Source organism: Lissotriton vulgaris, chromosome 9, assembly GCF_964263255.1.
Source record: "Lissotriton vulgaris chromosome 9, aLisVul1.2, whole genome shotgun sequence".
Lineage (NCBI taxonomy): Eukaryota > Metazoa > Chordata > Amphibia > Caudata > Salamandridae > Lissotriton > Lissotriton vulgaris.
The window spans coordinates 991,662,334-991,806,512 of NC_141697.1; the positions used below are offsets into that span (position 1 = coordinate 991,662,334).

General features: G+C 45.3%; 1 protein-coding gene across 1 annotated transcript; it reads left to right on the forward strand.

Moving 5' to 3' along the window:
• Nucleotides 1-10,456: 10,456 nt before the first annotated feature.
• On the forward strand, nucleotides 10,457-102,421 carry PAF1 (PAF1 component of Paf1/RNA polymerase II complex). The gene is made up of 14 exons (XM_086938868.1): nucleotides 10,457-10,584; nucleotides 62,831-62,860; nucleotides 62,950-63,042; nucleotides 75,333-75,454; nucleotides 78,893-78,959; nucleotides 79,359-79,460; nucleotides 86,596-86,701; nucleotides 88,410-88,478; nucleotides 89,031-89,134; nucleotides 89,329-89,445; nucleotides 89,569-89,697; nucleotides 90,993-91,098; nucleotides 92,234-92,318; nucleotides 101,398-102,421. The coding sequence occupies exons 1-14, from the start codon at nucleotides 10,538-10,540 to the stop codon at nucleotides 101,832-101,834; spliced, it is 1,614 nt and encodes a 537-aa protein (XP_086794994.1). The 5' UTR covers nucleotides 10,457-10,537; the 3' UTR covers nucleotides 101,835-102,421.
• The last annotated feature ends 41,758 nt before the right edge of the window (nucleotides 102,422-144,179 follow it).

A 144,179-nucleotide genomic window follows, 5' to 3' on the forward strand; every position in this document is an offset into this window, starting at 1 on the left:
ACAGGATTGTATGTGGTAAAACAGCTCGCTTAACACGACCTCTTAAGTTAAGCCTTTAAGGCTGCTTAGTCCATGCTACCACTAGGATAGCTTGTCTAACAAGGTTGACTTACAACCAGACATCTTTGGGGTTTGTTTGGACTGATACCCAGTGGTTCCAGAATTGGAAACACTACATATCAGGCCAACTTCTCACATTGGTGTGCAGCGGTGCGGATTTGAGCTTGCTGTTTGTTTTACCATTGCAATCTTTATCAAATTGAAAGATCACATCAAGTACCTCTAGGTACATATAAATCAAAAGCTTAGCATATTAAGTTCTACTGAACTTAGTAGTTGTAGATTAAAGGGATTAGCACACCCTGACTACAACTCACTAGCAAGGTACAGTAGGAAACCACTTAGTGTAGGTAAGTGCATCACTTACACCTCACTAGCAGTCATGTCTGATACAGGTAGAGCCTCAGGCTCTGCTCCTGTAATAGTTGATCCTATAGGGACAACATCCAGATATGACAACCTTAGCCACAAAGACCTGAGTGCCTTGTGCACAGCCAGGGGGCTAAAAAAGGGCAGAGGCCCTACCATTCCTTCCCTAGTAGCTCTCCTAGAAAAGGATGACCTAGATAAGGTGAGCCAGGCTCCCTTAGAATCAGGTGAAGGGATAAACTCCCCTGAGAATGAGGATCTTCCTGACAATGAAGTAGTGGAGGAGGAGGAAGAGGAAGACTCTGATTTAGAAGAGCCTGAAGATCAGGATCAGGGGGGAAACCAGGTACAGGTTGCCAGGCTTAACCAGGCCAACTTGGACCTACATGAGAATGGAGAGGGACAGCACCACTCCAGATCTCATAACCAAATTCTCCCAGGCAACAGGAGGGTGAGATCTCTATCAGGGGACTCTCATTGTAGATTAAAGGGATTAGCACACCCTGACTACAACTCACTAGCAAGGTACAGTAGGAAACCACTTAGTGTAGGTAAGTGCATCACTTACACCTCACTAGCAGTCATGTCTGATACAGGTAGAGCCTCAGGCTCTGCTCCTGTAATAGTTGATCCTATAGGGACAACATCCAGATATGACAACCTTAGCCACAAAGACCTGAGTGCCTTGTGCACAGCCAGGGGGCTAAAAAAGGGCAGAGGCCCTACCATTCCTTCCCTAGTAGCTCTCCTAGAAAAGGATGACCTAGATAAGGTGAGCCAGGCTCCCTTAGAATCAGGTGAAGGGATAAACTCCCCTGAGAATGAGGATCTTCCTGACAATGAAGTAGTGGAGGAGGAGGAAGAGGAAGACTCTGATTTAGAAGAGCCTGAAGATCAGGATCAGGGGGGAAACCAGGTACAGGTTGCCAGGCTTAACCAGGCCAACTTGGACCTACATGAGAATGGAGAGGGCCAGCACCACTCCAGATCTCATAACCAAATTCTCCCAGGCAACAGGAGGGTGAGATCTCTATCAGGGGACTCTCATCTTTCTAGTGCCTCAAGAGAATCTCAAAGAGGGATGACTTCCTCCCAGAGAAAAGAGCATAGGGCCAGAATGAGGGCTGTCCAACTCCAGATAGAGAGGGAGGAGGTAGCTCTGGCTCAAGCTAAACTTACCTTGGCTCAAGCTAAACTTACCTTGGCTAGGGAACAGAAATTAAGTGGCTTAGATGCCACTGGTGGCAGCAAAATTCCTAAAGAGAAACCCAGGTCCTATGATAGTAGAAACCTGACAAAGATTGTGCCCCCCTATCAGGAAGGGGATGACATCCACAAATGGATGACTGCTCTGGAGAGAGCCTGCATGGTACAGCAGGTTCCTGAGGAACAGTGGGCAGCAATCTTATGGTACTCCTTTTCAGAGAAAGGGAGGGATAGGCTCCTCACTGTCAGACATGAGGATGCCAGCAATTACAAAGTCCTGAAGAGTGTTCTGATAGATGGGTTTGGCTTAACCACTGAACAGTACAGGTTAAAGTTCAGAGATACCCAGAAGACACAGACTCAGGACTGGACTGATTTTGTTGATTGTGCAACTAAGGCTCTGGAGGGTTGGCTGAATGGCAGCAAAGTACATGACTTCACAGGATTGTATAATTTGATTATGAGGGAGCAGATCCTTAGTAATTGTCAGAACCAGCTCTTACACCAGCACCTGGTGGACTCAGATTTGACCTCTCCCCAAGAATTGGGAAAGAGGGCAGATAAGTGGGTCAGAACCAGGATTAGGCCTAAGAATCAGGACAATAACCAGAAGAAGGAGTCTACCAAGCCTCAAGATAAGGGTGGGGATAAAAGTAAAGAAAACACTTCCCCAGGGCCCCAAAACTCCAAGAAGGGGGGTGGGTCCCAAGACACTTCTTCAACAGAGAAAAAGCCTTATTGCCATGCCTGTAAACAGGTTGGGCATTACAAAACAGACAGCTGTTGTCCCAAGAATGGCAATAAAGAAAACATACCTCCAAAGCCAGCTCCAACACCTCCTGTTACTGTTAGCAGTAATACCCCAGGAAGTGGGAGCACACCCAGGAATCTGGGTGGGTTTACTTTTGGAGCCCAGGTGGACCCTGGCCTATCCAGATCCCCATCCCCAAATGATCTTGTCTATGAGACTGGCATGGGGTTTGCCAACTTCTCTGTTTGCCCAAATACCTTGAGCAAATATAGACAAGAACCCATCATCAATGGTTTGAAAGTTGAAGCTTTTAGAGACACAGGGGCTAGCATCACCATGGTGGCTGACTGTATAGTCCCCTCTAAGCAACTTTTACCAGGTGCCACATACCAGGTAACAAACATTGATGGCATCCAAACAAATCATCCCATGGCAGTAGTAAGTCTCAGCTGGGGAGGTGTCATTGGCCCAAAGAGAGTGGCAGTGTCACCAAACTTGCCTGTAGACTGTCTACTGGGTAATGATTTGGAAATCTCAGCCTGGGCTGAGGTTGAACAGGAAATCCATTCTAGAATGGTAAATTCCAATGGAAAGGTTAGTGGGGCTGTACTGGCTATAGCCCCAATTCAAGATGTCCTTCCTGAAAAGGTTGGTAGGGCTGAGCAACTCTCTGCCCCATCTTTACCAGAAGCTCTTCCAAACCAGAATAGCAAAGCTGTTATGATAACAGCAGAAACCCAAACTGAGTCTCCTCCTGAAAAGGTTGGTGGGGCTGTGATGGCCACAGCCCAAACTCAAACAGATATGGTTGTTGTGAAGCCTGAAATGATGGATCACTCCACCCAAACTGAGAGCATGGAGGAGGAAGATAAATCTCCCCCTCACCAGACATTAGGACAGGATCAGCCTCCTCAGGGAACTGATCTTACCCCTGATGAAGGAACTGCCCCAGAGGTTGTTAGGCCTGGCCTGACAGAGCCTCTGATGGCAGTGGACCCTTCTCAGGTGGGATCCAGTCTGGAGCAGGTAACCTGCCCCTCTCTACCTTGCCTTAGTCAGCCCAGGGCTGCAGAGGACAAGAAGGACAGTGAGACCCAGAGGGCCCCCTGTCAAATAAAGCACCCCCATCAACAGATTAGGGGCACCAAAACTAGTAGGCCTAGTAAGGTGAAAACTTTAAAAACTCCTGAGGGAGCCCCCTTAAAAACAGTTAGGGACCTCCCACAGATGGATTCTGTTGGGCACAGCCAAACCTGGGACCCAAAGGGCCCAAACCTGAACTGTCCCTCCAGCAAGCCAAACAGAGGGACCCAGCCTCCAGCTTTAGGTAGCCAGAGGTTGACCCTGAGAGCTCAGTGCAACTCAGTTGAAGAAAGAAAGGCACATATGCTGGAAGATAATTGGAGGAAGTTGAGCCCAAAAACAGTGGAGCCTCACTTCAATACTCCATATCCAAACCAGCCTTTAACTTTGCATAAACACACCCAAGGTAGTCATTCCCTATGGTGGAGACCCTCTAATACCCCTAGGGTGAGGGACTGCTTAGTGGACCATGAGACAGGGGGTACCCATGCTAGTGCAGGTACTTCCTTATATGGCCACTCAGGCAATAAAGGCTTACCTGGCCAAGGATAGCCTTATCTCCTTTCGTTTGGGGGGGGGGGGGGTTATGTCGGAAGGTGGCTACCTGACTATGGTTACCCCAGATTTTTTTGCCTTGTGTTTAGCTGGTTTTCGACTTAGTTGGCCTGGTTCCCTGCTAATCAGGGCCCCAGGCTATCTGCTCTCTCTGTAAAATGGATTCCATGTACCCTAGGTGCATAACTAGATTGGCTTGGATCACCTTATCAGCCCCTGTACAGAGCACTATAGGTGCCCAGGGCATAGGTGCATCCAAGGCCTACCAGGGGCTGCAGCATATATTTTGCCACCCCTGGCTGGCTATCTAAATTGACACAACTGGCTGATCACTCAGCTGGGGCAAGTGGGTGTAATCACCCCTTGCTTAGATATAGTATACCTCAGGGGTCTCCAACCGGTCGATCGCGAGCTACCGGTAGCTCGCCGACCCTCTGGGAGTAGCTCGCGCTACTTTCTAATTATAGAGAGGTCATTTAAATATTCTATTTTTTATCCTTTCATTGTCTTTTCCAGCTTTAAGACCTTGCCCGCCCTCTCACAAACCAGCTGCTCTGATTAGCTGAATGAGCTTAGCTGGGGCGGGGCGGGCCAAAGAACGTGACGTTCTTCCTAAAGTTGTGCTCCGTGGCGCAGTTTACAATTGCAATCTGGCCTATCTCATCCTTCTGGGAAGTTGCGCAGGTCTGGTAAGTGTTGCCCCTGATTATTCGAAGTAATGTTGGTAAAACTGTCTACGTGCATTGTTAGGCCTATGATTTTAATATCGGCTGCCACCGTGCTTTACATCTGCCTTCAGTAACAAAGCGCGGTGGCAGCCGATATTAAAATCAAGATTCTGCAGGCAGAGAGCAGCTACCGCGCTCACAGCTGATTTAAAAATCCAAAGTCCTTGCCTGCACCAACTACTTCCACTGACTGCCACGCAAAGGCAAATTTAAAGCGTGTTGAAGTCAGTGAAAGCCGTTCAAGGCAGGCAAGGACTTTCGATTTTTAACATTGGCTTCCGCTGTTGTAGCAGCTCAGTGCCTGCAGGATCATTGCATTCACTGAGCAGCTTTCACTGACTGCAGCACGCTTTAAATTTGCCTTCGTGTGGAAGTCAGTGAAAGCAGCGTTACAGTTTGGTGCTAGTGATGTCTCCGGGCAGATGAATGTGAGCAGGCCAGCTGCCATTCCTCTTATGTCAAATGGCGTCTCGTCTCACAAGGGTAGTCTGAAGATGTTGTGCTCTTCAAACAGGGAAGCCTTGAATGAGAGGGGACATATTTTGGACTTGGAAGCTGGTCCTTAATCTACTAAAAGTGTTGGATTCCAGCGTCAGTTGGCGACAGCTATTGCATTCCAGCTGGCTGCTCAGTACTCGAGTTGTGAGAGTCTCCTTTTTTGACTGTCCTTACAGTTGACAGAATTCCTTCCCTGTGACATTCTGCATGCCATTCAACCTTCCTGGGTCACACCCCCTGAAGAACCTTATCAAAAGACCACCGCTCAGAAGCTGCGCAGTCTGCATTTTTAATTAATATGATATATTTCCTGACCTATACATACCCGTAGCCATCAGTGACTCATGATTAGTGCATGCAAGGACCTTTTTTAACATCGGCTACAACCGTGCTTTATATCTGACTTCAGTAACAAAGCACGGTGGCAGCCGAGGTTAAAGTCCAAAGACCTTGCAGGCACTGGGCAACAACTGCGGTGGCAGACAATGTTAAAATCAAAGATTCTTGTCTGCAAGAGCCACTTTCACTTACTACTACAGCACGCTATAAATTTGCCTTTGCGTGGTAGTCAATTACAGCGGCTCAGTGCATGCAAGGCTCTTTGATTTTAACATCAGCTAACAAAGTGCTTTATTTTATCTTCTTTCAAATTTAAAGTGCTGTGGCAGCGATGTTTAAATCAAAGCGATTTACATGTACTGACCCAATCCTCCCAAAACAGGCCCTTCCCCTCTGTCCTGTCGCTCCCAGACTCTGTCCCCCACACTCTTCCTTTGTGCCATGGCAGCTCGTGTGACAATGAGCTGTGTTTTGCTGCACAACAGATGCGCAAAACACATTGTTTTGTAAATTCTTCTACTGGTTTGACTTTTATAGAGGCAGTTTACAATTTTAGTGGCCGAGATGATTCAATTTCTTCTTGTGTGGGATTTTTCTAAGCAAGGCTAATAAGTCCTTAAGGCAGTGATTTTACCCATGCACTCTGATCCTATTGATGTTCTGTCTTTATTTAGCATGGTTCTTGCTGTGTTTTACTTTTTTTGATAAGAAAGGGGATGCCTTCTATTGAAGCATTTTAATAGCGCTTACTAATGTGCTGCACTTACCTACATGATTAGCAGGCTATGGCATGTGTAGGGTAGGTGGTTAAAAGTGTTTTCTTTGGTTTTTGATCCTATTTTGGATGTGCTTCCTTGTCTTGCCTGATAACACCAAGTTGCAGTTATCATATTATTGGACGCATTGCATAGCAGTGTGATGAATGAGGTGTGAGACAGATATACAGTTAACTATGTTATGATTTTCAGTCTGCTGACAGCTTTAAACAGCTCTATAGTTGTATTTTGTTCAAACCACAGTATGGGCCACAAAGAAATTAGACTTAAAGACAATGAAGTAGGGCGTGAGAGGTGTCTCCGAAAAATGCGCAAGTTGCTTGGCCTTTAGTAGCTCACGACGATTTTCACTGATCAGAAGTAGCTCTCACTACAGAAAAGGTTGGAGACCCCTGGTATACCTATATCTAAACCTATATCTGGACACATATATAGCCTGTAAGCCACTCCTATGGAAGGCCTCATCAATCCTGGAGGCAGAGTGCGTGGTTTTATGTGAGATGGTGCTCTGGCATGAGCTGAGCCCGTCTGCAGCTGTCGGGAACAACTCCCTAAGCTGATCCGGGATAATGCCATACCATATACTCTTAAGCGCCTTATAATCCTCGCGGTTATATAGCAACTTTGGTTTGGCTTTATCAAAACATGTCGTGTAAGGTGTCATACGAATTGGAATACTACCCCCTCGCCAGTTCTGGCGACGGGGGTAGCATTCCACCCTTCTAGAGGGAGAAGACATGTTACTTTACTGAAACGCGGTTGATTTAAAATGAGCCTCAGATCCACAAAATGGATGCCCCTGCCACAGACACAGGTCTGGCCTCCTGCTGCTGACCGAAACCCGGCAGAGGAGGCCTGGACAAAGAGTTTCCTGTCACAGGGCGGTGTCAAACCACCCCAGACAGGAGATAGTGGATTGGAGTAGGGAGGTTTCAAAGAAACCAGACACTGCCTGGGGAGCACAAGGCTGCCCCTTGCATAATCCGGCCAAACCGGTTCTGGGGCCTCCCAGCCCCTGTCCCAGCGCAGCCAGGATCAAAGGAGAGGGGTGTAACCACCCCCTTCCTGGGTCCCACCCATAGGAGGGGACCTAGCAGGATGTCCAACCCCCCAGATTCGAATAAGAGGGGGAGCAGTCCCAATGCAACTCAGATCATCCTGAAGAAACATAAGAAACGAATTCTGGACCCTTCGACTTTCTACACGACGTGTGAAGACTGAAGAATCTCCCTTGTGGTCAAGGAGTGACCACCCTGTGCAAACAGGCACCATCCAGCCCTCGACCCTTGCTTTGTTGCAGTTCCCGCCGGAACTCGAGCGACAGAGATCGACGAGATCAAGCTTGCCTGCCTTCTACCTGCCCGATCCACAGTCCCTGCAGAGCTGAGACCCGTGGAGGCGACCGGAAGCGTGGGGCACGCCATCTTGAAAAAGCCACGAGACGCTGACCGTGCAGCCCACGAGTGATCCTCGAAGCTGTGCACCGGGGTTTGAGAAGCCCTAGCCCCGAGCTCCACTTGCACCAAAGCTCACCCCTCCACACTCGACGAGTGCTGCGTGGGGCCCTTCTGCTTGTGTGGGCTCGACGCGTTGGCCCGGTCACTTGCCAGCTGGCTTGTGGCCCCTGTGCCGACGAAACTTGAAATACGACTCGCTTTTCTGGTTGCTCCAGATCTGCACCAGCTCCTGTGAAAAGGAGCCCCCACTCTGACCCTCCTGGTCCGAGTGATAAGCAATCTCCCGGTTCCGCGTGGATTGCTTTTGCCAAGTGCTGTTTGCTGCAATCTTGAAGCCGACGGTGCTGACGGCGAGAGCCTACGTGGGATAGATCGTGACCTGCTCCTGGACGTCGCAGATGCCCCAGAGCCCACGTGACAGCGGAGAGAAGCCTATCGACAACCGCCTGATTGCGCCCGATATTGCCTGGTTCCGTCCTGGTTCCACCCTGGTCACTGCTGAGTGACCCAGACTCTGTCCCCTCTGCTTTCAGGTACTTTTCTACTTCGATCCACCCTTGGATTGCACCGGACACTTCTGCTTCACATCGCCTGCAGCTGCAACAGCTTCAAGCACCAAGAACCTGCGTGTCAGAACCCGACGCCACTTCGACCCTGTGCACCCACGGCCTGTGGGTGAGGTAACATTGCAACGCCGGTGTCTATACACTGGTACACACCTCTAGGGTCTGTGTCTAAAGTTTTGTGTTCCTAGGTTCAGCGGAAGTATATTTTAATTCACTTTAACTGACTTTTACGCACCATTGACAGTGCATTGGTGCGCGCCGCACTTTCCGTGCTGCACCCGTCTCCTGTGGGCTACTCCCGACTTCATCATTGCTAGTCCTGACTGCTCCCAGCGAATCTCTAGGCCCTAGGCCTAACCATTGTTCGATAAGTGTTACTTATACCACTTTTTTAGTATATGGTCTGAGTGTCCACCCGCCCTCATCCATAATTGTGCAACTTTATATGTGTAACAGTGCTTTTGATTTAACGCTTGTGCCCCTTTCCTCATAAAGAGTACTGGGGAGTAATTTAGAAATAAATACATATATTTTTATAATGTATACTTGTGTGGTGTCCTTTCATTTGATTACAGGATTGTATGTGGTAAAACAGCTCGCTTAACACGACCTCTTAAGTTAAGCCTTTAAGGCTGCTTAGTCCATGCTACCACTAGGATAGCTTGTCTAACAAGGTTGACTTACAACCAGACATCTTTGGGGTTTGTTTGGACTGATACCCAGTGGTTCCAGAATTGGAAACACTACATATCAGGCCAACTTCTCACACTTGCCGATGGTGGGTGTGGGTGAGGATGAAGAAAGGTGTAGTCAGTGCAATAGTGAGTGAAAGTAATAAAAAAGGTAATCAGTCCACTTCCAACTTTAATAACGTGGCTGATTCCTTAGTTAAAAGGGGTGGGAGGGGAGTTTAGAGACCGTAAAGGTATACAGAACAATAACTCTACCCCCTAGTGTGGTCAACATGTTTCTCGCCAAAAGGCGATTCGTCAGGACCTCAAAAAAAAGTACTACACAAAAACAAATGTGGATTCAATGCTCAATCTCTATGAAGAAAGCAAATACAACCTCGCTGGGTCGGAGGACAAGAGGGCCAAGGGGTCCTGCTCTATTTAGGCGACCCTAAAGGGATTAAGATAGGGCCTCGCAGCATGCTCCCGTGAGGCCAGCGTTATAAGGTTGGATGCACCTTAACGGAGACACTGGAACGGCGGAACACCTACCCCTCACGCTCGCGGCACCTGGTCAGGGTGAAAATTCTTTTCTGCAACTAATTGAACTCCTTACCTCCCTACAATATGAAGTTGTAATTGGGAACTTGCTGGGGCAGAGCGAGGATCAGAACAGGTTTCTCCGTTGAGATACACTTCAGAAAAATGCCTCTTGTCATAAGGACGTTAAAATGTGCTGCATGGTAAAATACTTATAAAGTAAAAAATGTGAGACCTATTGGCTACGCCAATGCTTGTTTAAAAATCCTGTCAAAAATGTGCCTTCATGTCAGGTTGTCACCCTAGCCGAGACCCACTTCCTGGTCCAAAGTCGGCAGCTCTGGCTGTTAAGCCACCCCACTTTCTATAAAAATACTGATCAGACCGGTAAAATACACTGTACGCCGGTATCGTATCACCATAAATCCACGCGTATCACTTCTTCTCATGGCTGTGTTTAAGCAATGGTTGAGAAGGTTGTGAGCAATTTTCTTGTACTATTCTTTCTGAACGCATTTCCGTGAGACACGAAGAATTCACTGCAAATGTAGAAAAGACACACATTTGCCTACAGAAAGCCTGGCACCACCACCTTGTAACTGTTTTACCAATCGATTATTCGAGTCTTTCTTTTCTTACCCTCAAAGCAATGTTGAAACTACAATACCCATAGTCCCTTGCTCAGAGGGGGTCCTAACGTGTAATAAAAGGCAAAGTTGAGCCTGAATCCGATATATTTATTTATGTAGATTTGGTACTAGAGTCTCTACTCGATCCACCATTCCGTTTGTACAGTTCCACTTAAACCCCTGTCGAGTTCTGGAAACCACGGATGTTAAGACAGGCATTATAGGGGCAGCCTCTGCGTAGGCCCCAGGTTGCCTCTTGTGATTCTGCGAAGACCGTGGCCGTGTAGGAAATCAACAGCGGCGGCAGCCATGGCTCCCACCATTCAGACCCAGGCGCAGCGTGAAGATGGGCACAGGTGAGTCCAGCGATCGTTTAATTACCCTACGATTAAGGCCTACACAGCCCTCAGATTGCGTTACAGCCCAATACGTTATGGGAACCTGCATTTCAAAGCTCGCCATACACTGGCCCTCGTGACGTCACGGCGTTTGCGTCATAGCAGAAGTGCGACTTAAGAACATAGGCATGGCTTTGTACACAGTGCTCTGTCTCTAGGCATATACTATAGTCAGCTCTGTTGTGCTTACGCTATGGAAAGAACACTATTGGTGGGAATGTATGTGCTCGATTGGATAACATCCTGGTTGAACTGACATTGCTATCCTTTAGTACGATTGCCTGGGAATTTTATATCCATAGTTGTTTGATTCGTTATCTACTTTATATCGTTTGCCTTTGTAGGGTTAAGAGCCAGTGTTAGATGCTGGCACCTCTCCAAACTGAATCACGGGTTATATGTCAAATGAAGCATCCTTATTATGTCTTGTGTGAGAAGTTTTTTTTATTTTATTGATAACCAATTTGTGTTCAGTCAACACCACTTTCACAGGCAAGTTTGTCAGTGAGCTTTCTCTAAGCAGTGCCTGATAGTCAAAATAAAAAACTTGGATAGTTGTTGATAGGCATAATGTTGCTATATCGGTTATCATTAGTGGGTCTATTAACATAAGTCTGCATTTAGTAGTAATACTGACATTCTACAAAATGCTATTCACTAATCTTCTTACTAAGATTTCTGCTTCACCTATCTTCTATGCATAGATCTCTGCCAAAGTGTGGAGATTTCCGTACACTTAGGCTTGGGTGTATGTTTTAGTAGTAAATATGGGCGGGGATAGGCTGGAAAATGCTGAATTCTTATACCTAAATGGTTTAGGGAAAAGTATGCAATAACAAAAAAAACTACCAAACAAGATAAAGCCCATTGCTAATCACAATATGCACATCTAATGTTACTGTGGCCAAAAATGTCCCAAAAGAGTTGTAAATGTACTCCATCCTAACCTTTGGGTAAGTCCAGTACCATGCATGGCCACTCACAGGTAGTGCAGCATACTGCCATAGAAAACAATAGAGGCAGGGATTTAAATAACACCCGTAGTAAAACTTGCTTAAGTAAATAAAATGGTGCTGCCTTTTAAAATAAATATGTGCATTTTGTTTAATGTGAAATACATATGATTAGTAAATAAATATATTATTAAAAACTCAATCAAGTTAATTTTATATTTGTAAAACATGTATTATTTTTAAACAACTCTGAACATAAGTGATCATAAATGGTAATATTAAATAATGTAGGTGGAATTTGAAAAAAATCTATTTAGAGATTTTAAAATTAAATCAATTAAAAACAATCCCTATTTTAATACAATGCTATATTTAAGTTAATGTGCTGCATCATTTTATTTCAACAATTCTATATTTAAACTAAGACTATAAAATTATGTAACTTTAATATTTTATAATAGTTTTATTTTTAAGTTGAATACATTTTCCTCTGCCATAAGATCTCCGACCTGGTGGCCGGGACCTCCAGCTATGTGTGGAAAGTTATGGGTAGTCATTTTAGGCTTGTAAATCCTGTGCTGTGAGGCTCCACCTACATGTGAAGACATATCGGTCTGTATCTGGGAGCAACTTTACACTAGGAAATAGTGAATAGCCAAAAAATGTAAAGTTACTAAGATGCAGTAGTAGGCGTGCCCCCTAGATGCACAGATGTCACTATTGACTGTAGCTATTACCTCGGGGTTGTTTTTAATGCACCAGCCACTGCCCTTGACACCCCTGTTTCAGAGGTTGCTAAGACTTCACATTTTCCCTGCATACAGCAGGGGCAGTTGGTCAGCTCAATTCATCCATTTGCTAACTTCACTTTGAGTGACTGCATTCTGCCCTTGATAACGCTGGTTCAGAGGTTGCAAAGACTGAGCCATAAACAGTAAACTGGACGTTTTTTTAAGTGCTATGCTAATATTGCAGGTCAACATGTTTCAGACATTGCCTTTCACTATCCGTTTTTTTTGTGCCTGGCTTGTCTGTTCATGTTGTTATGCTTCATCAGTTAGTTAATACCTGGGCCACTTTAATTATGCCATTATCTGACCGCAGCGTTTTTTGCATAGTCGTGGTTTTGCCACATAGACCACCAACCTCTGCATATTTTTCCCTAAATAATTTTTGTTTCTAGCTCAAACGTTTCAAAAGTTACTAAGAATGCAGTTACCTGTGTCACTGCACAGTGGAAGACCCTTTGCAAAAGTTGACTGGTCACCTTTCTGTTGCTTATTGCTGTATTTGGTTATTAAACTGGTACTAATGAGGTGTAACCAATGCCCAGACAGTGTTAAGTGTAACAAGCATTGGCAAAGCCAATAGGTCTTGCCTATGTGAGATATATTGCTAGTGTCTATGTGGTGTGGCATGTTATGGTATGGTATGGTACGGTATGGTATGGTATGCAGGCTTTGAAAAATCAAACATTTTACTACACCTGCAGGTCAAGTAATTTGAACAATCTACTCAACCTAACTGTAATGTACTTAACCTGTAAACTGGTCTCAGATTGTGTGATCAGTGGCAAGTATTTTGTGTTACAAAGTCACCTTTTTCTTCATTCTCACACGAGTGCACCTTGAAATATGTGAGTTTAGCATTTCTCCTTTACAAAACAAAACTATTATTTAATGTTTAAATAGACTAGGCGTTTGCTCCATGTGTAATAAGAAGATAGTCCACATTTAGGGAACACATGATCCCTGCTTGCCTCTCTGTTTACAAATAGCATTGCCATTAGTGCAGGTGTGTTTCTCAGTTCATGTTTAAACAGATCCTCCAGGATTTCGTGATTTCGCGATTTGCAATAAAATCGCAAAATCTGCAGTTTTGTGTAAATGGCGCACTTTTTTCTAAAGTGCTGGCGAAATCCAAGGGATGCAGGTGGACCCTTTATATTGGCCCTGTGGCTCTCACCCTAAACTCTCGTTTTGAGACTGTATCCCATGCAGACCCCCGGGGAGGGCTGAATAAAGCACTACTTGTGTTTGGCGCAGGGCAAAGGAAGTGAAGGCAGTAGTGCCCGTGGCCCTGAGGGTTAGAGGCAGCTCGTGATGCAGAGTGACCGAATGAGGGTGGGGGGCAGCTCAAGATCAGCAAATGTAACTTCACAGCCCTCCTGTTTTCTGGGCGGTCTTTGTCAGAGGGTGCGTTGAGATCCCTGCCTCGCGGAAGGTGTGGACTTCTGAACCCCGGGGTTCGTGTCCTGTGCCAGGACCTGTGCTAGCCGGGCGCGCTGTCCCATGGCGAGGCCTTGGGGAGAGCTGCTTCGTGCCTGGGCCGCACATCCCGGCAAAGCTGCACAGGCAGAGTTCAAACCCAAAATTAGAACATTTTCAGGACACGCGGTATCAGTCCACACCATCGCCTGTCCACCAACGAGCCTTCAGCTCCCAAAGTAGAGACTTTACAACATTTGTTCAAAGAACTAAATGCACTAAGAGAAGGGTATGCTTGTTCCGACTGCCCAACACAAGGGCTCCACTTTGAACGCTGCACATCAGCCCTCCTTTCTATTCCTAAACAGCAGACCACCGCCTCCTACTCTTCAAAGTTCACCAGGGCTCTCACTGCAGCACAACACGGCACACAAAACCCCCTCCGCTTCATTTTATCGTATTGCACTGAAACATTTTTAGAACGCTCACTGCTCCAATCTGAGGCCACGAAGCGCTTACTTACATGGATAGTATCAGGGCTTTAAGTGGCATGAAAAAACACGGGGGTGGTGTCTCGAATTGTATTTTTCTGTTTCTGTAATTTCATCCAGATTTATGATACAGCAAATAACATCCTACCTATAACAAGTCAGGACTATTGGCTTTGTCAATGGTTGTTAGTTACAGAACATAAATAAGCAGCAACTATGGCTTGTATAGAATATTGAAAAAGCTTCCACTTAAAGCCCTGGTGACACCACGACAATGTTGCTGCTCCTGAGTTTCAACAAGAGAAGGGAAATCCAGAGAGAAAATGACTCTCTATAAAGGATTTCTCTTACCCTACAACGTCCCCCTGGCATGACGTCATGCTGCTACTTCTCCACTAGTGAGAAGTGAGCACACACACATGGATGCAGTCCGGAAAAAAACGGACTGCCTGTGCCAGGGCACAAAAGAGAGCCCGATAGAGACCCGTTTTGAGGTCCCTTTTAAAAAACTGCCTGTGCTTAGCACCGGTGACACCCGGCCCACTTAAAGCCCTGGACAGCACACAGCACCCCATCCCTCCTCCTCCTCTAAAACAGCACTTCAGGCATCATCACACTCATCCAGCAGATCACATCAGGACTCCTCTTTCTACACCAGAGATCAGGCCCCCCGTCCCATCTACACTGCCCAACAGATCTTTTCTCCTAGACTTCAACGCCATGCTGTAGGTCTCTAATTCCTACTGAGCATATAAGGCCTCTTCATCCTGCAATGCACACTTGTCCTCCTATTCCTACCAAGTACCTCACGCTTTTGTCACTGGATTACCTGGGACTGTGGCCATTCACGTTTTCATGCAATTCCATCGCTTGTAGCTAGTCAGCTCCTAAAACAAATTGTCTAAATTGTAAATAAACCAAATATACATAGCTTCATGTTATAAAATAACAAAAAAATAAGATGTGTTTGTTGTCGGAAAAATTGCAAAAGAAAGTGCCGCAAAAATGCTGCTAAATTTCCAGATTTGTGCCACTAAATTTCCAGATTTGTGCTGTGAAATTTGCTAATTTATGCCGCAATATCCTGGGGGTCTGTTTAAACACCCCCTTTTAATAAATATATTACTAAAGCATGATATGGCAGCGTCTTTCATTTACACACAGTACATTTCCAAGTAATGGCCAAAAACCTTCCCACTATCTTGCAGCATTACTGATGAAACTATATAGTGTATTAACAATAATCTGTGAAAAATGGGTTACAGAAAACATTTATTCAATCTTGGTGTGCAGTAGGACTAAATCCAGGTGCGATTATACCGCACATGGATGCTTTTCATCTCAGAGTGAGTGCCATAAGGATATATTGGTTATAGTGTTGTGTGTGAGAGACAGTGGCATAGCCTGCCTTGTTGTTTCCAAAACTGGGATATTGTATGGTTGTTTTCTGATGAGAAGAGTGAGACGGTGCCTGTGCTGTAGAACATTCTGTAAATGTTATATCGGGGCAGATAAAGTTGCCGCACACATTTCTTTAGGGTAGCTTCTGTCCCAAAGGCCAGAGATAGTACATATTTGCTTTGAACTGCTTACAAAAGCAGCTCTAATCACGGGCTACTCAGTCTTTAAACAATACGAGCCAAAATCAAATGTAATAGTAACGGTTCACATTGAATTGAATTGGAATTGAATTGAATTGAAACTACACTTGTATAGCGCTATCTACCTGGAGGCCTCGTAGCGCTTATGACTGAGAGCTTACTTATCGCGGGCTCAGGGCAGATCAGCAGGATTTAGCATACAGGTGAGTTTTCAGGGCTTTCCTGAAGGAAAGATGATTAGTAGTTCCTCGAAGGGATAAAGGAAGGGTGTTCCAGAGCTTATCCGCAGTGTGTAAAAAGGAGCGGCCACCCCAGCGGGCTTTCCTGACTCTGATGGAGGTGGCCAGCTGGAGGGTACAGGATCGGAGGGAGCGGGACGGGACATAGGGAGAGACCAAAGGCTGTAAAATTGCAGGGCCAACGCGATGGAAGGCTTTGTGTAAAATACACATGGCCTTGAATTGTACTCTAGCCGCTATGGGGAGCCAGTGAAGCTCCCTTAGGGCATTCCTTGCTGACTGCCAGCGAGGAAGATTGTAGAGTAGACGGGCCGCACTGTTTTGGGTGACTTGGAGTTTCTGGATGACAAAGGAGGGGGCTCCCATATAGAGGACGTTCCCGTAGTCCAGGCGAGATAGTATGAGAGCCTGGACCAGGATCCTCCTTGCCTGAAATGGAAGCAGAGGGAGCACCTTCCGCAACATCCTCATCAATCCAAAACAGGTAGCTGCGGTCTTTGTGGCTTGGGCCGAAAAGTTCAAGGCTGTGTCGAACCAAATCCCCAAGCTTTTTATTTGGGACTTGGGAGCGGGGGGCGGGCCCAGACATGGTGGCCAGATGGATGCAAGAACAGAGGGAGAAGGGTTACCCAATAAGATGACATCTGTCTTCTCCCCGTTGAGTTTTAAACAGGAGGATTGCATCCATCTGGCAACAGCCTCCAGACAGGGGCCTAAGGTGTTGGACGATCCCTCCGAGTGGTCTAAGGAGACCACCAGTTGGGTATCGTCCGCGTAGGTGACGATACGCACACCGAAGGGATGGACTATCCTGTCTAGGGGTTCCATGTAGGCATTAAACAGGGTGGCGCCACTGCACAACAGCTCTTTTCAAGCACTCGTGCTGGCATCCACCTTGCGGGAGCGAGCAGAGGAGTGCGGGCCATCTGTTTTCAATGAGCGCGCGCCGCTGCTCGCTCCCACAAGGTGGACCCCAGCACAAGCACGAGTGCTTGAAAAGAGCTGACCGATTCCTAAAGGTCACTCCTAGAGCAGCGCTACGCTCTAGGCTAGACCTAAACAGGGGGAGATTTCCTTAAATATAGGTATTAGTTAACATATATTTGTATATAATGCTATATTTACATGTGGGTGTTTTGTTTTATTGGCAGCTTAATTTGCCAAAATTCAACATCCATCAAAGTATGAATGCATGTTTATCAGTCAAATAAATCTGAAATTATATTCTCAAATCACAAATCAAATATGGATAAAAACCAATAAAATTGCCCAAAAATAAATGTGGATAAATACGGAAATGTTAAAAAAAAAAATTAAAAAAACATAAAACGGGGAGCCCTAGGTATAACCCGTCGTTGTATGGTATGGTGTTGCCTGTCGCTGTATGGTATGGAATGGTCAGCGGGGAGGCACACACAACGAACCTGGATACAGAAATCCAAGTAATAACAAAGATTAACTGACAACAAACTGCAAACAATATTAGCATAATGTAAGCAATTGTTGGTTATTTTATTGGGGTCACCCTTCATGCATGGAACAGTGCACTTGTTGCTAGTTAGTATGTTTGTTTTCACCATGTATTTCTTGTCCTATCACGTGAAAGTGAATAATAAAAGGCATATAAAGGAAATATATGTTGGTAAATATCACTTAGTCACTGTTGCTTCCATGCAATGGTTTGCCTTTACTTTGAAGGATGTGACAAACTAAAATCAAGCGCTCAGGCATGATAAAATAATTTGCAGAGAGGTGTAAATGTATACTTGCACTTCTCTGCATTTCATGGAGAGGGTTTATGTGACTGCTTGTCTGGAACTTGAAGCGTGAAACCAATCTAATACCCATGCACACTCAAAATTAACAAGCAGTTGTTCGAGTTTGAGCCATTGCCATTGTAAATTTACCTTTTTATTTATGTTTTAGTTTATAAAACTTAAATAAAGCTAAGAGAAAAGAAAAATTAACTACGATGTTTGACAAAGGAAATCTGGAAAGAATCCCAGAAAAACAAAATTTAACAGGGAAAAACGATGTCAAAAGCAACTTAAGATTATGGGAAAAAGTCAGCAAAAAAGAAATTAACAAATCATGGGAGCTGATCACTTTGAGAAAATATTTGGAAGTGGAAAGGGTCCCAAGGGGCCTGCGAATAATGTTAATGCCAAGTCAACAAGATGCCACCAATGATCTGTTACAGGAGTGGGGTGAACATACCCTAAACTCATCGTTGGGATTAATAAAATACTGGTGAAACACATCGAGATTGCACTAGAAAAAATAAAAAAACAGCTAAAGGATGTGGAAAAGGACCTGGAAACTCTCAAACTAAACCCTGAAATGATAAAATTCAAGGAAGATCTAGAAAAACAAATTGACAAACCTGAGGAGACTAAGACAAAGGAAGCACAACAAGTTTGTAAGAGATACCATTGACTATTCAGAAGGGTGAATCTTTACTTTTGCCCGAAAGTTTGACCCTTTTAAACAACATGGGGGAACAGTAGTCGCATCATCAACAAGTATGTCCTCCCTGACCTCAACGGAACAGAGTGAAGAAGATACCCCAATGGATGCGGCAAGGAAGGTTTTTTTAGGGGACATGCGCCTTGTTCTCCAACAAAGACAATGGGAACAGAACCAAATGGCGCAGAAACCACCACGAGAAAGGGGAAGGGGCAGAGCCGGGCAACAGAGAAATCGAAACAAACAACAAGACGAGGGCGGAGAAGCAAGTGCTTCAAGCGAAAAAATTGGTAGGAAGACCCGGAGTATGCGACAAAGGATGGAACAATGAATGAGGAACTACAAGTTGTCAATTTATCAGAAAGAGAAATAACATCATCTGAAATCTCACTGTTAAAGAGAGGCATACATTATTGTCCAACACAGCGAATGGATTTGGCACAGACCAGAATAGATTTCTACCTGTACCTACGCAACATCAAATTGGCGAAGTATTTCATGGATAATAAAAACAAACAAAAAAAGACTAAGGTGCTCCCAAAACCAACTTCAACCCTCCTGGTAAAAGAGGCAGAAGTCTATCTGACATTGTTAAATTTGAATGCAGAGGAGGGACAAAATATCACTCTGGAAACTGCAATATCTAAATTGGGGGCAGTTATGTGCGAAAAGAAACCGAAATCCAAATTCTACCCACAACTAACTCCTGGCAACAAAATTGATATGTTTCAAGAGGCTGTAACGCATGACTTATACAAAATAAAGAAATCCAAATGTAAGGACAATCTAACCAAAAACGAACGAGAAGCTCTAACAACCCTCATCAATGACCAAGAAATAGAAATTAAAATGGCGGATAAAGGGGGCAATGTGGTGTTATGGGACCGAAAAGCATACACCACAGAATCACTGCATCAGCTGACTAACATTGAATTTTATGAAAAGTTAAAATTGGATCCAACTGACAATATCAAAAGAGAAATCGATAAAAATTTAAGTATATGGGAAAAGAACGAACTAATTGACTATGATGAAAGAAAATATCTCAGCGTGGACTTTCCAAGACTTGCGACAATGTGTTTTCTACCGAAAAGACATAAGGACTCCACTAAACCACCAGGGAGGCCGATTGTGACGGCAAATGGCTCATTACTGGAACCGATGGCCAATTTTATTGACCATTTTCTTTTTCCATATGTGGCAAACTTACAATCCTACATAAAGGACACAACAGACTTTTTGGGAACCCTGAATAAACTGAAATGGCAAAAAAAGTATCTCCTGATAACAATGGATGTGATCTCCCTCTATACAAACATTGGTAACACCATTGGTTTGAATGCCTGCAAGTATAAAGAACATAATGACATGTTACTGAACATGATTTCAACATGCCTAACAAACAATATTTTCCTATTTGGAGGTCAAATGTATCGGCAACTGAATGGAGCCGCGATGGGCTGGTGGGAGAAGGAAGTGGCCTGGAATATCAAAAAAGAGAACCATACCAAACACATAGTGACCTGGAAACTGTTTATAGATGACTTGTTCATCGTTTGGGACGGAAGTGAAGTCTAATTTCAAGAATACTTTGAAATCCTTGACAACAGCACTCCAGGTTTGAAATGCACATATGAAATAAGCAAGAGCAAAGTGATATTCCTGGATGTGGAAGTATATGTGAACAAGTATTTACAATGCAACGGTCTCGCCTTTGCCAAAGTTAAAGCTATTGGCATTGTAAATGACAAAATGTTTATTTATGTGTTGGTTTTGAAAACAGATAAATAAATGGCATTGTCATTTATAATGTCAATAGCTTAATCTCTCGCAAACGCTAGACCTATTGCATTTGCACCCACAGAGAGCCACACACACAGAGTCCGAAACACACACACAAGTCAAGAATTAGTGATTCGTAAGTTAATAATGAGAAAGTGTAAACCGGTGTTACCATCTCTTAAATGACAATCTATGCCTGGAATGCAAATAATTGTTACTCAATTTGAACTGCAGTATAGTTCGCCGAGTGCCCGAAGAGATCGTGTTTAGCACTCATTACAGGGCAAAGAACAGTGTGGGCACAGCAAGTGATGAGTTAGCTTCTATCACCGAAACCCGGCTGCTGAGGAATGCATGAGGTGTGACCGTCTGCAGCCAAAGGGGAGGGGGGGAAGGGAGTGAAACCGGAGCAGCAACTACAGGAGTGCACCCTTTCAAGGAGCACAAGAGCCCATGATTTCACATAACTAACTGATCTACATACCAATTCAACCAATGTTTTGTGTAGTTTTATATAGCTCGAACATGACCCGAAGGTATTGGAGCGTTCTCCATGAGCAATGGTCATCAAATAAGGTCACTTTCTTTTCTTCTTTTGGGGGTGAGGGTATAGTTGGTGGATGCACAGTTTTAAGTGATTTGCCCAAAACCAGAGGACGCCAAGACTCTAACCTGGTAGCCAGTTCCAGAGTTGGTGGAGGGATGGGAGGATATTTTGCTTCATAGTTAAAAATGTTTTTTTGCAGTTCTATATAGTGCAAACTTGACCCGAAGGTATCGTAGTGCTTTTACATGAGCACCAGATACATTACGGGGAAATGAAGTAATTTGCACAGAAACACAGGATGTTGAGCCGTTGCCGAGACTCGAACCCGATTCCTCAGTTTCAAAGTCGGCAGCTCTGGTTACGCCACATCCTTAATTTAAATGTATTTATATTGTGCCCGTACACCGCACACCACTTCTAGACTGGGCCATATGCAATTAATTAATGGTGAAAATTACCGCGTTGTTTCTACGAGGCATTTGGTTATCACTTTGGAGAATGTCAAAAAGGAGCGCATACTCTTGCCGGCTCTGTGGTTGGGTGTGGGGGAGGTGAGGCGCACCTGTGTCTCCCGGTGCACCGGGGCGGAGAAGAGCTGCGGCAGAGGGAAGGGGGAGGCGAGAGCGAGACGGAGAAGAGCTGCGGGGAGGAGAGCTGCGGGCAGAGGGAAGGGGGTGGCAAAAGCGGGACGGAGAAGAGCTGCGGGGAGGGGGAAGGTGAGAGCGGGACGGAGAAGAGCTGCGGGGAGGAGAGCTGCGGGCAGAGAGAAGGCAAGAGCGGGATGGAGAAGCGCTGCGGGGAGGAGAGCTGCGGGCAGAGGGAAGGGGGGGCGAGCGGAGCTACAATCTCTGCAGGGCTCGAACAAAAAAGATTACAAAATGCTGCTTACCTGGTCGCAAATCAATCGGCAACAGAAATCGCGCAGCCCATCCGTGCAACAGACACGTTCCAAATCACAAAAACTTGGCTTGAAAAAAAAAATGAAAAAAACGCCCACCGCCCCATGACCGTAAAAAGGGGGCGGGGCTAAAAAAACAACACAGAAACTCCCACGAATCTGCTCCGACAATGATTGGCATTATTCTCTTCCAAATGCTAGCCTCCATTTATGGAGCTAGCCAATGGAAGAGAGAGGCGGGTACAACCCCACTACTTTTAAAACAAAATTTCTCGAGCTGTGTGACATTGCTGCGCAGTGTACGCCAGTCGAGCCCTAAAAATGACAATCTGGAAACGACTCTTCACCGAAAGTCCACAGCAACAAATGCAACCCTTGAAGCAACGAGTTTCCATCAACCATCTTTGATCTCGAGTATCCCTTAAGGGGAGTTCCTTCGATTGCAACGTATCTGCAGCGATGAGAATGAATGGAGGAAACACAGCGCAGGAACAATAAAGCGCTTTCATCAAAGAAAATATGGCAAAGGAATCCTAAATAAATGCTGGAACAGGGCAAATGAAAAAACAAGAACAGAATGTCTAATTCAACAAAAGGTGGACACAAACCAAAAAGAGGAACCCATAAGGCTAATCCTGGATTATAGTCAAGAATCCAAGGAAATAGCACAAATAATGAGAAAAAAACTGGAAAGTCCTGCAGTTGGGGAAAAGATGGGACCACATCCAGTAATAACTTACCGCAGAGCGAGAAATTTAAAAGATCAATTGGTCCACAGCCATTTCAGAAGCAAAAATGCTAAATCAACATGGTTAAAAACAAAGGGGTTCGTCAAATGCCACAACTGTAAAGTCTGTGAAATTGCTAAATCAACATTTGAAACAACTATGGCAAATAAATAGATCTGGCAGATAAAATAATTCATCACATGTAAGAGTCAATACACAATTTACATCATTGAGTGTCCATGCAAGTTGAAGTACGTGGGAAGTACCATATGCAAATTTAAAAAACGTATACTCGAACATGTTCGGGCAACGAAAAATAAAGACAGGAACAACGCAGTAGCTAAGCATATGGAAACCCACCACAATGGAAATTGGAAACTTTTACAATTCTATGGAATTGAAACAGTACCTGCACAAAACAGAGGTGGCCACCGAGAAAAAACGCTATGACAAAAAGAGTCAAGACATATTCTGAATTTCCGCACCATGGTACCTTTTGGATTAAACCAGTCGGAAGAACTGTACATACATCTATGAACAATCACTTAGCTTCAGAAATAATATAAGTGCATCAGGAAACGTATATGGGGGACCGGAGAAGGATATATGCCCACTGGAGGGCTGGAAAATCCAAGGTTTATAAAGTTAAAAGACCTTATCCAAAAGACCAGTGAATAGAAAAAGTTGAACTTTATTGACAATGGACAAATCATAAAAACCCATAAAATGTACAAACAATTTATTCTAAAACTGAATGATTCCAGGATAAGAAAATAAAACATAAAATGCTAAAATGTTTCCAATTGATGCATTTATAATGATATAATGTAACAGAGAAAGGAAGGGACTACATAACCCAGAATGCTTGGCGGTTAAGCTCCCTCCTCTCTGTTGACAAACAGGAAATGATGTAATTATTATTTCCTCTTGATTGAATGTTTTTAAATGGTTTGATTAATGCATGGAAAACTGACCGTGAGCAAGGTAGACAGTGTTAGTTGTGGGTAGAATTTGGATTTCGGTTTCTTTTCGCTCATACCTGCCCCCAATTGTGATATTGCAGTTTCCAGAGTGATATTTTGTCCCTCCTCTGCATTCAAATTTAACAATGTCCGATAGTCTTCTGCCTTTTTTACCAGGAGGGTTGAAGTTGGTTTTGGGAGCACCTTAGTCATTTTTTGTTTGTTGTTATTATCCATGTAATACTTCGCCAATTTGATGTTGCGTAGGTACAGGTAGAAATCTATTCTGGTCTGTGCCAAATCCATTCGCTGTGTTGGACAATAATGTATGCCTCTCTTTAACAGTGAGATTTCAGATGATGTTATTTCTCTTTCTGATAAATTGACAACTTGTAGTTCCTCATTCATTGTTCCATCCTTTGTCGCATACTCCGGGTCTTCGTACCAATTTTTTCGCTTGAAGCACTTCTTCTCCGCCCTCGTCTTGTTGTTTGTTCCGATTTCTCTGTTGCCCGGATCTGCCCCTTCCCATTCCTCGTGGTGGTTTCTGCACCATTTGGTTCTGTTCCAAGGAGCATGTCCCCTAAAAAAAACCTTCCTTGCTGCATCCATTGGGGTATCTTCTTCACTCTGTTCCGTTGAGGTCAGGGAGGACATATTTGTTGATGATGCGACTACTGTTCCCGCATGTTGTTTAAAAGGGTCAAACTTTTGGGCAAAAGTAAAGATTCGCCCTTCTGAATAGTCAATGGTATCTCTTACAAACTTGTTGTGCTTCCTTTGTATTACAGTCTCCTCATGTTTGTCAATTTGTTTTTCTAGATCTCCCTTGAATTTTATCATTTCAGGGTTTAGTTTGAGCGTTTCCAGGTCCTTTTCCACATCCTTTAGCTGTTTTTTTATTTTTTCTAGTGCAATCTCGATGTGTTTCACCAGTATTTTAATGAATCCTAACGATGAGTTTAGGGTATGTTCACCCCACTCCTGTAACAGATCATTGGTGGCATCTTGTTGACTTGGCATTAACATTATTTGCAGGCCCCTTGGGACCCTTTCCAGTTCCAAATATTTTCTCAAAGTGATCAGCTCCCATGATTTGTTAATTTCTTTTTTGCTGACTTTTTCCCATAATCTTAAGTTGCTTTTGACATCGTTTTTCCCTGTTAAATTTTGTTTTTCCGGGATTCTTTCCAGATTTCCTTTGTCAAACATCGTAGTTAATTTTTCTTTTATCTTAGCTTCCCTTTTATAAACCTTGGAAAATCCAAGGTTTATAAAGTTAAAAGACCTTATCCAAAAGACCATTGTATAGAAAAAAAGTTGAACTTTATTGACAATGGACAAATCAGTGGAGAAGTGTGGCTCACTGGTTAGAGCAGGCAGACCCTGAAGCAGAGGTCCGACCCGGGACCAGGGTTCAATTCCCGACGCGGCAGGGTCTTGAGCTCAAATGTCCACGGACTCGATAATTCTCGCTTCGGTGCCTGACCTAATCATGGGTTCACACTCTGCAACTCTGGGCATTAAGCTTGCTTAATCTCCACAACGGCCCCCCGCGGCGGGATGCCTGGCTTTCACCTTGGGGATGCCCTGTATGGGCTATCTCACAGGGAAAAGCCAGGACGGGTTCCGAAGGCAAGCGCTTAGAGACCCCTGGGTGATAAGCGCTATATAAATCCAATATACAATCCAATCCAATATACAATACAATACAATACAATACAATCATGAAAACCCATAAAATGTACAAACAATTTATTCTAAAACTGAATGATTCCAGGATAAGAAAATGAAACCTAAAATGCTAAAATGTTTCCAATTGATGCATTTATAATGATATAATGTAACAGAGAAAGGAAGGGACTACATAACCCAGAATGCTTGGCGGTTAAGCTTCCTCCTCTCTGTTGACAAACAGGAAATTATGTAATTATGATTTCCTGTAGATTGAATGTTTTTAAATGGTTTGATTAATGCATGGGAAACTGACCGTGATCAAGGTAGACAGTGCTAAAGAAACGCGAGGGTCAAGCCTGTGCTAGGCTTTAATGGATTTAAGAATAAATTAATTTCAGGAAGAAATCGGCTGGAGTGGCGGCTTTCATTGTCTTCTGGAAGACATTGTTGTTTAAATATATATATCTATATAGATATATATACACTAGCAGCCCGTCCCGACGTGGTCCGGGTATGAATTGCTGCCGGCCAGTAGTATATTGTTTTGTAGGATTTCGTTTTGATAGCATTTCTTATCTGTGACAGGCCTGTGAAACGCTCCGATTCAAAGTGCACTGCTGATGCGTTCAGTAGTGTGTGAACTCGAGTTTCCCTACTTTATTTTTCCTTACAATATTATATAGCGCGAACTCGACAACATGGCATGAGCACAATTTACATTACAGAAGAACCCATTCATTTGTGGTAGGCACGGGGAGACAAAGCGATTTGCCTTGAATCACAGGATGTTGAGCTGATGCTGAGGTTCGAACGTAGCTCCCCAGCTCTAAAGTTCGCAATTATAGAACTTGTGACGGGAGGTGTGTCTAAAAGTGTATGTCTGTGCTGGCCATCAATGAGAGAGACCAGTGCATTTTTCAAATCGGTGGTGAAAAAATATGAGTATGTTGCTGGAGATGTGGGCAGCCGTGCCACCAATGTACTTACCGGGGGAGGATAAACACCCATTATTCCGCAGCTTTCTTTCCGCATACCATCACTCCGCATACTTTCATTACGCAATGCCATTATAACGCATGGCATTACATTTTATATGCTTTTACCACGCATACATTTACAACCAAATTCGTTGTAAATGCATGAATGGTAAAAGCATGTTTTTAAAAAAATGTTTGGATATGGTAAGTATGGGTATAGGGGTATATGTTTTGGGGTACTGAGTTATATGTTTTGGGGTGTTTCGGTATTTTAAAGGTTCAGATATAGTTATGGAGTACAGGGGTAGTTTTAGGGTTTAGGGATAGGTATGGGTTTTGGGGTACAGAGGTATTTTTAGGGTTCAGGGCTAGGTTTGGGGGTATAGGGGCATTTTTAGGGTTCAGGGGTAGGTTTTGGGGCACAGGGGTATTTTAAGGGGTCAGGGCTAGGTTTGGGTTTTGGGGTACAGGGGTATTTTTAGGGTTCAGGGGTAGGTTTGGGCTTTGAGGTACAGGGGTATTTATAGGGTTCAGTGCTAGGTTTGGGATTTGGGGTACAGGGGTATTTTTAGGGTTTAGGGATAGGTTTGGGTTTTGGGGTACAGGGTTAAGATGGGTTAGTGTTTAAGGGTGTTGGGGTATATTAAGGAGTAAGGGTGGGTTATGATTATGGGGTGCAGAGGAATTTAAAGGGAGCAGGGTGGACACCCGGATCTGGAATGTACAGAACCTGGGAAGAAAAAACAATGAAATATTGGGCACAACGCTCGCTTTTTTTTCCGTAATCCCGCGCCCCGCACACGCCCACGCCCCCAACAGCACACGATATGAGACATGGCATGAAGGGCGGAACGTATCACACGCCCCCAGTGTTTGTCACCCCCCCAGCACACGCCCACAGCACAACGAAGACACTCCCACAAGGGACTACTTTACTGGCACGGTTCTTTCACCTTTTAAATGTATATGGTGGTCGGCGTCTTTATAGCCTATGTCCTTCTGTTGCAACTGCCCTTTCCAACGCTGTATTGGGTGTTGTGATTGGTGCTGTGGTTCCCGAGATTACCCGCCTCAAAGTTTTGGGCTCTCTCTTTATTATATTAGTATAGATATTCACGAGCAAACGTCCCAAGCGGGGGGAGTGTCCTTTAGCTGGCGCTTGCGGCGAGGATCGGGACAACCTCGAGGTAAACTGTTATAGCAAGTTTTCTTCATCAAAGAAGACGCCGCACACCACTTCAATGCTGATTAGTTGTGTTTATTTTCCTGTAGGTTGGTTTTCTCCCACCTACGCGTTTCGGACTATTCAAGTCCCTGATCACGGTTTACAAACATTAGTCCTTTGTTTGTTTTGCATATTTATACTGAAACTCCCACATGGCAAGTTACGATGCATTGTGGGAACAGTAGGCAATTGCAGTTTCATGCTATTTCTCCGCTTTATCGTCGTGTTACTGGTCTGCTAGTATTTCGCTTAGCATTAAGTTTGGGGTTGACATTGGTATTATATTACCAAATGTATGTGAGAGCTGTTTTTAACATGTAGTATGTAAAAAAACGATGTAGGGGATAGTATGCTCTCTCATTCATGACCGATAGTAATTAGGTATTTCATGGCTAAGTGCCTGGGGATTTCCTCAGAAATATAATGAACACTAATTGGCATCCGGAATATTGGTTGGCAACAATAGATGTTGTATCTCTATACACGTCGATACAACATGATGTTGGGCTGAAAGCAATCAAATACTTTCTACAACAACGCCCAATCTCAGAAATCAGACACACGAACATGTTGATCGACATGATAACATTCTGCCTAACCAATAATATTTTCTTATTCAATAAGCACTTCTACACCCAAATCTGTGGCTGTGCGATGTGCGTTTCGTTCTCCCCAAGTTATGCGAATCTCACCATGGGGTGGTGGGAGAAAAACATAGCATGGGGAGAGGCAAATGAACAATACACCGCAGATGTGGTATTATGGCTGAGATTTATTGACGATCTCTTCGTCCTCTGGAAATGTCCAAAGCAGAAACTAATTGAATACATTGATGCTCTGAATAAAAACGAAGTAGGACTGAAATTCACCTACAACATTCAGAAGCAAGAAATAGACTTTTTAGACACCAAGGTCTACATTAAAAACAACAAACTTGAGACAACAGTCTTTAGAAGAAAGACCTCTACTAACAGCGTTCTGTTTGGTACTAGCTTTCATCCCACCTCCTTAAAGCGAAGTATTCCGTATGGAGAGTTTCTCCGTATGAGACAAAACTGTTCTGAGGATGAAGAAATGGAGAAAAAGTTCAATGAAACAAAAGAACGATTCACTGCCCGTGGATATAAACACTCAGACATCACTCATGGTGAACAAAGAGCAAGAAGTAAAACGAGAACAGAAACACTAATACCAAAAATCAGAGAATCTAAAACGGATGATGACAAACCACGAATGATTCTTACCTATTCGAAAGAAAGTTTTAAGATGAGACAAATCCTGACCAAATATTGGAGTGTGCTGAAAAAAGATACAGAAATTGGATCCCTAATAGGAGAAAGACCATTGATAACATTTTGTAAAGCACCATCGATACAAGATACCATGGTCAACAGCCACTTCCGAATAATAAAGCCTTTGACTTGGCTGGAAAAAAGACAGCAGGGATTTACTAAATATCTAACATGCAAGGCATGTAAAATCGGCCAAAATCTTAAAAGTCTGAAAGACCCCAAAGGACGCAAATTCGAAATTAAAGAAAATCACGTGTGAATCACAATTCGTTGTATACCAACTTCAATGTTTCTGTGGGAAAAAGTACATTGGCTCAACAACGTGTGCTCTCAAAAAGCGAATACTTGAACACATTCGATCAATCATAAATAATGACTTCAGCTATGCGATAGCCAAACATTTGAAAATACATCCCGGAAAGACTTGGAAGGATATTACATATGCAGGCATAGCTGTGATTAATGACAATGTGCGAGGCGGTGATCGAATCACAAAACTACGACGTCTCAAATTTAAATTAATAATCAGATTCAAGACCAGAACCCCTATGGGCTTGAACGGGGATGATGAGATGTATGTACACTTGTAAATATGAACTATACGATTCAAAGAACATGAAAGCGAAAACCACTTTAATCTGGACAGTTTAAAATTCTATTGAAAAAGTCTAAAAAGTCTAAATAAGTATAAGATGTAGTATTCCGAATAACTTTTCAAATGATACATTAGAAAGACGTGTAATTACAAGCAGTACATTTTAAACCCTTTTTTTTTCTTGTCAAAGTGCTAAGGGCTTGCAAGTAAAACGCATGCATAACGGATAAGATGAAATAAGGCACTTAGCCATGAAATACCTAATGACTATCGGTCATGAATGAGAGAGCATACTATCACCTACATAAATCGTTTTTTACATACTACATGTTAAAAACAGCTCTCACATACACTTGGTAATATAATACCAATGTCAACCCCAAACTTAATGCTAAGCGAAATACTTGCAGACCAGTAACACGGCGCTAAAGCTGAGAAATAGCATGAAACTGCAATTGCCTACTGTTCCCACAATGCATCGTAACTTGCCATGTGGGAGTTTCAGTATAAATATGCAAAACAAACAAAGGACTAATGTTTGTAAACCGTGATCAGGGACTTGTATAGTCCGAAACGCGTAGGTGGGAGAAAACCAACCTACAGGAAAATAAACACAACTAACCAGCATTGAAGTGGTGTGCGGCGTCTTCTTTGATGAAGAAAACTTTATATATATATATATATATATATATATATATATATATATATATATATATATATATATATATATATATATATATATATATATATATATATATATTATATCCCACAGAGTCGGTGCCTGTTTTTCGAAGAAGTGTGAACACAGGATTGAGTGTGTATATATATATATATATATATATATATATATATATATATATATATATAATATCCATATCCCCATATCCCAAGCGGGGGGAGCGGCTTAACAACTGGTGCTGGCGGCGAGGTTTGTAATGGCAGGAGTCTGGTATTTAGCAACACACCTATTTATGCGTATACAATTCCATAATGGGCTAATACTGTCTGCAGATAACCATGCCGCAATGGTTTGCGAATTAATAGGTTCTGCATTGAATATTTGTGACTAGTGTCCAAGGTGAAATCATGGCTAAGTGCCTAATTACTCGATTGCTCGTGTGATGTTGTATACCTTTCTCACTGCCATCAATAACTAGGATACCAAATCAATGTTAAAAACATAATCACTCTGTTATATGTTGCTTTTGACCAATCAGATTTACATAATTACATTAGTTTAGAACTCAAATTAAATGCCAATTCATCATAATTGCAATGTCCCACTTCAAAGGTGCACATGCATTTCTTCATCCCCGTTTAATCCCCACGGGATCCTGGTTTTGAATTTGATTATTAACTTGGATTCCAAACGTCTACGTTTTTTAAGGCGGTCTCCTCCTCTCTCATGTTCTTTCATCAAAGCTATTCCTGAACTCAGTCACAAATCGTCAATGCAGAACCTATTAATTATCAAACCATTGCGGCATGGTTATCTGCAGACAGTATAAGCCCATTATGGAATTGTACACGCATAAATAGGTGTGTTGCCAAATACCAGACTCCTGCCAATACAATGTATAGGATAAAACCGAGAATAGGTGCACTCAAACTACCATGCCCATAATGCTTTGTAACTTGCTGAGGTGGTGTCATGTGTATAAATAAGTAACACAAATGAGGGACAACTGTTTGTGAACCGTGATCACGGACATTTCTGTCAAACGCGTAGGTGAGGAACTTTGGAAATAAAGGTCCGAAGTTAAACCGTTGAAGTGGTGTGCGGCGTCTTCATTAAATTGGATATATATATATATCTTTGTGCTCCTGCCCGGAAGGGAGAACATTTGCCCTTTCAGTGCAGTGTGCAGGAAAATAGACCGTGTCATGGGGGTTGGAGGCCCTGGTACACCATCACAGAGCTGGGGTTGGGGTACCCGGGCCATTGTCTCAGGGAGGGGGGGTCGCACAGCCCCATTCCCAGTTACTTACAATTCAACTCCGGGGTTTGCGATCCCTGGGAAGTCTCCGGGCTTGGGGAGGTAGTGCGGCCCCCTCCCTTTTTTCTTAATACAAGGCCCTAGGGTTAGGGTCCCTGGGACCTAATTCGGCTCCAGGAAGGGGGAGGGGCTATGCCCCCCCCCCAAATAAACATTGTGCCCCCCCCACACATTTCGGTACGCCCCCTTATTCTCATCCCCTCTTAACGGATCAACTTGAAACATTCCATGTGCAGACTTGTCAAGTCAAAGATAGCTTTATTCGATTCCATAAAAGCACATATAAAACATTAAAAACATTTAGAATTACCATTTGGATTTAAAATTAACAATTACAGTTCGACTACATCAATTCAATTTTCAGACTATTTACAGAAAGTGCGTGGTACAGTTCAAAATTCATTGGCTCATTGAAGTTCTACGTCTAAGATGAATTTTAAGAACTTTGATACAGAAATGATGGTTTTTTCATCCTGGAGTAGAAGAATCTTAAGAAGGGCTGGTCTGCACTGCCTTAATCCCCAGTGCTTTAATAATGGAATTAGATATCTTCTCCTCCCCCACCCATAAAATTTACAAAAAAGAATAACATGAATAGTAGACTGTGCTGAACGGTCATCGCATGGACAATTACTCAGATTTTTGCACCAATTATTTATGTCAGGGAAGGTAACCATCCTAAAAAAGATGTCCAGTCTCAGCCGTGCCAGTAACATTCTATCATAGCTACCCCACTCGGGGCCCAAATAAAGCTGTAGACCAGGTTCCTGCAATAGTGAATGGTGGTAGAGCACTGAGGCCTTCTTACCCTCAACATGCCAGCGTTGGTCCGCCAGGAAAGGGGTACATTTTTCTTTAAGAGTCTTTTTGGAAATGGAAGTTATTAATAATGGCGTGTAGTAAAATTCTGGGTGTCCTATATTTGTTAAAAAATCCTGCACATAAGAAAGCCACTTTATATGTTTTGACCCCTCAAGCAGTCTGAAATGATTGCCCTGTTGAGATCAGTGTCGGTGGAAGTCCAGATTTTATACCAGAGGAGCACTGGACTGATCCTTATTAAATCAATAATATAGATCAGATCAAGTTCCTTATGGCAGGCATAGGTTGGGGTGGACCTAGGAACAGCTAACAAATATTTAAGAAAACCATTTTCCTTCACCTGTATTTCCTGGCAATCTGTGATGCCCCAGATGCCAGCCCCATATATGGCGGTCAATACACACTTGGCTTTATAAATATCAAGCAAAATGCGTACAGGCCTGCCACCCAGCTTGTTTGCAAACTGCATTAGTGCCCCAATGGCTCGCGAAAAAGCTAAGCACCTGGTAGTGATGGCTGTAGTCCATGAACCTTTACTATTAAAAACAACCCCCAAATATGAAAAAGTATTTGTCATTTCTATCTTTGACTGCTCTAAAAATATGTGGCAAGGAACCTTATTTTTTGATGAGCAGGACATAGTGTAGGTTTTCCCTATGTTTATTTTTAGGCCCCAAGAATGCGATATATACTGAGAATTCAGTTAGCGCCTTCTGGAGACCTACTTGAGTTCTTGACATTATGACCGCATCATCTGCGTAAAGTAGAATCGGCACCTCTGTGCCGTCAATTTGAGGAAAGTCCACGGCCAGGTGTGTAAGGTGATCTTCTACACTATTAATGTAAAGATTAAAAAGAAAGTGCGCCAGGATGTATCCCTGGCGAACACCCTTCATTATTGGGAACTTTTCTGAGCATTCGCCTTTCTTTCCGTAACGCACCTGCCCCTCTATATAGTTCCATTATAAAATTTTGAATATTTGGATCTACTCCGAGCCGCAACAGGGTATCCCATAAGACATCGTGATTTAGACAGTCAAATGCTGGACTAAGATCAACAAATGTCATAAATAAGTTTCCCTTTTTAGCGGTCTTATATTTCCCTATCAACAATGCCAAGTTGAGCCCTTGCTCAACAGTACCGAGACCGGACTTAAACCCGTATTGAAATTTAGATAAAATGCCTTTATCCTTAGCCCATCCCTGTAGTCTATTTAGTATAACTCGACCTGCTACCTTCATAAGGGAGTCAAGCAGTGAAATGGGCCTGTAGCATTTAGGATCATTACAATCGCCCTTTTTAGGTCGAAGGCCTAAAAGGCTGCGCTTGCGCAGACTTAGGTCTGAGATTTAATGACTCTCAGTAGCGCAGAAGGTCCCACCTCCCTGCCCTGTCTCTCCTTCATTGGCTGGCTTCCTAAACGGAGGCTAGCCATTGGAGGAGAGATCAGTCACTCCGATGTAGCCCCGTCCTTTTCGGATTTGGGGGCGTGATTTTTTGTGTTCTTTAGACAGTGACGTTGTTCGTCACTCAGAACCACAAAACCACGCCCTCAATTCCAAAAATTTCAAAAGTTTGTGGACGCCATTTCTTTTCTTCCCCGAAGATGAGCTGCAGGACTCCCTTCCTCCTCGCCGCCTGAGCGAGGTAAGAAATCCCTATCCTCTTTGAAAGTTGGTGAGATCCGGGGCAGAGTGGGGTCTGTCAGCACTGGGGGTGGCTATGAGTGGCAGGCGCTGAACTGGTGGCACCAGGGCGCAGATCCTCTACGAGTGCGAGCCGGGCGGTGTGTGCTTGCTGTAGCGCCTGGGGTGCCTCTCCACCGCTCAGTGCGCCCCGAAACTGCACTTCCCGGAGCCTCGGCTCCCTCCTGCCCCTGCCGGGAGTAGTTTCGGGAGGAAGCGAGACTGCCGTCTGCAGACCCGACGCCAGGAAAAGGAAAGCCTCCCCCCCCCCCCAGCTGTGGCCGCCGATGCCCGCAATGCTGCCCGTTTCCCCGACGGAGCCCGCCCTGGGTGGAGAGCGTTAGGGGCCGCTGCCTGCTTCCCATGCACGCAGCAGCAGCATCCCCGGGCGGAGGATGTACGTGCGGGGGTCCCTGACGGGAGGAGATGTGCGGCTGAGAAGGGAGGAGCCCCTCTCCCGTCTGTCCCTGACTCTGCCCATGACTGTGTCCGGCGCCTAAGTCCTCTTTCCTCTCAGCCTGGATCCGACTCTTTCCTTCTCCTATTCGACGGTCCCGTCTCCACAGTTATCTCTCTGGTTGGTGCAGCCCTTTAACTTATAGCGCTTTGCAGCCCTCTGAGGCGCTGTACGAAGTCCGCGTGAAGATAGTGGCCAGAAGCGCCGAGTTTTCCTGCTTTCATTGCTCCTCGTTTGCTGCGCTGCTTTGTGGAAGCGCCGCGAAGCATCTGCTAGCGCTATATGTCACGCAGTGAACCTAGCGACTTTAGCGGATGCAGGACATTACCTCCTTGTTACCCCCTCACCCCTCCTCAATTTATTACTTAGAGGCAGCCGCGACCCACAGACACATCCACTTCCCTTTCCAAAAAGTTGAAAAGCCCCCTCCCCCCATCACACCTCCTGTTTTAGTTAACAAAAGCCCGTCCCACACATATAAAGTTGGCCTCGTCCCAATAGAGAGGGAGGGGTTACATAATGGGGGTGAAAAGAAAACCTTACTGTAGTAATGTAGGCTCTCAGGAGAACAACCTTACACCACAAAACCCACACCCTCGAGTAATTAAACCCCTGGCATCACGTTATCAATTGAAATACGTCACAAGATACGTGGAAAGATTTATTCCTTTCTTTTCTCCAGCCAGGATCTCTGCGCACACAGCCCTGCACTGCGTTTGCGTCTTGATTCGCCTTCTGCACTTCATCAGATTAAAAAAAGTGTTGCTGCTCAACAAATCTTATTTTATTGGAGCGTGTGGCGTTGGCACCGCTCCTGCCAGACACTTGCAGTCACTGCCCGCTTCAGTCTTCCAGGAAGTGCCAGTTTCAGGGAGTCCGTGCCAGCCTTCCCCGGTGAAGTGCAGTGCCCGTGTCTGCCACGGGAAACTAAAACCAAACATGTCTTTATCTAGGCAATCTTTAGTTTTTCTGCCGGCACATCCACGTTGTCACTCTGATGCTGTGACGCGCGAAGAATGAAACACCACAACAGCACAGTCATTACCAAAAGAAAATACTGCTTCACTCCTAAGCATGGGGGGTGCAGCAGACGACCTTGGCGTGGGGGCGGGGGTCACCTCCTGCGGTGGGCCAGCCACCAGAGTAAGGGGGGGGGCGAACCAAGGGTCTGGCTCGGATCGCAGAGCCCGAGCCCTGAAAATGCGTCATACGAACCATGCAACAAACATCACGTAAAATATGACTGTCAAGTTCAACAAGCATTTACAATGCAATGGTTTTGCCTTTGTTAAAGTTAGAGCTATTGGCATTGCTCTTGACATTATTTTTATTTATGTTTTTTTTAACATAAATAAATGGCATTGTCATTTACAATGCCAATAGCTTAATCTCTCGCAAATGCCACACACAAACACCCACAGAGAGCCCCCCCACAAACACACACAGCGCCCCCCCACACAACCACACAGCGCCCTCCACACATACACCCACACAGAGCCCCCCCCACACAGAGCAGAAGTATGCTACATTTAATGCGAGTCACAGGGCTTTAGATCTCATCCACAGAGGATACCAGACCCTTCTGGTGTGCATTAGTTATCATTCTGCGCAGTCTGTATTCAATCCATCAATCTCGGCGTCACTGGAGAGCGCGAGATACCCGGAAAAATAAACTGCGCGCGCATGACGCAGCCCCCACCTCCCAATCCTGACAGGAGCCGTTCAACACCCCCTTCGTACGCTGCGCTAGCCTCCGCAAGAGGCTGATGTGGCGTAAAACAATGCAGCATTGCAGCTCTGGTGACCCATAATAACCTCCTGGCTTGCAGGCTAGCGAGGCAGCTCAGCGGGTCAATGCGCCGACTTAAAAGAGGTTGGCGCAACCGGCATGCGAAAAATTCCAGGCCCAAGGGCCGAGTCACTCATTATTTTTAATGTAGATGAAATAAGTAAACGCCTGATCAGTTTTACTGCTCGAGAGTTTGATTTTGGACTTGCTTTACAAAACCGGGGAAAGTGCGTCTATATTTATGATCGCTATTTATTGGCCGAAAAATTTTGTTTTGCTAATAAATCTGAAGCCATTTGACAGAAATATATAATTTTACAACAAACACAACCAAACTGTTGTTGTATATGCAGTCAAAGCGACCACGAGTACGGTTACTACGCTTCAGAGCGCTGTGGAGGCAGGGTCAGAGACAAGAACCAAAAAAAAAAAAACTTTTTAAACATATTCATCAAAGCGCAGATTGCTACAATTCCAATCCAACCCACATAATTCCAGTACACACCACATGCATACACTCCATAACACAATGCTAAAAGACATTGCAATTTACAATGCCATTAGCTCTTACTCAAATAAATCCGAGACCTATTGCATGTCCAATGCTTGTTATTCATGTACTGCAGAAGCAGTTAACCTTCTCTTGACAAAGCTCATTCACCCCTAAATCAAGGACACTAGGAGTTGTTCAATGTATCCATTGTGTTGGTGGAAAAACAATCACGTATAAAGGAAAGTCTTAGGAGTCACAGGGTGGGGGTGAAGGGCAGAAAATCTGTGTGCACAGCGACCTTGCAAGTATTGACTGTATGTTTAGCATTTCCGTACGTGTAGAGATGCATGTATTTGTCCGTCAGTGCAGCAGTTTCTGGGGTCTGTAGTATAGCTTGTGGTTATTTGTCGTGTGCATTATAGCATACTTTTGTTTGTACATAGTGGGGGCCCCGGTATTTACCCATTCATGTAGCAAAGGTTGCGTGAATTTGGCCCCATATGCAACAGAGGCAAGTGATTTCTGGAACTTCTAGTTATTGGTCAGTTATGTGCAGCAGAGCTTGGAGAGGTTTGTATGTCTAACTTAGCTTGTATGCATAAGTCTATATAGCGGAGTTTGCGGTTATTTTGCCATGTGTACAGAGGAGCTACTAGCCTTTGTCCATCTGTGCCGCAGTTTCCAGGTACTTGCCATTGTATATAGAAGAGCTTGCGGGTATTTCACAGTGTGGGCAGCGGACCGACACACATTTGGCACACCATCTCCCATGCCAGAAAAATGGTCTTGTAACACACGTCCGCCCTGACAAGTCCAGACTCAACTCCTCTCTCTATAGCAGCCTCTGCTCCGTCTCCTCCCTGATATAAACTTAACCTTGAAAGAGCTTTGTGAGAGATGTCTGTATACAGCTTGAAACCACCAACTACAAGCCATTATCTGCGACAGCTCACAGACTACAACACCTACCACCTCGCTGCTCTCTCCTTCTCCTTCTCCAATCCTCTGTCTCTCTCCCTCCCTCCTCTTCTCCACTCTCTTACCCAACCATCAAGTCCCTGGAATCATTATCCTCATCACTACAGCCTCCTGGATGCGAGGCCCAGTCTACTTTACAACCGCCACACAGCTCAGGATCCCAGAAGCCCAGAAGAACTGAACGTTGCTGGGGATTTTTGTAGCATTTGCTGCAAAACAAAATGCATGTGTGCGCACTTCTACACCGATTAAGTCAGAATAGAAGTAACTGCCAGAATGCTCGGGCAACGGAAAGTGCCACGGGCCAACTTCCATGAGACTGGAGTGCACATAGCGCTTTGAAGCGCACTATGGAATGACTTGGGTATGGGTAATTTTTTTTTTTAATTTGCCTGGTACAAAGGTTTGAAAAAAATACAGGTAAAACACCAGCAGTTTGAAAAAGAAAACCTTTAAAGCCCAAAAAAAGCCAGCAAGTAAACACAAATTAAGATGCACGAGGGTGGTGCTTACAGTCTAAATTTGACTAGCATACCTTTTGAGGGCCACGGAAAGCGAATACATAATGTATTTCGACGCGCTCGGCTTAAAGCTCAAGGCAAAAGGAAGCGTGTAAGCCACAGTAGTTTTATTCATGTTCTGGAAGACTGGACACCCACAAAGCCCGCAATGACGTCCAGCATACACAGTGAACAAGTGACTATTTGAAAGCTTCTCACCACAAAATACAGCTACAACACAGAGACTTTCCTCAAATTAGCAGATCCCCAAGCACACACGGGCATATAGCTTAATAATATACTGTATAAAGTAGTAGCTACCAACATAAAATAAAAAAGGCATCATATTTTAAAGAGTAAAACACCCACAACTCACGTGAACAGACGAGTCTCTCAGACAACCCACGCACAGCACAAGCAGGGCACAGGCATACACAACACTTACACTGCGACAGGGTCCTCACTGACCCTTGGGCGCAAACTGCGCCATGCTGGAGCCACACAGGCTCTGGAACAACCACTGTGGCCAAACGTTGGAGCCACCCAGGCTCTGCAGACAATGCCCCCCTCGAGCCTAGCAGGCTCTTAGCACAGCTGTGGGGTCGTTGGAGTCCCTCCCGGGGGACTCGACGTCATGGAAATGGCCCCCAAGCCCCTCTGGGCTCTCAAATCACGTAGGGCACCTCGAGCCTCTCTGGGCCCGTAGAACAAATCTGCCCCCTTAGAGCCTCCATGGCTCCGGACACAACGATAGGGGCAAGGAGCCTCTCGGGGCTCTACACGCGTTGGGGCGACCCGCTGCCAGCCGGGGCCGCCCTTTCTGCACCGCCAACACTGTGCCCCACGGGGCTCTCGTGACCAACATGGGCGTTGGAGCCTCAGGCTCCCTTGAAACGTTGGGGCGGCCCACTGCCAGCTGGGGCCGCCCTACCTCCACTCCCGCCCATGTGCCGCTCTCCGGCACCAACAGCAGCCGCACGGAGCCCTCCCCAGCCCTTCAGACTCACCGGGCTCTCTTGGGCGGGCTCCTCCGGGCGGCGGCCTCTCTGCTGGGCGGCGGCTCGGCGGCGGGTCTCCTCCTCATAATGAAGCACCGCCTTCTCCTTCCGCCGTCGTCCTCCCGAGTGGAGCCGCCAGGCTCCCGATCCACTTCTCCTCCGGGGCGCCGGGAGCCCCCAGCAGCGGCGACGCGACCTCTCCTCTTCCCCGGTCTCCCTCTGGGCACGGGAGACCGGCAACTCCCGCAAAGGCTTCCCCCAGGCAGGGGGAAGCGGAACAACACGTCCTCCCGGCCCCGCCCACAACCAGGCGGCGGGCCGGACCTCTGCTTCCGGGGAACAGCCAATGGCTGCGCGGCAACTCTCCCTGGGCCACCCAATGGCAGCGCGGCCCTCCTGACGAGCCCACTGGCTCTGGTCGCGCTGTCGAAGCCACGGCGGCGGTTTCTGCTATTGAACGAATGGGGAAAGGGTTTCCCAATACTAAGGACTAGTGGACTCGCCATAAATCCTCATTAGTGCGCAAGAGGGCAAAGTGGTAGGATGCAGTAGTGCCGGCAATGCCGGACCAGACACGGGGGCGTTCCCGGCGTCCCGTGACGTCGGCAAAAGCCAAAGAATGTCGGGAACGCCCCCGTGTCTGGTCCGGCATTGACGGACAGGCCCCTCGTCCAATGGCAAGGCTCCGTTTACGGAACCAGCCAATCAACGACGAGGGCCGAACCAAAGCACCCTACAGTTCTCAACAGGATTTCGCCTGCGCGGAAAAGCTGCGCAGAGCGCAGCTTCCGCTAGGCAAAACCTAAAAAGTGCATTTCTTTAACACGTGGACTCTTTGACATTAAAGGGCACAACAGACCCCTGCACTGAGAAGTGCTCACTAAAAGGGATACTTTCGTGCAAGTGGTGTCACACTTGAAAGCACTTTCATACACGACCATGAAGAAGAAACCTTTGCTGCAAAACAATGTTCAACGTACTCTGTTGTGAAGTGATCTTAAATCCTTGGGCACGGGTTGTGCTCTGTAAAACTGACAACATATAGCATGGATTCTGCCTATGCCCCATTCTGTGGTATCGTCCATACAGAAGTCAGAACAACGCATCAATCTTTGATGTCAAGAGCTGCCCATCCAGAGACTGAATTCCACGGTGTGGATAGTTCCAGCTTCTGTGCATCACCGAATTGTGCACCCCCAATTCAGATCGAACTCTCTGGTATAGCACCTCAATTGAGCCCTATTGCATCCGAACGACCAACATTTCCCCCAGTTCCCTCCCACCTGCTGTCGCTTGATCGCCACTCCTGTTCACTGAGCCACCCCTTAATCTCCCCCACCCCCGCCGCCCTTACACCCACTCCCCCTCACCCCCCTCAAGGCTTCGCTCCCCCTGCTCGTGCCTGAAGAGAAGAGGTGCTTCTGCTGTTGAGCTATGATACATCTGCCTGGCTGACAATGGAAGTGCCCCAGTACAGCAGGCCTATTAAAAGAGATGGCACTGTCTATTTAACAGCAGAGCAGCCTGCCTGCTCAGTTCCGTTGAAAGAAAGGAAACTCCGCTGAGAGGGCAGCAAATGGTTAATTTAAAGGACATCAGTCGAGGTAAAGTCTGAAAAGTTCAGCTGCCTGCTCGGATGCGCTGGTCCTGTCCAACTGAAAGCACAGCGCCATCGAAGTAGACCCACCCTGTGGAAAAGTGCTTGTACTGTCCAAATGAAAGTACAGCAGAAACATTCTGGTACTCTCCAACTGAAGGCCTAGACCCGCACATGAGAATTTCATGTGGTGTTCAGTTTAAGATACACGAGCCCTGCTGAGATGTCTATGCTGTGAAACATAAACTTTTCTGAGGCATGCTTGTGCTCTCTATTGAAAACCGGCAATGGCAATGCCACTGTTTGACTTATAACTAAACGTGCATATTCAGTCTCTGATGAGTTTAGGCACTCATTCACTAACTCATCTCACATGTGCCCTGTAGCTCTTTCTTCCACACATGCATCCTTCCATTCTCTGACTCATTATTGCATTCACCCACTCACCTGAATTCATTATTTCACTCATGATTAGTAAAACATACACTCCATGTAAGCAAACATATGCAAGATACATTTATACAAAAGCAGAAAAAAGTTTTAAAAAAATGCTTTGCATTAAAGAATAAGGTAAACATAACTGGGTGGCCATCTTGGAATGGTATAGTGTATAGTTTATCATTGTTTTAAGGTGCCAACATTGCGACTCATTTAGAAGCAATATCTCAGCCATCTTAGAATAGTGAATAGTGAACCAGTGATTCACCAAGGACAATACCATTGCACGGACACTGCAATAGGTCTCGCATTTGCGAGAGATTAAGCTATTGGCATTGTAAATGACAATGCCATTTATTTAGCTGTTTTCAAAACCAACACAAATAAAAAAATTGTCATTTACAATGTCAATAGCTTGGAACGTAATCAGAATAATCTAATGATGGGAAATGTCAAATGCTACTGATGAATCCAGAAATATCTTGAGCACTGACACCAATGAGATATATGATATATGATATGTGTGGCTGTGTGTGTGTGTGTGTGTGTGGCTCTGTGTGTGTGTTTGTGTGTGGCTCTGTGTGGATAGCTTTTTTTGTAGGTGGCTCTATGTGTGGGTGGTTCTGTCTGTGTGAGGGTGGCTCTGTGTAGGTGGCACTATGTGAATGACTCTGTGGGTGGCTCTATATCTGTGTGTGGGTGGCTTTGTGTGTGGCTCTGTGTGGGTGTAAATGCAATAGGTCATGCATTTGCGAGCGATTAAGCTATTGGCATTGTAAATGACAACACCATTTATTTAACGATTAAGCTATTGGCAATGTAAATGACAATGCCATTTATTTATGATTAAAAAAAAAATGCCATGAGCAATGCCAATAGCTCTACCTTTAATAATGCCGAGACCATTGCATTGTAAATGCTTGTTAAATATGGGCACAACTATCGCATCCTGCCAAGTGGACGGAAATCCAACTTTATTATAGCTATTTAGCACATTAGTCAGGAGAGGTGCCCATAAAGAGATGTTTTCCTTATAAATATCAATGGGAATCCCATCCGGTCCAGGGGCCTTGCTATTAGAGCTTTCTACCATAGCCAATTCCACCTCTGCTAGGGAGAAAACTATTCCTAGGGGAAATATTTAATGTGAAGTAGGGTCTAATGTTACATGCTCGTTTTTATTTACCCTGCCAGTACTGACAGTGTCATCTATTTTATATAGCTCAGTAAAATGAATGACCCAGGTCGTCTTCTCTATGGCGATCTCCATCACATCGCAACTTCTATCCACAAAGAAAGGAGCGTTTACTGCTCTCCAAAATGCAGTATTATCTTTTAATGTACACGCCTTAAGTAACTCCCCCCCCCCCATGCCGCCTCTTTCAATTCTTTTTTGCGCTTTTGGAGGGCAAGTTTATAGGTTGCTCTAGCAGCCTTTATTTCTAGGGGGATTCTTGGCACTGATTTTAGAGTTCTTTTAAGAAGGGCGTGCGCCTTACTAAAATCAGAGTTAAACCAACCCTTCACTTTAAGACTATCCCCCTTCCTAGCAGTCCCTGTTAATTTGCTACGAATTTGTGCGCTGATGTTGTGGAAAGCTGCCGCCACCTCTTCATGGTTAGGGTTTTCTGCAAGGCAGATCATAAAATCTGGTAAATGCTCTGCTACCAGACTTTGCAGAAAACCTATAGGGTCAACCTTGCTCCATTTTATTACGTAGCCATTTGTTTTACTTAGGTATATCCCATGACTATGCAGATTTTCTATAACGTTGGATCTTGTGGCCCCTCCCGCTCCCCAGCTGAAAGTTGCGGAGATTGGAAAGTGATCACTAAGAGCAATGTCCTCTGTATTGAATGATCGGACATTACAATGATGGCGTGTAGTGATCAACATAAAGTCAATCACCGAGTTCGAGCCCCTCCCAATAAAAGTTGGTAAAAACTCAGCTTGAGGGTTACAGAGCTCATTTACGAAACCTAAATCGTAATCAAATAGCAAGCTATTCAATAGATTTCCAAAGGAGGAGTGTTCAAAGTGAGTACAGGGATCTCCCTTCAAGTTAACCATGCCACATATGTCGTGATTACTAAGAGGACAGAGGTGGCAATTGAAATCTCCTATCACTAAAGTGCACCTACCCTCTTGTTCTGGGCCAGTTCTCCTACGCAAGTCTGCTTTTAAGTCGTCCATTATCCTAATCCGATCTTCCCCTGGAATGTTATTATAAAGGTTGATCAGATGAATATACTGGTTTCCTCCCGTCATGAGTATTAATATCTGATAATATTGGTTTTTGCCCATGTCAGGAGGGGATTTAACTGTCACATTAGCAGTGTTAGATATAAAAGTACATAATCCGCCTGAAGGCCTACCCCTGCTAGTATGCTGCGCTGGGGTAAAAAAGGTACGAAAACCATTTTAGATGTATCTCAGATAGTTCCCAGCATTCCTGTAGGCAAATTACATCAAAATTGTCTATAAATGTCAGGAAGTCAGGGTCCTTCACTTTACTAGCCAGACCCGCCATATTCCACGATAACAATGCCAATCTGTCACCATGAGCATTCAGTGGGGCGACAGTTGTTAATACTGGACGGGTTACGACTCGGGTGCCAACCAGCTGAGGTGACATTACTAGACCACCCCCTACAGCTTCTCCCACATCCTCCTTTAATACAGCTGGGCAAGTATGACAAGTCACGGTCAAAATATTTACTTCACCATCATTTGTGGGGATTGTCCTTAATTCAGCAGTGCTGTCTGTACCTATGGATGCCAGTCCAGGAGTGGTATGGACCACACTTTCATCCCCCACCTCCTGGGCATCTAATACAACGGGACCACCGTTTATAGACCCACCAAGCCTGTTTACACCCCCCCTTAAAACTACAGGATCCATCCTCTCGCCCTCTGGTGAACTGTTAGGAATTGGCCGTCAGTCGACCATCTCCAGGCAACTGAATCTGTTTGCAGTCGGGAAACCACCCCAGTTATCCCTGTAAGTTGGCTGCGCCCCCCACATACCCCAATCTCCACCCCGTTCATGATACCCTACTGTATGCCAATTTCTATCAAAGTCCCAATCACGTATTGGTCTGCTCCTAGGGGAATAAAAGAAGGAGAGTCGTCTAGTTGCAATTCCCTCGTGTCTATCCTGAGTGTTCCATGCACAAACATGGTCTGCCGTATGAGGGTCAGGAAAATTAATCAGGATGCAATCACCCTGGATGGATTTCCTCTCGTGTCCCACCCATGTTACCCTACGCACCGTCAAGATCTTGCTTGTCCGGTTAGGTGGTAAGGGCCGATTTGAGTTAAGCCAATTTTGGACCTTGTTTTTTAGAGACCAATTAGCTTCCTCATCGGCTTCACCCAATTCAGGAACCCCCGTCATGACCACCACGTAGGGACTTGCCTTGGGGGGCAAATTCACTGCTCTTCTCCTAAATGTACCTCCATCTTTTTTATTCTTATCTAATTGCGTGGTATGTACCCTAAATGGAGTCTGCCCCTCTCAAGGGGGGGTAACACAGTTTTTAGTTTTTGCTGCGACTTTCTTCTCAGGGGCCAAAGCCAACTTTGGTTTTGGGTTAGTCGCTGATGCTGGTGGTTTTTTAGTAGCGGGATCAGCGGGTTTAATGCTGTTTGATTTATTTCCCCCTATTTTTTTAACCCCCTGGAGGTTTTGTTTTTTGGGCACGGCACACAGGTCGACTAGCTGTTTTTCAATGTGGGCTAGTCTTAACTCAATGGGGGTAAGATATAGTTTGAAGAGTTCAGCTATTCTAGGTAGGAGTGAAATATTAACCTCGTCATCCCTGACACTAATCCTGTCCAGATTAACCGAGGCATCTACATTCACTCTACTTGAAGCCTCTTTAGTGGGACCAATAACAGAGGGATCATGATCTAAATCCAGGATTGAGGCAGAATCCCCACAAGTCTTTCTCAATTTTTTACCCTTATCCCTTACTTTTTATGGATAGCTCCCTCCTACTTACCCTTCAGCTGGCTAGCATTCAAATCATCAGGTGAAGTAATGACAGCTAAGTCTGGAGTTCTTTCTAAGTCCGAGCTTAGTTGGGATTCAAGTGAGAAATGAGATGCTGATGAGTCTGCCGTGCCAGGCAAACTCTGTCTATGAGCATGAATATCGGCATGGATTATTACGGGGATTTCTAAAGGGACCACTCCCTTTGGTTGGTCGGGGGTTTTAGCTGGAGCAAAGTGGCCCATAGATGACCTTTTTGTCTGGGCAAGGTCTTGGGACACTCTACGCTCCATCGATGAAATTTCTTGATCTATAAAGGTGTTTGCTCTTATTATGAAGTTATCCAGAGTGCCTGTTTGCAGTGCCCCCCCCCCCGCGGCCGTTTTACTTCTGCTCCCCCGTGTACACATGATTATCAATGGCAAACAGAAATATAAAATTATAAACCCCTATTGCAATTGAGGAATATAATACGTGCACATTGTTTCAGTCCGGGTCGAGCTCAGAGGTTAGAGGGGAGGCCCGGCCCGGCCTTACACGATCTCTAACGGGCTACAACGGGCCCGCCCTTGGCCCAGGCTTCGCCCCGTGCTCCGTCCCGCGGGGGTCCCGCGGTGGCATTATAGGCGTTCCTTAAGAGGAGGAGCGGGCGGGAAGAGGCACCAGGTGCGCGTGATGGCAAAAGCGCAAAGAGCTCTGGGCCTCGCAGTCCCGCTCCCCCGAGTCCAACAGCAGTTTTAAAATGCAACGTAGGGTCCGGCTCTCTAGTCAGCAGCAGTCCTGAGGAAACAAAACCGGAGAGAAGGATCTTTAAAAAATGAAAGGCCTGCTGAAGGTAATTCCTGCCAAACGACTTGGAGCGGCGCCCGCAGAGCGGGGGCCGCGAGTCGTATTTGAAGTCCACCAGGTCAGCAGGGAGGAGGGGCGGGAAGAGGCACCAAGTGCGCATGATGGCAAAAGCGCAAAGAGCCCTGGGCCTCGTAGTCCCGCTCCCCCGAGTCCAACAGCAGTTTTAAAATGCAACGTAGGGTCCGGCTCTCTAGTCAGCAGCAGTCCTGAGGAAACAAAACAGGAGAGAAGGATCTTTAAAAAATGAAAGGCCTGGTGAAGGTAATTCCTGCCAAACGACTTGGAGCGGCGCCCGCAGAGCGGGGGCCGCGAGTCGTATTTGAAGTCCACCAGGTCAGCAGGGAGGAGGGGCGGGAAGAGGCACCAAGTGCGCATGATGGCAAAAGCGCAAAGAGCCCTGGGCCTCGTAATCCCGCTCCCCCGAGTCCAACAGCAGTTTTAAAATGCAACGTAGGGTCCGGCTCTCTAGTCAGCAGCAGTCCTGAGGAAACAAAACAGGAGAGAAGGATCTTTAAACAAGCATTTACAATGCAATGGTTTTGCCTTTGTTAAAGTTAGAGCTATTGGCATTGCTCTTGACATTATTTTTATTTATGTTTTTTTTAACATAAATAAATGGCATTGTCATTTACAATGCCACTAGCTTTATCTATCGCAAATGACACACAAACACACACAGAGCCCCCCCACACACACCCCCACACAGAGCCCCTCACACACAGCCACACAGAGCCCCCCACACACACAGCCACACAAAGCTTCCTACACACACAGCCACACAGAGCCCTCCACACACACCCACACAGCACAAGCAGGCAACAGGGGGACACGGAGGCACAAGCAGGCAACAGGGGCACACAGAGGCACAAGCAGGCAACAGGGGCACACAGAGGCACAAGCAGGCAACAGGGGCACACAGAGGCACAAGCAGGCAACAGGGGCACACAGAGGCACAAGCAGGCAACAGGGGCACACAGAGGCACAAGCAGGCAACAGGGGCACACAGAGGCACAAGCAGGCAACAGGGGCACACAGAGGCACAAGCAGGCAACAGGGGCACACAGAGGCACAAGCAGGCAACAGGGGCACACAGAGGCACAAGCAGGCAACAGGGGCACACAGAGGCACAAGCAGGCAACAGGGGCACACAGAGGCACAAGCAGGCAACAGGGGCACACAGAGGCACAAGCAGGCAACAGGGGCACGAAAACGGAGGCACAAGCAGGCAACGGGGGCACGAAAACGGAGGCACAAGCAGGCAACAGGAGCACGAAAACGGAGGCACAAGCAGGCAACAGGGGCACACGGAGGCACAAGCAGGCAACAGGGGCACACAGAGGCAAATTATTATGAGACATGTGCAAAAAATGCATCTCAAATTATGGGCATCAAAATAAGGTCCTTTGCTGGTAAAATCTCAGAAGGGTTGTGGCATGCTATCAAGATTAAAAGACAAAGTTTCAAGGGGCATCAGTTCAGGTTCCTAAAGCAAGTATCCGACTAGAATCAATTTCCCAAAGCTTTGTCCAATGGTAATTTCATAAATTGTGTGGACTGCTGATCTGGCAGTGTGTTCTACCACGTGGCAACTGCCTTTCGATTCGATTAGGGCGGTGAGATCTTTGCAAATAAACGTACAACGGCCAAGGACCAGTCATGGGAGTTTCAAAATACCAGAAGTGATGAAGAAGAACCTGAATGTATAGGTACCAATTTAAGGCAAGCCATACACCCCAGAAGTGGAGGACACTTCACTTCACTTGGAAGGGTCGTCAAGGGTAATATGGAGTTTGAGAGGGAGATACCATTAAGGAGAGTTCGTCACTCAAGCAGAGTAAGGGAATGGAATAAACAAGCACTGAAAACACACAATTTGTTCAAAGTAACCATTATAGTGCGAGACCTCTCTCTCTCTCGCCGTCCACCCATGTGTACCCCCCGACTCGTGCCCTGTCAGGACTCGTCTCCAAGAGTATCCCACACATTCCCCCTGCAAACCCTACCAACTACTGATCGTTTTCGCCCCCTGGGCCCTGGTGCAAATATCACCCGCCCCTTTCCCAGTCCTGATCTCCCGTGGGGATCCCACAGAACATCTTCCCCACTTCAGACCCTCTTTCCTCCTCTGAACCCTGCTCCACACACCACCCCATCTGCGCGTCTCCACAACACACCCCTTCCCCTGCCCTCTCCCCGTCACACACCTCCCCAGCCAGGCCCCCTCTCCAGCTCTCCGATCTCCCACGCCCCCTCTTACCCTCGAAGTGGCCCACGCCTTCGTTCGCCCTGCGGGCCTTAGCACTCCTAGTTAGTTTGCAGTGGCCCTTGCTACACCCTGTCAGGGCAAAGACAATTTAAGCAAAAAGAAATGTTTGTGGAGCCCTCACTTATCCTTGAAATGGCATTCGACCAATTCCATTTGTAATCAAAAAGGAGGCCCATGCAGCTATATTCGGATAAAACCTCAATCTTGCCCTTACACCGAAAGCAATTAGGAAATGTGTTGCTAAATCCACGCCTAGAAATGACAATTTTGGTCTTATTTAAACTCATTTCTAAATAAGTTGCCTTGCATTAGTCGTCAGACAGATAACAAATGTCTTCTGCACCCTGACTGGCGTTTGAAACGAAGCTTTGCAAGTTTTTCCGAGCCTTTGCTTCTTAAGAGGTTTCATTTTGGGAAACTGCCCACGTTTTATAATTCGTTTTATGGAAAGCTACTATATTAAGAGTAAATGGAACAGTGAAAACACAAAACGTTATGGGAGGAATAATTGCAGTAAGTCCAACCACTGGCAATCGCTCACAGTAGAATTCCAACCCATCGTTCCTTTGGCCTCCATGTCCCACAGGTTGGACCAGGCCATATGCAAGTCAGTCTTGACCCTGCTCCCATATGAACAGTCCAGCTTGAACTGCTAGGCACAGTCCTAGATAAGACTTATTGCAAGCATTCCTCCCATCACCTTTTGTGGGTCTGATGTACCGCCTTAAGTGACAAGTGTATGCCCAGACGTGGGTCCCTTGCTTAATGTGCCACTGGTACCAAGCTACACAAACTGAAGAGCCCCAATCAAGACGAAATTGGTATTTGGCTGTTTGTGTTCCAGTTCAGGGAGGCCCTGATCTGGCAGTTCGGTGTGGATTAATCCTCTTAGAGCAGTCAAGACTGGATTTCATATGGCTGGGTCCAAACAGAGGTGGCATGATGAGCAAAAGAGCGATGGGTTGGAAAGCTACCCAAGTGACTGCTAGTGGTTAGACTTATTGCAAACATTCCTTCCATCACATTTTGGCCCACATGCATCAAGCATTTTTGGAGTCGCAAACGGTGCGTTTCCTTAAAATCGGCCGTTTGCGATTCCAAAAATGCTTTTTGGAACGCATCAAGCATTTTTAGAAATCGCAACATTTTTGCGATTTCCAAAAATGCGATTGCTTTTAAGAAATCGCAATTTTGCGATTTCTTAAAAGCAATGCATGAATACTTTTGAAATTGCGAATTCGCAATTAGAGGGATAAATTTACCGCGTAGTTGAACTACTCGGTAAATTTGCAAAAAGTGTAATTAACACAGAAAACGCATTTTAAAAGCATTCATGTTACGGACACACATGTCCTTAGGACATGTGTGTGTGCAACATGATGCGAAAAATACATTTCAGGGGTGCAGGGGGGGGTTCATTTGAACCACCCTTGAAATGCAATCAGGATTTGCGATTTTGAAATTGCGAATTCGCAATTCCTATTCATTCCTATGGGCCTTTTGGCCCATAGGAATGAATGGGAATTGCGAATTCGCAATTTCAAAATCGCATTTTTTACGCGATTCGGTAGAAATAGCGATTTCTACCGAATTGCATAAATATTTAAAAAATAATCATGCATAGGCTTTTGCGATTTCTAAATTGCGAATCGCTTTTTATCGCAATTTAGAAATCGCAAAAGCCGAGATTGATGCATGTGGGCCATAGTGTGTTTAAAAGGAACAGTGGACAGACAACAGCAGTTGCAGGTCATTATGCCAGTTAATTTGGCCAGCAAGCCATCCTGCTTCACTAATGTACACCAAACTAAACATTTTCGTCAGGAGTAGCTACAAAATCTGCATAAAGTAACTTGAGAGCCCCCATATAGGCAATTTCCTCCATAGCCTTGATATTTACATCTGATAAAAGCCTGTGGAGAAATCCCAGACGCGTATACAGTCTTTTTGCTGTTCCCATGGTACTCTTCAATCGAGTACTGCAAGGCCAGACACTTGTTGAATGGTCCCTCTTAAAGCATGCCTGAAACTGCTCTTGATGTGAAAAGCCTCTAACTGCCTACTTTCAATGGAATTTTCAAGGACTGCCTCAAATTGATTTTATTCACTTCTTCAAATGCACAAGATTGTTGCACATTTACAGGAGGTTCAGATATCTACTTTTTATCATGTTGAGCAAAGAGGAAGGCTAAATATTCAAACTAACTTCCTTCACGGAACGGAAGCCCCTCAATACATGGCTCAACATGACACTAGCATTTGCGATACCTTTTTTAAAAATCGGATTAATACCTGCTTTTACGAGCACAAAACATCTGTCATGAGAGGCAATATTGCTGTTCATTATTCTTGATTTTTGTCAGCCTTTTAAAATAAGCTAATTGTCTAAGCCAATTAGGACCATGAATGAACCCAGTATGTTGACAAATCGTTTTGTTAAATTCTCGTCATAGCAGGGATAGCAACTTCTCAAACTAAATATGTTCCTCAGACTTGAAGGGCCATCCTTCCAAGTCACTGTTTTGATTGTATTATTCATCTCATCAGAATATGGGATGATAGCTCAGGAAGTAAATGCACCACTAATTAATACAAGTAATTGAGTGTTCGCAGCATTGAATTGGTATTCAATGCAATGCAATACAAACAGTGTATAGTAGCCATTTCTTGAACTGCCGACTCCCTTGCGTCCTTCGATTGTCTACGGCCCTCATCCCCATTTTTCACCACTTTTCAGTGAGTTCCGGTTGCGCACTCAAAGAAGTTTGTTGATACTTACAGGATTTGCAGCTTGAACGATAAGGATATCACCCCCCAGCTCAACGTTGTGGCAGTCCTGAAATCCTACGTGGGTCAAAACATTCTGCTTTTCTGAACAGAAGAGTACACCCTTTCAAGACATTACTAACAATATGGATTGCTAGTCTTCAAAATCTAATTTTACGAGCCAGGAAATAAACTAAGAAAACCAAAAAACATACCCTTCCCACACTCGAGGCTAGTTGCTGGAATGGCTTGCTGCATAGAGATTAGTCACCAGTAGGATGTAAAGGTCATAAATCAGAGAGGTGATCAGGAAGATATCAAACTAGCAGAAGGATTCACAGTGAGTAAGCGGGTGTTCATATGAAACAGGAGACTTCTCACGAGTGGGTGTGTGCATATTTCACAAGCAACCCTACAGAGTTTTTCTTTTCTAACGTCATGTGATCCAATTTCTTGATTGTTGAGAGGCAAGATAGTGGTGCATGATGGGTTCAGGAGGAATGAAGTAACAATAGATTACTCTATCTGCCACTCCCAGTCCTCCGATAGTCACCGTCATAGAATTCCTCTGTTGTGTTGCTGTTGTGTTGCTAATATTATGAGACGAAGACCTGGAGTAGCAAAGTGAAGTAAACAGTTCAAACCTATATGCATTAATTTAATTAGAGGGTCTCTTGCTGGTGTAGACAGCCTTTGGGTCCAAAATGCTAAGAAAGCAGACATGGGTCTCACCGAGCCTCTGCATACTAACTCACAGTGTGGAGTTCAAACCCTCACACATTTTCTCAACCTAGCTGTAGAGAACAAAGCTCAAGTGTTAGTAATTGTTTTCCAGTTCATGGACAGGACACTCACTGATCTGCCACTGTGCTCCCTGGCTTCCGATCTGCTAAAACCCACAGCTTTTATAGATGGTGGTAGTGGGAGGAAAGGAATGAGTTCACTGTCTCACATATCCAGGCCAGAGTACAAAGTGTGATCAGACTTTCTCACATTTCCAAGGTTGTGCTTGGGAAAGAATAGGTAACGAGAAACTAGCGTGAGAATTGTACACATCGTAGGGACAATATGGGACCTAAGCTTATTATTACTGTGTAAGAAAACCAGCATTAATCATTCAAACAAACGTGGATTCTAGCCAGGCATAGTACAAATAGTACTGATTATCTAAACTTGTGTTAATGATATAATTATAAACAACTGCGTATGTTAATAATGTATGTCACAGTCAATCGTAAACATCATACCTGATTTACGGTTACTGAATGATGTAGATCAGGGTTCTAACAAAGTCGGTCCTGGAGGGCCGGATCCATGCCAGATTTTTAAGATAACTACATTTTTTCTGAATGGGGATATGAAAAAAATCTGCCATTGATCTGGGCCTCCAGGACCGACTTTGGAGAACGCTAGTGTAGATGAATCTTCCTGGGACCTTGTCTAGGCACTCAACAGGTGTTCCTGGTCAATCATGACCCTGGGCACTAAGTACAGGTTTAACTACCCGACTCTGCCCTAGAGCACTACATTTGGTCTGTCCCCTCTCTGCCACCTGTCAGGCAACCTCCCACTCGCAGCTCTGATCTCGCGGCATGGGAGCACTTTACACCGAACATAAAAGGGGATGGCACGGTTAACACGGACCCGGCGGTCAGAAACAGAGCGAACCACAGAACTGATCATTAAAAACAAGATTGCGGAGAGAGGGAACAAAAGAGGAGGGCAGAACACCCGGAGTGTTGCGGGCAGTGAGAGTCTGAGTAAAGTGTTTGGAGAGGAGAAAGTGTGGTAGCAGCAGAGGGAGGGAACGTGAGTGACAGAACAGGGAGGCACGAAAGGAGAGAGTAGAGAACGGCTGAACAGAGGGGATGAGGGAAAAGGAATGCAGGAGGAGCTAAGGGGGGGGGGGGAATACATCTGCAAAGGCCTAAAGAGGGGCAGGAAGGGGTGGAGTGCGAGAGAGAAAGGAGCGACTGGGGATCAGGACATTGGAAGCTGCAGTGAATAAGAGGTGGGAGGGTAAGTGGGTGACAGTAGAAGCGAGAGCTGCAGGTGGGTAGAGTAGGGAGGTAAGGGAGAAGGTGGGAGATGCAGAAGAGTATGAGGGTGTGAGAGGAGTGAGTGGGACCAGAAGTGGGGGTGATGGGAGGATAGAGTAGAGAGATAAGGAAGGGAGGGCAACAGAACAAGGGGTGGTGAATGCAGAAGAAGGAAGTGGGGCGGGGGAAAGAGGGGAAGGCATGGAACAATGGTACAGCAGCGGAAGGAGTAAAGGGGAAAAGAAGAGGGAAACGCTGGAGTACAGATCGATGGGTCAGGAAGAAAAAGAAAAGCGGAGGAGCTAAAAGCATGGACATAATATGCAATAAAGATAATGTGCCTATGTCCCGCTCCAACAGGCGTAGCATGCACGTATTTCTTTTATTTTTACTGTTTTTTATAGTTAAAAAAAAAACTCTTCTCCCCTCGCCGGCTCCTGTGTTGTTACCAAGCTGGTGGCTAAATTTTGCAACCAGGGAAGGAGGGAGGGAAGAGGACTAATCGGGGTAATAAACAATATCAAACCAGCTTCCGCACTTGGAAGTCAGACCTGCTATCTGCATAGGCTAGAGAGATTTGCACACAACATTTACAGAGAAAATAAGGGCACTTTCTGAGACATGAAATAATTGGAAAACTCACAGAACGTAAACAAGCACAGGCAGTGCCACAGGCTTGACACCAGCAGCACTTGAGTACTGGCCGAAGCAATAAAAGAAAAGCCTGCTGCAGCGCAAAACAATGAATGGAATGGAATGGAATGGAAATAGATTTATTAAGCGCGGTTGCTGCCCGGGGGCGTCCAAGCGCTGGGGGGTAAGAATCGAAGGGCCCGGTGACATGACACATTATAGCTCGGAGACTTTGGAGAATAGTAAGGTTTTCAGCTTTTTACGGAATGACAGCAGGTCCGGGTTGGAGCGGAGTGAGAGGGGGAGGGTGTTCCAAAGTTTGGCGGTGTTCACCGAGAACATCCTACCCCCCGCTCTGGCTCTCTTTACTCGGGGGACCACTGCCAGAAGGGCCTCAGAGGAGCGGAGGTTCCTGTTTGGTTGGTAGGGGATGACGAGCTTGCTGTTAATAGCAGGTCCTGTTTTCCAGAATGCTCGATGTGCGATGCACAGCGCCTTGAATGACACTCTATGTTTAACTGGCAGCCAGTGAAGGCTTTTTAGTGCAGATCTGGCTGATTGGGCTCGAGGAATCTTTAACAGGGTGCGCGCAGCGCAGTTTTGCACTATCTGGAGTTTCCTGAGGGTCATCTCGGGAGCCCCCACGTATAGAGCATTGTTTGTGTCAAGGCGGGACTGGATCAGGCCTTGGACTGCCACTTTACTGGCCTCTGGAGGCAGAAGTGGAAGGACCTTCCTTAGGGATTTGAGGATGCCGAAGCAGGTGGCGGACAGTTTGGTAGCCTGGGTGGAGAAGGACAGCTTGCTGTCCAGCCACACTCCTAGGCTCTTGACGCTTTCCTTGGGGGTGGGGGGAGTGCCCAGGGCTTGGGGCCATAAGGAGATAAAAGGTGTTGGCGAGGTAGGGCCTAGAAGCAGGAGCTCTGTTTTATCTCCATTTAATTTAAGGGAGGAGCTGGTCATCCACTCCTTTATGTCCTCTAGGCAGCTCAGCAGGCCTCCTTGGGGGTGGCTGATGTTATTTTGAGCCAGTGAAACCACTAGCTGAGTGTCGTCGGCGTACGACACAATTTTGATGCCGTACGGTTCGACGATTCCAGCCAGTGGTCTCATGTAGACATTGAATAGGATTACTTTCGGTACACAATGGAAGAATGAGATAAATAAATAAATGTATGACAAATCTGACTAATAGTCTGGAGCTAGTGGATGGATACCTGGAATACATCCAACCCTCACTAACACAGGTGGATGCACATACGGGCTTAGAGGCCCGAACGAATGCCTGGCCTGTGTTGCTGACTTTTGCACTGCATAATGGCAACGGGATAACAATGAGAGTTTTTTTAATCACCTGAATTCTTAATGTTGCATTGGATTGGTACGAATAAAGTTGTTAGTTCAAACCCAACATCATTTATGAGGAGGGGGGGTGGAGGGGCAACCCCCTGCAATTCACCGGTCCCTTCATCTGGGGGCGTAGGTTGATGTTGCCCTACAAGCCAAGCCCCCGGTGCATGCAGCACTGCCTCTGCCTAGCACTCAACCCCCTTCTCGTCGGCTTCACCCTCGCAGCACTCGGAGCCTGTTGTGGTCAGCCGGCTTTCCCGAGTTATCTTCCGCTCGAGGTCGGGTACTGTTTGAGTCGACTCCTCTGTGCCCCTCGACCCCGGCAGCACGACTCGCCCCCTGATGTACGCATCTGTGTTGTAAGTGTTCAGTGTACATGCGGCACCTTGCACATCTGCCGTTTCCTGTCAGAAACCTTCTTGTTCACCAGGCAAAAATCAAAGACAACGGACTGTGTCAGAACTGGGTTTGGAATGTCTTGAATGAAGCAGTAGTGAAACATGCAATATGCTTCAAGGAAGCCACGTGCTCTTCTCGTCAGCACGAGCCCTTTCGCCGAAAAACAAATGACCACTCTCGAGGCCTTGAGGCAGAAGGCTGTAATGGGAGGCAGGACTGGTGGAGAACGTTGAAAAATTAGTAGTAATAACTAGTTTAATTACTTTGCAAATGGCGGTATCAGGAACTAAACACGGGCAAGTCTGGCTACTAAAGGAACAGAGTTACGATAGGTTTCCCCCGGGCTGCGGGGGGGCGGGCACTTCCGGCCGGCCGCGCTAGGATTGGCCGGCCGGCCGGTCACTTCCGGGTCGCCGCGGGCAGCGCGGCGGCCCGTCTCTAGCTCAGGCAGGCGGGCGGCGAAGTTTCCCGAGGAGTGGGCTCCCTCGCGGACCAGCAGTGACGTCGCAGCTTCACCAATCAGGAACAGGATAGTCACTGGTGCCGGCAATGCCGGACCAGATTCGGGGGCGTTCCCGGCTTTCGGCTGACGTCGCGTGACGTCGGCAAAAGCCAAAGAATCTCGGGAACGCCCCCGTGTCTGGTCCGGCATTGACGGACAGGCCCCTCGTCCAATGGCTAGGCTCCATTTATGGAGCCAGCCAATGAATGACTAGGGCCGACCCAAACCCACACACACAACTCAAGAGGTTTTTTGGCACATGCGCAAAGCGCATGGCCAGTCAAAACCTAAAAATGAAAGGCCTGGTGAAGGTAATTCCTTCCAAACGACTTCGACTTCGAGTGCAGACTAGTCTTTTTCTGGAAAGTTTCTTGAGATTCTTCAAAGGATGTCTATATTATTAGCAACATAAAAAAATGCATCTCCTATAGAAACACAATCCTAATTATAACTACCCTGTGGAAAACACCGCTGGGTTATAAGTATGTATATCAGTTAAATCCAAAGTGTCTTAGATCAGAAACTATATGTAACATTAATTATGTTAATAATTGCAACTCTTAAGTATCAGTGCATTGGTTTTTCATTTATAAATAACATGACCTTACTGCTGGCAGCAGACCACAAATTAGACTTCCGATCAATCCAACTCTACCCTTTAGATGGTCAGTAAAGTAGTAGCATTACATTCAAAAAGAGTTTGGATATAAGCAGGAGAGGAATAGATGTCTATGGGCAAAGTCAATATAGGAGATTAAAAATAGACTATGCTTGGCTATCAAACAAATGTAGGCAGACTGTTGGGAGGTGGCAGACCTAATCAGGCTTCCAATATTCTATTATCTTAACCTTTTAAGGCTGTCATTCTGCCTATGATTTACATGGACATATAAAGCTGGATCTGTATATTTGAAACTACATCAGTGTGTTTGATGGCTTTGCATTTGAGGCTGTGTTTCGGGATTTGATGGTTGTGCCTTGGCACTTCAGACTTAAAAGCCATATGAGGTTGTACTTGGACATATAATGACCATGCTTTGGAGTGCAGTATTTGTATCTCTGTCATATCGTAACTGCACTACTACCATATCTTGCTTGCACATTTGGCATATCATGGTAGCCCTCTAGTTAATAAAAAAAGAATTAACAAAATTGCCTTTTATCTGCTGTTGTGTTTTGTTACTTTTTAATCTTGCCTTCTTGTAATTTGTTAACTTATGTGGTATCTGCCTGTGATGTCATTGGGGCCGTAGTTCATTTAACACTTCTTAAGATGTCATATTGTCTCACTTCTCCTGATCCAACCGTCAAATGGTACATTATGTAATATGCATCACCTCTGGCATTTTGGTGAATCGAAAGGCATGCATAGGGTGTGTTGTTTTTTTGTTTTATTTATTGTCAGTCCAGTGTCTGGTTAGCATTGCTGTTTATTGTCCAAATATGAAAACTAGATTCCTTGAGTAGGATCTGGCTACTAAATCCTCACAGCCTTTACAAGGTAAAGAAAGTTGCTCAAAACACTCGGGGAAGCGCTAAGCCCAACCCTTCTCTTAATGAAAGAGCACCCGTAAGCATGGTATTTGTCGCCATCTTGGAAGCGGAAGTCTTATATCAGTATTTTCTTTCTGATTAACATATTACACACTTTGCATACTCGAGGTTCCCAAGACAGAGTTGATCATGTGATCCTATACAAACTAAAAAGTGGTCTGAAATTGAAGGTTGATATTCACCACGTGTGCACCATGTGCGCACATGTAACTCTTAGTATGATTGCAGCACATATTCACAAGGGGTAGAGCCGGCTGCGGCAGGTCGGGAGAGATAAGGGGCAGTAAGCCCTGTCTGGCGTGTAGGCCTAGACTGTACCTCTGGACGGGTGTATCCAGGGGCCGGGAGCTGAGTAAATGTAGCGGGGTCCAGCAGTGGCAGGTCTCGCGGATTAAAGTCGGGGCTACCCCTGCCGTTACTGCATTTCCTGCCCCCTACATAAGGGCACAGCCCTGACGAGTCGCGTTTTGACATGATGTGACGAAACGCGTGTCGGCTAAAGTTGTTCTTAATGTAATGATCATAAAACGAACTATAAATCCTTTTTTAGGTTTCGCCTATTACCATTCGCTTGCAAATGGAATAGGCGAAAATTCAAGGGCTTGATCGACTAGTGAAACCACTGCAGTTTCTTTACAGTACATGTGAGGTCACGTGACCACAAAAGCGGGTCACGTGACCACACAAGCACGAGCATCTCCCTAATCCGCCTGCTTCCCCTCGCTCGAATTCACGCCCCCCCACCAGGCTCTCACGCCCCCATCAGGCTTCCCTTCTAATCCGCCTGCCTCCCCTCGCGCAATCCCGCCCCCCAACCAGGCTCTCCCGCCCCCATCCGGCTTCCCTCCCACACTTCTCCTCCCCTCGCTCGCATTCCCAGGCTCTCCCGCCCCCATCCGGCTATCTCCTGTGATTAGTTCAATAATACCCTGCACATATATGCTATGTGTTTGTGCACGGCAAACACTACGCCACCAGACCCAGAGTCAATAGCATAGAAGTGAAAAGCTTTCGCTCCGGTGCGGGACGTCTTGAGCCTCAGCCCAGTGTACTCTGTCAGATTGCCCGCACTGAAAACATTGAAGGGTCTAACTCACCTAGACTCCCGACCCATCACTGCCACCGAAACGCCTGTCGGACGTCTGCAACTCTTCCCTCAACTGCGGCGTGAAGCAACCAGACTCACGGAATAGAAGCTGCAAACCCCACAGTGAGAGATGTTGTCATTGCAGCGGCCATCTTGGAGTATGCTTTTAATTCGCCGCTCAAAGACAACACGTTCCAACAGCATTTCCTATGTTAGCAATATAATATCAATTAGTTTGTATGCACATACTTCCACCTAAAAGAAATTGAAAACGTGCTTCGCTTTGGAGCCGCCAAGCCAGGGCTCGAATCAAGCGAAGGAGCAATAGTCCCAACACCATTCAGCCGTTTTTACCCAGCGAGCCAGTGAAGAACAACGCGTCCAGTATGTCCGGCAAAGAGCAGAGGGTCCCTCCTCGGGCTCACCGCGAAATCAGCAGCCGAAAAGAAACCGATTCCGAATGCTTTCTGCACCACAATTTCACATCTTAAACCACAGGTGAGGTCGCCGCTTGTTGTGTAAAGGGAGGTTTGTGGTTGAGATGCAGTCAGTGTGGGCGCTGGAGCAGCAGCCTTCCCATGTCATTTGTTTATTATACATAGGTGCATTCCTAACGGGACAGGGTCCATGTTGCTGTTAAGTGTTCAAGCGCCTCGTGAGAGCGCCTTGATTTGATGTTTTGGTTAGGAAGATGCAAGACTCCTTCGCTTTCACTGCTAGCAGCCATTATGTGTAAATTTCTCGGCCTCACAAAATGCATTGCTCAATTGAAAGGCTGCATGAATGTTTTTTCTGGGAGACTGATTGGAATCTCTCGTTCTCTTGTAAAGCACGAATATACGTAATTCTTTTTCATATGAGATGAAACCATAACCTGTTTTAAGTAAAGTAGACAGTGCTACTAAGCGGTTTTGCAATGGAGTTCGTTCTCCTCCAATGAAAGATCATATGCTTTGTTTTCCACGATTTCTATACCTTCGCCACTAACAGCAATTGATACCTAGCTAAGGATTTTAAAGTACTTAAAGTCACAGTGACTCTAAATTGCAAGACGGATAGATTCCTATTGCAGCGGTACACCCTATAAACAGCAGTGATTAGAGAGTAGCACTTAAAAAGCCTCGTTGGTCCGGTAATGTCTTTACTTGCTGCATCAAGCAGATCTCTAAGTAATCAGGCACAAGAGATACTTGATTAAGCAGTGGTATGTAAGTGCTATGGAGATTTACTCTCGTGCACTGCATTCCTAAATGATCAGTTCCGAGTGGGCCTGTTTTATTCACGGCATATTGTATTGTATTTATTGCTTATTAAGCGCAACTGTCACCCCCAAGGGTATCCTGGCGCTGAGACCGAACCGTGCATCTATTGAAACAGCTACATTACTCTGGGAAACAGGTAAGTTTTGAGGCTCTTTTTGAAAGTGAGCAGATCAGGGGAGCTCCTTAATGCCAGGGGAGAGTGTTCCACAGCGTGGCAGCCGCAAAACTGAAAGCGCGACCACCCATTCTCGTTCTATTAATTTTTGGGACTTTTACCAAGAACGCCGAAGATGATCTTAGAGGTCTGGCTGCCTGATACCAGAGGAAGAGAGTCTGAAGAGGTATTGGTCCCAGTCCATGCAGGGCCCTAAAGACAAGGCAGAGAGCCTTAAACGCAATTCTCTGCTGGACTGGAAGCCAGTGTAGATCGGCCAAAGCTGCCGATGAAGAGGCGGACCGTGGTCGAGACAAGGCCAGTTTAGCGGCCATATTCTGTATCCTTTGGAGCTTTAGGATCAGAATCTTCGGGGCACCCAAAAGTAGTGCGTTACAGTAGTCAATCCTACTGAGAATGGAACTACGCATATCAGAGAGGCTTCCCTTGCCCACTGGATGCTGCATAACACTGGGGCTGAAACGGGGCTGTAAGAATCCAGAGCTCCTCTCAAGACTGTGCCAAATGCTTAAACAAGCGAAAGCACGGCACGTTGTGTAACCTGACCCATGTTGCATGCAGCTGCCACCCAGCGTGCCGCTGCCCGCTCCCGAGAGCAAAACGCTGTGGGGGTGAACATAAACAAGCACTGGCGTTGCCAATAGGTTTCGAATTTGGAAAGTTGGAGCTATTGGTTTTGTAAATGACATTTTATATTTATATATTGTTATTGACAATGCCAATAACGATATATAAATATAAAATGTCATTTACAAAACCAATAGCTCCAACTTTCCAAATGCGAAACCTATTGGCAACGCCAGTGCTTGTGCTCACTGCAGTGGATTCCGACTATCTAATTTCTTGTCCATTCCAAATATTATTGTACAGTTCTTACATAAGAACTCCTCACCTTAACGTGTGCACAGGAGCTTTTCATATACCCATACGGTGGGAGGCCGTCTCCTACCTTTACAGGGGCTATTTGTGGGTTTGTTCCTCCGACCTGCCGCACCGTTACAACCTTGACTCATTTCTATTACTCTAGAACGAACACGCTGAGCGCCAATTCTTACTCTCCTCTTCACAAACCCTATAACATCGTACATTCAAAAGCAAGAAGGTTGTTCAGTTGTTGAGTATCCAGAAAAATATGATATTTTGTCTCTCTCTGAGAAAAAGGGACTAACTCAATAAGGCAGAAGTCACTCAATGGGGGGAGGGGGGGGGGGGAATTAACCAAAACAAGCTATAGAATTATATAACAATCCACTAACTCTGGGGGAAAAATCACCAGCCAGGTCGATCACTGCACTAATCCAACTCCAGAAGAATTCTTATTTAAAATGCGCAATCCATAGAAAATGCGTCACCCACTGGTTTGCATAGCTAGAAACAATAGCTAAGTTGATTGTTTATGGTATGGATCTATGAGGGTTTGCCCCGAGACTAGATCCAGCAACGAGTCTGGAGAAACATGTATTTGGGCACTTCACATATAAACACTGTCTATAGTGTGGTCAGCAAGTGGCAGGTGCTTCAACCCACCCAGATGACACTTGAAACCTGGGCAAGACAAGCAAACACTTGGGATGGTGGGAAAAGGTGACTAAACACCCACCACTATGGATAGGGACAGTACTAAGGGAAGTTGGGGAAACTATCTGGATATTGTCAGTGAGAAAATATAGGGCTCTCCACGTTAGGAGACATAGTAGATCAAAGGTGAGTAAAATCTTTTAAGACTCTCCAACTGAATCACATGCAAAATACTGAATCATGCTTTGCAGGCCGAAGGCGTGGACTCCAAATCAATCCCTGATAGCAGCCCCCTAGAAGCTACAATACTGGGAGGATAAATTACTAGCAAGGTAGTCTCTCGTATATACCGTTTCATCACAGCTTATTACATGGGCAACCCCAAATGCAGCACACAGGAATCAAACTGATTACATTCTTAAAATATTCCTACCACATTTCAAAAAAATGCAGAAAACAATATTAAATGCTGAATGGGATAGATGAGGAGCTAGAAGAAATATGGACAGAAATTAAGGATGAATCTCATAAGAGCTAATCAAGAGAAAAAAGCAAAAGAAATCCAAATGGAAGACCGAATAAAGAGTAGAAATTGCACTGGAAAGAGGGGAAGCCATGGTTACAAAAATATGGTGCTTATGATAGAAGTGAATAGCAAATATCAAAGAACAGCAAAGGGAGACAATATTACATAAACATATGCAAGGATATTGAAGATGGAAACAAAAATTAATTATCAAGAGCTATTTTTTAAAAGATTTCTAACATCAAACAAAAGTTCCAACACCAAAATGATATGCTCAAATAAAACTATGGATAGAGGATAGCTGATATTACAAAGATAAGAAGTGGAAAGAATACACCGAATACCTCTACATTAGAAATCTGTATCTGAAATACTGTTTAGTAAAATAGCTTCAGTCAAGACCTTTAATCGTAGAAGTCACTTTTTGGCAGCATTAAGTTAGCTGCTAAAAATGAAAATCACAGACATTAAAAGCATTGCAATATAAATATTACAATCAACAGAAGAGGATTCAGTTAAGGTACTCCCCAAACTGTACCAACAGATGTAGGAAACTGCAAATTAGCCAGCAATTTGAAAATAGCTCACTCGCATCCTGCAAACTACATTAATTTCACATATTAGCAAGATAATGCTCCATATAATAATAATCAAATTGCACAATGTCTGCTAAGAGGAATGGTAGGAGCCCAATCCTTCGAGTTTATAAGGAAAAGGGAATATAAACATGGATAAGTTATTGGAAGGCAGGTGCAACCAGCACAGATGATCATGAGAAGATTGTCTGTTCTCTTTATTCTTAGAAAATTTCATTTTGGGCCATGTGTTGCTTGTTTTTACAAAACATATTCTTCTCCACTTACAAATTTAATCTTTATTTCTTTTCCAGGCAGAACTCACATAGAACTGTCCCAGAAAGGTACTTGTTTCAGATACTTTTTTAAACTAACCCCTTTGCTCTGTTTTCCAGATATTCCATGACCATTTTCTGTTTCCTCTATTTTTTAGATCAGGAGTTATCTGCCGGGTGAAATATTGCAATACCCTGCCTGACATTCCATTTGATCCAAAATTCATCACTTATCCATTTGACCAGAACAGGTAAAGATTCTGTCATCACACTAGAGCAAACCTTGGGAGCAAGGGATGTGGTGGCACCTCTTGACAGTTTTCCCAAAGTAAGAGTTGAGATTGACAAAGTAGGCCATATTAGTCGACAATGCCTTTCATGAGAGGGGAATACTTAAAACATTGAGAGAGGAGAATGAGGAGATTAGAGATTAGGAAAGGTGAGGGATAGCACATTTTGCTAAAGAAACCCTTGTGGCAGGTAGGTAGAAGAGACTAGGGGTTGGGAGGGAGATATGGTGGATATACTAGTAGAGGAAATGGAAAAATGGTAGCAGCTAAACGTGTACGAGTGTGTCTCAAAGTACCAACAAACTGAAGCATGTGGGAAGACCATCAATGATTTGGGGAGGGAAATTGGTTTTGTTGTTGTAGGTCAATAGATGTTATCAGCAGTGCTTCGAAAGTAGAGTGCCAGAGTACAGGTGATGGTCTCTAGAGAGTTTCTCTGGAATTACTCATTTCAATACCTGAGCAGGCTCAATAGAAATAGGTAGTGCTATGGACTTAGCTGCAGGTGACCTTCTCACCCAGCGATTGAAGAAATAGTTTTTAAAGCCCTAGCAATATTTTCAAGTATGCCTGTAAGCTGCTATTTCCAAGAAAAAAACCTTTCTAGATTATGGTTGGTGATTTACATATTTTCATTTTTGTGTAGACAGTCAACATGAGTTTTGCTTATGCTTTCTGGCAGAGTGAGAGGTGCGTTTTATTCTCAAGGAAAGGGGTGATTAGTAAAATTGGACGATTGATCTAGTGGACGAGCTGGCGTTACCACTTCAGAGTGAAATTTAACGGTACTGCAGGGAGTGTGAGACTTAGTGCTGTAGAAAGGAACATGTGGGGATAATGACTGCAATGTGAGGTGTGGCTATCAACATGTGTGGTGGTGGGAGGCAGGATTACTTGGCAACCTATGGGAGTTTGAATGAAGAAGGGTACTGCACTCAATTTAAACTGTTTTTAAATGTTAGTTCGATATGTGTGCTGTACTAGATTAGTGCCTGCCCACTAGCTTAAGAATATATGTGGCCTGGTGCAACAAGTCACCAGGACTCCAGTACGCACTACTAAAATGCAAATTCTCCTTTAGTACATTCAATTTATTTTTATCAGTATTTCAAAAATGATAAAGAACATCACATGTAATTTTTATACTCCTACAGGATTGCTTACGTCATTAGCAATTATTTCATCATTATAACATTGTGAATTCAAACAAATTTTACATTTCCAGTAACATAATATAAATAAAAACCCAATGCATTTTGGGTCTGAGGCCCCTTCGTCGGGGGTCTGTTATTAGAGAAAAAACAACAACAAGGAGATTGTGTTCCTATTGGTGCTTTCAGAAGTTTCTGAGTGTTTAAAGTTTAAGAGTTCTGTCTATTCTTACCACGTGTGAAGAAAAATTATATGATCCCTTGTAAACCTATTTTAGTCAATTCGCAGTGTTCTATCTAAAAAGAAATGTAACACGATTAGAAAGGGGTGATTCATTGCATTAGCGCTGTGGGGTATTCTTTAGAAAAATAAAAAAATGTTACCTAGCTAATTTTACCTGAATATTTTTAAATATTGAGATATCTGTAACAAAAGAAGGAAGGTGATGAAAAGGTATTTTATCGGAAGGGAAAACAAACGTCATGTTTTACACATGTTTGCTCTCTTGATATGAGCTCACCTGTGTTGTTCTGGGCCAAGTTTACGTGAAGAAACCTAAATGGGACCAAAATTGCAATTGCCCATTAATAAGATATTTTATTTTTTACTTGCAAACGAGTCGTTAAAAATTCAGAAAAATACTTTTACCTGCGAGCCTTGTGTATTTAGCTTCGGTCTCTCTAAAGTCTCGATTCACGGTACGCTGAAAATATAAAGAAAAAGTCAGTTGAGGAGCTTATCGCCCAAACCGAGACCGACTCGTAATGCAGGCATTTCGTCTAGTACTAGCTTACCGTTAACGCGGGATACTGCCGTCCGGTAAAGCGTCCAGCACCTCTCGTGGCGACTGGGAACTGACTTACAAAACAGAGTCCTTCCTCTATTATTGTTTCCAAGCTTTCTGATCCATGGCAATAGACGACGGATTCAATCCAGCTACAAATTAGAAGTAGCCGCCATCAGATAACGATCAAAGCTATTACGTACCTTCCATAGGAAATGTACTTCTCCACGTTTATGAACTTCGATCGCATGAAGCATTCATATTTAGAATAAAAAGGGGGAGTTTGCTTATAGACGAAAAAGTCTTTCTTTGATTATTTATTACTGTTTACTCACTAAACGATGTTCAACTTGATCAATAATCTTCCTGTATCTCAGTTTATGGGGATCAAAAGGATATCTTCAAATAAAGAACAATGCGAGAAAAGCTTGGAGGAGCAGAAACAGAGATACCTTGATAGGGGCTACCCAAAAAAATTGCTGGAGGCACATTTGGAAAAGATTAAAACAATACCAAGGACAGAACTTTTACAAAAGAAACCTAAGACAACCAACAAAAGGATGGTCTTTGTATCTAAATATTCTACAGCATCCAGGGATATAAAGCAAGTAATTCTGAAAAGATGTGAAGTCCTACTGGCGGAAAAGGACTTTGGAACATTGTTTGCGGACAGGCCACTATTTGCCTACAAAAGAGCCCAAAACCTGAAGGAGTTTTTAAGTAAACCAACAAAGGAGATCACACAGCAACAAGTGATTTCACAAAGGTACAACTCGATGTTTTAACTGCAAAAATTGTAATGATGCCATACCAGGCAATGTCTTAATACATCCACGCACTGGTGAGAAAATACAACTGAGGCACACAACTAATTGCAATTCTGAACATGTGGTTTACTCAATCAAATGTCCATGTGGATTATTATACATCGGGAAGACTGACTGGAAACTCAAGTTGAGACTTTCGGAACACAAAAGTCGGATTCGCAACAAGAATCACACTTCTCCGTTGGCAAAACATTGGATTGAAGCAGGTCACTCAATAGTCCAATTACGTTTTCAAATAATGGATACGCAAATTACAAACACTTATCCCGACTGGGTTAAATGATAAAATGGAGATGATATGCTTTCTCTGAGCACTATATATTTGAACCTCAAGGGGTTTCAACACACAGTGGTAGTTCAGTTCATAAACTTTTATTCGATTATAAAATTGCATAATCATAAAAAGTACAGTTTTATAAAAATTCAAGAGTTAATACATTGAGACACATGTAATAGTTAAGAAACGATTTCACGACGAGTTTTTGTTACTAGTTTTAAAAAGGTCACTATCATTTTAGCTTCATGCGGATTTTTCGGTGACTGGAGATAGGCGAGAGCTGGGTATGTACATCTGAGTCCACTTAGACGGAGAAGGGGAAGGATCCATTTTTTCCTAGCTGCTCTGTAGTACTTGCAGAACAAAATAACATGGACCGTTGATTGGTTGGAAACCCCGTCACAAGGACAGCATGACAGGCTCCTGGACCAGTTGTTCGGTTCTGGAAATGAGACCATTCGGAAGAAAAGGTCGAACCGTAGTCTTGTCAATAGGAACTTTTCGTAGTTCGAGAGAAAAAATGACAAGTAGGGCTGTGGTAACTTCTCTGATTGTAGTGAGCAGATTTTTTCATTTTGTGTTTTAACAATCTCGGCCTGGTGGCGGAGATCTCTTAAGTGGCCCATACATAGTTCCTTCAACTGTTTCTTTGAAATGTCCTCTATTGATGGTGGTTCGAGAAAGTATTGCTCCCGATCAAGGTCTTGAAGGAATTTGTGGATGTAATTGAGCCAGGGTATTTTCCTCCAGTGGGCTAGGCCAAGGCATTCGGTGATGAGGGAACGCGTTATGTGGCTTTCAGGATTACACCATATGCGGTGCCAGAGTATAAGAGGCTGGCATCGTATGGTGTCTGTCACATATTCCATCCCTAGCTCCCGATGCGATGCAAAGATCGGGGAGCTTTGGGGGAGGGCTAGAACGTATTTAATAAAAGCGTTCTCCGTTACCTGGAGTTGGTCAATGTTTTCGTAGCCCCAAATGCCTGCTCCGTAAGTGGCCACGCTATGGCATTTTGCGTAGTATATTGTTAGCAGTTCCGATGGAGCTGGTTTGCCAAGTTTTCTGGAGAAGGCACTTAGTGCTGATACTGCTCGGCGGAAATTGAGATTTCTAGTTTCGATTGCCTTGCGCCAGGTCATTTTGTCATCCACAAGTATACCCAAATAAGGGTATACCGATGTTTTTTCCAGTCGGTTTTTATTGATATACATGGATTTTGAGGCTCCGTGTTTTGGTCCGATGGTCATTGTGAATGTTTTTTTAATGTTGACTTTCAGACCCAGGGAATCCATAAATGCCACGTATTTGTTCAGCTGCCGCTGGAGTTGGTTAGCTGTCCGGGCCAGGATGACCGAGTCGTCGGCATACAGGAGGATGGGTATTGGGCGGCGTGCTATCTGCGGAAGGTCCTGGCTCCCTTCCAGCAATGCTTGTTCAATCCCGTTAGTGTATAGGTTGAACAGGAAGGGAGCCAGTACGCACCCTTGCCTTACTCCTCGTGTTATTTTAAAGGGGCGTGATAGTTCGCCTGCGATGCCATAACGAACTCGGCCTTCCGCGTTGGTGTAGAGTTCCCTGAGGAAGGCTAGTATGGATGGATCCACTCCGAGGTTTATCATGGTCTCCCACAGCTTGGCATGCTGAACGCAGTCGAAGGCCGCGCTCAGGTCTACGTAGACCAGATAGATTTTGCCTCCTTTCGCGCTGGTGTATTTTCCGGCCAGGAGGGTCAGGTTTAGAGCCTGTTCCACCGTCCCGAGCCCCTTCTGGAAGCCGTATTGCAGGTCTGTGATGATGCTGTTCTCCTGGGCCCAAGATTGTAGTCGGTCCAGGAGTAATCGGCCTGCAATCTTGCCCGTGGAATCCAGAAGGGAGATCGGCCGGTAGCACGCGGGATCATTACGGTCCCCTTTCTTGAATATTGGCAGGAGGGTGGAAGTAGACCATGATGGAAGAAGTCCAAGTTCGGTGACTGCTGTCATTACCCGGGTAATTATTAGTGACCAGTAGTCGCTGTTGTATAAGAACAAGTCCATAGGTACCCCGTCTGGGCCGGGAGCCTTGCCAGTTTTTGACGCAGTAATGGCTTTTCTAACCTCATTAACAGTAAAGCGTAGATTAATGGGATGGAAATTATTCTCTACTTGTGGTTGATCTTCTGTTTGAGAGAGGTCGGTTTGCGAACCAAAAATTTTTATAAAATGATGGACCCAGTCATTCTCAGTTATTGCCACATCTAGATGATGTGGGTCTGTGGTGTTATCTAGAAGGGGTGATCTGATGGTCTGCCAGAATGTGGTGCTGTCTTTTTTTAGTGCGCTCTCATGAAGTTGACACCATAGGTCTTGCTTTATCTGGCGCCTTCGCGTTTTCCGGGCAGTGTTGTACTTTTTCCTCAGGAGTGAAATTTTTTGGGCGTCTCTAGGTTTCTGTTGGAGGGCTTCTTTGAGGGACGTGAGGGCCTTTCTGCAGTCAGAGTCAAACCATCTCTTTGTTGGAGGTTTTGCTTTGTTTGCAGTGTGTTTAAATAGCTCGTCCCTTATTGCTCCTTGGATATTATGAAAGGAGTTGAGAATTAGTTCTGGAGAGGCCTCTGCAGACAGACAGTCCCTTATCCATGGTTGCGTTTTTGCAAGTATCCTTTGTGAAGTAACTTCGGGGTCTATCTTTGACCATTTAATGGCATACCCATTCTTCTTCTTTAATACTAGTGATTGTTGATCGAGAAGGCTGGCTTTTGTTGTGGAGGGACCCGTGTTTTCCATAAGGAGATCCACGCTCAGGGGGTAGTGGTCGCTAATCGGGCTGGACCCTACTTTGTAATTTTTTAGTAATCCTTTACAGGTATTTGAGGCTAGGATAAAGTCAATGGTTGACATACAGCCGCGCCCATGAAAAGTAGGTAGAAATTTCTGGACCGGGTCAACTAATTCGTTGGCAAAGTCTAGGTCCAAGGTGAAGAGAATTTCGTTAAGCTTGTTTCCACTCGGAGTGTGTGCAAAGTGTGGGATGGGATCTCCGGATTCGGTCTGTAGACCGCAGATTCCACTTTCATGATTTGGACATGTTGTTTGATTGAAATCGCCTCCCCAGATGTAGTTTATTGTCTTATTTAAGTTCACGTTTTGTAATGAAGATATGTGTGCTACCATTTCGTCTAGGTAAGTGCAGCATTCCAGGGAGCCTGTGTTATTGTAATAATTTATGATTATGAATAAATTTCTTGACGCTGCCGTCTGATGAGTGAGTTGAATGATTTGATAAGTGGGTGTTTCCTTTGTTAGTTTTGCTGTTAGTGGTAAGGTGTTGGAGAGATAGATCAAGAGCCCGCCTTTTGGTCTTCCCATTGTACTTGGCGTTGCTTTTGTGAAAAATGTCTTGTAGCCCGCTAGATGAAGAGGGGATGTACGCCAGGTCTCTTGTAGGCACAAGATTTGGTGGCTCCTTGCTGTGTTCAGCCATAGAGGGCATGATATTTTTTCCGTTAGGCCTGCAACATTCCAGTAGGCTATACCTATGCTCATGACCTCTTTGTTTTCCGTGATAGCAGATACTGTCATCTCGTTGGTGTGGATTTCAGTAGTTGTTTCGGGCTCGATGTTTAATCTTTGGCTGGTATCCGCTTCTGCTAGGTGGGAACGGTTCAAGAGATTGTTTGAATGAGTCAGTGATGACTCTGGTGTGTAGGGCGACTCTGGTGATGATGTAGGATACTTGTCGGAAACAGAATGGTGTACGGAATCTGCATTGTGGTGGTTAGGTTTGTCCATAAATGGTCAATCGATCATTTCAAGGCACTCAAATCGGTTTTGGGTCGGAAAGCCCTGCCATTCTTCATATGCTTGGTAAGGTCTGTCCTGCCAATAGGGTATTTGGCGTTCAACATATCTACCTCTTGGTCCTCCCCTGTCTGAGTAGTCGCATGGGTACTCCCTCTGATTCCATGGTGTTTGACACCAAGGGTCCTGATTTCGTAGATCTTTAAAATGATCTTTAGGATAGTGGTGCCATTCCCATGGTGGAAAGTTACGATGTTGTTTCGCTGGGGGGTAAAAGAAGGAGAGGTGGCGGGCGTCTATTCCCCCTTTTTTGTCGAGTTGGGGCCAAGCACAAATGTGGTCTACGGTTGCGGGATCTCTACATGTTACGATGATGCAATCACCGCGTATTGTTTTCTTTGTTTTGCCTATCCAGGCTACCCTACGGGCTGTAGTGATCCCTCCCGAGAGATGGGATTCAAGGGGTCTGTTTATGCTAAGCCACTGCATGGCCTTGTTTTTAAGTGACCATGCAGTTTCTGGAGTGTCATCTGTTAACTCGGGTACTCCTGTTAAAACTATTGTATAGGGAGTAGCTTCCGGGGGCATGTGAGCGGGGCGTCTAGCTAAGGGAGGTTTTTTCGGCGTGGTTTTGGATGTGGGTGTGTTCTTGGATGTGTTCTTGGGTGTTTTTTGTGAAAGCAATGGGTTCGATGACTGAGAGTCAGGCTTTTCAGTGGTGGTTCTACTAGAATCTGGTTTGGCTGATGGACCTGGAGTGCCTGTCATGGCCTTACCTGCGGTTACTGTTTGCTGTACTTTGGAATGAGGTGGTTTCTCCTGCTGGGGAAGGGGTGTGTTTACAATACATTTGGGTATGGTGGACGGTTGTTTTGAAGTCTTTTGTACTGAAGATGTTGTGTTGGAATGATTAACTGCTTTCTGTGCGTGTGATTGGTTTTGCTTTTGTGGTGGGTGCGAGGTGTTACGTTGACCCCTTACATCAATCCGGGTATTCGTGTCTAAGAGGGTAGCTGAGATTATTGTTAGTTGAGCTTCAGGATTTCTAATACTTAGTTGGATAGGCTTTAAATACTGATATAGTAGGTCCTTAGTTGTGGTGAGAACTTGTGAGGTGATTCTGCAGGTCTTACATTGCTCCGGCATATTATCATTAGGAATTGCCTTGTGGGGAAGAGTTGAGTCAGAGATATGTAATATGCTATTAGAGGTTAAGGGGTTTGGATGGATCGTTTTAGGTTCCTGGCAGGGAGAACTGTGTGTTCCTTCATTGATTGGTGATCGAGTTTTCGGTATTGCCCCTTCTCTCTCGCCTTGCTGGGATGAGTTTTCTATGGATTGGATGTCTCCTTCGATTTGGCAACCAGCTAGGTCGGGAGTTGCTTCCAGGTCATCCATTGTTATTGAGGGATCCGACTCAGAGTGCGTGACCGACAGGTCAACTACTGATGGGACGGTGTTTAGGTCTGAGGCAGAAAGAGTCACAGGAAGAGAGCTGTTTTGAGTGTTTAAATTGATTGGGGAGGCGGCATTCGCTATAGCGCCTAGTGATGAGCGCTTCGCATTTGCGCTTATGAGATCCATTGAAACTCTCTTCTCCATTAAAGCTATGCTTTGGTTTATCGTGTCATTTACCCGCGATATAAATAGGTCAATAGGGCCTGTTACCTGTGCTACCTCCTGAGCGTGTTTAGATTTGGGTTTGGAGGCACTTCGTGTTTTGGGCGGCATGATTGTTTGTTGCTGGGTCGTTGTTGAAAGGGAATAGGCCCGGTCCGATCTCTATCGGGCACTAACGGGCAACAACGGGCCCGCCCTTGGCCCGGGCTTCGCCCCGGGCTCCGACCCGCGCGCGTCCCGCGATGCGCGTTGGTGTTGCGGTTAAATGGTTGTTGGGTGAGAGGGGGCGTGGCACTGGGAGGGGGCGCGGCTCGCACGGGAAGAGGCAACAGCTGATGTAGCTGAGCCTCGCAGTCCCGGAGCCGCGCCTCGCGCCTCCTCTGCGGCCACGCAGGTGTTGTTCCTCCTCTCCTCCTCTCCTTCAGGGCTGGAATCGGGTCAGGCAGCAAGCTACTCCTGTAGCGTCGTGAAAGCGAAGCAACTGGCAGAGAACCTCACTGCGAGCGGCGCCCGCGTAGCGGGAGCCGCGAGAGGTTGTAGGCGATTTGGTGGGGGCGGGCACTGGGAGGGGGCGCGGCTCGCACGGGAAGAGGCAACAGCTGATGTAGCTGATAGCTGAGCCTCGCAGTCCCGGAGCCGCGCCTCGCGCCTCCTCTGCGGCCACGCAGGTGTTGTTCCTCCTCTCCTCCTCTCCTTCAGGGCTGGAATCGGGTCAGGCAGCAAGCTACTCCTGTAGCGTCGTGAAAGCGAAGCAACTGGCAGAGAACCTCACTGCGAGCGGCGCCCGCGTAGCGGGAGCCGCGAGAGGTTGTAGGCGATTTGGTGGGGGCGGGCACTGGGAGGGGGCGCGGCTCGCACGGGAAGAGGCAACAGCTGATGTAGCTGATAGCTGAGCCTCGCAGTCCCGGAGCCGCGCCTCGCGCCTCCTCTGCGGCCACGCAGGTGTTGTTCCTCCTCTCCTCCTCTCCTTCAGGGCTGGAATCGGGTCAGGCAGCAAGCTACTCCTGTAGCGTCGTGAAAGCGAAGCAACTGGCAGAGAACCTCACTGCGAGCGGCGCCCGCGTAGCGGGAGCCGCGAGAGGTTGTAGGCGATTTGGTGGGGGCGGGCACTGGGAGGGGGCGCGGCTCGCACGGGAAGAGGCAACAGCTGATGTAGCTGATAGCTGAGCCTCGCAGTCCCGGAGCCGCGCCTCGCGCCTCCTCTGCGGCCACGCAGGTGTTGTTCCTCCTCTCCTCCTCTCCTTCAGGGCTGGAATCGGGTCAGGCAGCAAGCTACTCCTGTAGCGTCGTGAAAGCGAAGCAACTGGCAGAGAACCTCACTGCGAGCGGCGCCCGCGTAGCGGGAGCCGCGAGAGGTTGTAGGCGATTTGGTGGGGGCGGGCACTGGGAGGGGGCGCGGCTCGCACGGGAAGAGGCAACAGCTGATGTAGCTGATAGCTGAGCCTCGCAGTCCCGGAGCCGCGCCTCGCGCCTCCTCTGCGGCCACGCAGGTGTTGTTCCTCCTCTCCTCCTCTCCTTCAGGGCTGGAATCGGGTCAGGCAGCAAGCTACTCCTGTAGCGTCGTGAAAGCGAAGCAACTGGCAGAGAACCTCACTGCGAGCGAACACAGTGGTATGGTTGCATACATTATCACACACACTAGTAATATGAAAAGATATGAAAAGATAAAACTGCAAGCGCAATAGATAGGGTTTTTCATAAAAATGATTTTTTCATACAATTAATTTTTTCTAATGACATGAGTTTATATAGAATGTAAATAGGCAGGATTATGCGCAGTTTATCGTCAGACTGATATGTTTTGATTTATGTATATCTTAGTTGTACTTGAATACTATTACCCTATACTTGAACCTCTAAAGATTCCAACACATAGTTGTATGGAGGTACACATGATCACACATACTAATATTAGTGAGAGGTAAAGTTATAAGCGGGATAGATAAGGTTTTCTCATAAAAATGATTCCTTTTTAACTACATGAATTATGCATTATTCATATAGAATGAAAATAAGCAGAAATATGCATAGCTCATTGTCATAACGATATGTTCTGGATTTCGGTTTTCTTTAGTGTCATTTGCATATTATACACTCACATAATAGTACAAACGTCATTTGTCTAAATTTCGGTAATGCACCATCTAACCTTCACCATTTAGTAATGGCGATCGAATTAGCAGGCAAATCCAATATTAAATATCCCTTTTAACACCAAACATCGTTTAGTGAGTAAACGGTAATAAATAATCAAATAAAGACTTTTTCGTCTATAAGCAAACTCCCCCTTTTTATTCTAAATATGAATGCTTCATGCGATCGAAGTTCATAAACGTGGAGAAGTACATTTCCTATGGAAGGTATGTAATAGCTTTGATCGTTATCTGATGGCGGCTACTTCTAATTTGTAGCTGGATTGAATCCGTCTATTGCCATGGATCAGAAAGCTTGGAAACAATAATAGAGGAAGGACTCTGTTTTGTAAGTCCGTTCCCAGTCGCCACGAGAGGTGCTGGACGCTTTACCGGACGGCAGTATCCCGCGTTAACGGTAAGCTAGTACTAGACGAAATGCCTGCATTACGAGTCGGTCTCGGTTTGGGCGATAAGCTCCTCAACGGACTTTTTCTTTATATTTTCAGCGTACCGTGAATCGAGACTTTAGCGAGACCGAAGCTAAATACACAAGGCTCGCAGGTAAAAGTCTTTTTCTGAATTTTTAACGACTCGTTTGCAAGTAAAAAAATAGAATATCTTATTAATGGGCAATTGCAATTTTGGTCCGATTTAGGTTTCTTCACGTAAACTTGGCCCAGAACAACACAGGTGAGCTCATATCAAGAGCGCAAACATGTGTAAAACATGACGTTTGTTTTCCCTTCCGATAAAATAACTTTTCATCGCCTTCCTTCTTTTGGTACAGATATCTCAATATTTAAAAATATTCAGGTAAAATTAGCTAGGTAACATTTTTTTTATTTTTCTAAAGAATACCCCACAGCGCTAATGCAATGAATCACCCCTTTCTAATCGTGTTACATTTCTTTTTAGATAGAACACTGCGAATTGACTAAAATAAGTTTACAAGGATCATATAATTTTTCTACACACGTGGTAAGAATAGACAGAACTCTTAAACTTTAAACACTCAGAAACTTCTGAAAGCACCAATAGTAACACAATCTCCTTGTTGTTGTTTTTTCTCTTATAACAGACCACCGACGAAGGGGCCTCAGCCCCGAAATGCATTGGGTTTTTATTTATATTATGGTACGGGAAATGTAAAATTTGTTTGAATTCACAATGTTATAATGATGAAATAATTGCTAATGACGTAAGCAATCATGTATGAGTATAAAAATTACATGTGATGTTCTTTATCATTTTTGAAATACTGATAAAAATAAATTGAATGTACTAAAGGAGAATTTGCATTTTAGTAGTGCGTACTGGAGTCCTGGTGACTTGTTGCACCAAACCTATGGGAGTTTGGCAAATCTGGGGAGCATATGTGAGTGAATGTACTGGTAGATGTGGGGGAGGCAGAGTCACCACGGAGGTGGATTTTTGCGTTACAGGCAGAGCGGGTAAGAATGTATGCCAACAGACTGTGGAAAGAGGGAGTACAATTAAAGGACTAAGGAAATTGTAGAGGAGTGCGAGCTATAAGCAGAAAAGGGCATGTTTGGGGCCATGGATCGTTAAGGTGCTGGAAGAGAAAAGATTACTTCTGAGAGGGTGGGTTGTGGAACCAACGGAGTGGGTGAGGTCATTGCCTCAGCATCGTTTTGATATGGCTGTCTCCCCTAGGTTTGTGCAGTACAAGGCCACTTCTTTGGAAAAGCAGCACAGACATGACCTTTTAACAGAACCTGATCTTAGTGTGACCATTGACCTGATCAACCCCGACACCTACCGCATCGACCCCATTGGTAAGTGGCTTGGTCTACAGGCAATACAAGGACGGCTGCTCATGGGGGAAAGATATGGCACTGGCACTTGTACAGTGTGCCAGATTCAGAATTTTGTGATGTTAGTTTACTGCCTTCCCTATGGACAACTGCAAGATCTCAATGTCCTATGCCTTCCTCCCAGAAACATTGCAAGAGTGAATGTATCCTGTTAGAAAAAGGCATGAGAGAAAGGAGTGAACGGGAGAACACCCTCAGATCCCCAGGGTCTCAAACATACAGTAATGACATGAGAAGCAGCCGTATTGACTGTCTTTTTAAATGTTGAGAATTGGTCTTCCTTAATGGATTTGAAAGTACGTACCCGAAATGAAAGTGACCATGACTAACTGCTGCTAACAATGACAGTCCCAGGTTACGCTATTGCCCACCCAGATAGTCCGGAAAACGCGACTGCTGATGTTATCATGTGTAATAATATGAGGAGGGTTAAATGGACAAGTGTTGTCAGGAACGAAGATTCATTCGCCCAGATGAAGGTTCTAGTAGAGAGTACGTTAGTCGATCTTCAAAGATTCTCTAGGCAGGCTGAACTAAATGTCAATATTACCCAAGCCCATGAGGATATGTTTGATAAGATCAAGAGCTGTTTTATTAAACCCTATGAAACTGGTAACAGGATCTCCCCAAAGCACCACCATTGGTACACTAAGTCATGAAGAGATGCATACAAGCAACTGTCCAGTACTATTCAATCCAAAGATTTAGGAACCATCAAAGTCCAACAGAAGTTGTATAAGCATACCCGATTGGTTGCGAAAAGTCCTGGGATGAGCTAAGGTGGTTGGACCTTTTGGAAGCTAGTAAGGAGAAGAATATGCCAAAATTCTGGCAATTAGTTAAATGGGGCAGAAGGGGAATGGGCCAAGCACCCCAAAATAATGTTTCACCTGATAAGTGGGTTTCATTCTTCAAGGAGCAATTTGCCGTTGGGGATAGTAATGTTGGCGACAAACTGTTCCAACCAACTCAGCCAGATACAGTATTGTATTTTACAAAGAGTTAGGTGGAAACTGCCCTGAACGCAGCACCAAAGGGAAGGACACCCGAACTAGATGGCATTCTGGTGGACCTGTTCACTCATGATAAAGATAACTAGATACTGTATCTCCAGCTGCTCGTGAACGTGATTGCTAGTGGAGCAAATATACCAGAGTCCGAGCGAGGGGCTGAAATCCTACCAATTTATAAAAAGGGGATCGCTCTAGCCTTATTAATTACAGGCCCATTAGTTTAATTGACTCAACACAAAAAAATATGGCCAGGCTATTGCTGAATAGAATCCAGTTGTGGATTGATGAAAACAACATACTAACTCCCTTTCAGGCAGGATTTAGGGCCATGTAAGCACCATCAACCAGGTCTATTACTTTATTCTAATTTACTGGCTTGTCGTAATCCTAGCTGGCGGCACTTTATATGCCGCATTTGTTGATTTAAAATCAGCATTCTTCAGAGTCCCACTGAACAAGCTCTGGTTAGTTTTGAAAGACCTAGGAATGTCCCCAGAACTTTTATCACTCACAGTCCAATTGCATGAAGCTAATTTTGTGCAGGTACTATGGGGAGCCCAAAGCAATACCACACCAAGGTTTTCAATCCTTAAAGGGGTCCGTCAAGGGTGCGTTTTGTCCCCCACTCTGTTTTCTTTGTTTATAAATGGGGTTGTGAGCTATTTACAAACACACCCTTCTGATGCACCAACACTAGCTGGTTCAAAGGTCCCAATACTCCTGTTCGCTGACGATACCTTAATATTATCTAAAACTCAAATGGGGTTGCAGCAAGCGAGTTGTCGTTTTGAGCATTTTTGCAGCGATCAGGAGTTAAAAGTGGATGTGGATAAAACCAAGTTCATGGTATTACATAAGCATAAGATGGCCAAGGGTAGGGCTACTATGAACGAGGCCCTACTGGAGCAAAAGGATGTATTCACTTACTTGGGGGTCACACTAAGTAGAAAGTTAGATTGGAAGCCCCAGATAGATTTACTGGCACTCAAGCACTCTCAATTGGCAGGAGCACTACTAAGTGAGCATAGGTGCAGCCATACTAAGCCGATAGGCCCCGTTTTAAAGATCTATAATACCAAGGTTTTTGCCTCTATCCTTTATATTGCAGAACTCTGGGGCTTCGACAATATTTCATCACTCACTCTAGCCCAGAATAAATTTGTGAGGAGCCTAACTGAAGTATCCCAGAATACACCACTTAAACCGCTATACAATGATTTGGGATGTAACATGCTGGTAGTGGTGGTAAGATTTAGACCCCTTGCTTTCTGGGGCAGACTATAGTCCACCCCGGAGCTGACACATTACGCCAACAGGCTTAAAGATGTCAGAGATGCAGACAAAGCACATAAGATTAGCTGGATGCAAAAGTTAAAACGTTCCCTTGTGAACATGGGCATGTCCCATCTATGGGTGAACCTGGGTGGTAATATCTTTCCCCCACAAAAGTCTTCAAAGAGGCCTATTGGTCTATGGTCCAAGTAAACAACATGTGTTCCACTGGCAATTCCATACTGACTAGAACCTTTCTTGAATGTAAGCCAGAACCCATGTTTGAAGACTTCTGGTATATAATTACGAAGCCTGTTGACAGGAGGAAACATTTTTATCAATTCAGAGTAGGCATTTTACCAGTTAAATCTTTTAATCACCAATGGAATAAGATCCCTGATAGTAAATGTGTATTTTGTCAGGATCATGACGAAACGATACCACACATACTATTTGTATGTCCAGCCTATAAGTTGCCACACAGTAGATGGCTTAAACCAATGTGCTCCAACTTGGGCACCCAGGTCATGTGCAACTGCTTTAAGACTACTGAAGATCGTTACTCAAAAGCCCCTTGTGATCCCTCTAGCAATTTTCTTTAGCTGCATGTGGAGAATACGGTCTGATTGTTTAAAACCAACAGCTGCTATAGACCAGCTCTAACCCATTGTTGCTGCTATTTCTGGCGTTAGTATAGTTTGAAGACGGACTTTTAAAATGATTTGTGTGTCTTTTTGTCGACTTTTTAACTTAGTTATAATATTCATGAGTTTTTAACTACTCTGATGCACTATGCTGTATTATTTTAATGATCATGTCTAAATCGATGACTTTGTAATGTGGTATTGTATATTATTCATGTATTTTATGATCTGATTGATCAAAATAAAGACTGAATTGAATGTATCCTGTTTGAAAAATGCATGAGAGAAAAGAGTTAACACCATTTCTTTATAATATCGCTCTGTTGGTTTTACCTACTCATACAAGCAAGAGAAAGAGTTTGTAGTAAAGAAACAATAGCAGTTATGTCTCTGTGCCAGTCTTGTAATCCAACACCCTAAGGGGTGAACACCACTTAATCTAAATAGTTTTTTTTCCCTCCAAATTGTAGTTCTTCTGGACCTTGCAGATGAGAAGCTGTTAGAAGAGGAAATCCAGGCACCAAGCAGCTCCAAGAGGTGAGAGGCTGAGTACTGCAGGGAGGGATTGATGGATGGATGTCTGACCCTTCCAGAGATGCAAAGGTCTCTGAGTGGATGAAATGATAGATCTGTGGGATGTGTTGGTAGATATTTCTCTACTTCACCTTTATACCAAATGCCTGCGTGGTTTCCTGCCTCGCCCATAATTTCTAATCACAGATCTCCAGCATATTGTTTTGCATATGTTCTAAGGAGAGCATGGCCACTCAGCTGAAGTTCATTAATTTGCTTTCCTAATTTCCTTCTATCTTGTTCGAAAAGTATAATTTTGCAGAATGGTGTGACTTTGGATCGCCTTCCTTCTCCCATGCTAACTTACTGATATTTTAAGCTCCAGTTTATGGAATATCTTATGTGGTCTGTGTTCTATTCTAGGTCTCAACAGCATGCCAAGGTGGTGCCCTGGATGAGAAAAACAGAGTATATCTCTACTGAGTTTAACCGATATGGAGTCTCCAACGAGAAACCAGAAGTCAAGTACGTAATGGGGGTGGGGGGGGGGGGTGGATTGGGGAGGGGGTGTCTGTCCTTCATTTTTATTTTTTTTTTGCAATCCTGGTATAAGTGAGGTAGGTTGGATTTGTGTATAGTAAAGCCCACGTAAAACAAGCATTTACAATGCAACGGTTTCGCCTTTGGAAAAGTTAGAGCTATTCTTCCAGCAAGTATTTATTCAAAAGCAACATTTTTGGGGGCAAAGAGAACCAAACTTCTAAACACTTTCAAGGCCTACCACTAAATAATTGCATATTATTACATTTAATGGCGCTTTAAAGTAAACCCGTTCACGAGGACAAAGAAAAACGATTTCTCACGAACTGTTCACAAAAATAAACAACTTAGTTCATTCAGTCATCTCGGAGTCAATATGCACCGCCAAAACTACCCTCTTTCCCCTGTCGCCTCCGGACCCAACAAACAGAAGCCGTGTCAGGCTCAGTGATTTATAGCAGCCTAATGAGCTCACCTGTAGGAGGGAGGCGGGCTCGGCATCTCATTGGTCAGTCAGGGCTGGACAAGCCGCGAAACAGGCACCCCTCCCTGCCTGCGTAAGCCTCGCAGCGTGGGGAAGCGGACTCGTATGACGTGGGCACGGCTGGTAGTTTGTCATTATCCTTTTCTTTATTACAATTTTGCATTGTACTGAAAAGTAACCACACCCAGCTCCTTGCTTGGATAGAATCAATATCCATAAAAGGAATACATTTTTTATTCAAAGACGAGCAGTCCAGTCATTAACAGGTTACTGATTTAAGCACTGCTGCATTATGATTGTCATAGTTCTGCTTTCGAATTAAGAGTGTTGTTGACAATCCGAAATGTAGTAATAGGCTGGTGTTAGTGCTCCCCTGGTGAATTCCTCCCCTATCGTCTTTTGCCTCGACCACCCCCCTGTTCCTCTTGCCCAGGCGATTGTCCGCTTTTCAGTCTGCTGTGGTGTTTGCTGTAGGCAGTATGCAGACTTGACTTTTGGCCAGCCAATGCTCAGGTGACTATTGCTGCATAGTTGGATGGCCATGATCCACAGACTTAGTCAGTTGCAAGCGAAATTTACCGCCAAGTCGCTCTGGGTCTACGTGCGCTCCGCCTCAGGCTCCTGCTCCCTCAGGTGTATCGACCTCACATTTTGCCCTGCCCCCGATATGGCCCCAAAGACAGCCTCTAAGACTGCATCAGCAGCAGCGAAGACACGCGGTATCACACGCATTGCCGGTCCCGGTGATTCCGATGGAAAGGAGCCCTCAGCTGCCAGCGGGGGTGCTGAGAAGGTCGCGGTGCCTATCGGCACTACAAAGCCTGTTTCTGCGGTTTCTTTGAAAGGCAAGCGGACTGTCCCGCAGCTGTTCAGTCGGCGGTCTTTGAAAGGGAAAGTGCCCCCCCGAGGTCAGTGGTATCGGAGTGGGAGAGAAGCTGGCTGATCCATTGAAAGTGATTAAACACCGCCTTGTGAAGGAGGGGGAGGGAGTACCTGTATGTTCACCAGTACCAGCCCCAGTCTCGGCTCCCAGTCATGACGAGGACAGTAGTATGGGGACTGTCCCTTTGGATTCATCGATGACCGATTTAGCGATCTTGCCAAGTCTCTCCAGTGTGAGTGATGCCTCAGTGACTGGCGGTAATGCACAGTTGGGGGGCTGGGGACATCCCTGCTGCTAACAAGGAGCAATGGGAGCTATGCTGGTTCTGTTACTCTCGAACAATGCATTATGGGATCAGTAGTTCAGTTGAACACCCAACCTCCCTCCCACCCTGAAGTAAATCATAAACTGCAGGCTGTTCTATTGGATTCTTTAACAGAAGCCACAGCTGACTCAAAGAAGTCCGAGGGAACTGAAGCAACGCGGACAAGTTTCATTCAATGTCAGATTACTCTGTCTCCTCAGTGGATGCGAGGCAGAGCTAGAATGGTCAGACTATGACAGCGAGTCTGGTGATTGGCGTCTGAGTGAGGCATCCATAGACGAGGCTGTATTCTAAATCGGAGTCCGAATACCACCCTCTGCAGATACCCAAAACGGAAACAGCCATTCCTTACCCCTTAACTTCGAACCCTGATGTACCTATGCTCTCATTCATCAAGTCCTGCGATTCTATGGAAAGGCGGCTGTAGAAATGGCAGCCGCCCAACGTACCCGCCCCAAATTCTTTCTTTAAAGCCAGACCGCAGGAGGGGGGGGGGGCGGGAACAGCTTCCTCACGTGCACCTCCACACCTAATATCCTCCAGTTTTCAGCAATGCCCCTCCCCTCTTTCAAGTGCTACACATACAGTATTTTAGATCCACTTTCTAGGCAATTCTCACGCCAAGCAAGTATTTTTGCAGCTTCCCTAATTTGAATCTGTGAATGTCATATCGCCCCTCCTCCCGCAGCTCGCCACAACACAGTTTAATTCAAAAACCCAACATGTAGTACAATCTTCCGAGGCTTCACACACAACTCACCCCCCCCCCCTCCCCAGGAGCACCGGGTCAGGTCTCCGTTTCTGCGGCCGGCTCGCTCGCTCCCTGTTCTCACATCCAGCCCCGCACGCTCGTCCTCTAAACCCCTTTCTTCAGTGAGTAAACGAACTGAAACATGAAACCTCGCGCCTGCCTCCTAGGTTTGAAAACTCACTTTTGCTGAATCCACGTGCACTTCCGGTTAGTAGCCATGGCGAGATGTTGGCTTCCTCTACTCCTCCCCAGGGCAATAGAAACTGGCTTTCATAGACATAGTGAAAGGACTCCTGCACAGAGCGAAACGCTGTGATACTTTATTTATGCGTTTTTATACTGAGTTCAACAGCTGCTGTGAAATGCCGCAGCCCGAGTCACATGAAGGAAAATATTCCTTTTGCTATGGGGCAACAATATTTCTCGCATAAGTCATTTAATTAAACAACGTTTAAAAATTGAGCCATACAAACGTAAATGTAGTATTTTTTTAAGATTTTTGCTTTTCGGTTTGCTGAACATTTAAGTAACATCAACAAAACGTTTTATGTTTCTATAGCAAGTTAATGAATTATTCAAAGATGGCCCCGAATTGTCTACATTTGCCAACTGTGAATACAATAAAAAATTGGCCTGAGGTGAGGGCTGGAAGCTGCCAGATGAAACGCCCACCGAATGCCATGACGAAAAAGGGACGGGACTTAAAAAAAGTCACGGAAACGCCCCCGAATCGCGTTCCGAGGGGAAAGAATGATTGACAGCCAATGTCTTCCAATGGCTAGCCTCCATTTATGGAGCTAGCCAATGAAAGACAGAGGCAGGACTAAGCCCAAACTGTAGGAAACAAAAGCTTTCGCCTGGGCGGAGCACTGCTTCGCAGTGCTTCAGCCAGGTCGAAACCTAAAAAAGTATACTTTTGCCGTACTATGTCTATTGGCTACTGTATTTAAGTTATTCTTCTATTTTACTGTAGGGTATTGAGGGTTACATTAGCCACATTTCTGATCAAAAGTAAATAGAAGAACAAATGAATACAGTATATTAAGTCCTAGTGGAGACGAGGGGTGTCCTACTTCTCTTCGTGGATTGTGTGGGGTTGACATTTTTTTATGTGTACAACCCGGAAGAAGACATGATTCTTGGAAGTAACCATAAGGGTACTATTTGTGTGTGGGGGGGGGGGGGGTCATTAGGTGACCTGACCTTCCCTTTTATGACCTCCCCGACACCTACACAAGTGCGTGATTGTTTACTGATTCAGACTGCTGTGCCTCGGGGCTCTCCACTCCACAGTTTCACTGACCCTGTTCTGTGTTTCTTTTGTATGAAAAGTTCTTCGCTGTTTGCCTCAATAAACGTTTTGCTCTGAGGTACAAGCACACTAAAAAAACGTTACTGTTGTATCAAAGTAGACAAACAGACTGGAGATTTAAACACAATTATCGCCCTAAGTGGGGTAGAGGTTCTTTTGGTTTTAAGCACTAGATCTGTTGTACACCTTTAATCGTACCACATCGTGTAAAGGAGACCTATGCTTTATTTGCAGGGCAGGATGCGCCAGCAGTACATGCTGGTTGTTATTTAGCTGTATGCAGCACCATAGATGCTCACCAAGAACATGCTAGCCTACTTGCAACACTAGGAAATGTTTGTCTTTCCTAACTTGCATGTTTGATTAGGTCTTCTTGTCCAACTTGGTCCTTACACCTGGACAAAGGTGTATATAGTTTCACTCACTTTAGTTCTGATGAACTTTACACTTTGGGAAATAATTTTGTTCCCCTTAACATGCTCTTCTTTGTACCAGAATGACTCCAAGTCCTCTCCGGAACTATCTCACCTGGTTGATCCAGGAATGCCTTGGTCCGAGGTCTTCACTTTCTAGTAATTCCACGTACAATACTGTGGATAAGACCACTTTCTAGTAATTCCACTTACAAGACTGAGGATGAGATGGCTGCAGTTGCCATCTCGATTAATCTCGATTTTCTTTAGGTTTCTGTTCTTGCATGTCCCAATCATCATCAGTTTACTAGACATTAGTTGGTGCTGTAATAGTACTATATAAAACAAGTCCAGTCCGCAAAACAAGCAGTCAGCTCCTAATGAACATCGCAGTCATAAAGCATTATTGTAGAAATGTGTTGCACACCTTCCTTCTGATCCATTGCTATTCTAGAGCCAGCATCACTGCTGTACACTTCAAAAAATAATATTGAAACTTTTAGTCTATCCATCAATGCTGGTTGGTCTTGCTCTTTGGGATTGAAAGTGGAGGCAAAATATTTACTTAATCATTCATTTATCTAGAGTCCAGATTATGGAACTTGAGGGACTTAGCAGACCTAATCATGGCTTATACAAATGGGAACATAGTTTGATTCGGTTTTCGTGACCTAGAAACTTCGCTGGGTCAACCTTTTGCCATTTTCTTATGCTTCTAGTACATGCCTACAAGGGGCAGGAGAGGAGGTGTCCTGAGGTGACAGTTTCTTCTGTGCTGGTCAGGGAGATATTTGTTTACTGAGCTTCCTTTTGCAGTGCATGTTAGAGCGTAGTACATGTTTGCAAAATATTTTGATTTCATCCATGTGAGCCTGGCAGATTTAGCTGCCATATTTACTGTCCTGGGCCAAGTACAGGTTCCTATATCTACCGCAGGACGTGACTATCCACTCTCAAAGTGAAAGGATTGTTATCAAAATAATCTATTATTTCGATTTCTGAGAGTCTATTGTGCACCTGCATGTATCTATTATTGTTAGATGAGGAGTCATGTGGCCTCCAGGAAGACCGCCAGCGCATTGCAGAAAATGCCAATGCTGTGGCTATTGGAGAACATTAACCCATTGTTGAGCACCATTAATACTGTTCTTTCTTCCTCACAACGAAAGCGTTTGAGTTCAGTTTTCGAAGTGATTCTTGTAAACCTATTTTCAGCATTTCAAACTGTTAAATTTCAGCATTATTAAAATATACAGTGGGTAACCTCCTGTAAAGAAAATCCTGAAGCATTCTCTGCATAAAAGATCAAAGACATGTAGTTCCTCTCAAACTAAAAGATATAGGGTGTTCAAAAAGGAAAGATGGTCCACCAAATCTCATGACTTAATGTTTGTCCATCCCTTAAGCTTTCTCTGACCTTTATTTAAACTAAAAGACGGATTTGCCAAGCTTCTACCTCATTTGTTGTTGCTACCAATATTCCACTTTTGTGGTGCCATCCCATACCATATCTGTCAAAACTAAAGACTGCATCCTTTTTTCGCACTAACCCTTTGCTCAACAACCTGAACTCATGAGAAAGGCGCTCGAGGACTAGTCTCACAAATCTGTGCAGACAGACTCCAGAGCAGAAACAGTTTGTTTTGGCAGTTCTACAGGATGTTTGCTTGATTATGCAGATGACACCCAAATCATCATCTTCAAAGATTGAGAAGAGGTGGCGGACAGATTTAGGCCCTTTATGGCCAAAGTGAGTATTTGGATGAGGGAGAACTGGCTGAAAATGAACGGGGAGAAGACGGAATTTCGGTTTTTGGGGCAGAAAACTCAATCTGGAGTGGTAGTGGTGGACGGTAACCTGTGGTACGCTTCCCGTCCTGGGGGCGCTGAATAAAAACCTGAGTGTGATCTTTGACAATATGTTGACATTTGACTCCCAGGTTAATAGAACGAGGAGTTCCTGTTTCAGATCTTTATGAAAATACTTCCCTTTCTGCAGAGCTATGGGTGGCAGTGGTCACTGCGCTCATCACATCTCGCCTTTACTGTAACGCCCTCTATTTTAATGCCAACAAGTATTTTGAACAAACTTCAGCTCATCCACAATGCAGCGGCTCTGTTTGTCCTGGGGCTACCTTAACTCATCTCTGTGAGTAGGGCTTGAGGACTCCCCAATAGCTGCCAGTGAGGACTTGGATGACTTTTAAAGCCCTATGCTTGGCATTTAAGACTCTTCATCAGCAGGGCTCATGCTATCTTAGGGACACCTTCAACTGGTATGCATCCAGCAGGCGTCTGTGATCGGCGGGTGATTGTTCCCAGGTTGGGGAAAGCTAAATGGGGTTGGGGCGGGGAGCTTTCTCGGTGGCAGCTGCCAGGCTGTGGAACACACGTCCAGAAAATATGAGGATTCGAAACTTGTATACGGTGTTTCTCAGGCATGCGAAAATCCGGTTATTCTGATAATTTCTGTCCGGGGTGACTTCCTGGTTGGCAGCATCTATTTTACTTGGGCTTTTTCCCCTTGCTCCTCTGGTGCCTTACTTACTGACAGCGCTTTACAAATTTAAATTCACACGTTTGTTAATTTTCTGCTTGGTATTCTGTCCACACACACAGATTTGTGAGGGAAGGGACAATATGTACTACATTTTGCATTCGCGTTGCTGCTTTCAGAATTTTCGTCTTTGCCACCTCTCTGCCATGATTCTTGATTCATTATCTTACTCAGCAGAAGTTATTGATTGAGCTGCACAGAGGTGAAGGCCTTGGTGGAATACGTGGGGTGCAGACTTTGATGGCAAATAACAATCCTGCATGAATTTGTGGCCTCTCAGTGTTGTAACTTTGGCACAAGTCTTTATTTTCTCATGTGTGCATGGACTGGAACTAATAAAACTATAAAATGGGCACAACAGATTAATAATAACATATGCTTCCCTTACCACACAGGATTGGTGTGTCCGTCAAACAGCAGTTCACGGAGGAGGAGATCTATAAAGATAGAGACAGCCAGATCTCTGCCATTGAGAAAACATTTGATGATGCACAAAAAGCGGTGAGGGTGTCATTTCAGGATATAGATAGGAAAATCGTGTTATGTCACAAATATATTCTAAGTTTTGATGTTGGTGGATGATCTAATGCAAGATGTTGATTGTTGGGAAGCATGGAGGACTGGGTAAAGGGAACTCTCTAAACATGTTGCATGCGGTTTCTGGACTAGGATTGGTGAAGGAGGAATTGTAGGGTTCTTTTTTCATGATGTGTGGCTATGGGTGTCTGTGAACATTTTTCAGGGCAGAGATCCATAGGGGAAGAGCTAAAGGGTTTTTTCACCATAGTTCATGGAGTGTTTGGGTTTGATGCTGGGGGCTTGGTGCGGTAGGACATGCTGTGGGGGTCATTTGGCTTTGCATGGGGGCTTGAAAAGCAGGTCCAACTGTCCCAGGTTCCGCATAGGGATTGGACTACATAACTCCAGTAGTAGTTCTTATGTTCTAGGAAATGATGCTCAAAGTTGTGTGGCACTCCACCAGCAGGGTAGGAGACCATAGGAGTATAGGTATAGGTCACACTGGCTACATGTACCCGATGTGGAGCGAAAGGGTATTCTGGTTAAATGTGGAAAATAAGTATTTTTACTTAGCAAGGATAACAATTTTAGAAATGATCTTATGTATATGATTAGTAGCTGTGTCATACGCCTACCTGTATCCAGGCAGTGCACATACTGCACCTTCATATGGCCAGGTCTTAAAGGTATTGTAGCCAGAAAGTCCTGTGTCTCCGTACTGCTAGCTAGACAGCACTATAAAAATCTCTGCGTGCCTGGAGAGGTACTGTGACCCGAGAATACTTTGGGAGCCTGTTCAGCAACCCCATACATTCGAATTGCCTAATCTTTACTGATGACGGATAACAATCCAGAAACACGTGTCTAGAGATGGCCAGCACTAATCTGCACCTACCTGGTAAAACACCGAGAGACTTTGCAAGTACACACACTTGGCGAACTGCATTTACCATGATGCCTAGGGGCGAACCTGCTGGGAGGTGAAGCGGTGTGATCCCACACTTGTTTTCCGCTATAAAAATCTCTGTTAACATAACCTGTTGCCCTGAATCCTTTATACCTTCTCTCCCATGCAGTTACATGGCATGGCTTTTAGACTGGTTTATCTCAGTGCTTTGTAAATTTGGCACCTTTGTCACCCTCTGTAGCTTTTGACTACAGAAATCCACTAGTCAATGTATCCTGCATGTCCCGAGCTTCTAATGTTGATGGTCTTAGTCTTCCCTACCACTTCCCTCATCCCTCCTATGGGAAACGCTTGTATACATATATATGGTTTCCATGTAGCACAGCCCTAGATAGAAAGCAATAGAGCACTATACCACAGGTCTGTCCCTTGCTAGCGGCACAGCCTATGCTTCAATTATTACTCACTTTCTTCCATTTACAGAAACACAACCCTTGTCACACCTAGAAATAATAGGTATTCTTGAGTCTTGTTGGAAGTCTCTTCAATGAACCTAAGGAATGAACATGCATATGTTAGACAAGATAATTCACTCACTAACTTTCTGCTGTTAGATTTGGGACCCCAGCCCTTCTTCTAAGCTTGGGTTTTTTGTTCGAGTAAAGGTGTCTGGATGGAGGGCCTGAATATTAAATAGAGAGCATTAGGTAGGAATAAAGCATTTTCCTGTTGAGGAGTGGAACCGTCTTCATTTCCTAATGTGCATTTGTCATTGTGTTATAGATTACTCAGCACTACAGCAAACCTCGTGTCACACCGGTGGAGGTTATGCCAGTATTCCCTGACTTCAAGGTAGGAACTGTTGACTATGAAAGTGTTTTCTCTTATGTGATAACATTTCCAGTAAATGACTACCATCAATGTATGAATATTTCTGCCAGAACCTCTCTCCATGTTTGATATCTAATTAGGAAGACGTTTGTTTGAGACCAGTTATTGTGTACAATATGCTATCCTACCCTAGCGCACATTACTGTGAAATATAAGTTTTTGAGTGCAAGCGTAAGCACTTATAATGTTTAATGCTGAGAGTACAGAAGGTGGGGTTTAAATGAGTGAGTATACCCGCTTCAGAATTACTGTTTGAACTTTTTGTATTGATAGAATCTTTATTTGATAACAATTATGTGCATGTGTCTGCAAACCACTTGACCACTTAGAGCGGGCAGGTGTTGATGAGCTCTGAATGTATCTTTGAAATTTGATTTGTATGTGTGAGGGATTGTAAGACATTGGTGGCAACTTCGGGTATTGGCTACTCTAAGTTCCAGGGTCACAGCAGGGTACTCCTGGATGTTACTCTTGAGAGAGACTGGGATTAAGACCTTTTTTATGCTCCCCCAGATGTGGATTAACCCCTGCGCCCAAGTCATTTTCGACTCTGACCCAGCTCCCAAAGAGGCCACAGGCTCAACTGCACTTGATATGATGTCACAGGCCATGATCAGGTACGACATACCTCTGTTATCTAGAAGTAGTGAGCATATTGTTTGAAGGAAGGGGAAGCAAGAGATGCGTATGGTATTGAAATTTGGTGTAGGCGATATGGAGGGGTGCAAGGGGTTTGCTTATCCCCTGAGGCCCTATCAATGAATAGCTACCAAAAAGCAACTTTGACAATTTCTTATTGTCTTTCTTTCAGAGGAATGATGGACGAAGAAGGAAACCAGTTTGTCGCCTACTTCTTGCCTGGAGAAGACACAATTAGAAAACGGAAGAGAGATGTGGAAGAGGGCATGGACTACATGGCAGATGATATGTACGTAGATGGGTGTAAACTCTGAATTGGAATGAGGGCTGTCCTAGATGGCATATCTGTTGCTGTTGAAGTTGGTGGCATCTCTTACAAAGGCCATTTTCTGACCTTAATTTCCTCTTCCAGCTATGATTACAAGATTGCCAGGGAGTACAACTGGAACGTGAAGAACAAAGCCAGCAAAGGCTACGAAGAGAACTACTTCTTCATCTTCCGAGAGGGAGACGGAGTGTATTACAATGAGCTAGAAACCAGGTGAGCCATTGCTGCAGTGTAATAGAGTGTACAGAATAGTTGTAGATTATCATAAACAGGACACTAGGCAAGGACACTAGAGTTCAACGTACCAAGTTAGAAAACAGACTAGTTATCACAGGATACTCTTGCAGGGTCCAAACTAGGCAAAGATTATGCGACTGCCATAAAAAGTAAGATACCGATTGAATTGTCGTTGCGAAGTATAGCCAATTTTAGATAAGTGGAGGTTTCCCATAGTGACACTTGAGACCAGATTAAGTTTTCATACAAAGCTACTGATGACATCACGGGAAGAGGTTAAGGGGCGCCATAACAAGCTGGTAAATTAAGGGAGACCTCATGAGCTAGAATCCTTGGTGATGGGTCAAGGGTCACTGTAAACCTACAATTAGCTGATGTTGTATGGGTGGTCATCCTCAAACGCTTGGGGACAGTTGAGTGTTCAGAACTATGAGGGTGATGTTATTTACCGGGTATGTGCCAGGGAAACATGTCTAACTCTTGAACTGAGTAGAGGCAGAATGGGAGATAATTCCTAAGTACAGGATTATTCATGAAGGTTAATTGAGGGATGGTATTGCTTGGCTTGGAAATATCCTTATTAATGTGTCTTTGTTGCAGGCAGGTAGTTAGTGGGATATGCCCTAGTAATAGTGTTTCAGATGGATGTTTTGTTGAGGTTATTTGGTGAAGACAGTGTGATGTGTTTAGGATAATTTTTGGCAGCACCATCTGAGATGGATTGACTGGTGCTGTGGCACAGGATTGCTTGTATTCTGCTTGTGTTGATGTGTCCTGGTATGGGATTCTAAGTGTTGTGGGCAGGGGGTGAATGAGTTGGGCTAGTAAGAGGGTTCAATTGATGTTTTTAAGACATGTGGTCGGAGTCTGGATGTGTTAGTCCTATTTGAGTTCTTTGTGGAATAAGTCTCAACGAGTTCTCGGGTGGATAGGAGAGGTTGTTGCTTGGTAGGTGATTTTATTGATTGTCCTCTGGATTAGAAGGGTGTCTGTGGTGGGTTGGCAAGTGCTCTTTTTATAAGGATGTGTGTGACGTTACACAGCGAATATTTGAGGCTTATCAGGGACTATGTTGTGTTGAGTGGTTTGTGTGTAGTGTCCGGAGTGTGTGAAAAGTGGGTTTGTCAAAATTCTGCATTTGTCATATTCTTGACTTGTTTTTCTTAGGTGTGCCTGATCAGGTGCCCGGAGGCATTGGTACCTCTTTCTTCGCCTCTTAACTCATTTTCCATTCTTTTTAAATGTCTCGCTCTACTGTTTCCCTCCTTTAGAGTGCGGCTGAGCAAGCGAAGGGCCAAGGCTGGTGTACAGACAGGAACCAATGCCTTCTTGGTGGTTAAACACAGGGACATGAACGAGAAAGAGTTGGAAGCCCAGGTAAGGAATTCTGACCTGTGTTTTGGGTCCAAGGCATATGTTTTTTCATACATGGTACCCCCTAATGTGGTGTCTGTTTCCTGTTTGTGGACACATTATCCCTGAGAAGAAGTTTTGAGATGTATCCATTGGGGTAGCGAATGCTGGTCAGGAGGGTATAAGCAGAGAAGTGGAGATGAAGAGGAAGTGTTTATTGGGGGTTTTGAGAGGAGAGCAGGCTAGCTCTACCTGTTGCAAATCAGAAATGACTGAGCATCAATTATGATCGAGTAATCTAGTTAAATGGGTTATTCCATCCTCCTGCTACAAGCTGTAAAAACCAAATCTCACACGTCAAAGTCTTGGTTGATTTCTTCTTTCATCATTTCTCAGCTGATCAGCCAGCAAAACAGATAAGCTCTTCATAGACCAGTTTTACTCTATACAAACAGGCAAAACCCTCCCTGAAAAATGTAGGGATTAATGGATACCCAGAACTCTACCCAAGCTTCTCACTTGCACTACCAGATGAGTATATCCAGATCATTTACATCAGAAGTGATTCCCACAGTAAGGGACACTGCTGTTATTGCTGCCTCACCTTAAAGGTGGAAAGGGATTTATTATACAAATGCATTGTCAAAATTGCAGGCATTCATAAGTACAAAGACAGTGTGGAATAAATAAAATGAATACCCATGATATAAACATTGAAAATACATTGTTCCCCTGCAAATTAAATGTTATGAAACAAATACATTGTTCCTTTTTAGTACACTTGATAATATTCTCATCAATCATGAGAAATACATTTTTACCTTGTAAGAATGTATTTAATTCCCAACTTACAAAAGTAGGGATTAAAAAAACTTGTATTTTGAAACCTTATCTGGAGCTCTGGGATTAGTCCCATTCTTCAGCTACGCCATTTGGATACCTTACTGGTATCTGCTCTATATAAAACAACACACTACTAATGCAGTTTTTAAGGTCTCTTAACAGCACAGTTTTCTTTTATGATGGATAATCAGAAATGAAAAGTCAGTTTCTATGATCCCTTTATTAAAGGGTGTTTTTTATGGTGGTAGGGGTAAATCTGCCACACTAGCAATGTAAACTGTTCCCTCCTGTAACATTGTCTTCTTGTACTCTGCAGGAGGCTCGCAAAGCTCAGCTGGAGAATCATGAACCGGAGGAGGAAGAGGACGACATGGATGCCTTCAAAGAAACCCAAGGATCAGGTATGACAGAACTGAAAAATATCTTTCCGGGAATATGTGATCTGTGTTTGACTCTTCGTGTTTCTGAGTCTGTGGAGACAAATCTGTGGTACTCTCTTGCCATTAAATTAAACAAATCCCCATGGAAACAGTTCTGGGTTCCCTAAAATTTTAAGTTTATCACCTTAGTCTTTTTCTCCAAAAATATGACCGGTACCCCAGACTTGTTGTCTATTTGGTAGCTTCCACACACTGCCTGTGATGTCATTGGTATCAAAAGCAACATTGTAAGAGTGTCACTTTTAGGACTTTTCTTTGAAGTCTTTATGCAGAAATTATTACTTCTGCAGGCTTTTTACAATTTGAAGTCTATGTCTGTAGCTGCAAGTCTGAACAAAAAACTGATATGTGTTATAAACCGCCCACGTCTGCATACCTCTCCGAAGCTTCCCATCGACATTCCTCCAATGAGTGACCCGAGCAGGGAAAATTAAAGAACAACTCACACATACATGCCACTGTGGCTTTCTTCCCAGTGAAGATGAGAGACGTGTGCCTTATTTTTTTTTTTTTTCTTATTCACTATCTTTTGTATTTGAAAGGGAAAATCCAGGGCCACGTTTTCTTTTATTTTGGAAAATTGCATCTTGTACCAAAAAATCACATTGCCTTCTGCTGTGAAATTTAAAAAAATGATTTAATGACGCACAGAATCGGTGTTTATTCTTCGTGTCCTCATTTTTTTAAGTTGTACCTCCATCCCTCTTTGGATGAAGACTTTTACGACAAGTACATTTACTCTTACACTTTTGAGTAACTTTACAACCTTTTGACTGTTCACCGATTGCAAATGTAAAATTACTCTAGGTCCAGAGTTGCACGTTCCTGCCCCCTGTATTCAGGGGTGAAGCCCAATTTACGACTGTAAAGTTACTACTTATACTTTCCACACCTAGGTGGCGGTCTCCGCAAGGTGAAGTATAGGGAAATGTTTTAAAGCGTATTGAACCTAAAAAGACAGTAGAGCTATTGTAATGTTCAATAATTAATGTAAATTAATTGAAAATGGTTATTTAAACGTAAAAGTAAAAAAAACTACAGAATTAATAACATAGTTAATTATTTGTAATATATTAAATGTAAATAATTTTTCTTAACAGTTCTATCTCTAGAAGCCCACCACTATTTCCAGCTTACTTCTTGCACTAGGTAAACCAGCTCGCGCTGGATGGCCCGGCACTTTACCTCAGTCTCTAAATACTGCAACTGCTGTTTTGGAGATCGAGCAGTGTCTTTTTCTTTACAGTCTGTGACTGAGGGCATCATCTTAGTTGTTAGGAAACCTGATACAAATTCATTTTATGCTGGTTACTTAAACCAGTTTGTTCAGTGGTGCAAGACAAAAAGTTCTAAACTTCAGGCACACTTTTACAGTCTTTCTGTGCTTCGCAATGTCTCTTGCCTAGTAAGGGCTAGCACTGGCTACGGTAAAAGGTTATTTGGCAGCCCTATCCACCTCTATGTGTCTCCCTGACCAGCCTTCTTTGTTGAAATCCCTAGAAGTGGCACGCTGTTTGAAAGGTTTACTCCTACTGGTTATTGTTCCTCAGTGGGTCTCGAAACTTGTAATAACATTTCTTATGGCATGCCGATTTGACCCAATGCACAGTTGCCCTGTTAAACTCCTTACTCTGAAAACTGTCACAGTTGCAATATCTTCAGACTGTATGGCTGGTGGACTCCAGCCCCTCTGGGTCAAACTGCCATCCACAGTATTCTATCCAGCTATATACTGGTACTTCAGAACTGACTGACTATCTTTCTTACCAAAAGTGGTATGTGCCTTTCGTATCAGTCGTGCACTCTTTCCTCATCCCACTAAAGAAGAGTAGCAGCTGATTAGACTGAACCATAGGAATGCAGAGTCTTTCTACAACAAAATCAGAAGACTGGATGATTATCTCTGTGACAAATTCAAAAATAACAATTGATGGACAGAATGCAGAACAATGTCATACATTTACCCCAGAACAGAGATCTGGGCCCAAATCCATTGTTTTTTTGCTCACCATGCTATTCCAGTTTGGACACCGCCATATGCAAATCAGTAATGAAACCGGTCCTAGGATGCTTGTTTCCGGTCCAGGGAGGACCTGGCTTGGCAGTTCGGGCTGGACTTTTCCCATGAGGCACAGGGTCAAGACTGATTTGCATATGGCCAGGTCTAAACTGGGGTGGCATGGTGAGCAAAAGAATGATGGATTTAACCCAGATCTCTTGACTGGGGATGAATGTTTTGATTTGTTCTGCATTCTGTCCATCAATTGTGTGTCTTTTGCTGTCTTTGTGGGTTTCTCTGGAGTCAAGAATGGTACAGTGGTGAACAAGCCTACCATTTCACATTTTTATGAAAGTCTGCTATGTTGTAGCCAAGGGAGACCCTCCAGCTGGCATTTGTTTCCTCTCCTCAGGCCAATGCTGCTTTCTCTGCTCTCACCAGGGGCTTTCTGGTGGTTGATATATCCCAGACGGCCACAAGGACAGCTGTACATACTTTCGCTAAACATTTCAGCCTCACAGCTCAAGCTGGGGGACTTTAATTTTTGCTTTGCTAGAGGCTGATGTTTTCAGCTCCTAAAGAGTTTCTTTTTCAGGCATTGTTTGTGTGCTTAGAATTTTTCAGCCTCAAAAGATTGTATTTTTTTTGGTACTGTATCGGTTAACTCTATATCTATGCAAGTTGTCCCCTTGCTCTCAGAATCTTATGTTCCCTGTGAGTTCTCTAACTTTTTTAGAATGTTGGATCCTTCCTCAATTGTAAGTACGAAGAAAGAAGTGCTAGAAATCTGAGACGAGAATGCCATAGTAGCAGTGCCACAGACACCAACAAACAAAGTATGCTTCCTTAAACCGAAACAAGATTGGACATAGAGCAGACTCTAGACCTCGGGTTCTTAAAAACATTTCTCAAAAGGCAAAAGTGCAAGATGACAACACTACAGGAAGCCATTTCCATGTTGAAGAAACAGTACCTAGCAATGATAGACTTGAAAGACCCCTACTTTCACTACTGATGAATCAACAGATCGCAAATATCTCTGGATTGTGTTGGGGGGGAACCATTTCCAATTCAGGATACTTCCCTTCAGGATAAAATCTGTCCCAAGGGTATTCACAAAAGTGTTTTGCAGTAGTTGCAGCCTATCACTAAAGACAAGCTATAATAGTTTAGCCATATGTAGACGGCTGACTTGTGAGGGGGAATTTCTTCCTACAATGTCAGAAGAGCACCACACAATTGTTCAACTGCTGTGCTCGTTTGGTAATTTCAGTTAAAATCAAGAAATCCTCCTCTATCCTGGCACAGGGCCCACCTCAACTTCGGAACTTCACCAGCAGTTTCCACAGAAACAAAGCGTTTGGTAATGCAGGGGCAGATTCATTTTTACCAGACACCACAGTCTAACAGTGAGAACACTGAAGATACTATTGGGTTTGATTGCTTCATATATTCCAATTACACTACATGCCATACTGCACCGAAGACCACTGCAGGAGTGGCTGAAGCACTGGTCACAACACAAGGGGTGGTGGGTCTATCTAGTAGTTGTCATGAAGCAAATTCAAGGAGAGCTAATATAGTGTACAAAGAAGAACATGACACAGGACAGAGTTTTTCAGGGCACCTCTTCCCTCTGACAATAACTGACGCATCACAGAAGGGGTGAGTTGGGTGCACACACGAGAAGACTCCTAATAAAGGGTCATTCGAACATGAAAGAGACCGTCCAATACATATATGTTATACTTATAGATAATCTTAATAGCACTAAAAGCTTTCCAGCTGCAAGTAAAAGGAAATTATCTATTGATACAGGCAACACTGCAGCTTTGTTCTTCTCTAAACGAACAAGGAGGAAGAAAATCGTACACCTTGTTAAAACACACAAGATATGTAAATGGGCAGTAAAGACCAAGATCAGTTACAGCTGTACACATAGCTTGACATCTGTATGTAGAGGCAGACAGACTAAGCAGGGAAGTAGGTATATCTGACAAGTGGCAAGTGAATCATGAGATCTTACAAGACCTATTCATAGTTGACATCTGTATGTAGAGGCAGACAGACTAAGCAGGGAAGTAGGTATATCTGACAAGTGGCAAGTGAATCATGAGATCTTACAAGACCTCTTCATAGACTGGGGAACTCAAAACATAGACCGAAGACTTTGCATCCAGGTTCCATATTCACTCTCCCTGGGCAATGCACTCTCGAACTTATCCGGGATATTTGCGTATGCTTTTCCCCCACGATGCTGCTGTTGCTGAATGTAGTCGGCAAATGCAGAGTACCGGGGATTAAAATGATATCTGTAACCACAATGGCAATGTCCAAGGGACACCTCAAAAGGCTACCAAAGGTGGGATGTAAATACAGTTATACCTAGAGACATGGCTCCTGAAGACTTAGAGCCTATACTCCTTAATCTCTCAAAAAAGATGTTTGACAATCATCAAGGAGGCAAAAACACCAGCCACGAGCTAATACTAAGCTGCAAAATAAGTAAGATTTTTCAGTTGGAATTGCCAGCAGAAAAACGCAGATGGTCTAACTAGTGATGCTAGCATCATACATGACTTGATGCACCTAGTTGATTCCTTTACGCATCGCTGAAGGTCCTTTTCTAAGCAATAACACAGACAAGAGGTCAAGATAGCAAACACCTTTTCAAAATGCATGCCATTACAATATTTCTAGAAGGGGTTAATAAAGTATACCCACCAAGGAGAATCCCACCAACAATTCATAATTTAAATGCACTTTTTAACACAAGCACTAAAAAACCACCCCTTGAACTCCTTCATAAAGCATACTTTAAGGACTTGACACTAAAAATGTCCTTCTGGTGGCACTCACGTAACTGAAAGGGTAAGCTATCTTGCACGTTAGTCAACTATCCAAATTTCCAGCGGTTTCCAAGCCCCAATAATGTCTGCAGAAAGGATTTTGAGCACACTATGCTATCATGAGAGCCAATATGTACTATGTGGAAGCTACAAAGAAAGTTCGCAAACCGCAACAGTTATTTGTGGCACACTTTCCACAATCAAAGTGGCAGCCAGTGTCAAAGTCTTTTATAGCCGGTGATTGTTCAAACTATCCAACTGTGCTACTTGCTGGCAGGGAAGATTCTTAAGGTTAAATCAGTAACCTTCAACAAGGAAAAAAGGGGTGAAGCTTGTGTACATGAGACACATCCCACTGACAGACACTCACCCTGCAGCAGCATGGCCCTCACCAGACACTTTTACAAAACGTTATTGTGTAGACAGACAAGTAATGAAGGAAGCCCAAGTGGGACCAATATGGAAATATATTTTCAGTACTGCCCACCCTTTACACACACATCTGTTAAAGGGGAAATCCGTTGTATAATCTCTCAAATCATGCAAATGTAGAAGAGGTTCACGCTGCTTAAGAAACTGGTAACTTACCTGTCACAATAGATTTGCAGAGTGCAGCCCTTCTAGATTCACATTCTACCACCCTGTCTCCCTGGTGAAGAGGGCAAATTAAGAAAAAGAAAAGGGTTATTATTTTAAAATGGTGAAAAAAGAATCTGAAAATGAAGACGTGAGCTTGGAATTAGGCTGTTTGAAAAACGTTGTGCTAAATCTGGATTTCCAATCCCAGCCACTAGATGGCAGGATACGGAAAGCATGTAAATCTATTATGGTTTTACGCTTCAAAATATTGTTACCTGTAAGTAACCAGTTTCTGTCAATTTGACATTTTGGGCACGTAACTTATTGTTCATCCATGCCATCTCTGTGTTGTGCCCTTGGTCATACCTGATTTCTTTGTGATCTTCTTTACTTTTTATTCTTTTGCTCACTTGAGTGGTTACAAAGGTAGCTCTAAACCCAGCTTACTTCACTACATCATCTGAGCCTTCAGGCATGGGGCCGTTATTGAAGCAGTTTTCTGACTGTATAGTTAGTATTCCCACATATAGGAATTTCTCCGATTTTTGCCAGCTAATAACGTTGCCACCATTTGATGACTCTCCACGAGACTTTGCAGATATATTGCTTTTTAGGTCTCGCCTGAGCCAGCGCATGCGCTGCTCTGACGAGATTTTTAGTAAGTGGGCTACAAAAATCCGACTACACGCTTTTTGTGTTGCCTAAAGCGTGCGGTTACGCGCACAGGCGCCATCTGGCTTTCCACCCTTACACTCGTGGGATGCTGCGCGTGCACCACTCGCGTGCTTTTTTAAAATTTGCTTCCAGCACCTGTCACTCTGTCTGAGCACACTCGCTGAGAGTAATGGGCATCCGCTCTTAAGCAATGCTTGATTTAAAATATAAATGAACTACACAGGCGCAAAGTCAACAATGCCGCCTGCCTCCCGCAGCCCCCTCACACCTCCGGGCACCCTCTTTTACATTAACATGGGCATGCACTTATGACCAGCCCCACCAGAACATTGTTTTTTTAAATATAAATTAACTACACAGGTGCAAGTCAACAATGGCGTCAGCTGCCCGCAGCCCCAATCACGCCACCGGGCGCCGCACTTTTACATTAATGAACATGGTCATAACCGGGCGCCGATTGCTTACTCTGTTGTTCGGACAACTTTAATTACAATTCTAGTGCTCTGAGAGAAGATTAAACATATAATTTAAAAAAAAACACAGATGTATCACATAAAAGTGCTGCTAAACAAAAAATGTTACAACACAACCAACCCAATTAAAAAGCTGATGTGAAAATACTCCACTTACGTAAATTGCAAAGTACTTCTTAACATATTAATAGATTTGTTTGTTCAGCATAAATATCCCCCATGGCCCTTGAAGCGCTTTTTATTGTAACATCCGGTGACGGATTAGAGTAGACAGCAGCAGGAATCCAATTTCCGTAGCTATGCTGGAGAAAGAAATGTGGTCCATGTCTCACCAGCAAACTGTCCTGACTCCCCATGCAGTGTGTCCAACGCCTGGGCGCAGGTAGCAGTGTCTGCACTTTCATGGTACTTCCCCGTAGGCAGGTGCAGTTCAGAGGGCTCTTAATTTCCTTTTTGACACAACCTGCTGCATAATACCTCACTTTACGGACAATCATGTGCAAGTAGTATTCTGACTGCAGTTAAAAAGGATCCTGGCCCAAACATTTAACTTGACATACACACCTTCCAACCAATCAGGAAAAACAAAAGCACCCCGCAGTGTAACTCCAAGTGTTGTTTTAGACCTAATCAGAGATGTTAAAGAGTTTTTAGCTTTCAAGACTTTGGGTCTCTGTAAAATAAGTACATCTATACATACTGTGTAGAAATACAGCATAATCTTTCATTGGTTAAACGCATCCGAAATCAAGTAACATTTAATGATACGAACTGTTTATTTTGCATTATGAGTTCATTGTTACCAAGCGGACACCATTGTGTCAACCTCAGAATGGGTCTCCAATTTGTTAAAGTTAGAGCTGTTGGCCTTGAAAATGACAATGTTTTTTACTTTTGCTTTATTATACCAATGGCAATAGAGCTATACAAATATATTTATTCCGGTGCAAATAAAAAAACATAATTAAAAACATTGTCATTTTCAACACCAACAACTCTAACTTTAACAAATGCGAGACCTATTGCATTGAAAATACTTGTTCTACATTGGTGGACGATGCAAAGTTTTGGGAAGGTTCGTTATGGGAGTTGAAAGAATAAAGGAGGGTCCCAAAACACGTGTTTTCACTAGTACATTTTCAATAGACTTTGTACTAGAGTGTAGCGCGAAAACGAGCAGTTTGATTTTCATTAAATTTGGCAGGCATGTAGTTTATGGTGTGTAGATGATCCTTTTTAGTAGGAAAGGTATGCAGGGTTAGGATTGTTAAACTTATAAGGCAATAAAACATGGGGATTTCTGAGGCTACGGAATACAGTTTATGATTTGGTGATTGGCTGCCTTTACAAAAGTAAGACATCCATGTTGTTTTGACCATACATTCGCTGTATTCCGAGTTAAGGCCTTAATTCCAGGTAACTAGTAGGTTTTAACATGTTTCCCTACCTTTTACCACTTTATTAAAGTGGTAATAAGTAGGACAAATTATTTATATGTTTCTTTATATTTAATTTTTTTTATGGAGTAACGCAGTACCGCCCAGGAAGTACTGCAATACTTAAAATAAATATGTAAACAAGTTAAAATACACTGTACTTCACTAGATTTCCCAAATATAGTGTAGCATGGTGTGTATTCAATTTTTACACATTTACCCTTTTATGTGTTTTTTAATTAATGCAGTGCTACCTATGCAGTACTGAGCTATTTGGAAAAATAAACAAATATATATACAAAAAATGACAGCATATCTGACAAATATAGTGTCCTACTGTGTATTTTTATGTTTACATATTTTTTTTTTCATGAAACTACTGCAGTTCTAGTGCAGAACTCTAAACTTTTAAAAAAATATCTAGAAAAATATAAATAAATGTCCCTACCTAGATCCACTTTTTCTAATGTCGGCTTTGCTGTACTGTGGAAACAAACTCGAATTTGATCTTTGCAATGTAGTAATAAATGTGTGAATGTGCCTTTTTATTAGCATAGCTACTCTAAATAATGTGTTATTTGGCTACAATTATTTTCACTGACGTGGCAGAAATAAATATCTAAATAGCACAAAGGCCCAGAATAAACTGTCTTGGTGAAATTATACATATCTTCAAATATTTTAATTAGCGTTGTAGGATGGGATACTACATGGACCATATGACATGGAAATATTCTTGCATGAGAGTTAATAGTTACTGCGGTTTATCAGACACTGATATCTTCTGGTTCGGCTAGAGGATCCCGGTTTTGTGTTTTCCTGCCACTGAACCATCCCCAGAGTTGTCTTCCTGCTTAAGCTGGACGTCCAAAACTTTGTCCTGATCAGTGACCCCGCCGCAGATCCTTTCCTTGCCTCTTTCTGTTGAGTAATGCTGGACTCTTCTGATCCAATTGGCGTTATGATGCTGTTTCCATCTTTCCCTTCACTGGTTCTAATGATTTGCTTTCTTTTATGTGTTTTTTGCAGATGACGAAGGGGAGAAAGGCAGCGAGAGTGAGAAGGAAGCCAGTGAGGCAGAACGCTCCGCAAGTGAGAGCGAGCGAGAAGAAGAGGATACAGAGGACAAGGAAGAGAAGAAAAGTGAGAAGAGTGCCAGTGATGCTGAGAGCGGCAGTGAAGAGGACCGTGCTGCTCGAGACAAGGAGGAGATCTTTGGTAGTGATGACGACGAGAGTGATGCTGAGGAGGAGGCACAGAACAAAAGCAGTGGGGAGGATAGTGGTAGTGAGGATGACGAGCGGCCCAAGAAGAGAAGGAGGATCCGCAGTGAAAGTGGAAGCCCTGCTGGCAGTGGGAGTCCTGCCCACAGTGGCAGCGAGCACTCCAATCGTGAAGAACACAGTGCCAGTGAGCAGGCCTCTGAATCCAGCGATAACGAGGGAAGTGCAAGCGACAGCGACTGAACCCGCACACACTTGTCCTAGGCTCTGCCAGCCGCGCACCCATTCGAGAGTGCTGGTGGCCCCTGGCAAATACTTTATTCTTGCTGTGGCCTGGAATTCAGGTAGCGGGGGCTTTGTTGTACTGCAAATCATAATGCACCCATCCCCAAGCAATGGCTGTGTGAAATCTCTGGCCTAGGATTCCTGTGACCTATTGGTTGGGTTTGGAGTGCAGTTCTGCAAATGCCTGACCATCATCTCATTCATCCTCAGATACTTCAGGGTGCTAAGTGTGATTTGGGATTCCCTCAGTGAGGGAAAAAGGGGTGTTTTGCAAGGCTCCAAATTTATTTTGACTATGGTTTGCTTCCTTTGGTGTGGGGAGTGTGAAGGTCTTGCAAATCTGCAGACCTGCTACTTGCTCCTTATATCTCCTGAGACTCATGTCTCCTGAATGAAACTTGGAATTCCTGTAGTAGGAGTTCCGCTGCCCTTCGGGGTTTTCGTCCACCAACTTTTTTTTTTTTTTTGTAGAGTCCTTATTTGATGTAAATATTATACTATTACACTTAAAATAAAACTGGTTACTCAATAAAGGCTTTTCTTAAGGAGATAGTCATTGCACTTCTTTTGGCAGGAAGCAATGGAAAACCATGGGAGATGTTCAGCTGCAGAGGAAAATACACCTGATCTCCTGCAGTTATTTTATTCCATATTCTAAAAAATACTCAGCTATGGTGAATTGTACTACTGTTTCGTTTCATGCTGCGCGCACACACATTTTGCCTTACAGCTACAGGAAAGTATATTATTCCTTTCATTCATGTGCAGCAATATACTGCTAATTCTCTTAATTGCTGTATAGAAACCTTTAGCTTGTTTGTTGCACTGCTGTGAGAACCTATTTAGATCAAATTGCTGGAGTAAATATGTTCTTTTTGTATTTACTTTTGGACATCCACATCCTCCTCAAAGGGTGCAGATAGGCTTCTGGGCCCATATTGGGTTTCCACTGAGCTCCATGTCATGAGGGTATCATGTAACAATATTTAGACATTTATTAAAGTTCATTGTTATCAAGGTTGTTCGTTCAGTTGGCTCAGTTTACGCAAACCAATGCTACACCTCACAGAACACATTAGTTTGCAAAGTAAAAGATCAGGACTGGAAGCAAGGTGACCTTGAGTGAGGTTGAAACCATAGGTTCACCTATGCGCAAACACCGTACCCCCTTCTGACTGTTGGCCTTCTAATACATCTGTAACATTTTTGTCACCTTAAAGTATGAGCACATAGTACCTCCTCTCCTACCAAGACACACTCTCCTGGACATACACTTATTTTTTGGCACTAGAAGGAATTTACTCCCCACCTCGCTCTCAACATTGTTTTAAAGAACTAATTCAGAACCTATGCATGTTAATCAGCTCATTGATTCATGTGCATAGATTGCTGTCTGCAGAACCATACGGATGGACTCTGTGCTCCTATTTCAAGGATTCAGGCTTGTTTTTTATCATATCAACATCACTGTAAGAATGCTTTTGATTCCAGACATGGCTTGCTGTTCCAGGATGTTGTTAAAGCAACAAAGACACTAGAAAATCTTCGTCCCTGAAGGCTCCACTTTGAGCAATCTCTGCATTCTGCATGGTCCCCTCGCAGATCAGGTAAAGTGTCGCAAAACTCCCTGCATGCAAAACCCTCATTCTCCCAGCCTTACACCAGGCTTGTTCTCTATTTACTGCTTCTACTCTAAGCCACTGGCATCTCTCAGTATCGTATCCTGTGGCTCTGAGGTGCTGTGAAGTGGCTACGTTTCATACCAGAGGCACCATAGACTAATCCAATCTTTGGTCCTAGTTCTATCTTTACTCCCTATGCGCTATCTCTTACACATATACTTTTACTCCACCCACACCATTAGCAAACCAAAGGGTGCAGCTGGACAGTTCTAGCCCTGGGTATATTAAAAAAGGGTATACTGATATCTCGAGGGTGCTGGGAGTATTGAATTTGGAGTTGAAGTGCCCTGATGACGCCCAAAAGAGTATTATGCCAAGATAATATACCCTAAAGCGGTCCAGAAGCTCGAGCAGTACCTCTGCACCAGTAGGTGGCGTCGATCCGCTCCGGGTCTATGTCAGAAGTGATGTAGTCAGCGTTGATCGATGCACCTGAAGGCGATCCAGTAGTGAGCCATAAAGCTCCTTGTGCTGTGACAGAAGAGGGTACTGTCTTGTTCTCAAGGAAGACTTAAGGCCCGGTCATGGAGTTGGTCTTGCAGTCACTCATCTTCAAAGTCCATGTCGCTGTCCTCAAAGTCGGGTAAGTTAAAGAAGCAGAAGAAGTCTAAGGGTACTTCGCCTTTCTTTCCCTTAACCGCATCGCTGCGGCGGCTTTTCCCGCTGTGCGCGGCAAATTCAAAATTACCGCGTTACGTGACGAGCTGGCCTTGTCATCCGCGCAGGACAGGTAAGCGCGATGACGAGCCCAGCTCGTCAATAGCCTCGAAGGGGTTAATGTCATGCCTCTAGGCCCCGCTCCCACACTTATCCCTCAGAGCAGGACCTCAGGATTGCTCTGCACCTCCCTGGTTTCCTGGAGTAACCCCTGCCCAGCTTAAGGAGTTGTTTATGGCCATGCTCCATTTGGTGTACCGCCGGCGAGCCTGTCCTGACGGCAGCTGCACCCTCTGATCTGCCTCTGGATCCAGACTGACTCTGGTGCCGAGGCCTACGCCAGAGCATGTCCTCCCAAACCCACCGGTTCCACCCGACAACACTGACCCCATTTTCCTGTCTGACTCCGAGATCGCGCCACTCAATGTCTCCCTCTGACCTGTCAAGTCCATATCAACTAACCGGTTTGGGCAAGCTGCCCCTGGCGTTTGAAAGGCCTAGTTGGGAATTGGACTTTGGAGTGGGGGGGGGGGGGGGGGGGGTGGAATATGATGACTACACCCACTAGTTCTTTGACCTCTCTAATGAAATGGCCTACTCCATCAAGACAACTGGCACAAGGATGCGGTAGATGCCAGTAGACTCGACCTTCAGCTTCCCTCCATTCAGGTTAAAAGTAAGATTTCGAGAGAGGTGCTTCAGCCCGGGCTATCCCCTTTGTCTGTGAGGGCTTTATTGAAGGGAAGCTGGGGCACCACTCTCCTGGGGACTTGGGCCTAGCCCTGCACTAGTGTTCCAGTGCACAGGGAGATTACCAGTCGCCATTGTCCTGCTTCTGTGGACCCAGCTATCCTCACCCGATGCCCGAAAACCTGGTGTTGCAGGCCGCGACTGGCAAACTTCATACCTTTGTGTTCCTGACTGCTTCTCCGGACAGGGATTCCAAGAAGCTGGACAAAAGAATCTTCTCTTCCACCAGCCCAGAATTGTAGTTGGTGAACACTGCATGCTTCTTGGGCATATACTCCGATACCTTGTAGGGCTCGGTCATGTAAGTGCTGCCCATGACCTTGTAAGAGGCCCGAACCATAGTGAACTAGGCTATTGTTTATGGCACGGATGCAGCAAAGTTCTCCCTTCGGTGTGGGTTGGACACCCCAATTGACTCAGAAGGTGTTGCACCTCCACCATGGTATTACTCCTGACTCTGTTCTACTGGTCTCTTAGGAGATGTCCAGTTGGTTCTGATGAATATGCCTTTTGACAGCTCTCTCCTATTTGGTAACAAGGTTCATTCAATATTACAGCAATTTAAAGAGTCGGGCTTCTGCCTAATCTTTGGGCTCTTCTCTGGCATTGCTCCAACCTCCCTCCTCCTGTTGCCCCTCCTGTGTCTTTGGTAGGAGTTCCCAGATGTGCCCACATTACCAGCCATACTGCCATGGTCACGAGGCCTTAAAGTCATTTTGTGGTCATAAATGCAGCTATCTCAGAGAATGTGGGATCCAAAGCCAGTGTGTTGTCCAATACCCCGCTATTCCGGCTACCTCAGTCTCTAAGCCCCTTTAGCATGGCAACCCCACGCAGCACAACATGTGGTTGGTGACAGAATAAAGCATAGTCTGCCCCAATTGTGAACTATAATTTCAGACAAGTGGGTGCTCCAAATTGTCCAGCGTGGTTTGGCCCTTGTCTCTGTGGAAACCCCTCCACCTTTGACACAGTCCCCTGAACAGCTGACCTAGGACCATCTCTTCTTGCTCTGACATGAAGTGCAGGCTCTGTTGGCCAAATGAGCTAACGAGAGGGTGCCAGTGCAGGAAGTATGATGTGGTTGCTATTCTCATTATCTTTTGGAGGCCTCCAACCCTTACTAGATCTGCTCCCCCCACAGCCCACCAATTCCTTCCGAAAAAGAACGAGAATTGCAAGATGCTCACCACGGCTCAGGTGTTGTCTGGACTGCACCCTGGAGACTGCATGGTAGTGTTGGATGTGAAGGACACTTATTTTGATATCACTGTCCTGCAAACCTACAGCTGTAACCTGCAGTACATGGTAGGTCACAAGCATTTCCAGTTGCTGTGCTCCCATTCGGCCTCACCAGTGCCCTACGTGTTCACAAAAGTAACTTGAAGACTGGCTCCTGAAGGCAGGCACTCCCCAGCCAGTCACCCACCTCCAGACTGCCCCGAACCTCTTGCATTCGCTGGGTTTCCCTATCAACATGTTGAAGTTACACCTGACTTTTCCCTTTCATCTGAGCTGTTCTGGACACAGTGTAGTTCCATGTCGACCCTCTGGAACAATGAGTCCGGAACATTCAGTCTATGATCCAGATGTTTCAACCTCTGTCCTAGATGTTGATGAGGCTGATGGGTCTGATGGTGATGGCCTCCTGCATTGCCGGTGAAGCATGCCCAGTGGTACATGCAGGCTTTACAATGGGACCTGGTTACAGTGGGCACAGCAACAGGGGAATCATTCCTGTCAGATCCATATTTCAAAAGAAACTGCAAAAGTTATGCAGTGGTGGCTAATCCACCCCGGTTAGACCAGTGACAGACCTCTCCCCTTTCCCACCTGAAACTGACAGTGTTGACTGACGCATTGGTTCTGGGTTGGGGTGCAGCCACCTGGGAAAGGTAGAGATCAGGGAACTCTAATCTCCGGCAGAGTTCCAGATCCATATTGGGTGATACGCTTGACATTGAAAGCCTTCCTCTCATCCATCAAAGGAAGGCTAGTTCAGGTGTTCACAGACAACACTACCGCCATGTAGTATCGAAAAAAACAGGGCGCAATGGGATCGTAGACTCTATGACATAAGGCCCTTATCCTCTGGGCCTGGCTGGAGTCCTTTTGTTTGCGCAGCACCTGATGGGATCTCTGAGCGCCAGGGCGGGCAAACTCCGCTGCAGATCATGAATGGTGTATATACCTGGAGGTGGCACAAGGTCTCTTTCGAGAATGGGAAGGACCTTGGTTCAATCTCTTCGCCACTGCAGCGAACACGCAAGGTTAGCTTTTAGGTGCGTTGGAGTTTCCAAAGCAGCTCTTGTTCGGAGATTTATATTGTTTAGCCTGGAACCTAGGGCTTCTCTAAGCCATCCAGCTGATACCACTCCTGTCCCAAGTTCTCGACCAGGCCCAAGTCATTCTACTGGCTCCATACCAAGTCTGGTATCCTGAGCTACTGAAAATGATCATCTGGCCTCCAATCATGCTGCCTCTTCGGGAGGAGCTTCTGTTGTAGCACCAGGGCAGGGTTTTACAGCCGAACCTACACATACTCTATCTTCATGAGTGGGGATGGAGCATGCCTTTGATCTGGCTCCCGAGATTACTGATGTAAACTTGGCAGCCAGGTATCCCTCAACGAAGACTTTATACGTCTGCTTTTTGGAAAATTTGTGGCATGGTGCTCCTCTTGTCATGTTGGACTGCTTTCAGCTCCCTTGTCGGAGGTTTTACTGTTTGTGCTGTCATTTGCCCAGCAAGGCCTTACCCTGGGCACTGTTAATTGTTACCTTTTGGCCAGCTCCACTTTTTTGCGGTTGCTGGATCAGCCCTCAGTGTTTTTCAAAACTTCAGACCCAGCCTCCCGGGGAGCATAGTCGCTACATCCACAATGCGCACTGGTTGGAAGACATATCAAATTGGGAACAGGATACAAAAGGTTTCATTTTATAATATAAAATAGAAGGATCAGGTACCATACATTATCTCAAGCTATGAAGGGGGCGAGCGAAATAGCAATGTGTCCACAGTTAAGTCGTTTTCATGTAAATCAGTGGCGTTAAAGCAGACAACACCCGGATAAACAAGCATACTATTACGGTTCGCGCCAACATTTATGCCCGCCCCGTGGCCCCGAAACATCGCGAGAGTTGAGGCACAGATGTGAAAGCAGAGATGGACCAAACAATGAACCCACTACACTGACCCGGAAAAAGAGAAAAGAAAAGGCCAAAGAAAGATAAAAAGAGAAAAAAGACCATAGAAACAAAGAAAAACAAAACTCCCAGCCCCCCACCCTGCACCCCTGCAGATGACTACGGCCTACCCCCCTAGCAGCGTGCCTGTCGCCCAAGAACCGAAACCCGAAATATAGAAGGAACAGGGAAAAAAAGGAAAAAGAAATTAAACCCCACCCGAAGAGGGGAAATGGAGGAGGGCTATATTCAACACACTCCCGGTCTCTCGCCCCCGTCCTAACCAACCCCGCCCCGGACTCCGTTAATTCAATAAAACAATCCCGTTAACCATAGTACCACAATGAACAACCCGTCGATTAAATTTGCTGAGTCCGTCAGGGGAAGAAAGCCCCGTCCTCAAAATGTCAAAAGGTACACAGAAGTTGGCAGAACAAGGGTCCACAGATGAAAAAAGAACGGCAAGTCCCAAAGTAGTCGGCTGGTACCAACGATGCCCCTCCCCGTCTCCGAAGCCAGACTTTATCCCATCCGCCATCTTGATAGACCGACTGGGGAGGGGGGTCGACACAGTCCAAAACAGTTCAAAGTACCGATTAAAAGGATCCGAAGTGGGGACAGCATGTAAATATTCCGACAGTTGCAAAACCGGGGATTCCAACGGATTAAATGAGTCTCCAAACACAGTACTTTCGGGTGGCTCCACTGCGATAGGGGCAAATACAGCTTCCAGCGCCGGGTCTAAATACGCCGCCGGGGCGTCAATCGAAAGGCGAGCTGGCCGCCGGGTCTCGGGCGTCAAGCCAGGATCCGGTCTCAGTCCTATAATTCCATCCGCCGCCAACAACAGGCTGCAGGTCTGGGCTTCAACAGTCTCCTGTAGTGCCACAAGGGCCTCCAGCACCGGCCGCAATGACGGGCCACTTTGAGCCTGCTCCGTCAGCCTCCATTCTTCCTCAGGCATGGTGTTCCCCACGGAGAGGCGCCTTCTCCGGGGGAAGATTAGGCGGAGCAGGAATGAGCCATGAGGGACAGACTGTTAGCGTGCAGTAGCGCGCGGGGAGATTCCAACCCAAGGGGCACCGGCGATATGAATGCCGGATCCCCGGACCGGGACTCCCGCAACACAGCACTGTGCGTCACTCATCACCTCACCTCCTGTAGAACACCAGGCAGCAGATGGTAGCAGGACAATCCCAAAATTCTGAATATTCCAGAGACCGGACCCAACCGCATTCAACAGTCCGTTGTTGTTCAACTCGGACCCGGCTAGGCCAGCACTCGAGACCCCGGCTTCTCGGCTGGGTTAGGCCTCAAATCGGTCCTCGACGTTACTCTGCTCCACGATGTCGGAGAAACTCCGGGATCACATCATCGAAGTGCAAATCGGGTCACACACACGGATCCGGGGCAGGAAATCAGGATAGGTGACAGGATAGTAGAGCGTAGGACGGAGGTCAGCGGAGCCAGGAGACTATGCGGCCATCTTGGTTGGTGTCGTAGCTCCTCCCCGATTGGTTCTTCATTGTTATTCACAAATACTGAATATCTATGCCTATGTGTAAGATCATGGAACATACTTGCAAGCAAGAGAAACTTGAGTTATAAAATGTATTGATGAAAGTACTTTTTCATTTTTTTGTAATCGTGTAATGAAAAATGTCTGTTTAAAAGAGAAAATGATCTAAAATGTTGCTTCTAAATATGCGTTGCATATAAATAAAATGAAAATGTAAACTGAGTTTAGACACCATTGCACTCTCAGGTGTTAAACACTCCACCTCTCTCTTCTAAAGAGAACAATTAATGGTAACTGTTCTCTTGGGCATATGGAGGAAAAAGTCCATTCTAGCTAAAGGCATCCAAATAAGGAGCTTTCAAATCCTAGCTTGGAGCAGAATGGTAGTTGGTGTATCAGTTCATATTTAGTTCTTGCTTACAGAGAGCTTTTAGAGGTATGTTGAATTACCTATTGTGTGTACAATACCAGGAGTGGGCTTTGGCTCATTCCATTGCTTATCATTGGTTTGTTTTTCTTGTCGATATTGTTTGCATGCTTCATATTTGATATCATCGTCTTGTGATGTCCCTCATCTGGACCAGAACCCCTTTGCCATTCATTTGGCTCGATGACTTGTATCCTTCCAGGACTCTCGTTTAGCGAACTGCTTTTCTCTTTCTTTTTTTTCCAGCACTCCATGAAGTATGTGTTTTCCAGCTCTCTATCTCCCTTATGTGCTGCTACCCACCACAAACGCCCGCACCCTCCATTTTGCTACATCATCCCACTTCCACTCACCCTAACATTTGTCCATTGCTTTCCCCACCCTTCCCTAGTTTTTTAAAATATTATTTTTGGGGCCCTCCCACAACCACTGCCCACGCTTCTCCATTCCCGCCTCTCCCAACACCCCACCCTGCCATCTCCCTATGATCCTATTTAAAAAAAAATATATATATGAAATGACAGCACTTTTTTGCTAGTCATTTTTCTTTTCTGTTTTTGTAGCAGTATATTAAGAAATGGCATCTGCGTCATTTCGTAGCCGGTGCATATGTGGTTGTGGCTGCATCATTGCATTTTGTTTTTTCTTAATTTCTGCTGGTGCCGGACAGCATTTGGAAAGCCAGTAGGTCCAAAAGATGAGACCTGTGCTAATGCTTGTTTTCAATTGCCACTTGAGCAATAGCCACGTGTCTTGAGATTAATTCCAAACTTATTGTGTCGCCATTATTATTATCTGTCCTGATGATGAACTTGTAAATACCTCAAGGGGTCACTACTGCACACTGAAGGGGTCTGAACCCTTAAACGGTAGTGCATACGCGGTGTAACTACCCAGTTGTATGTTCAGTCATATTCCCATGACCTTAGTAGTCCATTATTGTACATATACACTTTTATTCACCTTCACCCCCGTTTTTAGGTCGAGTTCCACCTGCATTCAATGCGAAGCATTGATTGCTGTCTGCTCGACAACTATTGTCACCCGTATTTGGAAATGTAGACACGAGAGTGGCACGAGCGCAGATTTGACCTTGTGGGCATGCACGGCGTCGTGCCCATCTCCCATCTCCTGCCTCGGAAGCTCCAACACCACACACGCATGCGCGAGAACCTACCCCCCCCCCGTCGCATACACACACACGCGCACACAAACACACTGCATACATACACGGTTCCCCCCCCCCCACCTCGGAAGCTCCAACACCACACATGCAAGCGCATACACAGAGACACACACACGAGCGCCCATGCACGCACGCACCCATACATACAGAGAACCCACCCCCGCCGTCGCATACACACACAAACGCACGCTGACACACAAGCGCACCAAGACCCCCGCCGCCCCCCCCCTACAAGTAAGGATTGATAACGTTGGGCACGTGCGCTTCTGACTCAGACAGCATAGCATGGCAGCGCGCACACATACCCCTCACACCCCACTCACCAGGTTCTTCGTTCGTGTCCCTCGTTTTACTTCTGCCTTCCTTCACCGCACACCGCCTGGCTGTTATGTATTGTCTCGTCTCTTCGCGGCCTTCCTGCCTCTCCACTTTCAGTCTTCCCGTTCCTACCCCTTTCTCCGCCCTAGCTCCTCCTCCTCGCGTCTCTCCTCCCTCTGGCCTCTCTTCCCCTCCTCCTCCCCCTCCCTCCCTGCCGTTGCCGTTCTGCAGGCCTTGTCGTGCCGCACTGTCACCTGTCGGGCCGGTGCTGTCGGTCGCCCCGCTGCAGGCAGTAAGAGGGCGCAGGACAGTCCCGTCACCTCAGGCGTGAGCCCCCGTCCCCCACCCAGTGTCGGCGCTTGGATGGGGGCACCGGGCCTTGCACCCGGAGGCTCAGAAGTCGGCCAGGTGAGTGAGTGCCTTTGAGAGAGCAGTCGCTAGGCGCGTGCACCCCGTTGACAGCGCGTAGATATCGGTAGTCAGGACTAAGCACTTTGTGGTGGCGGGGTCACTGGCCCGAGAAATGAGGACTCCCTCCCAGAAAGGTGACCTGCACTGCTTGTTATGTATGCATTAGTAATAACGTATGATGACAAGGCAGATCATCTGGCAGGGAGGTGTCCTGTACCAGGCTCTTGCTTATGTTTTGGTTTCTGTCACGTCATCTCAGCTTTGGTTTCTGTCTTTCTTTTGGGTTCTAGTTAATGTGTCTAAAACCCAGTGAGTTCGAAATATTTCCTGCTCCTAACCCCCTCGCTGACGTCCCAACTTTTCAAAACTATAATAAAGGTCATTTCTCCTTGAAGCGAGGGCAGTGCTTCATTGTTCACTGGCATCATTTCTGTGCACCTCATGTTAGTTCTAGGTTTTGTACCATCTAGCCGAATTATGGCCTTCTCGCTTGTAGACTGGAGGTCTATTGTTTTTGTGAGTTCTGGGACACCTTCCTTGTGGATTCTGAGTACTTTCCTTTGTTTACCATTTTAGTGAGTCTGTGGCAACTCGTTTGTTGAGTCAAGTTGTTCCAAACACTTTACTAGTGGGGTATAGTTTCTATGCCCCCTACCTGTGCATTCAGGCTTCATGTTGCCAAAGTGGGGTTTGGCTTCTCTGGACCCCATCCCTATAGGCTTTTACACGCTATACGCATGCTGCATAGCACGCCAAACAGAAATGACACAGTTTACTGGACCGTAAAGGCCAATTTCCATATACTATCGGAGGGCCACATGTGAAAACTTGTATTTGCAAATGGAATTTGATTAAGCCCTGAAGAAGTCCCATGGGGCACGTAAATACAACACATATTGCATTACAAATGCTATAGGTGTCACATTTGCGAAAGTTAAAACTATTGGCATTGGAAATGACAAAGCTATTAATTTAGCTATTTTAAAAACCAACACATAAATAAAAAAATTGTCATTTACAATACCAATAGCTCAAACTTTCCTAATGCGAGACCTATTGCATTGCAAATGCTTGTTCACTGTGTGATCACTTGGGACTCTACACATCAAGTGGATTATATTGCGAGTTATCATGAACTATTGCTTTATATAAGTATATACATAGGCTGGCTCTAGTCGTTGCAAAGTCAAATTGATTGTGTTTAATAATTTATTGGCTTTAAAAGCTGTAGGAAATGAGACCATAGCGAACTACTGTTTTGTATGAAAAAAGAGAACCAAATTACATCATGTTCTCAAATTGGTCTGGTTCGAAGATTGTTGAATATACTTCAGAGCCTTCACATCACACCAATGAGGCAGTAGAGGCTAAACATCTTCAGGAAGCCAAGTTTCAGTACATTCCTAAAAAGTGGAAGGGCAATTTGGTTAAAAAGTTTACTTCCAACAATACTCAGTGAGGTACATTGTGAAGATCGCGAGAATCAAGAGGGAGAGAGAGGACCAGAAAGCTAGTCCAGATCCCCGGTTTATATGTATGGATATCAAAAGGAGACTAGCTAGAGATTGGGTTAATCTGACATTAATATTATTAATTACATAGCGACTCAGTATCGTTTTGCCAAGTGGCAGTGGCACCTGTTGGGTGTCTTTAGAAAGCCCTCACCCACCAACCTAGTTGGTGGCATGCTTCATCATCGGGCCCACCCAGTGACACCTAGCGTGTCCCGGGTGTGCTTCGACGCCTGATTACAGCGGAGCAGGTATGTCACTGTGTGTGCGGTGTAGGGTGTTTAGGTATGTGAAGTTAAAACGGCTTGGCGGATGGTCCCTGGGGTGAGGATACTTTATTAAAAGGGCCTCCGTCAGCGGTTAAAATAAGGCTGTGGGACGTTAGAGGCGGGTTACGACCTCCTACGTCCTTAGAGTGTCAACATGTTTCAGCCAGTGCCTTATACTAATCTGGCTTTCTTCAGGACAATAAAATATGTGTGGGTTAGAATAGGGGTTGTGTAGTGTAGTCTATGTGTCTACACGCCCTAAAGTGTATCTAACTGTGAGAGGGGGGATTCCCTTCTCAAGATCACCTGTACATTTAACATTGAGGACAGGTACAAGACAAACATGGGAGAGAAAGAGTCACTAGAAGGTATTGATCATATATTATGACAGCCGACTTAAATAGCGAATAGTGCAGGCTATGAGCGGCTCAAGTGTAATGACACTGGTGGTATCATTAATGTGGAATCGCACTAGAACTTCGAGGGTGAAGTGATTAAAACAGCGGTAAAAATTACTGCAGTGAATGGTGAAGAATTGTGGCGCAAGGACCATGTCTTACGCTTTCAAGGCTTGTTTTTGCTCCAAGGTTATTGAAGTGGCAAGGTGTGGCCCTAGTAGGGAGAAAGAGGTAGGACCACTGGGGTTAGGGGACCTGTGGGAGAAAATGTGGGAAGCGCTTACCTATTGTAGTGATGTACAGCATACTCACAGGATTTCTGGCCAGCACCAGCGTGGGACCTGTTGTGCCTCCTTCGCAGAACCGGTAGTGAATGGCTGCTGTTGCCGGTTTATATACTGTCATAGATTGAATAATTGAGGGCACCTGGGGGAAGAGCAATGGTAGAAAGACTCGCTAGGCGGGTCTAGATAGCGCTCAGGTGTGTTTCTAATTGGCGCGCTGATGCGCGGTATAGTGCCCGGTCTGAAGCGCCTGTGTGGGCGTGTGAGGCTGCCGGGTGCTGGGGCGGCCGTGAATAGCGCATGCGCGGCCGGGAAGTGGTCCGCGCATGCGTAGAAGGCAGTGATCGGCGCATGCGCGGCCGAGAAGTGGTCCGCGCATGCGCCGTAGTGTGTATACCGGTGCGCGAATAGGAGGGTATCCCCGTTCGCGCTACCGCTCCGTTACCTGCTGCACTGGCTCATAAGTGACAGGGGCAGTATATTATGGCATTATGAATAGCGCTTATGGCCCTGGGTGCTAGTATATGTAAATTAAAATTAAAATACCGCTCCGTTACCTGCTGCACTGGCTCATGATAGGTGACAGGGGCAGTTTAATGTGGCATTATGAATAGCGCTTAAGGCCCTGGGTGTTCTCAGGTGCTAGTATATGTAAATGGAACACTGTGTGTGACCTATTGCCGTGGCTCCTTGCTGGTGAATGGGGCGAATAACATGGCTAGAGGAATAGCGCTTGAGACACCAGGTTGTTCTCAAGTGCTAGGTTAGCACAGTGTAATTTGGTAGCGCCTTGCTGGGGGGGTGATAGAGACCAGGGGACATTGTATATCCTGGGAGGTAGGTGTTTGGTCAGACTGGGCTGCTCAATCGAGTTGCGTAGCCGGGTGATGTGATTGCCATCATAGGGTCAGGGAGTTCCAGGGGATAGCATCATTAAGCCCATCCGTGGCTGTGGACAGACGGTATATCCATCTTTGTTCTTTGTTTAATAGTTTTTTGTCATTGTTGATGGGGCTGACTGGTATTTGCTCAATGACTGTCCAGGTGAAGTCATTGGGGGTGTGACAGTGGGTGATGAAGTGGTTTGTCAACTTGCTAATGTTTTTCTTGCATCGCATTGTGCTGCGGTGCTCCGTGATCCTGGTCCTCACTTTGCGAGTGGTCATGCCCACATATCTGAGTCCACATCTGCAGGTTAGTAAGTAAATCACATTCTGTGAGTTGCAATTAGTGTGGCTCCTTTGGGACCATACTTTATTCGGTTCCAGGTTCAGGGTTTTGGTGTGGGATGTCAGGTGACAGACACTGCAGTCATTGCATGGGTAGTGTCCGGTTACTTTGGGCATACCCCACGCATTGAGGATGGTATTGTCGGGTTTAGGTGGTGGTTTGGGTCTGGTACTGACTAGTTGGTCTCTGAGGTTATGGCACCTTTTGTAGGCGAACCTGGGGGGTTCCCATTTCCTTTGCCCTGAATTGATGATTCTCCAGTGCTTTTTTATAATTTTAGCCACTTCATTGGAGGCAGTATTGAAAGTAGTCACACATGTAGTAGGTTGTGTGTCGCTTTCTTTGGTGACGTCTTCAAGTAGTGCGTCACGGTTCTGGTTTCTTGCCCTCTTCTGGGTTTTCTTGATGATCGCCTTAGGGTAACCGCGGTTTTCTAGTTTTTGGGCTAGGTCCGCTGATTGTGTTTTGTAGTCGTTTACATCCGAGCAGTTCCTTCTAATGCGGAGAAACTGGCCAAAGGGTAAGTTTTCTTTTAGGGGCCGGGGATGGAAGCTGTTGAAATGCAGCAGTGAGTTTCTTGCTGTGGGTTTGTAATATGTTGTTGTTGTCAAGGTTCCGCCTTTAGCTGTTATTTGTAGGTCCAAGAAAGCGAGTTGCTGGTTACTGGCTGTGCAGGTGAACTTAAGGTATGGGTCTCTGTTGTTGAGCCATTGCAGGAAGTTGTCTAGTTCAGGTCGTTGCCTGTTCCAGATGACTAATATATCATCGATATATCAGTGCCATTTTTGTATGTGGTTCTTGAACGGGTTGGCTTCCGTATTTATGTGTGTGCTCTCAAAGTGGTGGACGTAAAGTCCAGCTACACTCGGCGCGAAAACACTGCCCATTGAGGTTCCGTTGGTTTGTAGGTAAAAGGTGCCCTCATATTCAAAGTAGTTTTCTTTTAGGGCAAGGGCTGCACAATTCATGACAAAATTCCTGGGTGTCTGGTATGGCCAGGGGGATTCTTCCAGGATATCATGTAGGACCTGTAAGGTGGCATCTTGTGGGAGGCTGGTGTATAAGCTTTCCACATCCAGTCCTACCAGTAGCTGTGTCTCGGGGTCAAAGGAGATGTTATCGATGACCTGTAAAAGGTGTTTGGTGTCCCTAATGTAAGTGGGGGTTTTTTGTACCAGGGGGTTTAGGTAGAAGTCACAATATCTTGAGAGTGGCTCTAGAACGGAGTTGATGCCCGATACAATTGGTCTGCCCGGTGGTGGAATTACCCCTTTATGTACCTTAGGTACTGTGTAGAAGTATGGGGTTCTGGTGTTATCCGGGCAGAGATATTCGGCCTCCTGTTTGGAGATGTGTTCGTCATCTGCTGCCCTTTTGACAAGGTTGTGCACTGTATTGCGTAGTTGTTCTGTGGGGTCCTGCTCCAGTCTGCGGTAGTTCCGACTGTCGCTGAGTAATCTCCGACATTCCGCATCGTAGTCTGTTTTGTCCAATAGCACGATGCCACCCCCTTTGTCTGCTGGTTTGATTACCAGAGTGGGGTTATTTTGCAGGCGTTGTATCGTCTGTCTATCTTCCCATGACATGTTATTGTAGTGGTTGGTCGGGTTGAGTTTTTCAATGTCATTGTAAACCGCTTGCTCGAAGGTCGTTATTTCTGCTGGCACGGTGGATGGTGGAGGGACAAAGGTGGATTTCACTCTGAGTCCTGTGGTGTTGGGGTTCTCATCTGGTTGGAGGGCATCTTGGTTTGCCTTTTCAAAAAAGGACTTCAGTTTCAATTTCCTGAAGAATTGAGCTAATTCCGCTTGTAATTTAAACTTGTCCAGTCGTGTGGTCGGTACAAAAGACAGGCCTCTCTCCAGTACTGCAATCTCTTTGCAGGATAGTGGGGTGCTGGACAGGTTGAATACCAATGAAGGCTGGCTAGTAGGATTGTCTACCTGCTTGTTCCCGGAGTTGCTTCCCTCGCCTTCTGGCGTGTGTTGGAACTCACCGGGTTTTCGTCTTCCCAGTGTACCTGTGCGTTGTTGTGTTGGGTTGTTCTTCTGCGGCCCCGGGGTCTCTGGCCCCGTCCTAAAAAAGGAAAGGTGTTGCCCTGGTTGCCCGCAAAAAATGGCATTGGCCCCTGGGGGTACATGTTTGGGAAACCGAAGTAGGGGTTTTGCATATGGCCTAAGTTAGGTGGGAAACCAAAAAATTGGTTTGGTTGTCCTCCTTGCCAGTGGTTGGGCCATCGTTGTCCTCTTCGTCCTCTGCCTCCTCGTTTTTGTGATCCGCTGCTGGAGTCACTGGAGACGGTGCTGTCGTCCCCTGAGGAGTTGGGTGTGTTGGTTTCCTTGGCTGGAGGGGTGTAGTTCTCCTCTGAGTATGGGTATACTTTGGCATAGGAGAATTTTTTGAGGTCTTTCTCAAATTTTTTGAATTTCGCCTGGGTCAAGTAGTCTTTGTACTCGTTTATCTCCCGGTTCTGGTCATCAAGTTTCTTTTTGAAAGATGTTATAGTGGCTTTAAAATGTCTTTCTGTCTCTTCTATCTCGATGGATAGGATGTCTGACAAACGTTTGGCGGTTTTTAAGATGAGAATCATCCAGTCTCTGGTGCAGTGCCATGCGATCTGTGCCCAGTCCTTCCTGAACGTAGGGTCGTCAAGGAAGATCCTAGGTGCATTAGATACCAGTAGCCCCCTTGGTGCAGAGTTGGTTCGAAGGTATTGGGCTAGTATTGTGCCGTGGAGGATGGTGCGTATCCTGTTGCGCTTCTTTTCTGTTAAGGTCTCCCAGTCCGTGGTCTGTGCGATTGTGTTAGAGATGTTAAAATCGGTTTGGAATGACGGGTCAGACAGTATGTCTGTCAAGTCACTTCAGAGAAAGTCAGTCCATGGTTTTCGGCCATGGTCGTGTGTTCTCTCACAGCTGTGCGCTGCCAATAATTGCGAGAATCAAGAGGGAGAGAGAGGACCAGAAAGCTAGTCCAGATCCCCGGTTTATATGTATGGATATCAAAAGGAGACTAGCTAGAGATTGGGTTAATCTGACATTAATATTATTAATTACATAGCGACTCAGTATCGTTTTGCCAAGTGGCAGTGGCACCTGTTGGGTGTCTTTAGAAAGCCCTCACCCACCAACCTAGTTGGTGGCATGCTTCATCATCGGGCCCACCCAGTGACACCTAGCGTGTCCCGGGTGTGCTTCGACGCCTGATTACAGCGGAGCAGGTATGTCACTGTGTGTGCGGTGTAGGGTGTTTAGGTATGTGAAGTTAAAACGGCTTGGCGGATGGTCCCTGGGGTGAGGATACTTTATTAAAAGGGCCTCCGTCAGCGGTTAAAATAAGGCTGTGGGACGTTAGAGGCGGGTTACGACCTCCTACGTCCTTAGAGTGTCAACATGTTTCAGCCAGTGCCTTATACTAATCTGGCTTTCTTCAGGACAATAAAATATGTGTGGGTTAGAATAGGGGTTGTGTAGTGTAGTCTATGTGTCTACACGCCCTAAAGTGTATCTAACTGTGAGAGGGGGGATTCCCTTCTCAAGATCACCTGTACATTTAACATTGAGGACAGGTACAAGACAAACATGGGAGAGAAAGAGTCACTAGAAGGTATTGATCATATATTATGACAGCCGACTTAAATAGCGAATAGTGCAGGCTATGAGCGGCTCAAGTGTAATGACACTGGTGGTATCATTAATGTGGAATCGCACTAGAACTTCGAGGGTGAAGTGATTAAAACAGCGGTAAAAATTACTGCAGTGAATGGTGAAGAATTGTGGCGCAAGGACCATGTCTTACGCTTTCAAGGCTTGTTTTTGCTCCAAGGTTATTGAAGTGGCAAGGTGTGGCCCTAGTAGGGAGAAAGAGGTAGGACCACTGGGGTTAGGGGACCTGTGGGAGAAAATGTGGGAAGCGCTTACCTATTGTAGTGATGTACAGCATACTCACAGGATTTCTGGCCAGCACCAGCGTGGGACCTGTTGTGCCTCCTTCGCAGAACCGGTAGTGAATGGCTGCTGTTGCCGGTTTATATACTGTCATAGATTGAATAATTGAGGGCACCTGGGGGAAGAGCAATGGTAGAAAGACTCGCTAGGCGGGTCTAGATAGCGCTCAGGTGTGTTTCTAATTGGCGCGCTGATGCGCGGTATAGTGCCCGGTCTGAAGCGCCTGTGTGGGCGTGTGAGGCTGCCGGGTGCTGGGGCGGCCGTGAATAGCGCATGCGCGGCCGGGAAGTGGTCCGCGCATGCGTAGAAGGCAGTGATCGGCGCATGCGCGGCCGAGAAGTGGTCCGCGCATGCGCCGTAGTGTGTATACCGGTGCGCGAATAGGAGGGTATCCCCGTTCGCGCTACCGCTCCGTTACCTGCTGCACTGGCTCATAAGTGACAGGGGCAGTATATTATGGCATTATGAATAGCGCTTATGGCCCTGGGTGCTAGTATATGTAAATTAAAATTAAAATACCGCTCCGTTACCTGCTGCACTGGCTCATGATAGGTGACAGGGGCAGTTTAATGTGGCATTATGAATAGCGCTTAAGGCCCTGGGTGTTCTCAGGTGCTAGTATATGTAAATGGAACACTGTGTGTGACCTATTGCCGTGGCTCCTTGCTGGTGAATGGGGCGAATAACATGGCTAGAGGAATAGCGCTTGAGACACCAGGTTGTTCTCAAGTGCTAGGTTAGCACAGTGTAATTTGGTAGCGCCTTGCTGGGGGGGTGATAGAGACCAGGGGACATTGTATATCCTGGGAGGTAGGTGTTTGGTCAGACTGGGCTGCTCAATCGAGTTGCGTAGCCGGGTGATGTGATTGCCATCATAGGGTCAGGGAGTTCCAGGGGATAGCATCATTAAGCCCATCCGTGGCTGTGGACAGACGGTATATCCATCTTTGTTCTTTGTTTAATAGTTTTTTGTCATTGTTGATGGGGCTGACTGGTATTTGCTCAATGACTGTCCAGGTGAAGTCATTGGGGGTGTGACAGTGGGTGATGAAGTGGTTTGTCAACTTGCTAATGTTTTTCTTGCATCGCATTGTGCTGCGGTGCTCCGTGATCCTGGTCCTCACTTTGCGAGTGGTCATGCCCACATATCTGAGTCCACATCTGCAGGTTAGTAAGTAAATCACATTCTGTGAGTTGCAATTAGTGTGGCTCCTTTGGGACCATACTTTATTCGGTTCCAGGTTCAGGGTTTTGGTGTGGGATGTCAGGTGACAGACACTGCAGTCATTGCATGGGTAGTGTCCGGTTACTTTGGGCATACCCCACGCATTGAGGATGGTATTGTCGGGTTTAGGTGGTGGTTTGGGTCTGGTACTGACTAGTTGGTCTCTGAGGTTATGGCACCTTTTGTAGGCGAACCTGGGGGGTTCCCATTTCCTTTGCCCTGAATTGATGATTCTCCAGTGCTTTTTTATAATTTTAGCCACTTCATTGGAGGCAGTATTGAAAGTAGTCACACATGTAGTAGGTTGTGTGTCGCTTTCTTTGGTGACGTCTTCAAGTAGTGCGTCACGGTTCTGGTTTCTTGCCCTCTTCTGGGTTTTCTTGATGATCGCCTTAGGGTAACCGCGGTTTTCTAGTTTTTGGGCTAGGTCCGCTGATTGTGTTTTGTAGTCGTTTACATCCGAGCAGTTCCTTCTAATGCGGAGAAACTGGCCAAAGGGTAAGTTTTCTTTTAGGGGCCGGGGATGGAAGCTGTTGAAATGCAGCAGTGAGTTTCTTGCTGTGGGTTTGTAATATGTTGTTGTTGTCAAGGTTCCGCCTTTAGCTGTTATTTGTAGGTCCAAGAAAGCGAGTTGCTGGTTACTGGCTGTGCAGGTGAACTTAAGGTATGGGTCTCTGTTGTTGAGCCATTGCAGGAAGTTGTCTAGTTCAGGTCGTTGCCTGTTCCAGATGACTAATATATCATCGATATATCAGTGCCATTTTTGTATGTGGTTCTTGAACGGGTTGGCTTCCGTATTTATGTGTGTGCTCTCAAAGTGGTGGACGTAAAGTCCAGCTACACTCGGCGCGAAAACACTGCCCATTGAGGTTCCGTTGGTTTGTAGGTAAAAGGTGCCCTCATATTCAAAGTAGTTTTCTTTTAGGGCAAGGGCTGCACAATTCATGACAAAATTCCTGGGTGTCTGGTATGGCCAGGGGGATTCTTCCAGGATATCATGTAGGACCTGTAAGGTGGCATCTTGTGGGAGGCTGGTGTATAAGCTTTCCACATCCAGTCCTACCAGTAGCTGTGTCTCGGGGTCAAAGGAGATGTTATCGATGACCTGTAAAAGGTGTTTGGTGTCCCTAATGTAAGTGGGGGTTTTTTGTACCAGGGGGTTTAGGTAGAAGTCACAATATCTTGAGAGTGGCTCTAGAACGGAGTTGATGCCCGATACAATTGGTCTGCCCGGTGGTGGAATTACCCCTTTATGTACCTTAGGTACTGTGTAGAAGTATGGGGTTCTGGTGTTATCCGGGCAGAGATATTCGGCCTCCTGTTTGGAGATGTGTTCGTCATCTGCTGCCCTTTTGACAAGGTTGTGCACTGTATTGCGTAGTTGTTCTGTGGGGTCCTGCTCCAGTCTGCGGTAGTTCCGACTGTCGCTGAGTAATCTCCGACATTCCGCATCGTAGTCTGTTTTGTCCAATAGCACGATGCCACCCCCTTTGTCTGCTGGTTTGATTACCAGAGTGGGGTTATTTTGCAGGCGTTGTATCGTCTGTCTATCTTCCCATGACATGTTATTGTAGTGGTTGGTCGGGTTGAGTTTTTCAATGTCATTGTAAACCGCTTGCTCGAAGGTCGTTATTTCTGCTGGCACGGTGGATGGTGGAGGGACAAAGGTGGATTTCACTCTGAGTCCTGTGGTGTTGGGGTTCTCATCTGGTTGGAGGGCATCTTGGTTTGCCTTTTCAAAAAAGGACTTCAGTTTCAATTTCCTGAAGAATTGAGCTAATTCCGCTTGTAATTTAAACTTGTCCAGTCGTGTGGTCGGTACAAAAGACAGGCCTCTCTCCAGTACTGCAATCTCTTTGCAGGATAGTGGGGTGCTGGACAGGTTGAATACCAATGAAGGCTGGCTAGTAGGATTGTCTACCTGCTTGTTCCCGGAGTTGCTTCCCTCGCCTTCTGGCGTGTGTTGGAACTCACCGGGTTTTCGTCTTCCCAGTGTACCTGTGCGTTGTTGTGTTGGGTTGTTCTTCTGCGGCCCCGGGGTCTCTGGCCCCGTCCTAAAAAAGGAAAGGTGTTGCCCTGGTTGCCCGCAAAAAATGGCATTGGCCCCTGGGGGTACATGTTTGGGAAACCGAAGTAGGGGTTTTGCATATGGCCTAAGTTAGGTGGGAAACCAAAAAATTGGTTTGGTTGTCCTCCTTGCCAGTGGTTGGGCCATCGTTGTCCTCTTCGTCCTCTGCCTCCTCGTTTTTGTGATCCGCTGCTGGAGTCACTGGAGACGGTGCTGTCGTCCCCTGAGGAGTTGGGTGTGTTGGTTTCCTTGGCTGGAGGGGTGTAGTTCTCCTCTGAGTATGGGTATACTTTGGCATAGGAGAATTTTTTGAGGTCTTTCTCAAATTTTTTGAATTTCGCCTGGGTCAAGTAGTCTTTGTACTCGTTTATCTCCCGGTTCTGGTCATCAAGTTTCTTTTTGAAAGATGTTATAGTGGCTTTAAAATGTCTTTCTGTCTCTTCTATCTCGATGGATAGGATGTCTGACAAACGTTTGGCGGTTTTTAAGATGAGAATCATCCAGTCTCTGGTGCAGTGCCATGCGATCTGTGCCCAGTCCTTCCTGAACGTAGGGTCGTCAAGGAAGATCCTAGGTGCATTAGATACCAGTAGCCCCCTTGGTGCAGAGTTGGTTCGAAGGTATTGGGCTAGTATTGTGCCGTGGAGGATGGTGCGTATCCTGTTGCGCTTCTTTTCTGTTAAGGTCTCCCAGTCCGTGGTCTGTGCGATTGTGTTAGAGATGTTAAAATCGGTTTGGAATGACGGGTCAGACAGTATGTCTGTCAAGTCACTTCAGAGAAAGTCAGTCCATGGTTTTCGGCCATGGTCGTGTGTTCTCTCACAGCTGTGCGCTGCCAATAATTGCGAGAATCAAGAGGGAGAGAGAGGACCAGAAAGCTAGTCCAGATCCCCGGTTTATATGTATGGATATCAAAAGGAGACTAGCTAGAGATTGGGTTAATCTGACATTAATATTATTAATTACATAGCGACTCAGTATCGTTTTGCCAAGTGGCAGTGGCACCTGTTGGGTGTCTTTAGAAAGCCCTCACCCACCAACCTAGTTGGTGGCATGCTTCATCATCGGGCCCACCCAGTGACACCTAGCGTGTCCCGGGTGTGCTTCGACGCCTGATTACAGCGGAGCAGGTATGTCACTGTGTGTGCGGTGTAGGGTGTTTAGGTATGTGAAGTTAAAACGGCTTGGCGGATGGTCCCTGGGGTGAGGATACTTTATTAAAAGGGCCTCCGTCAGCGGTTAAAATAAGGCTGTGGGACGTTAGAGGCGGGTTACGACCTCCTACGTCCTTAGAGTGTCAACATGTTTCAGCCAGTGCCTTATACTAATCTGGCTTTCTTCAGGACAATAAAATATGTGTGGGTTAAAATAGGGGTTGTATAGTGTAGTCTATGTGTCTACACGCCCTAAAGTGTATCTAACTGTGAGAGGGGGGATTCCCTTCTCAAGATCACCTGTACATTTAACATTGAGGACAGGTACAAGACAAACATGGGAGAGAAAGAGTCACTAGAAGGTATTGATCATATATTATGACAGCCGACTTAAATAGCGAATAGTGCAGGCTATGAGCGGCTCAAGTGTAATGACACTGGTGGTATCATTAATGTGGAATCGCACTAGAACTTCGAGGGTGAAGTGATTAAAACAGCGGTAAAAATTACTGCAGTGAATGGTGAAGAATTGTGGCGCAAGGACCATGTCTTACGCTTTCAAGGCTTGTTTTTGCTCCAAGGTTATTGAAGTGGCAAGGTGTGGCCCTAGTAGGGAGAAAGAGGTAGGACCACTGGGGTTAGGGGACCTGTGGGAGAAAATTTGGGAAGCGCTTACCTATTGTAGTGATGTACAGCATACTCACAGGATTTCTGGCCAGCACCAGCGTGGGACCTGTTGTGCCTCCTTCGCAGAACCGGTAGTGAATGGCTGCTGTTGCCGGTTTATATACTGTCATAGATTGAATAATTGAGGGCACCTGGGGGAAGAGCAATGGTAGAAAGACTCGCTAGGCGGGTCTAGATAGCGCTCAGGTGTGTTTCTAATTGGCGCGCTGATGCGCGGTATAGTGCCCGGTCTGAAGTGCCTGTGTGGGCGTGTGAGGCTGCCGGGTGCTGGGGCGGCCGTGAATAGCGCATGCGCGGCCGGGAAGTGGTCCGCGCATGCGTAGAAGGCAGTGATCGGCGCATGCGCGGCAGAGAAGTGGTCCGCGCATGCGCCGTAGTGTGTATACCGGTGCGCGAATGGGAGGGTATCCCCGTTCGCGCTACCGCTCCGTTACCTGCTGCACTGGCTCATGATAAGTGACAGGGGCAGTATATTATGGCATTATGAATAGCGCTTATGGCCCTGGGTGCTAGTATATGTAAATTAAAATTAAAATACCGCTCCGTTACCTGCTGCACTGGCTCATGATAGGTGACAGGGGCAGTTTAATGTGGCATTATGAATAGCGCTTAAGGCCCTGGGTGTTCTCAGGTGCTAGTATATGTAAATGGAACACTGTGTGTGACCTATTGCCGTGGCTCCTTGCTGGTGAATGGGGCGAATAACATGGCTAGAGGAATAGCGCTTGAGACACCAGGTTGTTCTCAAGTGCTAGGTTAGCACAGTGTAATTTGGTAGCGCCTTGCTGGGGGGGTGATAGAGACCAGGGGACATTGTATATCCTGGGAGGTAGGTGTTTGGTCAGACTGGGCTGCTCAATCGAGTTGCGTAGCCGGGTGATGTGATTGCCATCATAGGGTCAGGGAGTTCCAGGGGATAGCATCATTAAGCCCATCCGTGGCTGTGGACAGACGGTATATCCATCTTTGTTCTTTGTTTAATAGTTTTTTGTCATTGTTGATGGGGCTGACTGGTATTTGCTCAATGACTGTCCAGGTGAAGTCATTGGGGGTGTGACAGTGGGTGATGAAGTGGTTTGTCAACTTGCTAATGTTTTTCTTGCATCGCATTGTGCTGCGGTGCTCCGTGATCCTGGTCCTCACTTTGCGAGTGGTCATGCCCACATATCTGAGTCCACATCTGCAGGTTAGTAAGTAAATCACATTCTGTGAGTTGCAATTAGTGTGGCTCCTTTGGGACCATACTTTATTCGGTTCCAGGTTCAGGGTTTTGGTGTGGGATGTCAGGTGACAGACACTGCAGTCATTGCATGGGTAGTGTCCGGTTACTTTGGGCATACCCCACGCATTGAGGATGGTATTGTCGGGTTTAGGTGGTGGTTTGGGTCTGGTACTGACTAGTTGGTCTCTGAGGTTATGGCACCTTTTGTAGGCGAACCTGGGGGGTTCCCATTTCCTTTGCCCTGAATTGATGATTCTCCAGTGCTTTTTTATAATTTTAGCCACTTCATTGGAGGCAGTATTGAAAGTAGTCACACATGTAGGGTAACCGCGGTTTTCTAGTTTTTGGGCTAGGTCCGCTGATTGTGTTTTGTAGTCGTTTACATCCGAGCAGTTCCTTCTAATGCGGAGAAACTAGCCAAAGGGTAAGTTTTCTTTTGGGGGCCGGGGATGGAAGCTGTTGAAATGCAGCAGTGAGTTTCTTGCTGTGGGTTTGTAATATGTTGTTGTTGTCAAGGTTCCGCCTTTAGCTGTTATTTGTAGGTCCAAGAAAGCGAGTTGCTGGTTACTGGCTGTGCAGGTGAACTTAAGGTATGGGTCTCTGTTGTTGAGCCATTGCAGGAAGTTGTCTAGTTCAGGTCGTTGCCCGTTCCAGATGACTAATATATCATCGATATATCGGTGCCATTTTTGTATGTGGTTCTTGAACGGGTTGGCTTCCGTATTTATGTGTCTGCCGCGCATGCGCCGATCACTGCCTTCTACGCATGCGCGGACCACTTCCCGGCCGCGCATGCGCTATTCACGGCCGCCCCAGCACCCGGCAGCCTCACACGCCCACACAGGCACTTCAGACCGGGCACTATACCGCGCATCAGCGCGCCAATTAGAAACACACCTGAGCGCTATCTAGACCCGCCTAGCGAGTCTTTCTACCATTGCTCTTCCCCCAGGTGCCCTCAATTATTCAATCTATGACAGTATATAAACCGGCAACAGCAGCCATTCACTACCGGTTCTGCGAAGGAGGCACAACAGGTCCCACGCTGGTGCTGGCCAGAAATCCTGTGAGTATGCTGTACATCACTACAATAGGTAAGCGCTTCCCAAATTTTCTCCCACAGGTCCCCTAACCCCAGTGGTCCTACCTCTTTCTCCCTACTAGGGCCACACCTTGCCACTTCAATAACCTTGGAGCAAAAACAAGCCTTGAAAGCGTAAGACATGGTCCTTGCGCCACAATTCTTCACCATTCACTGCAGTAATTTTTACCGCTGTTTTAATCACTTCACCCTCGAAGTTCTAGTGCGATTCCACATTAATGATACCACCAGTGTCATTACACTTGAGCCGCTCATAGCCTGCACTATTCGCTATTTAAGTCGGCTGTCATAATATATGATCAATACCTTCTAGTGACTCTTTCTCTCCCATGTTTGTCTTGTACCTGTCCTCAATGTTAAATGTACAGGTGATCTTGAGAAGGGAATCCCCCCTCTCACAGTTAGATACACTTTAGGGCGTGTAGACACATAGACTACACTACACAACCCCTATTTTAACCCACACATATTTTATTGTCCTGAAGAAAGCCAGATTAGTATAAGGCACTGGCTGAAACATGTTGACACTCTAAGGACGTAGGAGGTCGTAACCCGCCTCTAACGTCCCACAGCCTTATTTTAACCGCTGACGGAGGCCCTTTTAATAAAGTATCCTCACCCCAGGGACCATCCGCCAAGCCGTTTTAACTTCACATACCTAAACACCCTACACCGCACACACAGTGACATACCTGCTCCGCTGTAATCAGGCGTCGACGCACACCCGGGACACGCTAGGTGTCACTGGGTGGGCCCGATGATGAAGCATGCCACCAACTAGGTTGGTGGGTGAAGGCTTTCTTAAGACACCCAACAGGTGCCACTGCCACTTGGCAAAACGATACTGAGTCGCTATGTAATTAATAATATTAATGTCAGATTAACCCAATCTCTAGCTAGTCTCCTTTTGATATCCATACATATAAACCGGGGATCTGGACTAGCTTTCTGGTCTTCTCTCTCCCTCTTGATTCTCGCAATTATTGGCAGCGCACAGCTGTGAGAGAACACACGACCATGGCCGAAAACCATGGACTGACTTTCTCTGAGAGTGACTTGACAGACATACTGTCTGACCCGTCATTCCAAACCGATTTTAACATCTCTAACACAATCGCACAGACCACGGACTGGGAGACCTTAACAGAAAAGAAGCGCAACAGGATACGCACCATCCTCCACGGCACAATACTAGCCCAATACCTTCGAACCAACTCTGCACCAAGGGGGCTACTGGTATCTAATGCACCTAGGATCTTCCTTGACGACCCTACGTTCAGGAAGGACTGGGCACAGATCGCATGGCACTGCACCAGAGACTGGATGATTCTCATCTTAAAAACCGCCAAACGTTTGTCAGACATCCTATCCATCGAGATAGAAGAGACAGAAAGACATTTTAAAGCCACTATAACATCTTTCAAAAAGAAACTTGATGACCAGAACCGGGAGATAAACGAGTACAAAGACTACTTGACCCAGGCGAAATTCAAATAATTTGAGAAAGACCTCAAAAAATTCTCCTATGCCAAAGTATACCCATACTCAGAGGAGAACTACACCCCTCCAGCCAAGGAAACCAACACACCCAACTCCTCAGGGGACGACAGCTCCGTCTCCAGTGACTCCAGCAGCGGATCACAAAAACGAGGAGGCAGAGGACGAAGAGGACAACGATGGCCCAACCACTGGCAAGGAGGACAACCAAACCAATTTTTTGGTTTCCCACCTAACTTAGGCCATATGCAAAACCCCTACTTCGGTTTCCCAAACATGTACCCCCAGGGGCCAATGCCATTTTTTGCGGGCAACCAGGGCAACACCTTTCCTTTTTTAGGACGGGGCTGGAGACCCCGGGGCCGCAGAAGAACAACCCAACACAACAACGCACAGGTACACTGGGAAGACGAAAACCCGGTGAGTTCCAACACACGCCAGAAGGCGAGGGAAGCAACTCCGGGAACAAGCAGGTAGAAAATCCTACTAGCCAGCCTTCATTGGTATTCAACCTGTCCAGCACCCCACTATCCTGCAAAGAGATTGCAGTACTGGAGAGAGGCCTGTCTTTTGTACCGACCACACGACTGGACAAGTTTAAATTACAAGCGGAATTAGCTCAATTCTTCAGGAAATTGAAACTGAAGTCCTTTTTTGAAAAGGCAAACCAAGATGCCCTCCAACCAGATGAGAACCCCAACACCACAGGACTCAGAGTGAAATCCACCTTTGTCCCTCCACCATCCACCGTGCCAGCAGAAATAACGACCTTCGAGCAAGCGGTTTACAATGACATTGAAAAACTCAACCCGTCCAACCACTACAATAACATGTCATGGGAAGATAGACAGACGATACAACGCCTGCAAAATAACCCCACTCTGGTAATCAAACCAGCAGACAAAGGGGGTGGCATCGTGCTATTGGACAAAACAGACTACGATGCGGAATGTCGGAGATTACTCAGCGACAGTCGGAACTACCGCAGACTGGAGCAGGACCCCACAGAACAACTACGCAATACAGTGCACAACCTTGTCAAAAGGGCAGCAGATGACGAACACATCTCCAAACAGGAGGCCGAATATCTCTGCCCGGATAACACCAGAACCCCATACTTCTACACAGTACCTAAGGTACATAAAGGGGTAATTCCACCACCGGGCAGACCAATTGTATCGGGCATCAACTCCGTTCTAGAGCCACTCTCAAGATATTGTGACTTCTACCTAAACCCCCTGGTACAAAAAACCCCCACTTACATTAGGGACACCAAACACCTTTTACAGGTCATCGATAACATCTCCTTTGACCCCGAGACACAGCTACTGGTAGGACTGGATGTGGAAAGCTTATACACCAGCCTCCCACAAGATGCCACCTTACAGGTCCTACATGATGTCCTGGAAGAATCCCCCTGGCCATACCAGACACCCAGGAGTTTTGTCATGAATTGTGCAGCCCTTGCCCTAAAAGAAAACTACTTTGAATATGAGGACACCTTTTACCTACAAACCAACGGAACCTCAATGGGCAGTGTTTTCGCGCCGAGTGTAGCTGGACTTTACGTCCACCACTTTGAGAGCACACACATAAATACGGAAGCCAACCCGTTCAAGAACCACATACAAAAATGGCACCGATATATCGATGATATATTAGTCATCTGGAACGGGCAACGACCTGAACTAGACAACTTCCTGCAATGGCTCAACAACAGAGACCCATACCTTAAGTTCACCTGCACCGCCAGTAACCAGCAACTCGCTTTCTTGGACCTACAAATAACAGCTAAAGGCGGAACCTTGACAACAACAACATATTACAAACCCACAGCAAGAAACTCACTGCTGCATTTTAACAGCTTCCATCCCCGGCCCCTAAAAGAAAACTTACCCTTTGGCCAGTTTCTCCGCATTAGAAGGAACTGCTCGGATGTAAACGACTACAAAACACAATCAGCGGACCTAGCCCAAAAACTAGAAAACCGCGGTTACCCTAAGGCGATCATCAAGAAAACCCAGAAGAGGGCAAGAAACCAGAACCGTGACGCACTACTTGAAGACGTCACCAAAGAAAGCGACACACAACCTACTACATGTGTGACTACTTTCAATACTGCCTTCAATGAAGTGGCTAAAATTATAAAAAAGCACTGGAGAATCATCAATTCAGGGCAAAGGAAATGGGAACCCCCCAGGTTCGCCTACAAAAGGTGCCATAACCTCAGAGACCAACTAGTCAGTACCAGACCCAAACCACCACCTAAACCCGACAATACCATCCTCAATGCGTGGGGTATGCCCAAAGTAACCGGACACTACCCATGCAATGACTGCAGTGTCTGTCACCTGACATCCCACACCAAAACCCTGAACCTGGAACCGAATAAAGTATGGTCCCAAAGGAGCCACACTAATTGCAACTCACAGAATGTGATTTACTTACTAACCTGCAGATGTGGACTCAGATATGTGGGCATGACCACTCGCAAAGTGAGGACCAGGATCACGGAGCACCGCAGCACAATGCGATGCAAGAAAAACATTAGCAAGTTGACAAACCACTTCATCACCCACTGCCACACCCCCAATGACTTCACCTGGACAGTCATTGAGCAAATACCAGTCAGCCCCATCAACAATGACAAAAAACTATTAAACAAAGAACAAAGATGGATATACCGTCTGTCCACAGCCACGGATGGGCTTAATGATGCTATCCCCTGGAACTCCCTGACCCTATGATGGCAATCACATCACCCGGCTACGCAACTCGATTGAGCAGCCCAGTCTGACCAAACACCTACCTCCCAGGATATACAATGTCCCCTGGTCTCCATCACCCCCCAGCAAGGCGCTACCAAATTACACTGTGCTAACCTAGCACTTGAGAACAACCTGGTGTCTCAAGCGCTATTCCTCTTGCCATGTTATTCGCCCCATTCACCAGCAAGGAGCCCCGGCAATAGGTCACACACAGTGTTCCATTTACATATACTAGCACCTGAGAACACCCAGGGCCTTAAGCGCTATTCATAATGCCACATTAAACTGCCCCTGTCACCTATCATGAGCCAGTGCAGCAGGTAACGGAGCGGTATTTTAATTTTAATTTACATATACTAGCACCCAGGGCCATAAGCGCTATTCATAATGCCATAATATACTGCCCCTGTCACTTATGAGCCAGTGCAGCAGGTAACGGAGCGGTAGCGCGAACGGGGATACCCTCCCATTCGCGCACCGGTATACACACTACGGCGCATGCGCGGACCACTTCTCGGCCGCGCATGCGCCGATCACTGCCTTCTACGCATGCGCGGACCACTTCCCGGCCGCGCATGCGCTATTCACGGCCGCCCCAGCACCCGGCAGCCTCACACGCCCACACAGGCGCTTCAGACCGGGCACTATACCGCGCATCAGCGCGCCAATTAGAAACACACCTGAGCGCTATCTAGACCCGCCTAGCGAGTCTTTCTACCATTGCTCTTCCCCCAGGTGCCCTCAATTATTCAATCTATGACAGTATATAAACCGGCAACAGCAGCCATTCACTACCGGTTCTGCGAAGGAGGCACAACAGGTCCCACGCTGGTGCTGGCCAGAAATCCTGTGAGTATGCTGTACATCACTACAATAGGTAAGCGCTTCCCAAATTTTCTCCCACAGGTCCCCTAACCCCAGTGGTCCTACCTCTTTCTCCCTACTAGGGCCACACCTTGCCACTTCAATAACCTTGGAGCAAAAACAAGCCTTGAAAGCGTAAGACATGGTCCTTGCGCCACAATTCTTCACCATTCACTGCAGTAATTTTTACCGCTGTTTTAATCACTTCACCCTCGAAGTTCTAGTGCGATTCCACATTAATGATACCACCAGTGTCATTACACTTGAGCCGCTCATAGCCTGCACTATTCGCTATTTAAGTCGGCTGTCATAATATATGATCAATACCTTCTAGTGACTCTTTCTCTCCCATGTTTGTCTTGTACCTGTCCTCAATGTTAAATGTACAGGTGATCTTGAGAAGGGAATCCCCCCTCTCACAGTTAGATACACTTTAGGGCGTGTAGACACATAGACTACACTACACAACCCCTATTTTAACCCACACATATTTTATTGTCCTGAAGAAAGCCAGATTAGTATAAGGCACTGGCTGAAACATGTTGACACTCTAAGGACGTAGGAGGTCGTAACCCGCCTCTAACGTCCCACAGCCTTATTTTAACCGCTGACGGAGGCCCTTTTAATAAAGTATCCTCACCCCAGGGACCATCCGCCAAGCCGTTTTAACTTCACATACCTAAACACCCTACACCGCACACACAGTGACATACCTGCTCCGCTGTAATCAGGCGTCGAAGCACACCCGGGACACGCTAGGTGTCACTGGGTGGGCCCGATGATGAAGCATGCCACCAACTAGGTTGGTGGGTGAGGGCTTTCTAAAGACACCCAACAGGTGCCACTGCCACTTGGCAAAACGATACTGAGTCGCTATGTAATTAATAATATTAATGTCAGATTAACCCAATCTCTAGCTAGTCTCCTTTTGATATCCATACATTGTGAAGATCACCTGCTAAACAAGATTTTGCTTCTCTTGGTCTAGACTAGAGTGAGGGGACCATCCAGGCGCAAGATATGACACCAAACCTAAGATAACGAATAGCCAAAACAAAAACGCACGCAAATGTGTTGGTCAACTCGAATGGCCTTCCCCAATTTCATCGACCCAGTCAAAGATCTGAAATAGACAATTTTGAAGTGAACATTTATTTCATCTGTCAAAAAAATGTGGGTGCTCAAGGTAAGGTTTTTTTTCCTGGAGGAGCATCATTGGCTGTCCAAATCTCCAAAACTAAAATGCCTTTTAAAGATTCTTTTGAATAGGCCTTGAACATTGTAGGTCCCAAAATTGCCAGCTATCATAAACAACTATTTAAGTCTTGTCCTAAACCTAGGTTACAGGAACAACTGTTATCCAAAGTAAACCATGAATGAGACGGAGGACAATAAACAAGCCAGGCCCGGTCCTCTGAGTTAAGGTAGAGTATGCTTAGTAAGAGAAGATGGTGCATGGTACAATTAGAGTTGACTCTAAATATTAGGGAAGGCAGGCATCCTGTTTGAGTGCTTGTCAGTAATCGACATACGTAAAGCAGTCATGCTAAAAGGTGCAGACACATTCTGTATAAAAATGGAGAGCGAGGAGTGTAAAAGAAAATAGACACTCAGGAAAGCTAATAGAAGTCTAACTCATCTTTAATACAAAAATAGCCATCAAACATGAAAAAAATTCTACATCTGCAGTTCTTGCTTCAGTGTGCCAGCTTCAGAACGAGGCAATGCTTATTAGAAACCTGTGCTAAATGTGACCGGGAAAACTAAATACATGTAAATGTGCTATAATGGTAAGGTTTTAGTGTGCTTTAAGCAGGAGTTCACTATTGGTGATACAAACAGAAAGGTCATTTTTTATGCCCTCCAGACCCTGTATTTTTATCACCTTAAGGAGAAAACTTATAACCGTTTAAGAGCAAATAGTCAGTTTAAAATTCTTAATTGTTACATTTTTCATCATGTTCCTCAATAGTATCAAGCAGATAAGCATGGGCAAGACATTTATTAATGCAGCATGTTGGATGATATACAAATGTAAAGGGTTAATATATGATGAGAATCGTGCTTATCAGTACTTCAAAAATCCTTATTCCTCATTTTTAAAATATCCCAGTTATCCAAGACTAAATGACGCTCCTGCTTATCTCTACACCACTTTGAATTTCATGTCGTTCTTTTACACTGCTCTTAATAGGATGTATTTGTCTATGGATACTAAGGGAGGTGTTGGGCATATCAGTGCAACATGCTGATGCTACAATGGCACAAACTCACCCACGTTCCCCTTAGTTCACAAGGCCATAGTCCAGGGTGGTTGTATCCTATAGGAACATTGTTTTCTGGACATCCAGCTGATGAGTTCTCAGATCTAAAGAAATGGCTGTGGCATTGGCTACTTCTGTCAGTATATGAGTAATTTGTTGCATCTTTCTGATGGTCTGCCCAACACCATAATGGGGGAACAAAATGGAGAAGAATCTGTTTATTTCAGAGACTTTTCGGCAAGCCTACTGCTGTAGAAGGATATATGTCAGGTAGCAGAGACTAAATAGCTGGCATGACTGACCTCCGGGCCCAGGCAGAGGGTAGGTTTTTATGCCACAGATGAAATCTGTATATTCCTTTCGACATTAGTGTGAGAGGGGATTCCCTTCTCATATATGCGCTTAGATTTTGCAGCCAATGCTTCCAGGAGTGAAGCGGTAAGGGGTTGACCAGCTTTTCTGGTCAGAGCCTGCCTTGTACCTGTTGCACCGTCCTCGTACTCTGGTAGGTACACTTAGAGAAACACCTTAGTGAGTGTAACACAGCCTGGATTACACTCCTTTTTATCCTGCACTACACTCTATTTTAAAAAGGTCTGAGGAAAGCCAGATTTAGTTTAAGGCACTGGCTGAAACATGTTGACCAACTGATGGATGTAGGAGGTAGTAACTCGCCTCCCTTAAACAGCCCCAAGCCTTATTTTAACCGATGACGGGGGCCCAGTTATTAAAATTTAATTTACCCTCGGGTACTGGGACCCTCGCCAAGCCGTTTTAACTCACACTTCACTTTACACCTCACACTGCACTCTCAGTAAAATACCAGCTCCGCTGTAATCAGGCGTCGCAGCACACCTGGGACACATTAGGTGTCACTGGGTGGGCCCGATGATGAAGCATGCCACCAACCAGGTTGGTGGGTGAGGGCTTCATGAACTCACCAACGAGGTGCCCATGACAAATCTAATCAGAGTCCTAACAATATTGGTCATATTTAAGCTAGTCTCTTTTAATAACACATATAAACTACGGGGACTCGGACTAGCTTTCTAGTCCTCTCTCTCTTGATATGCGCAGACTTCAGACATACACTTCGGTAAAGATGCCTGAGAAATGGAAACAATAGATACCAATAGGACCACAACATTATTTAATTGAAGGTCTAACTTAGCAGCTGAGAATGGTGTGTTTGAAAGTAGCATCATAAGGCCTCCCATAAATATCTCATTGGGGTTCACTTTGGTTCTTCAGGCTGGCATGGTACTGAAGGACTACGGAGCTACAGCCAAGCTGTCTGACGACTTTAGTTGGGTCTTGGAGCAGATCTTTGCTAACTTATTCTTAAGTGTACCATTATTCCTCCACTTTTCCTGCTGACTTAGGGCAATAGAATGGAAGTGGATTGATCCCTAACGCTTTGTGAATCTCCTGCACCACTATTAAAATGAAGGTGTTCCTCGGTCACTCGAAAGGCGACTTAATATTACTAAATGGAGGAATAAAGTTTCTAAGAAAGTGCTCAGCTAAAGTAATGGCATCTGTCCTTGCACAGGGATAAGCTGCCACCCACCAAGAAAACATGCAAACAATTAAAAGCACATCAGAATAGGAGTCACATTTTGGCCTCTGAATAGAGGCCATCCGCAGATGAACAAAGGAGCCTGATTTGCATTTGGCTGGGTCCAAACTGGGATGGTGTGGTGAGCAAAAACCAATGGATTAAACCCAGATCTTTGTGACTGGGAGTGAATGTCTGCATTGTTAAGCGTTCCGGTCATCATTTATTCTTTTTGAGCAGGCTCACTAGTAGCATTTAATTTACGAGCCCTGGGTACCATATACTAGGGACTTACAGTTAAATTAAATGAGGGTGGTGGTGTGCTGTTCATTTCACAACAGCTATTCCTTAGGAACTTTAGTAAAGTGTTCAATAGATTTCACACGTACAAGCTATTTTTTGGGGCTACCTGCAGAGTCTAGAAACCCCTCTGTATCCAGAGAAGACCAAAGCCCTGCATGATTTCAAATGCATACTTGGAGACTTTGAATACACTTACAATATTTTTCTCAGCGAGCAGGCTCGGGAAAGGACAATGTGTTTGGCAACTTGGGCAGATCTCACAATAGGCCGGAGGCATTCAAAAATTTCATATAGGGTACATAGCACATGCAACCACTTCGCCTTTGTCATTTCTAAGGCATGATCCATCCGGAAAATACACTACTTTACAGTTTGGCATTGGTGCTGCTATATTATCAATGAGGGACTTTTTTTTATATGTTCAATTACTTTAAGACAATCATGAGATTATTCCTTCTCATTTCGAGAGGTGCATCAGACTAAGGTGATGCAGGAGGCTGTCATTTCTGGACAACCAGCAGTGTAAAGGTGTGGAGTCATGATGATTGCGAGAAGCCCAACAACAGAATTCGGAAAGACGTCAATCAGAGTGGGCTTCGATGCAATATTTTCTGATGCTTGACGAAGAGGGACATAAGTGGCTACAGATCAATGTATGGAGGAAGCCCTGCCACTATGGGGTCTATCGCAGAGAAATAGGATGATACAGGTTTTTCTGATCGCATGATCTTATACCAGCACTCCAAAGGCAAATCCATCACGTTTATCTCAGTACAGAATAAACAGTTTTGTATAACCAGGGAGCCCAAGAGTGGACACAGAGGCAAGATCTTGCTTTATCTGTGCAAAGGCATTTCCTACCTCTCTAGACAACTGGAAAGATGTGTTTTTTAACATAATTCTTCAAGAATCCATTGTATGCAGTAACCAGCCATGCCAAAGAAAGTTCGAACCTCGGAGACAGTCACTAGAAGTGGCAACTTACGGGAGGTTTTGATCAAAATAACGCACCCGGGAAAGGCAAAATTATAGTTTCTCCTTTGAAACCTAATGACCCTTCTTAGCCAATTCAGTGAGAAGGTAGACAGCTTTACAATGATCTAGAGTAAGGGAGGCCGATAACAAATCTTCAACATACTGCATCAAAATAGAGCCCCATGAGAGATCAAAATTTCCAAATCTTCCTTTAGGAAAAGATTGATCGGGAATTTGTACAGTCTTGAGAGCGCCTCCACCATAAAGCTGAGGTTTGCCTTATGAGGGATATATACCCTTTGTGGTCGGGTATGGAAAAAAAAGCTGAACACAGATCCATCACTGTAAACCATTGGTCATTTGAAGCAATACAGGAAAGGAAGGTGGTGGGGTTGGACACAAGATGGAAACTAGGGCTAACATGCATATCCTGCACGGGTATGTACACATTAGTCTTTTCAGCCTTCTTTAGAGAAAGAATGGGCCTAGCAGAATCTGCTAACAATTGCCACCAAATCCCCTTGCTTAATCAGGCCTAGAGTGACCGGCTGATGGCCTTCCTCAGCCTCTGGGTTTAGCAGCTACCATGGAATATCTGGCAGACATTTTATTGGGTTGAAGTCTACTTTTACTGATCTCATGGAGGAGATATACGCAACATGTTTCGCCTCTGTATACCATAATGTTGAGGGCACTTGGGAAAGCAATTCTGCTAATTATTTAGACATTTTAGGGTTATCTGCAACAGGCTGACAATTTGTTTCACATAGAAACGGAAGGACTCCATTCTTCCTATTCCGAGGTAGTTTGAGGTAGACTGTCCATACATAGGGGCTTATTTATGAGAGCTCTGCATCATTTTTGCATTATGAAGCCACTCAAAGCCACCCTGCGTGGCTTTGAGTGTTCTCATAAATCATGATTAAGGCGACCCAGCACAAATCGATGTATCGCCTTACTATGCACCCGGGAGAAGTGTTGCAGTGGGGTTTCCCCACCCAACACCCATGGAATTTGACGCTGCTCAGGATTTACAAAGTGATGTAAAGCAGGGTAAGTGCCAAATCTGTGTGCCTCCCGAGGTAAAGCGTAACCGCAGAGAAACAGGTTCGTTTCTTGTTTTTCCCTGCACAAAAAGAATCCTTCATGCAACGGAGGCACCCTTGCACCATGTTGCAAGTGTGCCTACATTGGCGCTAGGCTGCTGAAACGGCGCCAGCGCAGGGAGAAAAGACAGGAATGTATTGTATTGCTTAAACATGCTGCATTCCTCCCCTTTCACTTTGGCATAGGGCAGCGCCGCAAGGTGGCTGGCGGCGCTGCCTATGTCAAAATCATCCCATAAATAAGCCCCATAGTTTGCACAGGATGTCTGGACCCAATAGATTTAGAAACCAGATATAGAAATTATTAGGGAAGCACAATCATTTTTGATGGGACCAAATGTGATGGAGAAAGGGTCAGAAATGTGGAGTGAAGCACACTGGTGGGAAATACCGACTGCATCTATGAGCATGTCCGAGAGAGCCAATAAAGAGAATTCAGACATTTTCAAGGCCAAGCAGATTGTGCTGATATCAATTGTCAAGTGGTGGGTTTACCAATTATCACACAGCCAACATATGGATCTTTCTGGTCTACTGGTCATTTGGAGCATAGACAGCACCTGTTGGGCTGGCCTTGGCTAAGGATTTTATGTGACTTGTTAAATTCAGCTGGGTTGGTAAGACGAGGCACATTTCACGCAGCATTAATATCCATTTTCAATGCATTCATTGCCCACAATCAAAACCCCCTTCCCTCAACTGGGGCTTCTCCTCTGCCTCCCTGTTTCCCCTCCTCGCTCTTCATCCACCTTGTCCTCTTTTTGCCCCAATTGTTGCGGCTTCCTGTTGTCATCATTTCACATTTTGTTGGATATTTTCCAATTTCAAAGACCTCAGTTTAGATTCACCTGGGGGCATATTATCAAGAAACGGAGTTAAAATTATGGACGCTTTAGCGGCAGGAAACTGCCGCTAAAGTGGCTATAATGGGCTTGATAATATGCCCTTGTGAATTCCCATAGAAGCCCATGTTCTGGTGGGAACATGGGCTTCTATTGGAATTCTCAAGGGCATATTCTCATGCCCATTATCGCCGCTTTAGCAGCGGTTTCCTGCCGCCAAAGTGGCGATAATTTTAACGCTGTTCTTGATAATATACTCCCATATTCTTTCTTCCGTTCTTGTGAAGTGAGACAGTGGCTCGCAACAATGGCTAACTCAACCAGAATTTTTTGCTATTGAATATAATCATTACCTGTAATAATCCTTGCACAAAGGAAGTACCTACAGCTTACTTAGGAATCTGCAGGGGACGGGCAACGCCTGAATATCTCTCAAACACCGTAAGCCCAAGTTGGTATTCTGCTGGGGGTTCGTCTTTAGTGTGCCCACAATTCAATCTGTTTTCACCTGGCCCACATCCGACCTCCGCATTTAACAACAAATCCTTGGCCATATTCAGAGCTTCATCATTTCTGGGGTCCTGTCTTGGCCAACCCAACATTTTAACAAACCGATCTCTCACTTTACTCTATACGGTCAGATGCAGCAATTGATTCAAGGCAGCCCAGTTATATCTGGTGATGTGGCACAAACAGCACCAATCCCTATGGAGTAATGAGGTGGGAATGTAACTTGTTACTTCGTGCTATCTTGCCTCATGGCACTTACATTACATTGCAATTTTTACCTCTAATAGCTCAACATTGCAATGTACTGTACCTCTATTTAATCTATCACTACCACGCATGCCATCACTTCTCGTTAAAGAGTAGTCATTGAGGTTCAATTTACATTGGAAAAAAACTTTACATATAAATAATTTTCACATAAAATAATCTTGGTCAGTGTTTAATTAAAACGTCTCAAGCCAATTTGGCCCCTTTACAAGAACAATTATTTATATTAAAGTGTTTTTTAAAACCACTTTAAAAATAAGTGAGCAAAAATTGATTGTGTGTGAGACAAATCAAGACCCGTCGTACTGAAGCTGCAACTACAAGGTAATGGGTAGAATGCTTGAATTCATCTTAGCCACTGGTAAGTGCTAAGGACACATTTTAATCCATAATTTTTCGTTTTCTGTGCCACTCTAGACAAAGGCCCACTTTATGTAAATCAGTAACACCAGACTGGACATGCCTTCCATACTTAGGGGCAGATTTACAAGCCCCGTACGCCACTTTTGCACCACAGTTGCGTCACTTATGTGACGCAAAGGCGGTGTAAAGCCAGAGCCATGCTGCGGGGTATTTATAACATGACGCATCTAGGGAGATGCGTCATGTTTTAAAGACCTGCCCACATGAAACCTGTGTCGGGTTTCCTGTGGGCGTTCCGGAGCAGGGGGAGGCGTTCCGGCGCAGTGGCTGAGTGAAATCTACAAGATTTCACTATTACATTTCTGACCCCGCTGCGTCAAAACCTTGCGCCTGCTTGAAGCAGGATAAGGCTTGACGCACCATGTTGGACATAGGCAGGGTTGGAACGGTGCTGGAGTTGCGTCGCAGCTGTGATGTAACCCCAGCACTGCGCCAACCTTACGCTGGCAGATGCAACACGCATCTGTTTATCCTTGTGCCATGATGTGCCGCATTGTAAATGCGGCTCATCTGTGGTGGAGCAAGGGGAAACTTGCGTGATGCATCTTTCCCGGCGCATCCCTGCTGATTTGTAGGGATGCGCCGGGAAACGTATATCTGCCCTGAAGAGCGTAAACTAACTTGATGTCCTAAGTGCAACTGGTATTGCCAGACGTAGGTCCTGTGCTCACTGTGCCAAAGAACTCAAGTTATACTGCACTACTGAGACTTAAGTAGGTTGAAACCAGTCTGAGTTTGCTTTTGGTCCTTAATGGTGTGGGCCGTACCTGGCAGTTCGGACATCCTGTTCCAATGAGGAGCAGATTCAGTACTGCTTGAATAAGGTATGCCTTTGTCTAGAGTGGCATTGCAGGAGAAAGATGATTTACTGAAATGGAGCCCAGTGGCTGAAAGTAATTCAACAACTCCATCCATCGCCTTGTTGCAAATTATTTTGAGGAAGCATGTTGTCACATCTTGTGCAATACAAGTGGCATCCCTTTACGTTCCTGCTCTTGTCCCCAGTCCCCTCCTTGGCCATCCTTCATGCCTCTGGTTTTTTCCTCACCTCTTGTGCGCATGGAGTCGGGTCCTTCGATCTGTGAGTCCCAACAAATTCAAAGCACCTCATTCAGCATCAAGATATTTTTACATAGACATCGGGACTAGCCTAAGCACCTTGGCTGAAGCACCTCTGGACCACATGTGTAAACTGTTCCTAGAGCCTGTTCATAGTGTGGAACAGGCCTATACAGTTATTTACCTTGCCACTAAAGCATTCCTGAGTTCTTGCAGGTTTTCCATGAACTCCTAAGGTTTGGTGGCCCTCTTGGGTGCGGTCCTATTTACACCACATCCAAGGTCAGACTCCTTACTCCGTCTAAAGCCCCTTGACTGGAGAGAGACGTCTCAACCACTTTTCTGGTGATCCAGCAAAAGGATTCATCCACAGCACCCTTGATTCTTCAGCGGATTCCTTGTTGTAGTACAACTTGACTCAGAGCCAGCAAATCTCATTGCTTGGTAAATTCAGATGAGAAAAAAAGACAATTGGAGATTTGTGAAAAACAGCATGAGCATGTCAAGTGCACTTTATCGGTTTATGAGGGCGGCTTAGGTATATTGGATATGCAACTTTATTACCAGGTGGCACACATGATGCAGATTTGTGACTGATAATTTGGTGATCAACATTGTAGCATCTTCCCGGCCCTGGAGCATGCAGACGAAGTACATCACTTGGAGCTGTAGTTAAACACTTCTTTATTCCTTAGCATACACTCACACAATGCGCATTGCATCAGACGTTTCAGATAGCCACACCCTCACACCTCCCAACATATTAGACAGTTCCTGTCTAAACCCAAGAAGTATGAGGGTCTTAGTGTATATAACGCCAATATGCTACAAACATTACTCCACCTGAAGGCTGAAATTGGAAACCCTTGACAAACTAGGGACAGAGCTTATTATATGGTTAGCAACACCCCCCAGGTTGCTACCCAAAGTCACACAGTTTTCACTATTAAGAACTTGATAAGCTTACTGCCCAGAACCGTATATAGGCTGGAACTAGATTAAAACAAGTGGCACAGCTGCTCTTGTCCCGTCCTTGTGATCTAATTAGTATTTCCAAATTGAGGGATATTTGGGACAATTATAATATGTTATCCATTGCAAAGTGTATTGAGGAATTTGACCTACGTAAGGCTCAGTTTTTCCGATATCACCAAATGCGACATGTGCTGACTACATACTGTAGGAAAATGTAAATGTGTTTGCATTTATATAGCGCCTTCTACCCAGAGGTCTCGTAGCGCTGTATTCATACCGCTGTGGAACCCTTCCTGGCTTTCCTGTGAGATGTCCACTCCTGGGCACCCCCAAGGTGAAGCCAGGCATCCAAGCGCTGCTGAGGCCGTTGTGGAGATTAAGCAAGCTATTGCCCAGAGTCACAGAGTGGGACCCATGATTAGACTAGGCACCGAGGCGAGAATTATCAGGTCCGGGGAGATTGAGTCCAAGAGCCGCCGAGGCGGAAATTAAACCCTGGTCCCGTGACAGATCTCTGCATCAGGGTCTGCCGCTCTAACCATTGAGCCACGCTTCTCCACAGCCGTACCAAATTTTAACCCTCTCAAGGCTAAACCCATACTGGGCACTGTGGGGGCATTTTCGTACTTTACAGATCCTTCCTCCTCAACACTCCTGACCTATTACAAAGCGTACAAGGTGCCTGGGAGTGCGATGTGAGAGAGAGAGACAATGAGTGGCCCGAGGCCAAGATAGCAGCCTGGATTTTTACCATCCTCTACAATTTAGGATTCATCCAGATTTGTTAATTCCACAAGATATATATATGAAAGTCCTGAGGGACTCTGGAGAATGGGCAGAGCCCCTTCCGCAGCATGCATATGCAATAACAATCCAGAAGAGACTTTCTATCACATAATCTGGACATGCTCTATTACCATAACAAAAATTACCATACTATGCATTGCACTAAAGTGCATTACACTTTAGGAAGTGTGCTTCACACCCCCACTGATCTAGACTCTAAGGTCACTCTACTGGTGAGTATGGAGAGTTGGACTAATTCATGCAGTCAGAGGATACTCGTGGGTATTAGCTTTATGCTGGCCAAGAGAGACATTGCCTGATATTGGTGAAACACTGAACCCCTGCAGCTGAAAATCTGGGTCTGGGACATGAACTACTGTGGTGTGGCAGAAAAGGAGATCTGTAATTGTAGCGGTGTGAAGACAAACATCAGAAGATATGTGGCCCATGGACCCCTGATATATATATTTATATATATTCAATGAAAGAAGCAAATATTATGGGAACGCTAAAGTGAGGCTCAGATTTCACTTATCAAAAAAACATAGAATTTCTGCAGTTATAGTTACCTAAGCAAACTATAGCTTACGCCCCCGCAATGCACTGCTTATGACCGCGCATGTTATATCACTCATGACATCGTCAGTGATATCACTGATGACATCTCAAATGACATCACTGATGACATCATCCGCAGAACCACTCACACTTCATACAACGTCTCATATGCGCACTCACACACCCACATAACCACTCATACCCATTCACAAACCCATACAAGTACTCACACACCAACTCTCTCCTCAATAGATCCACTCAAACACCCACTCACTCATACAGCCACTCACACAACTGTTCACTCACCCATACAGCC

What these genes read in the sequence shown, in the direction of transcription:
- PAF1 (XM_086938868.1), top strand. Translation starts at nt 10,538, where the DNA reads ATGGCTCCCACCATTCAGACCCAGGCGCAGCGTGAAGATGGGCACAG. An exon ending in TATCCATTTGACCAGAACAG is followed by an intron (nt 63,043 to 75,332) that starts GTAAAGATTCTG and finishes TGTCTCCCCTAG; the next exon opens with GTTTGTGCAGTACAAGGCCA. An exon ending in TACAATGAGCTAGAAACCAG is followed by an intron (nt 89,698 to 90,992) that starts GTGAGCCATTGC and finishes TCCCTCCTTTAG; the next exon opens with AGTGCGGCTGAGCAAGCGAA.